The 142,382-nt window shown below is 40.6% G+C and overlaps 7 protein-coding genes and 2 long non-coding RNA genes across 21 annotated transcripts; 2 read left to right on the plus strand and 7 right to left on the minus strand.

Moving 5' to 3' along the window:
- Positions 1–916: 916 nt before the first annotated feature.
- Positions 917–23,792, minus strand: stox2a (storkhead box 2a). Of its 2 annotated transcripts, none has more exons than XM_026171438.1 (4): positions 23,175–23,792; positions 12,146–12,298; positions 6,305–8,849; positions 917–1,771 (listed from the first exon to the last, which is right to left on the minus strand). In XM_026171438.1, the coding sequence occupies exons 1-4, from the start codon at positions 23,512–23,514 to the stop codon at positions 1,570–1,572; spliced, it is 3,240 nt and encodes a 1,079-aa protein (XP_026027223.1). In that variant the 5' UTR covers positions 23,515–23,792; the 3' UTR covers positions 917–1,569. The 2 variants fall into 2 exon arrangements, with proteins under 2 accessions (XP_026027223.1, XP_026027224.1); XM_026171439.1 differs by lacking the exon at positions 23,175–23,792 and adding an exon at positions 13,669–15,295.
- Positions 23,793–28,359: 4,567 nt separating this feature from the next.
- On the minus strand, positions 28,360–35,359 carry casp3a (caspase 3, apoptosis-related cysteine peptidase a). The gene is made up of 6 exons (XM_026171440.1): positions 35,023–35,359; positions 34,529–34,668; positions 30,881–31,009; positions 30,570–30,745; positions 30,364–30,472; positions 28,360–30,248 (listed from the first exon to the last, which is right to left on the minus strand). Exons 1-6 carry the CDS (start codon positions 35,085–35,087, stop codon positions 30,019–30,021), a joined length of 849 nt encoding a protein of 282 aa, XP_026027225.1. The 5' UTR covers positions 35,088–35,359; the 3' UTR covers positions 28,360–30,018.
- Positions 35,360–36,950: 1,591 nt separating this feature from the next.
- osbp (oxysterol binding protein) lies at positions 36,951–46,348 on the minus strand. 5 transcript variants are annotated; one of them, XM_026171441.1, is made up of 21 exons: positions 46,227–46,348; positions 45,270–45,440; positions 44,796–45,004; positions 44,503–44,665; positions 44,296–44,407; positions 44,005–44,203; positions 43,778–43,892; positions 43,628–43,691; positions 43,363–43,530; positions 43,027–43,272; positions 42,659–42,779; positions 42,337–42,440; positions 42,113–42,208; positions 41,648–41,832; positions 41,290–41,519; positions 41,070–41,108; positions 40,827–40,874; positions 40,276–40,314; positions 40,128–40,160; positions 39,960–39,998; positions 36,951–39,580 (listed from the first exon to the last, which is right to left on the minus strand). In XM_026171441.1, exons 2-21 carry the CDS (start codon positions 45,401–45,403, stop codon positions 39,438–39,440), a joined length of 2,487 nt encoding a protein of 828 aa, XP_026027226.1. In that variant the 5' UTR covers positions 45,404–45,440; positions 46,227–46,348; the 3' UTR covers positions 36,951–39,437. The 5 variants fall into 5 exon arrangements, with proteins under 5 accessions (XP_026027226.1, XP_026027227.1, XP_026027228.1 ...); XM_026171442.1 differs by lacking the exon at positions 46,227–46,348 and adding an exon at positions 46,037–46,207; XM_026171443.1 differs by lacking the exon at positions 41,070–41,108.
- A 1,576-nt stretch (positions 46,349–47,924) lies between these two features.
- Positions 47,925–50,779, minus strand: sart1 (spliceosome associated factor 1, recruiter of U4/U6.U5 tri-snRNP). The gene is made up of 2 exons (XM_026171455.1): positions 50,590–50,779; positions 47,925–50,422 (listed from the first exon to the last, which is right to left on the minus strand). Exon 2 carries the CDS (start codon positions 50,413–50,415, stop codon positions 48,106–48,108), a length of 2,310 nt encoding a protein of 769 aa, XP_026027240.1. The 5' UTR covers positions 50,416–50,422; positions 50,590–50,779; the 3' UTR covers positions 47,925–48,105.
- A 129-nt stretch (positions 50,780–50,908) lies between these two features.
- Positions 50,909–73,979, plus strand: pcm1 (pericentriolar material 1). 7 transcript variants are annotated; one of them, XM_026171447.1, is made up of 40 exons: positions 50,909–51,009; positions 52,196–52,310; positions 52,726–52,974; positions 54,075–54,401; positions 55,524–55,694; positions 56,168–56,287; positions 56,506–56,692; positions 57,035–57,144; positions 57,391–57,664; positions 57,754–57,901; positions 58,220–58,435; positions 58,620–58,786; positions 59,690–59,907; positions 60,581–60,723; positions 60,812–60,941; positions 61,480–61,650; positions 61,790–61,968; positions 62,149–62,364; positions 62,447–62,705; positions 62,837–62,982; positions 63,064–63,260; positions 64,023–64,203; positions 64,290–64,594; positions 64,804–64,965; positions 65,267–65,323; positions 65,532–65,704; positions 67,392–67,523; positions 68,081–68,210; positions 68,625–68,792; positions 68,921–69,018; positions 69,579–69,713; positions 69,816–70,019; positions 70,118–70,177; positions 70,268–70,418; positions 71,966–72,126; positions 72,216–72,279; positions 72,396–72,604; positions 72,713–72,805; positions 72,948–73,071; positions 73,272–73,979. In XM_026171447.1, the coding sequence occupies exons 2-40, from the start codon at positions 52,215–52,217 to the stop codon at positions 73,295–73,297; spliced, it is 6,357 nt and encodes a 2,118-aa protein (XP_026027232.1). In that variant the 5' UTR covers positions 50,909–51,009; positions 52,196–52,214; the 3' UTR covers positions 73,298–73,979. The 7 variants fall into 7 exon arrangements, with proteins under 7 accessions (XP_026027232.1, XP_026027235.1, XP_026027238.1 ...); XM_026171450.1 differs by having other exon boundaries at positions 50,909–50,981; XM_026171448.1 differs by lacking the exon at positions 50,909–51,009 and adding an exon at positions 51,034–51,552.
- A 1,033-nt stretch (positions 73,980–75,012) lies between these two features.
- Positions 75,013–79,493, minus strand: asah1b (N-acylsphingosine amidohydrolase (acid ceramidase) 1b). Its single transcript, XM_026171456.1, has 14 exons — positions 79,332–79,493; positions 79,135–79,181; positions 78,095–78,185; positions 77,922–78,008; positions 77,736–77,814; positions 77,575–77,649; positions 77,440–77,485; positions 77,214–77,358; positions 77,034–77,088; positions 76,871–76,952; positions 76,259–76,390; positions 75,597–75,720; positions 75,423–75,479; positions 75,013–75,324 (listed from the first exon to the last, which is right to left on the minus strand). The coding sequence occupies exons 1-14, from the start codon at positions 79,398–79,400 to the stop codon at positions 75,235–75,237; spliced, it is 1,179 nt and encodes a 392-aa protein (XP_026027241.1). The 5' UTR covers positions 79,401–79,493; the 3' UTR covers positions 75,013–75,234.
- Positions 79,494–81,392: 1,899 nt separating this feature from the next.
- Positions 81,393–97,235, minus strand: frg1 (FSHD region gene 1). Its single transcript, XM_026171457.1, has 9 exons — positions 97,085–97,235; positions 96,060–96,127; positions 95,679–95,801; positions 87,838–87,895; positions 87,384–87,498; positions 85,245–85,349; positions 84,914–85,005; positions 82,200–82,310; positions 81,393–81,545 (listed from the first exon to the last, which is right to left on the minus strand). The coding sequence occupies exons 1-9, from the start codon at positions 97,141–97,143 to the stop codon at positions 81,509–81,511; spliced, it is 768 nt and encodes a 255-aa protein (XP_026027242.1). The 5' UTR covers positions 97,144–97,235; the 3' UTR covers positions 81,393–81,508.
- A 5,084-nt stretch (positions 97,236–102,319) lies between these two features.
- On the plus strand, positions 102,320–104,234 carry LOC113024399 (uncharacterized). 2 transcript variants are annotated; one of them, XR_003272653.1, is made up of 4 exons: positions 102,320–102,587; positions 102,974–103,152; positions 103,374–103,455; positions 103,990–104,234. It is a non-coding gene; the product is annotated as an uncharacterized LOC113024399 (long non-coding RNA). The 2 variants fall into 2 exon arrangements; XR_003272652.1 differs by having other exon boundaries at positions 103,012–103,152.
- Positions 104,235–104,298: 64 nt separating this feature from the next.
- Positions 104,299–106,311, minus strand: LOC113024400 (uncharacterized). Its single transcript, XR_003272654.1, has 2 exons — positions 105,678–106,311; positions 104,299–104,881 (listed from the first exon to the last, which is right to left on the minus strand). It is a non-coding gene; the product is annotated as an uncharacterized LOC113024400 (long non-coding RNA).
- Positions 106,312–142,382: the final 36,071 nt, after the last annotated feature.

The raw sequence follows: 142,382 nt of genomic DNA on the forward strand, positions 1-142,382 counted from the left end.
CTCTGCCTTAGTGCACCGTGTGTAGGGATAAACCTAATAATGAATTTCATTATTGATTGATCTAATTAATATTCTATTTTTTACCATCTGATCATCAAAAGTCCTCAAAGTCCACTCAAAGCCCACAGTGAGTCGTTTTATGAGACTAATAATGGACTATGAGAAGCCCTCTCGAAAAAACATAGTGAGAGCAGAAACAAGTTTTTAGAATTTTTTGGTCAAAGATCAACCAAAACTTTCATCAGAAAGGTTGATTTTTAGTTAACTGATTAATCACCTCTGGTCAGTTTGAGACTTTTAACAGGAACTTTTATGTACTAAGTGACTGTCAGCTACTCTCTTATTTGCAGGGCGTCACCACAGCACGTTTGATATTTACACCAGATGCAACCCCAAAACAATGTGCATCTCCTTGTGGAATCACGCCATGGATCTTTTGCTTGGCAGGCTAACGTGTAAGCCACAGGAACGGCCTACTTACTGAAATTTAAAAAAAAAAAAAGAATAAAAGTACCAACAAAATTTTTTACAAAAAACCACAACTGATTCAGCTATTGCAAATCTGCCCAATTTTTCCCAAAATGCACCACATTTTTACCTTTCATTAAGCAGATAAAACACAGGTAACACACTCCATCTGCTCGGGAATATTATGATTAGACTACTGAGCGCTCCAAAACAACTTCAGCATGAGCGTTGAAAATGTGCCGTTACCTATGACTTCAGCTTTTAGGCCAACACTCAGGTCCTGAGGCAAAAACGAAATTTAAACATCTGCTTTTTCCTGAACATCACATGTGATATGAAGAAAAGCTCCAAAAATCAGACACAAAACCACGCTGCGCTGCAAGAGCCGTTTGATCTTCTGCAATGCTTGTGTAGGCGGTGAGGTGCAGCTAATTTTACCCAAACATCATTTTTGGTCACATAGCATCTTTAATACCACCATTATAATAATTAGGATATCAAAAGTATCGAGTATACATACATAATTTGCATTGCGGTACACAAATCTGAGCTGATTTATGTGTTAATATCTTTCATTTGTTGTTCTCAGGATCAACTTTTATTATCTTGACATTGTGCTGATACATTAAATCGTCCTGAAGAACTATTTCAGGAAGGAGAACATTTAATTGGACATGTATTGTTAAGCAATATAAAAAGTTGTTTTTTTTCCTTGATATTTCCAAATGTAACTTGAATCCTATAGTCTACTACTTTCCAATACCAATAGTCAAGAATCTTGATATAAGCCAAACTAGAGTCCATGTCACCAAAATCAAAGTACTTCAGGTAGGTTCCTTCACCTACAGTTGTCTGGATATTCTGTAGTTTTTCTTCTGTTTTTTGCAGTTAAGTTCTTGAAGCTGTGGGAACAGTCTATTGAAGCCATGCCTGTTTTTATAACAGTCCCAGTAAATGGATTCTCAGGAGTCTGAAGATGTACGCGTGTGAGTGTTTATGTGTGTGTGTTGGTTGAGGAAAGCGTGGGTGGAAAAAAACTGGTGAAGCACCCCACTTTCCTCTCTCCTCCACCACCGTTATGGTCTCAGTCTGTGCTGCCTGTCAGACGCTGGTGATGGAGGCCAGGCAGTTCGATGACTTCTGGAGTTTCTCAGGCTGTGTGGTGGGGGGCTCTGGGATGGTGCGAAAGCTGAATGGCAGTCCGATACTACTGGTGCCAATGTGGCCGGGGCTCAGCGCTGGATTTTGCCGTCTATTGCTTTCCACTATGCTGGATGTGTTGGATGCAAGGCTTTCACGTGTCCTGCACGACAAAGACAACATGACATGCAGTTTTTTTGTTACAAAAATTGAGTTACATAAATTGAGTTTGTTTAAAAAAAAAACATATTGGAAACCCACTGAAATACTTTTGATACCATTTTAAAGCAGACTTCGAATGCTGAGGGGAAAAAAGATGATAGGTTACTGACAAAATTATCACGCTATTAAACAAAAAGGTAATGTAAGTCAAGTGTTAACAATTAGATCTGCCACATGTCGATTATGCTAATTACTTTCTTGTATCTTTAAGCCCAATGTTAAGTTCCAAAATACAGGATATTTATTAGTTTATAAATAAATATTCGTATTTGTATCAACACTAAATACACAGCAAAATTTAAAAATGTATTACAGTGGCGATTCCATTTTACACATGATCATCAGTGTGTGAAAACATCTACCATCATTCTCTTTTACCAACTAGAGACATTTACAAAATGCGAAGTAGTACTGTAAGTGCCAGTGAGTTTGAAAAGCAAAGATTTATAATAGTAAGGCAGGTTTAATGGCAGATGTTCTATTTTACCAAGTGTAGCATCCAACATTTTTTGGAGCTTGCCCAGCATCGATTGCTTTAGGTTTGAATTTTTACTTTTTGATAATATTAAATGAGAGCATGCATGCCTTCTAGAAGCTTCTGGAAGATATACACCCCTGTACTGTCTGTCAGTTTATCCAGAACTGGTTCACACATGATTCTCACACATTAATCTTGCTTCATATTTGACTCAAAGAAACAGAAATGGCTTGTAAAACAGATGCTTGCAACCAGTAAAATATGGAGTTGGAATAGCTTTGTATGATTCGTTTATGTACCGCTGTTTACTTTTGGGTATTTTTCAAAGTTAAGTTTGTTACAGTTAAAACCAGTGTTGGTCAAGTTACTTGAAAATAGTAATTGTTACTAATTACTGTCGATTTGTCCAAAAAAGTAATCCAGTTATTTTACTGATTACTTATTTTAAAAACTAATTAGGTCATGTCAGTGGAAGGATCCGGGGGTTTCTCTGTGAATTTCACATTCCTGTGGCAGCGTGCTAGGTACTTGCTCAGATTTGAAGGTTAAGTTTTCGCTGTAGAAAGACGTTTTGTTTCCATGCAGTTTACAGCGGACGCTAATGTTTTTGTCACTTTTTATGGAATCAAACTCAAAAGTAATGTAAGTACTTCCAAGCTTTAAATGCTGCATGGTCGTACTCTCTCCCGCCCTCCATGTTATCCAATGTTGATCTGCACACGTCTGTTGCTGCCACAGACGTCGCGCGCGCTTACACCATTGACACGCGACACTCTCACAAACAAAATCACGGTTTAGTAACGCAGTAACGCAGCATGGCTATGGGAAAGCAGCAGTAATCAAATGACTTTTTTTGCAATATTAATCTCTTACTTTAATCGTTACTTGAAAAAAGTAATCAGATTACAGCAACGCCCATCTCTGGTTACATAATGGACAAAAGTATTGGGATACGCTGTTTAATCTTTGAATTCAAGTGTTTTTAGTCCCATTGCTACATGTGCATAAAATCAAGCACCTAGCCATGCAGTCTGACTTTACAAACATTTCTGGAAGAAAGGCTTGTTCTTTCAGAAATGTTTCTCAGTGAGTTTGAGCGTGGTACTGTAATGGGATGCTATGCTGCATCAAGTCAGTTTGTGGAGTTTCCACCCTCCCAGTGATTCCGCAATCAGATGTAAGTGGCAATATTGGAAAGTGGAAGCGTTTAGGAACTAAAGCAACTTCGCTATAAAGAACCAAATCAGTAGCGCTTAAATGTTGCCAATACTCAGTTGACCGAATAGCTACAGAGCTCCAAACCTCCTCTGGCATTAACATCAGCACAAATACTGTACACCAGGAGCTTCGCAAAATGCACTATGTAGGCGGCTCAGTGCTTTTGTCCATATAGTATATTATACAGTCCTTTTTAGATTACCTTCTCCAAAAAGTAATGACCACTGCAAACATAGCTGTAGCTTCCAGGTTTGAGCAATAAAGCCAAAGCAGAGGTGCCTTAACCCTGCATTCTGTCTGAAGGCCAGCAGAGGGCTGTGGTGTCAAAAAGACTGGTGCTGTAGAAGTCTGATTGTATGGGCTTGATCACTCATTTTGGGTTATACTGAATTAAAAAAAAGAAAAAATAAGGTATATTTCCTGCTATAAATCCTGATCATCTGTGGTAAGATTTCCCATGGTATGAAACCACACAGTCATTAGCTAATAAATTGTCAATCACAAGGCATAAATCAATGAGTGTGCAGTTTCACACTCAGACCCGCTCATCCTCTTCACATTTGTTTTTGTCTTTTCCAACCATGCCAGATGCCGACAGTGACATCACAGTAGTTACGCCCATCTAAGCTCATACTGTGTATGATGACACAACCCTCCTACAACTCAGTGTCATCCACCGAGTACGTGTGTGTTTAAAGTGAAAACTGTGCAGATCCTGTAAGACCAAAAAAATAGAAGTTTGATAGGCAGAGACTGGTTTATTGCTCACCATCAAGAATCTGATGTTAATGCGTGCCATTTTGCACACTTTCATCTATTTATTGAAAAGAATAACTGTGAGGATGTTCACACCCTATTTACACATGCACAAACCTCATTGTTGCTTTAAACAAAGCAGTCAGCAGCTAAATAAGCACATCGGTGGATGAGCACAAACCAGCATCTTCAATGGATGGACTTTGACATACATACAGAACCTTTACAGCACTATTGCCAAAGCTGAAAGCTCATATTTTTTCAGCCTAGTGATAAGCAAACAGTGTAACACGACACTGATATGAGTAGTCTCAGATGAGTTGATTGTTAGCCAGCTACAGTGAATAGATTCATAACCAGGAAGGTTGACGACGGGATAAAAGATCAATTATAATTAAGTATTCTTTGGTCTTGGAGCCTTCATATTGACCCATGACATCTTTCACTAAGGTCTGGGTGCAAGAAGCTTTATTCATTTCAACAAAGTACACATAACCACGACATCTGTTTTAGAGGAAATATTCAGGCCCTCGTGTGCTCTACCTCAGCATCCTAACCGCACTCTAAGTTGCACTTTTATGTCATACGCAGTTTACTTTAGCATAGAGCTGGGCGATAGAACGATAACGATATGTATCGCGATATAACTTTTACTCGATAGAGAAATTAAGCTATCGCGATAGACCTCGCCGCTCTTGTCCTCTTAGAAAAAGAAGAAAAAAAAAAAAAAAAGGGTCAGCCAATCCAAATCAAGTAGCGCAGAGCCGAACCAATCACAGCCGCAGCGTCACGTCGCGTGACTTGTTACGTACAGCACAAGTGCCACGCCGCACGTGTGTTTGTTTGGGAAGCAGCCAGCGGGTAATGGAGCCAGCGCGTAATGGAGGAAATGAGTGTGCCGACTAGAAAAATCAACCGAGCGTGACCGAAGAGAAAACAGATGATGGTTCCAATGCCGGAGAGATTGTCGAACGGAAGAGCCATAGAAGTTCCGTAGTGTGAAGGTATTTCGGCTATTTCAAGTCTGACAAAAAACAGAGTAGCGTGCACTGCAAATTGTGCCGAAAGCAAGTCTGGAAATACAATAAACTGGTGCATGCGTCACACTGTGCGCCACGTTATTGTTTCGGTGAAATGAATTTCTACAATACTGTTACTGTTAATTCTACTCTCTGCAGTGTTTAAATGCTTACATATACACACAGTTACTGTCCCTCCACACATACGACTCGGTTCTGCTTCTATGCCCCAGCTTTATTTACTTTTTCCCACCGAGGCTTCTAGACTTCTGATTGGCCAACATTTCTGCACGGTTAGGAATCTAGCGCCACCTGCAGCTTTGGCATGTTCATAGCAGCGTTTTCCTTCATTTCTGCCTTTATGTGTGGACGGGATTATTTTTTAAAACGAAAACGGAAAATCTCCGTTTTCAAAAATACCCGTGTACGTGTGGACGTAGCCTCAGTCTCTGACTGGAAGCGCTAACTCGTCATTCGGCTTTTGTCAGACTAAAGTAACTGTTAAAACTGTTTGAAAAGCTCAGCTATACAACAAGGAGAGATTGAGAATTTCCTTTTAGTTCTCAGTTTATTTGATATTGACAAAAGTTAGTCAGTTTTGTCTGTTCTTCTGTAAAACAAACTAAGATTTATTTTTAGAATTAATATTTTGTTTCTAAGTGGAATTGACAATTTAGTCTGTTTCGTTTGTTCTATTTTGAAACTTAAACGCTTTAGCGGCTGCCTTTTGTGTAGTTTGCAATATTTGCCTTTATTTATCTGAAAAAGTCTCATGTTCCTTAAGTACATCTACCCTGTTGAACTTATTATGGGAAATAAATATTTAAATCAAAACAAGCTGCTGATTATTTCACATTTTACTTGTGAGCAACGGCACATTTAAATCTTACAAATATAGTTATTTGGCTCATATCGTGATAGATATCGTTATCGCCTGAAATGAAAAAAAACATATCGTGATATGAAAAAATCTCATATCGCCCAGCTCTACTTTAGCACATACCTGGGGGAGTTGAATCCACTGTCCACCGTGACACTGCTGCTGTCCATGCTGTCCAAACGGGCAGAGTGGGCTGACTTCTGGCTGCTGCTATTCTCTGTCTCCTTGGGGCTGAGTAAAGTCAGATTGGTCTCCAGTTTTCGCTGCAGATCGTGGTCCTTCTCCCGTTCCAGGAGCCACTGCATGGTTCCCTCCCCACCACCACCACTGCCTCCACCATTACCACCCCCTTCCCCGTGGTCTTTGTTGTCCTCTGCCGAAGCCAACTCTTTGTGCGAGTCCTCCTCTGGCTCTTCCTCGTCGTCGGATACATTATAATAGTCAAAGGAGGCGGAGGGGACTGTTGGCTCTAAGCAGCCCTGTAAAACTGCAGGTGACGCTGAGGAAGTCGCTGAATTGGAAGGCTGCTGGGGCTCAGGATTGTCTAGGGCCTCTGTTGATTTGGCATGTGAGGCTTTCCGCAATGTGCCAGACTTGGTGTAGCTGCTGTCCACGTAGCCGCTGGACAAGGCATTGTGTGGAGGTTTGAACAAAGTGTCCTTGCTGAAGATTTCTTTCCTCTTGATCACCATACCACCTCCTCCCCCTCCGGGATCGACATTGTGTTGGTGTGGCGTCAAACGGGCATTTTGCGCCGGCTCCGGCGTCTGGCTTGGCGTCAGTCGCGTTGAGCCGTTCTGTCCTTTTGCTGCCGACAAGTCCTCTTTGTACTCCATCGTGTGAGGAGAGGTGAGGTGAGGCGTTTGGCGGTCAGCCGGAGAGCCCTTTCGGAGTCCCCCTGATGAGGTTAATGTGTCATATTCTGATTTTGCCTGAGGCGAAGGGGCAGTTAAGATTGTTTCATTTGACGTATTGCACTGGAAGTACTCATCTGTTGAGGGCTTAGAAGAAAGTCCCATTAGCTCATTGTACGTTGGCAGGCTGTCTCTGCTTTTGTTCCTCTCCATTGTACTCCGGATCCTTGACTCATCCAAACTCCCTTTCCCCAAATCAGGCACATTGAAATCAGAGTGGAACTTAGCAGCAGAAAACATGATCCTTGAGTAATGGGAGGACTTCTGCGTGGCCCGCAGGGTGCCATCATCAGTGTAGTAATGACTACGCTCCTCCAGACTTGGTTCAAAGTCTTCTGGTGCACCCAGTGACGGGCCTTTTAGAGAATTGTCCATGGACCGAGATCGTTCTTTCGCCTGATCTGACCTCTCGTGACGAGACTTCCTGTCCTGATTGTGACTGTGACTCCTTTGCACTCTGGACTGGCATGTTCCACGTGAAGGCTCGGGGAAGGGCATCTCTGTCCGTCTCTTAGCTAGCTCCCCAGACACATCCCACTCAGGGGTAACAGGGCAGTATGACTCAGTGATGTTGGGGTTGCTGTGGACCAGGTATGTCGCGCCGCCACTTCGCCTGCGCTCCAAGGTGTACATAGCCTCTCGGGGTGAGCGAACTAACGAGTGGCTAAAGAAGCGGTAATCCCTTTCCATGAACACAAGATCCCAGTTTGAACCCTCAGATGGGTCTCCCCTGGAGGTCCGCGGTTTGCTATGAGAGCGGGACTTACCATGTGGAGCCCTCCGGTGGCCTCTGCCCCTCCTGCTGCGTGCGCTGTGCTGGGCTGAAGACCCCGCTTTGTTCTTCTGCGTGCGCTCTTCCTCTAACCTCTTCATCACAGCCGTGTGCCTCGCAACATTCTCCACCGTTAGGTCGGGGTTGATTCTGCGAATGATCTCCATCTCCACTTCGCGGGGGATGGGTGTGGTTGGCACATCCTCGTCACGAAGCGGCCACTCCTCCGGAGGGAACTGGGCTGAGAAGGTTGCCAGCTGCCTCATTTTGTCCTTCTTAAAACTCAGCCTGAAGAGCCTGAGTCCAAACCTTTTGGATTGCTTCTCGCCGCTTCCGCCGCCCCCACCACTACCTTCTTTCTTTTTGGTCAGAGTGTCAGTTTTATAGGGGAAAGAAGTGATGCTTTTGCCCTTATCAGCTGGATCTTGAGACGGCGATTGCTGGGCAGGGGGAGAGGTGGGAGCCGGGGGATGGGGGTACGATGGCGGCTCACCTCGGTGCTCCTTGGCTGACGCACTCAGCGGAGGATCCCCGCCGCTGTGATCCTTGGGTGGCTTACTTTGATAGGAATCTCCCCTGTGCTCCTTTGGTGACTTGCTCGGGAGTGCAGGGGGGTGATGTTTGGACGGGTCTTCGCGATAGGAATTGTACGAATCATTGTTATTCTTGCGAGGAGGCCTCTCCCTCAGACAGCCAGGCGTGGATGGTGTGGCATTGCCAGACTGAGGTGTAGCACAATGCTGAGGTTGTTGCTGTGGCTGTTGTTGTTGTTGTTGTTGTTGTTGCTGCTGCTGCTGTGGACGCTCTTGCAGTCGATCATCCAGGTGATACCACTTGTTGTTTGTTCTGATGAGAGAAGGAGTGATAAAGTAGGTCTGGGGAGTGACAATGAAGTAGCCCTCTGGAGTTGGGTAGATCTTCCTCTCTCGCACCAGCATGTTTAGGGTATGTCGCAAAACCTCTGAGCTGGGTGTAGGCACACCTGCAGAAAACAGATGAAAAATTATTTGAGTCACAGCTTTATTTTAAAAGCTTCAAATTCCTGAAGTTCACTTCAAATACAGGCATGTAGGTAACATTTGTTGCAGGCAAAGAAAGTGGAATGTAAAAAACTTAGAGACTAAGACTTAGAAAGAAGTGGAAAAGGGGATGATATCAGCAATGTCTTGAATTTACTTATTTTTTTAAACTTTTATTTAACACGTGTTGCATTGCCTCACCTTTTCATGACACGCTGCTCAAAGTGAATTTCCCTCTTTATATGCAAAAAGTTACCCAATTGAACAGTCTTAACCAAGGGATTTTTTTTCCAGCTGCAACTGTAATCAAATCCAGGCTATTAAATACCCTGTGTTAAAGGACAATGTAGTAGTAGTCTCACTTTTTACTCATATGCCATCTTTAGTGTGCTTCTTATGTTTGGTGAATGTAGTTCAGGATTTTTTTGGATTCTGGTTTGTTGATGGTTCACCACAGGTGAAAGTTTACCACAAAAACAGATCCAGTATTTTAATTTTAAATGTAATCTATTTAATTCCCTGATAATCCCAAATAAATTTGTGTTTTCTAGGTTAAACATGACCATGCCGTGAGAATGAAGGGGTTTTGACTTTAAATAAAAAGAGTGTTTTACAGCTAATTGGTGTTTAGCTTGCATTTCCCATTCTTGCTGTTCAGAAACTTGATGCATGTTTTGCAGTATGCTTTTTTTCACAATACAGTACATGGTTTCAATGGATGACAAGTCTGAGACAACATGCAGGCCAAGTTAGCACTTAGACCCTATTACTCCTGAGCCATGTTGCTGTAATACGTACAGAATGTTCTTTGGTATTATCTTGCTGAAATAAGCAAAGCCCTCCATTAGAAGCCATCTGGATAGCAGCACATGCTGCCCCCAAAACCTGAAAATGTTGTTCAGGTTTTAATGTTGCCTTCACAAATGTGCAAATTATTGTTGCCATGTGTGCCAGTGTCTCCACACAAACTCCAGATAAACTGTGAGAATTTCTAGTCTGGATTCAATGCACGTTTAGTTTCCGAAAAGATTTGTTTTTGGGCTATTCCATTCAATTCCTAATTTAAAAAACAAGCAAACATGATCAATGTCTGATGTCACTAATAATTTGGATGTGTAATCTCTGGCAGCATATTTGGAGACCTGCAGAAACCACAATTTTGCAGGAAAGGAGCAATATTTTGTTTAAACCTTATTAAACACAAGGCACATTATATTCTTTAACCTCCTAGGACCTGGCGTCCACATACAGGGAGTGCAGAATTATTAGGCAAGTTGTATTTTTGAGGAATAATGTTATTATTGAACAACAACCATGTTCTCAATGAACCGAAAAAACTCATTAATATCAAAGCTGAATGTTTTTGGAAGTAGTTTTTAGTTTGTTTTTAGTTTTAGCTATTTTAGGGGGATATCTGTGTGTGCAGGTGACTATTACTGTGCATAATTATTAGGCAACTTAACAAAAACAAATATATACCCATTTCAATTATTTATTTTTACCAGTGAAACCAATATAACATCTCCACATTCACAAATATACATTTCTGACATTCATTTTGAATGAAACGCTTGATTGTTCGATGATCACGCTTCAAAGCTTTGCAATTTTGAGACTGCTGCATCCCTCTGCAAGATATCTCACTATTTTTGACTTTTCTGAGCCTGTCAAGTCCTTCTTTTGACCCATTTTGCCAAAGGAAAGGAAGTTGCCTAATAATTATGCACACCTGATATAGGGTGTTGATGTCATTAGACCACACCCCTTCTCATTACAGAGATGCACATCACCTAATATGCTTAATTGGTAGTAGGCTTTCGAGCCTATAAAGCTTGGAGTAAGACAACATGCATGAAGAGGATGATGTGGACAAAATACTCATTTGCCTAATAATTCTGCACTCCCTGTAGATGGACATCACATTTTGGGTTATTTAGACCAAAATACTCAATTTTGCTCTACAAGGGCCTGATAACCAGGACATTATGCTGCTACTGTTCTATCGAAATTTCAAATGAATATCCTCATATGTAGCTCTCATTTTTCTCAGAAACAAAAATTAGGTAAAAAAAAAAAAAATCTGGTAATTCTTTGTTTTTACATTCATCAGGTCCCAATCAGCCCAAATATCAAAGAGAAATTAAAAATGCATGCCATTAAAGAGTTCGGGTCTTAGGAGGTTAAAACAGTCCAAAACAGGTGAATAGTTCCAACTTAAATATGGGGAAAATTCATTTTCATCAACCTTTAGTATCATATCCTCCAGATATGAACACCTTTTTCAGAAAGAGTAAGTTTCTGTTAATATCACATCCACATGCATCAAGTGATTGGGATAATCACTCACATCTTATATCACCTTGTAAAATATAGGCATTGTGTGACATTTTCAGGCATATCTGACATATTCAGCTGGGTGGCATGTGATGATCTGACATGGACTGACCCTTTAATAAATACCCAGTTATCATCAAAAGCTGTTCACTTCACTCATAACCTTTATATAGACATTCATATAATGTATTGACATTATATCAGTTATAGTTTTTAACACAGAAATGATGCGACTATTTATTTTAACTGCTTTACAGCAAGGAAACATATGCAAGTATATCTGTGAATGACAACAGGCTACACAATGATCACAGTTTGAGACCTCTACCAGTCAAAACACATGCAGAGCTATTGTGAGGAAACGGCTGTATAAAAATGCTGGATATAGCTAAATTTAAAACTCACATATGCAAAGTGATATTACTGATTTAATGTCTTTTCTTTTTTGTTTTGAATTTGTACTTGTTCAATAAACACTCTAGTTTCATAAAATTGAATTCTCTTGCACGAGTTTTACAATGTTAAATATGAAAGTAAGATGCTGCTAGGGCCATAATGTTTCGGAAAATCATACATTTGTTGTTATTGTTTCTTCTGTACACCACTATAGTGGATTCCAAATCAAATAATCAGGATGTTATCAAAGTGCATGCTTTGAGTTTAAAATTTTTAACTGTTCAAGATTTATAGCCATTTTTATACACAGTTTCCCATTTTCAGAGGATTTAAACGTAACTGGACAAACTGACTGGCCAATACTGTTCAAACCGTGTATTAATTATATTGAATAAATCCAAATGGAGGATGACTTTGTGTTAAATTTATCATATTTATACAAAAACTGATCCATTTTATTTTAATACTGTATGTATTAAAGGCATGTTTGAGTGCAGTACCATGTTAAGACGCAGGTGCGAGGGCATACCTGGGAAGCTGGCAGTGAGGTGCTCCACCAGTGCCTCCTGGTTGACAGGCTTGTGGGCAGAGTTCATAGCAGAGATGGCCAAGCACAAGATCTCTCCCAGCGGGATGAACTGTGACTGGCTGATAGGTGACATACTGATCGGAGACACGTCACCTGCAGGAGGAGGAGGAGGAGGAGGCAAAAGCACAACTGTTAGATCATGAATGAACAGCAGGCGCAGCGTGTGAAGCTATGATGTAATGGTCAAACAGCAGCAGTGTGTATGCCGCCTGCCTGTAACGGCTCCACCCCTCCTCTCTGCTTCCTCAGCCTCTTGCTCCTCCCGTTTCTCGTAGCTTAGCAAAGCGAGGCAGCTGCTGCTGCGGCGACCGGAGTATGAGATCACCTGAATCTCCACAGCGCAGCTATCTGATTAACATCGTTTTACGAACAGAAACAGGAACTTGGACAATCAGCATATCTGAAATTTAAATGAAAAGCTATTTTTGATGACCTACCCCAGATAAATTCTCCATAAGCTAGCTTTGCCGTCAGCTGTAGTGAGTAGTGAAATCATCTTTACAACCAGGCGCCCGAGCTTCAAGCCCTTTAAAGAGCAAACACTGGTTCTGCTGAAAGGTTGCAAAGCGACACACTGAATCCACTGCTGCGGCATCTGCTGTAGTGACCCTGTCCTCTGACCTGCATCAGGTGATTGACAATCATATGACAAGGTGCAGAAACTGCATCATCAGAGCATCTATATTTAATCTTTCATTAAGCATTGTGCTTCCTCATCTTCAGCAACTTGAAAACAGATCTGGTGCTGCCCATGGTTCCTCTGCCTAGGATGAAATGTGTGCAGGGCTCTGCCTCCTCAGCCTGCTCAGCTGAATGGTCAGTTAAGCAACACAATGACGTTATCTCTACTCAGTATCACAGTCCCTATTAAGCTGTATGTGGCTGTACAAGGCTTTACGTGTATTCTAGTAAACATAAGAAAAGCCACGTATGCTCAAGATCGGCACAAAAGTAAATCCCCTCCTAGTTTGCTTTTATAATGTCTTATACCAAAGAAGCAAAAAAAAAAAAAAAAAACAGAAAGAGAAAGAGAACAGAGGAACAAGCTAATGTTTGTAACAGAAGTACTGAAAGGATCAAAAAATTCCCGGTAATTGCATTTCTGATACTGGGATAGCCACAAGCCTTTACATAATCTTATCTAACACAAAATACAAATCTGCCACAGAATGCACAACTTGTTCTTGTACTGAGACTATTCAGACACACCGTATAAATCTACTAAAACACTACAATATTAATTCAGAATATGAAAAACAAGAAGCCCTAAACCTTAAGAAAGAAAGCAGGACTCGTTAAAGTGCAAATAAAGTCATTGATTCTATGATAACACCCTGGAAAACTAAAAAAAAAGAAAAAAAGGAGCTGTTAACACCTCCTACTTCAGAGCGACCAAAGTTTACTGACTGAGCAGTCGTGAGTAGAGAGGGTGGAGCTTCTGAGAGTGGGAGGGCCTGACTCACCTGGCGCACGATAACTTGGCGGGGATGGAGAGAAATGAGGGGGAGGAGGCGGAGGAAGATGCTGCTTCTGCACACGGATGTCTTTCTCACTACGAGAGAGGTTGTGCTCCAGCGGGCGTTCGGCGAGCTCCGAGCTGGGCCAGGCCCGCCGCAGATTGCTGCTGCGGTTCTTCTTCATCGTGACCCCCTTTTTTCAAAATCGTATTTTTTTTTCTTTTTTTAAACCAGGTGGTCTTCACCCCCCTTGGGCTTCTCGGGATAAGGTTGGAGGGAGGGGGGTGGAATGGGGTGGGAGGGAGGGGGGGGGGAGGGAAGGAGGGAGAAGGGGAAAGGGGGAAGGGGGGGGTGTGCAGGGGGAGGTCGACAAACCTCGGGCTCAGTGCCTCCCCCGCATTAGTAAGAACGTCCCGCTAGAGCGATCACACACCAGACATGGCAGGAACCAGTGTGCTCCTTCACACACATACACATGTCTCATTTACATCCACGAGCAAGCTACAAACGACCGTGTTCGCACTGTGGGTGGTTGTCATCGGCTGCTGGGCTCTCCCAGGCTGATCTGGATTGATGGCAGTGGCAGCAGAGGTGCAGGTGACTGCGCGAGGCATCACCCTTTCATCGACATCAGTCCCAGCCACCATTCGTAGCATCCCCATTTGCATGCGTAGGGAGGCACATTACGTAGCCACTCTGATGTGGGAGGAGGGAGCAGGAGAGAGGTGGGGGGGCAGGGGTAGAGATGAGGGAAATGGGGCATTGGAAAGAAGGAGGACGGTGAGGGAAGATTTCAGCGGAGGTTTTTGGGATCTGCTTGTTCCTTTCGAGTAGAAGGTAGCAGGGGGAGAGAGGCAGGGGACGGATGGATGGTCAAAGATTCAAAGCTTAAGAGAGGCCCAGTCTTCGACAATAGCTCAATTCACCACAGGAGTGCTCGGCCGATCCCCGTAAAACAAAAGAGCCCGCTTCAAAAAACACAGAAATAAAAGCTCCATTCACCCTAATGGGCAGTGAAACCTCAATAGTATGCCAAGCAGCGGAGACGCCACGTTCACCTCCATCTTTATCCGATCAAGCACAAGACCCCATCGTCCTTTCGACAACAGCACACCAGCAGAGGGTGGGGAGAAAAAAATGGAGAGCATAGAAATAAATAAATAAATTCAAGAATAGATATCCACCATATCCCGCAATCCGACGGAAGAAGCTCCTGAGCTGATCGCCATAGCATCCATTCATTAACGGGGGGGATGCAAACTCCAGTCAACGGCAAATCTCTTTCAACGCTAATGCTGCAGCTGCTCCCAGCACCTCCAGGAAGGGTGTGTGAGTATGTGTGTGTGTGTGAGAGAGTGTGTGAGTGTGTGTGTGTGTGTGTGTGTATGTGTGTGTGAGAGAGAGTGTATGCGCGCATCCGCCTGCTGCGCGCGATTCTGCGTGAGCATGCATGCGTCTGTGTCTGGGTGATTGAGGCTGAGGGGAGGGGAGAGGAGAGGATGCAAGAGAGAGCAAGAGAGAGAGAGGGGACGTAGAGAAGGCAGAAAGGAGAGCAAATATTAACAGCTCGAAAAATAGATACAAGAAAAAAATAAATAAATGTCAGCATCCAGATGATAGCCAGGGGAACTGCAAAAACTCTCAGTCTCTACATCCTCCCTTCCTACTCTTGTTCTCCAACCCTCTCCGTATTACTGGCTGTACTCTTGAAGGATGAGGGGCCCCTTGAACAATCAGCCTTCCTCTTTTTTTCTTTTTTTCTGTCTCTCAGCTGACTGTGAAGCCACAACCTAGTGTGGAAGTCATTTTAAACCTGCTGATTTGGGTCTTTCTCATCAGCGCTTTCCACCAGTTGATTCAGTAACTTAACTGTGTGGAGCACCGAAAACCCCAAAAGCATCACCCTAATAACGTCCAAAAGCGACAGCTCCTCCGCTCGAAGCCGGCTCGTGCTGACTCACATGCGTGGAGTGTGAATGGACGGTTGAGGTGGGGGATAGAATAAGGAGCAGAAAAGTGTGAGGGCAGGATGGGGTGCAGGCAGAGGGGTGGACGGTGTCACAACCAATCTGCTCCAGTTCACTGATACCAAAAAGAAAGAGGAGAGCAAAGGAGGGGTGGTGAGGAGGAGGAGGGAGAGCGACACCACCATGCCAGCCATTTTATTTCTCAGTAGTGCTGCAACAGCCTTTGTTGCCATGACGACGCAAGCCGATGATCTCATAGCTGTTACCTTTGAGTGCTGTTCTCTTAAAGAGCCAGCTACTCAAAATAGAAAGCAGACAGGCTCCACACACACACACACGCACGCACAAGGACTGCCTGTTCTACGGACACACGATGCTCCTGCAGTGATGCTGAAAAATGGAGATCCTTCAACTTTGCCTATAAGACACGGGTACATATACTGAGAAAAAAACATGCATCATGAGCTGTTTTCACAAATTTCTCCTGAAATTGGTGACTTGGACCCGAGAGAATGATTAAAGTTTTCCTTTTTTAATACAGAACACCAAAGTAGGTAGTGTGCATCAGCTCTTGTCCTTATCAGACATGACATGGACTTTGTCGTAAGTGAGCTGTTTGCCTTTAAGCTTGCATCTCCTGAGGGCAATTCTAGAAAGGTTTGAGGCTGGAGCACGCATAAGAAAGTAGTAATGATGTAAAAATTCACATAAATATGTGAATCTACTGTTTTATTGATTATTTCAACTTTTAATACTTGTAAGATATCCTCAGGAAATGTAAAGATGAGACTACTAAGACAAAGTTAGCACAAACTAAGGCTACGTCCACAAAAATCTCCGTTTTCAGTGACCGAAAACGCAGTTTACGTGTGGACGAAAGGTGCAAACGCATAGAAAAATCTGCGTTTTCAAAAATACCCGGGTGCGTGTGGACGTAGCCTAAGACACTTGACAATGAATTGGTAGAAGCCCAACAAGGGAAAGGTTGAAAAATAACAGAGCTATAAACTCTATGCGCAGCACATTAGTTTCATGTTCCATAGTGGAACTATGCATGTCATAAGGAAAAAGGCCTAACCATGAGGCAAGAAACTGTCAAATTACAATTTGGATCAATGATCAGATCTTTATCTGACTAAAAATCTGTGCTCAATCGCTAAGAAGCAGGATGACGAGCAGAAGTCAACAAGTTGTGATCACCTTAGAGCACTGACAGGGCAGGAATAGATCTTCGAAAGTTTTTGTGAAGAACAATATGCTTTGAAGACTTTTAGTGGCAATTTAATCTTAATTAAGAGTCAGTACTTATAAAGACCATTCCTCATCACAACCCCCGGGCCTCGGACCGGTACCGGTCCGTGAGTCGTTTGGTGCCGGGCCACGAGAGTTGAGGCTCAGGTGTGAAATGTATGGTTTTCAAGGTTTTTATTGGTTTTCAGCGTTATTTTGTTATTGTTTTTATCATTAACTCTGTTTTCCTGGGTCTTTTCACATGTGTTATGAATAAATCTTCTTTTTTTCGGTACCGGTACTAGTTTTATTTTGTTGTATTTATCCGCGACACCTTAAAGGCCGGTCCGTAAAAATATTGTCGGGCATAAACCGGTCCGTGGCGCAAAAAAGGTTGGGGACCGCTGGTTTAAAGCACATCGCCACTGGATTCTAGAGCAGTGGAGACATCGTCTCTGGAGTGAAAAATCCCACTGAGGTAATCCAATGGATGAGTCTGGGTTTGGGAATGGTATTTGTCTGACTGTACTGTGACAAGTGTAAATTCTGGTGGATTATGATGTGGGGTTATTCTTCAGGAGTTCTTCTTAGTTCCAGTGAAAGGAACTCTTAATGCTTCATGTGGTAAGAGTTTGGGGATTATCCCTTCCTGTTCTAACATGACTGAGCACCAGTGTGCAAAGCATGGTCCATAAAGACATGGATGAGAGAGTTTGGTGAGGAAGAACTTGACTGGCCTCCACAGCGTCCTGACCTCAACCTGACAGAATACCTTTGGAATGGATTAGAGAGGAGACTATGAGCCAGGCCTTCTTGTCCGGCATCAGCGTCTGACCTCACAAATGCTCTTCTAGAAGAATGATCAAAGATTCCCATAAACACACTCTTATGTCTTTTGGAAAACTTTTCCAGAACAGTTGAAGCTGTTACAGCTGCAAAAGGTTGGGCATACATCATTAACTCCTATAGATTAAGACTGGGATCTCACACAAGTTTATATGTGTGTGAAGGCAGATAAGCGAATACTTTTGGCGATATGGTGCATCTACGCTATCATCACGCATGCTGCCAACTAATTTTTGTACATTAAACGCATTTGTTTATAGATCATCTCAAGCCTGATGTGGTGAAGATGGGAAAGAAAGGTAGTAAGGAAAACGGGATGTCTTGGTCAAATTTTAAACCACTATCAGCTGCCTTTTTAATTTTTTTGTACTTGGTTGTATATAAATTCAAATCTACTACTTTTAAATTTTGCTACTAGTTGATCATTAACAAAAATATTGCAAAAAATAGTCACCTGATAATAAAAAAAAACCCCAAAGGGACACTGCACCAAACACCATAGCATTAGTCCACCATACTGGACTAAACTGGTCGACTGACTAACAGTGATGCTCCTGGAGAGATTCCACTCAACACACACTCACATCCAACTTCCTCACAAACAGAAGCAGAAGCATTTTCCCAGCGGTCTGCCCTCCTGCGGCACATTCGTAGCATTACATGTTTTTGTTCCCTCAAACTCTCGAATTAAGACACTAATATTTTGGGGGGTTTTTTGACACAACAGTCACCATAACACATCCTGATCTGACATTAAGATATATAGCATCCCATCTCTCCGCTGCGTCAAACATTTCCCTCAATTCTCTCCTAAAACCCTCCCTTTCCGTCCAGTGGAGAGCTGTGCTGTGGCTGGGAATGCAGCTGAGTAGAATTTTTTTTGTGGAACAAATACTCCACTTTTCCTTCCTAAGGGGTACACCCCATCCCCTGTCTATTGTTTGTAGGCTGCTAAAGGATACAAAGTCCCTCTGTTAATCAGACTGAGTCGTCTATTAAAAAACACTTTGTTTCCACATAGCTGAAAATCCACAACTTTTCTCTAAATATATTAATCCGACTGCTATTTGGCTCACAGCCCCAATCAAACATTCTCAGACTGTTTGGTTGATAATCTGGACTATGTGCAAGTACAGTCCTTTTTTTTTAAATTCACTGCATAGTTTAAGTCCTGAAGCTTTTTTTCTGAAGAATTTTCTTTCCATAGCAATGCTAATGAAATATCATATCAGTGTGTGTGTGTATGTATTACCCCCCAACACTTACCTCTAGTTAATGAGTACCCTATGGTGGAAATTTGTCTGATCTTTGTTAGAACTTGTCTACCAAAAAGTAACATCCTGACACCACAGCTGGGAAAACGAGTCAGTAAAACTTGCAGCTCACTTTTGAAAATCAGAAGATTTCATTGAGATATCACAATTATAGTTCATTTTGTTACTTCACAAAGAAGTAAAGAAACACATATTGAGTGTTTCAATCTGGAAAAAATAAACTGAAATCAGGCCAAAAGAGGCAAAATGGTTCAAGTTCAACACAACACCACAAAATCAGAGACTGAATAGGTTTCCTAGTGGTGGTAAGTGCAAAAACACAACCCCTTAAACTGTACTACAACAGAACAACAAAAACAGCCTTCAGCTAACTGATGACTTCTAAATGATGTCAGTCTGTCTTTTTTGGGGTTCAGTTTTAAAAATATGTATCCTACACAAAGCTTACATACATAAGAAAGTCATTTGCATCTGGATTCACAGCATACAAAGTCAGCTGGTTCAGGATTTATAACGTCTGGTGAGTTATTAGCTATAAGACAAACATTCCAGAGCTTATCTGTGTTTGCTTCACCGGTATCAATCAAGCTATGCCACCTTTTCTCACAGAACAACACAATCCCAATCTATCACGTCTTTTGTAACAGAACTAGCAGCTTTTCAGCTCAGCAGAGTTGATTTCAAGCAGCTCAAAGGCAGAGTTAAGATAACACTCACTGTAAAGTCACTCAAGACAAAAATAATTATTTATTTTATTAAATTTAACAGTGAAGAGTTTGGTTTGATGGTCTGTGTTTCTACAACTGTTTAAACAGCAAGATGAAGTGAATAACCCTGAAAGTCTACCTGGAAAATATCTGCTGAGCTATTTGATGATATGAAGAACCCAATCCAGAGATTCACCTAAGAAAAAGGTCTAGCAACAATTTACAAAATTTCATTTTAACATGATAACATAATGCTGCTTCAGTAATAACGCTCCAGATTTGTCAGCTGTTAATCTCCCATTCCTCCTATACCAGGAAGGATGGATCTGTGCTTTCTTGTTGTTTGCACTAAATTCTGACCCCCATCAGACCAGCCTCAGCTTCCTGTTCTTAGCTTACAGGTGTAAGCTAAGCTAAGAACAGGTGTGGCCTTCCGCTGTGTAGCTCATCAGCTTTGATGAATATGCTCGTCTACATAGCTTGGTTGTAACAAGCATGAGTTACTGTTGCCTTCATATCAGCTCTGGCCATTCTCGTCTGACCTTTGGCATCAACAAGGAATTTCTATCCAGAGATGTGCCGCTCACTGAATATTTTCTTTTTTTCCATTCTCTATAAACTCAAGACACGGTTGTGGGGGAAAATCCCAGAATATCAACAGTTAATGAAACAGTCAGACCAGTCCGTCTGGAACCAAAAACCAGTCAGTTAAATCACCTCTCTTCCACATTCTGATGCTCAGTTTGAACCTCAGGTCGTCGTCTTGACCATGTCTACATGCCTAAATGAACTGAGCTGCAGCCATGTGATTGATTGACTAGGTACTCATATTAACAAGCAGTGAAAGTGTGGTAGGTGAGTGTGTGAAGTCAATTTAATGTTGTAATGGCATACATACCACTGTGCAGTCAAACGGATCTCAACTTTAAGGCAATCAATTTAAGTTTTTAAGGAAAAGGGTGGAGTACCCACTCCAGGTCGGGGATGAGTTCCTGCCCCGTGGAGGAGTTCAAGTATCTCGGGGTCTTGTTCGCAAGTGATGGGAGAAGGGAGCCGGAGATCGACAGACGGATTGGTGCTGCGGCCGCAGTGATGCGGAAGCTGCACCGGTCCGTCGTGGTGAAGAGAGAGCTGAGTGTAAAAGCAAAGCTCTCAATTTACCGGTCGATCTACGTCCCTACCCTCACCTATGGCCACGAGCTGTGGGTAGTGACCGAAAGAACGAGATTGCGAATACAAGCAGCAGAAATGAGCTTCCTCTGAAGGGCAGCTGGCCTCTTCCTTAGAGATAGGGTGAGAGGTTCAGCCATTCGGGAGGGGCTCAGAGTAGAGCCGCTGCTCCTCCACATCGAAAGGAGCCAGCTGAGGAGGTTCGGGCATCTGACAAGGATGCCACCTGGGCGCCTCCTGGGTGAGATGTTCCAGGCATGTCCCACCGGGAGGAGGCCCCGGGGCAGACCCAGGACACGCTGGAGAGATTATATCTCTCGGCTGGCCTGGGAACGCCTTGGTATTCCCCCTGGATAAGCTAGGGGAGGTGGCTGGGGAGAGGGAGGTCTGGGCTTCTCTGCTTAGGCTGAAGCAGAAGAAGATGGATGGATGGAATTTAAGTTTTTACTACTGGGAGCAAAGGATGCTGTTGGGCTAGTAGCTTCCAGCCAGAGAGTAAGCAGTGGCCAACTGCTTACCTTATATATGGACAGGACTTTATTCTCAAATGACCACTAATGTTGTCAGCATTATCAAAGTTATTAACTGTCATGGCTGCAATCATTTGAATCACAATAATTTCCTCCACATTTAGGTTTTTAGGATCCACGTCCACGGCAAACAATCCTGGAAACCATGCTTTTGCTCATATTCTTCAAATTGCAGACTCTTGATATCAGCCTATGCAGTAAAAGACAAGTACTAAAACTTTTAGTCTTCACTTCTTTCACACACCCAACCCTGCTGACCTTTCTGTTTGCATTTGCCCTGCTGCAGGTTGATGCTGCTCACCGATAAAACAAGATGATTCAAACCCTGGCTCTATTGTGAAATAAACATAAATAAGATGATCTCTGACAAGCTGCACGCCTCTCTGTCTCATTTGAACACAGACGTATGCACACACAGAGCAAACCCAGTATGATGAACTCTCAGTATGATGGTGCAGTGGTTAGACAACACTTCAAGTCGTCACAACCTGTCTCAGCACATATATGAGTTATGGCCTTGTCAGAAGAATCGGAATCAGAGTGTGGGAATGCTGAACTGGAGTCAAACTGGGCTCCAATCCTGTCTGTGCTATCTGGATGAGTAAGCCTCATGACATGAAGCAGCTGAGGTTAAAAGGTGATATGATGCCTACACTCCCTTTTTTTTCCACTGAGGCTAGCCAGTCGAAACGTTACTCACAGACTCACATTATTCAATTATTCAACTGCAGGAGAACATATTTGAGCTCTCACCTCTAAAAATGCCAATCAGTAGTTTCTGCCAGCTCGTAAAAAAAGAGGTGTGGACGTCAGCGTGAAAAACAAAAACACAGAAGAGCTCTGAAGAGCCAGAAAAGACGAGAAGATCTGCTGATGAGAACGGATTCACACGACACACCAAAAAGGGAGTTTATAAAGTGGACAGCATTTTAATAGAGCGATCCAGCTTTCAATTCAATTCAGTTTTATTTATATAGCGCCAAATCACAACAATAGTTGCCTCGAGGCGTTTTATATTGTAAGGTAAAGACCAACAATCACACAAAGAAAACGGAGAAATTCCAACAATCATATGAACCCCTATGAGCAAGTGCTTTGACGACAGTGGGAAGGAAAAACTCCCTTTTAACAGGAAGAAAGCTCTGACAGAGAGCCACAAATAATTGGAGTTAGGGGAGGAAGACAGGACAAAGACATGCTGTGGAAGAGAGCCAGAGATAACTAGTAATTATAGTAATCATTACTAGATAATTAGTAATTATAATGTTTTTTTGTTTTTAATGAAGCTGATAATTCTTTTAATGAGTGCTTTGAATTCATATGAAACTATAATAAAAACATATGTACGGCTTAATGTTGTTGTTGTTTGCACCTGAACTTCATGGGTCAGGATTTAATCATCACAAATGTTGTAGAAGAAAAATTTCAGTTAGTTCAAAGGCCTAGTCTGAAGTCTAGCACTAGAAGGTGAACATGGGGAACATTTTTGTTTCTTCTTCTTCCTTCGGCTATTATTATAAGGACATCTGAGCAAGTTCTTTTCACTCTGATGAATATCTCCGTTAACACAACTTTGAGATAAGATTTGTCTATTTTACTGCTGAATACTGTCTCCAACTATGAATAGGGTATTTTAAACTTCTAAAGGACTCAGTACTTTGTTTCTATAACCCAAACAACCCATATTAGAACACATCCATCTGGGAAGACAAGAAAACCCTGAGGCTACATTTAACTTTCTAAGATGCTTTGTAGTTGTTATCACGCATGTCTAGACAATTTACCCACCTATGTATTTGATGTCAAAGCCCTCGGGAGGTTGCAAGGTCCGTCTCGTCCATCCGTTCCTGAGGACCTGAAGGTGCACCTCTTTCCCTTGGATCAGCAGCACATGCTCATCTATCCAGCCCAGGAAGAAGATCTCTGTCAGCGCGTGTGTCAGCGCCTTGTTCCAGAAATGCTGCATGTTGACGGCTTTGAAATTAGCGAAGACCTCATAGCCAGAGTGATGCTTTAAGTTTACTGAGAGCAAGGCCGGTGGCGACGGTGAGTCCTCTCCATCTCCTCTGCAAAGGCGCGACAGCACCAGCGCCAGGGAGTGCGGAGCGATCTGGAGGAACTTGTCCATAGTCGCTCCGGTCAAAATTTGGGACTCAAACGGAAACTACAGTCTGTTCCCTGCACGGCATGGTTCGGACAGTGCAGGTCTCCATCGCGGTTCTATCTCCAAACTGAGAGTTTTTGTTTGTTTGGGCATTTTCAAGAAACAGATTCCTCTGAAAGCTCCAGGCTTCCCAGAAAAAGAGTTTTAAATGTTTCAAACACAGGTGCTCCATGTAAAACCAGGGAAATCAGCAACCTGATACCCGTCCCCTGCAGCCACCTCTCCCAAACTGTCAAAGACGTTTAGGTCCTACTTTCAGCGACAAAAAAGGCGAGCACTTGTGATGCGTTCAAGCACTCCCTGTAAACTACCACACTTCACTTTAGACGGTCAAAATCCACGTTTTTGATAGAAATCCCTATCTGGTCTAATCCTTACTTAACCGTCTAAGACAATTTAATGTCATCAGTGTCTTAAAACACCAATGGAGCACTCTAATATGAGAAAAAAACACATGCAAACGGAATTTCAATTCAAGCTTTCGCGATGCTTGAATGGAAAGCAAATGTGTAGCAGCCGGCTTTACACAACCAAAGTGATCGGAGACAGCTACAATGAAAAATGAAAACTAGCCAATACTTAAAGTAATAATAACAAAAAGTAATGATTTCGGTATTTGCCACATTTGTAAACACAAGAATCAAGTTCAGTTTCTTTCATTTCTATTTTAAATACCCAAATATAACTAGTAAAAACTAAAGTTTTTAAACACACACACACACACACACACACACACACACACACACACACACACACACACACACAGGAGCCTAAATGAAAGTTAATTTAATTTTAAAAAAAAATCTAATTACATTCAAAAATAAAAAAAGGATATTGCAAAGGTAATTTTGAATTTGATGGCAGCAAGATTTCACCCCAAAAAAGTAGGACACAGCCATGTTTACCACTGTGTATCATCACCTCTTCTTCTAAAAACAGTCTGTAAACGTTTGGAAACTGAACAGGGCAGCTGCTCAATATCATCGTATTCTCTTATAAATTAGGATTCTGGTTACTGAACAGTCCTGGGTCTTAGTTGTTGTATTTTCCCTTTCATGCTGTGTTTTTAGTTGGTGTAAGACCTGAACAGTCAGGCCAGTTCCACACCTGGACTCTTGTACTGTTAATGTTATGTGTTGTAATAGCTGCAATGTGAGGTTTAGCATTGCTGAAATATTGTCCTGATGAAAAAGATTATATCTGGATGAGACCACGTGATTCTCCAAAAACTGCATATACCTTTTAGCACTGATGGTATCTTGGTGTAAGCAGCCAAGTTAATAGGTACTAACACAACCCTATAGTATAAGAGATGCAGCCCTTTGAATTAATAACAAGTTGGACTATGGTCTCTCTCCTCTTTACTCTGGAGGATTCGGCATCCATGTTTTCCAAAAAGAATTTCAGAATTTGATTCATCTGTCCACAGAACAGTTTCCTGATTGCATCACTGCATTTCAAATGAGCAGAGATGATGGTAGTGTTTCTGGATTGTCTTCTTGTTTGCATCATAGAGCTTTAACCTGCAGATGGCACAATGAACTGTGTTCACAGACAGTAGTCTCTGGAAGTGTTCCTGAGCCCATGCAGTGTTTTTGATGACAGCATCACACCTGTTTTTAATGTAGTGCCACCTGGGGGCCTGAAGATCACCACAAGATCACACTGGGTTTTTGTATATTGTCCCTTGCACACAGACATTTGTCCACATTCCTGGGATTCTGTAATGAAATTATGTATGGTAGACAAATCGTTGCAATTTTATGTTGTTAAACGTCATTCTGAAATTGTTTCACAATCTGTAGATGCTCAATTTTCAGCTCATCACTACTTCTGAGAAACTCTGCCTCTCTAAGATGCTCTTTTTACACCCAGTCATGTTACTTGGCTACTGCCAAATTAAAAAATTATAAATGAGACAATATTTGTCGAAAGTTATATTTTCTCAGTGTAAACGTTTGATTTCTTTTCTATGTTCTATTGTGAAAATAAATATGTGTTTAACAGATTTGCAGCTCATTACTTTCTGTTGATATTTACAATTTACACATGGTTTAATTTTTTATAACTATACAGAACACACATAGACTTTCACATAAAACATTAAAAAACAGATAAAACACACAACACAATATGTAAAACATAAATGGTCATCAGTGCCGTTTATCACTGCCACAGAAAACGTAGTGTGCACCGGACTGAAACAATAATGATTACAGTTAGACTCCAGATATATATCTGTCTGTATGTTAACAAAGTGGACCACTGCAGAGACGAGTTTTCTCTATATAGTGTTAAAAATGCCTTATTATTATGCAATCCAACAGTACCATAAAATAAACTATCAAAATGGACCATATATCATGCACTTGCTGAACATTAAGCCATTAGATAGCCAGGTCTATAAGATTTTGGACAAAGCAAGCCTTGCATGGTTTTTGCAGGTTTGCCTGTGTGAATTTTAAACCAAACAATTAAGGTGTGACTGAAGGGCAGATTTAAATGAAGATGTTTAACAAAAAAATCTGAAGTAACTGCGTGGGTATTACAGACATTTTTATAGACAAAAATTGTACAGTTGACTCTCAAGTAGATTTATATTTTTTTCATGTTTCCTTGTGATTTCTTTACAAACCAAGCAGATAAAAAATGTGGATATGATTCGAAGTGTTGAATTTGTGTTTGGTAGCTCAATATGAAATCCAAAGAGATGCTGATGCAACTGGAGGAGGACATCATTAGGCTGAAAAACACAATAAAAGAATCAGAGAGACTGCAAAAGCTCCAGGAGTGGCCAAATAGACAATCGGGTACATTCTTAAAAGGAAGGAATGCACCAGCCTGCTCAGCAACACCGAAAGGCCTAAAAGACCACAGAAGACAATTAAAGTGGAGGAGTGCTGAATTCTTTCCTTAGTTAAAAAAAATTCATTCACCACAAGACAACACTTGTAAGGAGTTGAGTCATAATATTGCAAAACTCAACAAATTAAGAGATGTCCTTATGAATGTAAATAGAGAGGGTTTACAACAACCACTGGTGACAATTATCACCAGGAAGGCCAGATGTCTGAAAATATCTAAAAGAGGCTTTGCAGTTCTGGGTGGAAATAAATCTATGGGCAGATGAAACCAAGATGAACGTTTACCAGAATGACTGGAAGAGAAAAGTATGGAGAAATAAAGGAACACTCGTGTTTATTAATGACCTGACTGCTGATAGACGGGATCCTCCAGGACAAAATGCCCTGATGTTGTCAGGCATGGATAGAACCAGGTAGGGGTGAAACTACTGAGTATTATCTTGAATTACTGCAAGGATTTACATCAAAAATGATGAGGCTGCCACAAATTTTTTTCATTTTTATTTTTGGTTTGCCTAAGAATTCGGCCTATTCCTAACACATTACACTGTCCATATCAGTATAGGTATCCAGCATGATTTGAGATCTGAAGTTTTTAATGTGTTCCTTTAATTTTCTTTGAGTAGTGTTTGCCCAATTCCTGACTTTTTTTTGGCACCTGTCACATTTTTCAGAGCAAACAAATTTTAATATTATAGGAAAATAACATGCAAAATAAGAAAATGTAGTTTTTAAATGATGATTTCATTTATTAAAGGAGAAAAGCTATCGAAACCTACCTGACCCTTTCTAAAAACGTGATTGCCCTGTAACCTTAATAACTGTTTGTGCTACCTTTGGTAGCAAGAACTGCAATCAGCTATTTGCAATAACTGACAGCGAGCAGTAATGGCCTTTTTAAAGTTGCGCAAAAGAATTTCAATCAGATGCCAGTACAGGTTTTGGAGTGGGAACGCTTTGAGGTGTTTGGGTTTTTGTTTGTTTGTTTTCTGGAGCCCTTTGTCCTTAAGTAGCAAAGCAGCTCCAGACCATCACACTATCACCACCATGTTTGACTGTGGGTGGTGTTATTTTTATGAAATGCTGTGTTAGTTTCACATTAGATGTAGCGGGACTCAAGCCTCAAGCAAAAAAGTGCAGAAAAAAGTAGTCCACAGAATATTTCCCCAAATGTCTTGGGAATCATCAAGGTGTTTTTCTGGTAAATGGTGATCTATCACATGGATGCCATTTTTGTTTATTCTCTTTCTTATTGCTGAATCATGAACTCTGACCTGAACTGAGGTGAGGCCAGCAGTTCTTTAGATGTTCTGGTTCTTTTGTGACCTGATGAGTTGTTGATGCGCTCTTGGAGTGATTTTGGTCCTGGGAAGGCTCGCCACCGTTCCAAGTTTTCTCCATTTGTGGAAAATGATCTCACCGTGGTTTAGTGGAATCTGAAAGTCTTAAATGGCTATGTTGGGGGAGGGAAATTACTTTTTATATCATACAACACAGTGAATCTAATCACTGCAGCTAGAAATTATTACTTTAGGTTCAGTTATGCCATATTTATTTATACTATTAGTTTCAGGTATCAAAGTTAAGATAAAGCATTTTAATCACTGTCGATTGTAAATGTATAATTCACTTGTTTGTGGGAGCAGTTTCAGTAAAGTGCATTTGTGCTCAAGACAGTTTTATCTGTCCCCGGGTCTCAAGTTGCGGTGGTTCAGTTTTTCTCACCTACAGGCAAATCTGGAGAAATCCTGCATATTTAAACTCAAGGCATCGTAAAAGCGGATCTTTTACTGTTGTTTCAGGTTAGCTCTTGTTATGATATTCTGAAAAAACTGGAACGAGTTTGCCAAGAATGTGTCAAAAAATGGGTTTGGTAATCTTTGGTGCTATGAATATTCTTGCAACGGATGAGCCAAAACTAAACAATGAAACCAATTCCACAGCACAGAATACAAAGTGGTCTTTATTTTGCGTGAAAGACAGTTCATCAACCTTACATCACAGCTGCTTACAAAATCACGATTTTACAAAAAAGCCAAATTGAGAAGTGCGTGTCAAACATGCAACGATGAATTATTTTAACAGCGTAAGTGACACATACAGCTGGCTTGCTGTACATAAACAATTGCATTCTCATGATTTGTCACATGTAAAAACAGCATCAATGTGCAATCAAACTGCTTCATCTCTTATGAATTAGTTGATATTCATGGTGACATGAGTTTTGCAGAAGAACTTTTACTCAGTTTGCTTGTGGTTATTAAGAAAATTGCATCACTGAAGTACAAAATGTCTTTAGTAAATTTGCATTTCATTATTAATTATTAATTTTTTAAAAAAGCCACCATGAATGTTTCTTTAAGGCTGCAACCAAAAGCTTTTTTCCATCAATATTCAATATTTCTTTTACTGGCTCATTGTTTGTGGAAAAAGGCACATCACTGATCCCTGAAGCCAAAGTGAACATATTCAAAGATCATGTTTGGTCTGACCAAACCTCTTAAGTTTACGGGGAAAGGATGGTACTACACTTTGTGTCTACACAAGATAAAAATCAAAGTGAAAGTATCACCTGTCTGAACAAATCCGTCTTTGTAGTTCCGGTTGTCTGGCAAATTAAACTAACCACATCCTGAAATGTCTAACACTTTGCACCGTGGACTGCCTATGAGGTTAATCGGCCCAGTCAAGAAGCCATGAAAAGAGTAGTGAAATAAAAAAGTTCAAGTATGTCTAACGTGTTAAAATATGGCTCAAAAGACAGCATTGTGCGGATTGCTGAGCACTTCCCATGCAGGCTATTAAACCTGTTTCCCCATCAAAGATTTTCACAAGCAAGAGAAAGAAATAGACCTTTAGAAAAGAAAAAAAAAACCCAGAAAATTAAAAATGTAATTCTGAGCTTTCTAACCCACATACATTTAACTTACAGGATGCTCTTGAATTTGCTACATAATAATTTACCCACCAGGTTCAGGTGGTGCTTTCATTCAGGCTTTGCACAACGCATCAGGTACCGATCCAGTGAATGACATCACTCACACAACAATGGAGACAAATACAAATGTAAATAGAGACGAAAACAAAAAAGACAGACCATCTTCGTGCTTAGACACTTAAGTTACAATAGGCTCCTCATGTATGAGATATTGTTGCTGGTAGACAATCAGCCCGTCTATGGTTTCATGATTACACAAACGCAGAAGGTCAAACTTCCTATCAAACTGACTCACAACAGTGTTCCCTGAAATGTGCAGTGTAAACAGCAAAAAGGCATCTACGTGTAACACACTCAGCCCGGAAATTCAAGCTGTTATTACTTGTAGACATCTGTAGGTTTTATGTCATGTTGGTATGTGAAAAATAACCTTCCTTTTGGTTAAAGGGCCTGCTGCTGGGGTAAAAGTGAATGCCAGACTTAAATAACTACTCAACACTGAAAAAACTTAATAATGCCAAGGTGGTGAAGCATCACTGACATTTGCATCGTGTCTGCCCTCCAAGCAATATGAACGTTAGAAGAGATATCGAGTTGCAAAGTGTACATTTAAATAAAAAAAAAAAATTCTAGCACTCCCAAAGCCTTTCTTCTAGTTTTCTGACATTAACGAGAAAAATACATCTCTTTGGTCAGCATCGACACAATACAGGGGATTTGTTTCTTTGCATGAAACCCCGGAGAATTGGAGGCAGACTCAAACTCTACTGCCACCTTGTGGTTCACTCGGGTCATGATGTGCAGGATCTCCAGTTCTTTTCCGTACTTGCTGATCATGTCGCACACCGACTGGATGAACCAGGACCCAGTCTGAGTATTCCTCCATGAGTAGTAACCTGTGTGTAGATGAGTCATGGAATATGCTTTGTTCAAATACAATATTTCTTAAAGGAAACAATATGCAAGCATGCAAAAACAAAGACAAGAAAAAGGAAAGGCCCTTATTTTAACCTGGGGCAGTGGAGAAGGCGTAGAGGAAGTCTGCTTCCACAGGGATCTTAACACCATCAGTTCCGCTGTCTGTTTCAATGCCTGGATCCAGATTTGTACCTCTGCAAGCCTATTCAATGTCAACACATGCACAAAAAAAGAAGCAGCGTTCGTTTACAGGTTTGCAGGTTAGAGGAAGTGGACTAGAAGAGAAACCACCACGGTACCTGGATGAAGAAGAGCTTGGGTTTTCCCGCCAGTGATTTACAGCGATCGCCTCGAAAAAGTGAAGTTAGGTGTTTGAGCGCTACTGAGCCGTCCGTGCCGAAGAACAAGTCTTCATCCCCGTGACTCAAAAGAATGCAGACAAAAGAGGCTGAGTTGCTGTGATCTTCCTTGGATGCTTAAAAAAAACAAAGAGATGGATAAATGAATACACGTACAGCTGATACATAACAAAAGCATGTGAAAAGAGTCAGTAGCATGAGGCTTATTTTTAATTTTACGAGTAGCAGTGGGAGGTTTAAATCATTCTCACCAGCAGTTAAAACGTTCATTATCTGATCAACTGTCTGGTCATTGTACAGCTTCACATGATAACCTAAATTTTTAAATACTCTCATGGCGTTGCCTGCATCCACGTCAGTACCGTTTCGCTGATTCATGCCTGGAACACACAAAACCACAATTCTGGTTACTTCAACATGAAAACCATGTGCAAGACAAATCAACATTTCCTCCTTCTGAGTGTACAAACAAACAAACAATATAAATGGAGCGCATTTTGATTTAGCTTTTCCACACGACAGCCGGGCATGAGAAACCTGACTGGATGTAGCAGGAGGGAGGTGTACTGCAGCTAAACAGCAGCATCTTCAATTTCTTCTTTTAACACGCTTCTAAGTGTTGTACAAAACCACATTATCGGTCCGTTTTATATTGGATTCTGTTGGTACAAGGGTTTTTTTGCCACTAGCAGGTCAGCATTAGCAGCATGTGCTGTTCGGTGTGCTAGACTCAAGCGAAGCAGGAGCGAGTCTGCATGGATCTACCCAATGACTTTGGTGTTAACAGGCGCACCTATTCTTACTAACGCATGATCTCCGCCCATCTTGAGCAGCAATGAGCCAGAAAATAACAAAACCTACACAGCTGTAAAGAAACGAAAAAAAAAAGAAAAAAAGACTGCTTTACAGTCACACTGTCAGGGCTTATTCGTCATGAGGCACCTGAACAGAAAAAGAGCTTTGTTATTGTTCAGGTAACACCTGCTCCTTTCCGCTAACTAAACGACGAAGTACAGGATCAACCACTACTGATGTTTACTTGACTCGACGTGTTTGCTCTGAGAACATCGAGATGCATGTTGAATACGCAGTCGTGTGTGCCCTTTTAGTCCTGCCAGACAAGTTTTCAAAAACACAAATCTGATGGAATATTAAGACCATCACAGGACATTTGTAAAGACAGATGTAGAAGCTGACTGAGACTGGGGGGTTTGGGGGCACTTCTGATTTTTAGAGGGCAAAAAAAAAAAAAAAAAAGAGATATTCCCATTTCAGTAGATACAAATAACACATGGCTATACTGACAAAGATAAATGAAAAGCTGCCATTTGATGTTTATTTTGATGTTTATTCATTGCTATCACGTAAGGGACCTGAGACCTGTATATCCATCAGTATAGTCAGGTGTACATCTTGGGCTTTCTGGCTTTCTTTTCAAAATGATGGGCAAAACTTTGATTCAGTGTCCTCTATGGTTGGCAATAGGAGTTACTAATTCCTGAGTACTTCACTTTTGCTCAGAATTGTAGGAGATTCAGACTTATCGCAGTGTGAGGGATGAGATATTAGAGCAAGATGAAAGGTCAGAGAAGGACACACCAGCTTTCGAGGAGCCTGAACTCGAGCGCAATGATGGCACCAACCATCCGTTACAGTTTTAGGGCTCTGAACAATTTCAGAGAACATAATCAGCTAAAAGTTTGATTTCTTAAACTATTTAATATGTGCCGATTAATGATATATTTGCTAGAAGTGCATTAAAATGTATTGTTCCTTTCTCTGTCATTTACATTCCAACCCCACTGAAATGAGGTTAAACCTTTTTTCTTTGTTAAAACAAGAACATGAAAACAGGACAACACAGCCCACAACCACCAAGCCTGGAGGCCCTCTGATTACCTCAAACAGTAAAACAGCAAACAGGTTTTTGGAGAGACAAAAAAGAAAAAGTTAGAGAACACAAACCAGAGGGAAAGGTTAATCTCTGAAAGTAAATGGAAAAAAAGACAGTATCACGCAACCAGTATAATCATCTGAGCCTCAGAAAATGATAAAGAACTCTGTGCCAACACCCAAAAGCAACAATATTTAAAACAACTTCATTCCTAATAAAATCTACATTTTGAATATTCTCAAACAAAATACTCCACAGCAAATGTTGAACAGGAAGAGGAACTGATCAGCATACTCTCTTGTGGTGCCAGTCATCTTATAGATCACACCCATGCCTTGCGTGCCTGATCATACTTTGAGTCATGTGTCTGAACTTGCTGATGAGCCAGCTGACAGTAAAATGTGCTGGCAGCTCCCAAAACCTACTGTCATCAAATGCAAGGATACTTAACACGTAAACTGCAACAGATCCAACCAGAACATCTAATAAACCTGCAGTAAATGGAGGAAATAGGAATCCACAGCATTAAGGTTAAACCTTCCACACCTATAAACTCTCAAAAGGTGTAGAAGTGAGATGAATCACCTGGTTTCTGTCCTACATAGAGAATAGAGGAGAAGAGAAGCCACACTTTAGCACTGCCTCCACAGTGTGGGCCATTACTGCACAGAGTTCAAGCCTCAACGCAGTGATGCGACACGTTACCAAGGGAGAGCTTAGCATTGCAAATAAGCCCTAACAAACACTTGTCAACAGGCAGATGAAACGTGAGCCTTTAGCCTCAACACACACTCATACAACAAGGTGGCATCACCTCACATTTAATACTCAAAGAAGTCCCCTCCTCCAGCTTTCTACCATGCACACCCCTGTGTCAAAGGCGTCTAGTAAAAATGGGGGGGTGGATGTATTGTCAATAGAAACACTAGTATGGGAATGACACCTAATTAAAGTTTTAACAAAGAAAATTTGAGACAATGGATCCATTACCCAAAGTTAACCTTTACCATTAGTCTGGATTCACTTCCCTATGTAAATAGTTAACTCGGTGCACCACCCATACCTGTTTTTATTTACTAAGCATGAAGAAAACAAAGCAAATACATTTTCTAATGTGTTAATACAGCAACTGGTTTCAACAGTTGTGCAAACATTGTCCTCTATATCAGCTTTGGTCTCTGTATCACTAGTTTATTACTTCACGTAAGGGCCCTAACTTGGCTGAACAACAAAGTGCAATAAGAGCAAAACTGAGCTAATAAATAACCTGTAACCCACATAGTGGTTGCTTTTATGTCCAGATCCATAAAATATCTTGCAATGAACTGGTTGTAATATAAATTGCTAAAGCCCTGAACTCCAGCAGCACAATTCCCGCACACACATCCCAACACTTTAACACGTTTTAAGACCTTCATGTCAAATGTACAGCCATACTGGAGTGGTTTATGCATTCTCTTAGGAAGGGAAAGGTCACTGGTTTGATTCCAGTCGAAGACACAAATCCCTTCGGGGTTGCGTCAAGTGTAAAAACTCTGCCAAATCAAACATGCGGAGCTCCCTGCTAAAGTCACCCTTTGTGACAAGGGAGCTCTAGGTCAATTTTTATGTCTAAAGTGCATAATGGAGTTCAGTAGATCCAAGTTAAATTATGAACTGTATGCATGCAGCAGAACCCTGATGAGCTCTTTTGCATGCATAGTTCCAAAATTAAAGCCTTAATTTCTTCACCCAACTCATCTATATTATGCAGTGCTGGTCAAATCATCGCACATTTCACCTAAAGAGAAATGGATCATCAGTTTGTCTAATGTTACACACGTTAAATGTCACAGACCTGCTGTATATACCAAGTGTAGCTCTACAGCTTCTCACATATGTGACATTTTATCACCTTTCGATTTGCGCTTGAAACTGAATCAGGAAGATTAATTTTAGATGTTACTTACAGCTGTTTCGTTTAGAGTTTAAATTTCAGAAACTAACAGACCGCCCAAATGCTCACCTGTACTCCTGTCAAAGTTCTTGTTGTTGATGATGATACACTGGCCAATTCTGGGGAAATCGAGGCGGTATCTGAAGCTGTGTGACTGGGGCTTGGCATCCACGTCCATGGGGACAGAAGCAGACGAAGAGCCCGCTGATCTGACGGACAAGCCAACATTTAGTTTAGAAGTTTAATGTGTGATTAGAAACTCAGCAAATAATGCACGTCAGAGAGATGCTGCTGTAAATAAAGAAGCATGCAAAGATTGGACTACAGTTGCAGCTCCGTTATATCAAACGATCAAATAGCACAATGTTAAAGTACAGCAGAGCGTTAATACAGCAGTAAAAAAGGAGGAGAAGAAGAAGAAGAAGAAGACAAAACGAGCGGCTGTGATCTTTGAGGTCAAGGACGACAAACGGTTTCACTCTTACCCTGAACCTTCAACAGGATATGAACACAATAGATCGCAACACATAAAGATCGCTAACTAGCTTAATCCAGTGACTCACTGTTTTCCGTTGCCTGGCTTTGCGTCTGTATCGTCCACTCCAGGTCCGGATCCGTTTTCCGACATTTTTCACAGGCAAGTAATTAAACGCTAACCAAACAAATTCACGCTCTCTATGTGACAAAGAGAAGGCCTCAAAAATGCCCAGTCGTGCTCTGGCAGCGGATGTTCTCCCTTTACTGCTGCTGTGTGGTCCTGAGGGACTCTCTGCTGACTGGTAAACAAAAGATGCTGATGTCACTCAGAGATGCGCTCGTTTTACGTTCAGGGGCGTGCCGAGACGAGAACAGCTACAAACGTCCACGAAACGACTTCTCCAGACGCAAACAACATACGTTTGATCACTGAATTTAACTAACAATCGACCCAAGGCGTTTCACAATAACAGAAATATAATTTAATTCGGGTTCTTACATTTTATTTTTATTTTAACTCGTGTAATACAATCACTGGCTACTTTGTTGAGTACACCCATTCAACCACAATTTTACATAAATATCAGCCAATCACATGGTAGATGCATTCGAGCGTAGACACCAGAGATGTCAATCTCATTTTATATCGTGGGCCACATCCAGCCCACTATGATCTAAACTCAATCAGACCGTCAGTGTAAAAACGTTTAGTTACACATTTACGGTGCAAATTAGTTTTTCTATGCCAAAGTTTTTCATCTTTAGTAACTGAAAAGAAATAAATCTATCAGCACATTCTCGGGGTTTACATTGTAAATGTGTAAAGTTACAGAAACATTTTGGTAGCTTGCTGTCCCGTATTTATGAAATAAATCTTTTTATGTTAATTCATATAAAATGTTATTTTTTCTTGTGGACCCATTTTAAATGAAAATATTGCAAATACATTTCAGAAACTGCTGACTTACTGGGATTTTTCCAAGCAGTCATCTTTAGGGCTTACAGAGAGCCCAATCCAAGAAAGAACCTTTGAAATGTGGTGAAACAGGAGATTTGAATCACTGGATGCGCAGCCAACTCATCTGCAGCAACTGTGTGATGTTATCATGTCAATATGGTCCACAATGTCACCTCTAAAGGAATGTTTCCAGCACCTTGCTGAATCTATGCCACAAGTAATTAATGCACCTCTAAAGGCAAAAGGACCCAACCCTGTATGAGTAAGGTGTCCCTAATATAGTGTCCAGTGTGTGAACATTTGAAAGTATAGTTTCATCTTTAAAATGAATTAAACCTTTGCACATCCAGGAGTACTTGTTTATAAAAGACCCAAGTTCCACCTTTAACTAGACGTGGAGCTTATTTACACAGACACTACATTATTAAATGTTGGTATGTTGTTTTCAAGGGGTACAGCAATTCAAACAGGTTGAAATAAAAAGTAGTCATCTGCTTTGAAATTACACATATACATTATATTAGTAAAACCGCTTTGTTGAGAGTTGATAAAATTAATACCAAAGATAAGCAGTTCATCTCAATTCAGACTTTAATCCAGCCACAATCTCTAAAACAGGGGTGCTCAATCCCAGTCCTCGAGAGCTACTGTCCTGCAGCTTTTAGATGCATCCTTGTTCCGACACAGCTGAATCAAATGAATGGCTTGTTATCAGGCCTTTTCCAAACTTGATGGCATGCTGAAGAGGTAATCAAACATTTGATTCAGCTGTGTTGGAGTAGGGATGCATCTAAAAGCTGCAGGACAGTAGCTCTCGAGGACTGGGATTGAGCACCCCTGCTCTAAAACAATCCTTTTAAAAACTCCATCAAAAGGACAGAAAAAGGTGAAAAGTTTCCTTAGAATTGTAATTCATTTCATATTTTATTGAACATGGTTTAGGAAAAGTTTCCAGAACAAGCTCACACAAATATCTCAATAGCCAACATCAAAATCTGACCAACTGAGCTTTGGACAGTTGTAGACGAGGACAGTCAGAAAAAGAGGAGGAAAAAAAAAAAAAAAAAAAAACACACTAGCTGGAACAAAGTGATGAAACTGGTGGAAACCGACAGAAAAAAAAAACTAGAAACATAAAGATGAAATGACAGAACCACACAATTCAAACGAACACAGAAACAGAAATGTTACATGTAATAAAAACAACAGAGGACACAAATCTGTACACCTATTCTATAAAGAAGTGTTTTTAAATAGCTCGCAGAGCCTCGGTGAAGATGACGGTGGCAGAACACAAATAAAGACGAATATTTCAAACTGAAAGCTAACTTGGTTGCTAAAGAGCTACATGTTGTAACACGGTGCCCTCGATTCAGAAAATGAAACTATGTTCATATGGAGTAAACAATGATAATGAAACACAAAAAACCCCAAAACAAAACTTTAAAAGTGCATCACTCTTTTTATATTCTTCATCAACACAACTACTTATGATCACAGTTATTTCACTATTTGGTGTATTCACACGGAAATCATTTTCTAGCGCTGTTTTTGTCATCTTTGTTGGTAGAGCTTATTTTAAGTACACTTTAATATGACATTGATTAAAACTTTCTATCACCTGTACAGTCCACCACCTCGAGACAAACAACAGCAAAGACCGAGACAAAAGTCGGTTTGTGCAGCTTTAGTGTTCTTGCTCAACGCTACCCCCGCATTTCAATTTGTGCCTCTTGTAGGAGCAGAGGCACTGTTATTGCTATTTAAAAAAAACAAAAAAGAAAATCTAAACTCACAGCACACAAATATTTGTAATCAAGATTAAAGCTATGCTCGCCAAGTCTGAAGTTAACCACAAAGGCCAAACCACTCGCTTCAAATGCCCTCAGTTTGCAAATCCTCGAGTTAGCAGTAAACTCCACGCAGCTCCGTGACAACTCAGCGCGCAGATCTGCTGATTTAAATTTAGTCACAAACTCACGTGGATGGCCTCGACATCTACTGTGAAACCAGGAGTGAAACTTTTAAAGCTAAATTAGAAAAATACATCTGAAATTTATCAGCTTTGAGAAGTGGGGCAGTTTTCCCCAATGCAAATGTCACAAACGCAAATGTCATAGCTGTTGTTTCAATTCTTGAGCAAAGACGCCCCCCCCCAAAAAAAGAGTGTTTTCTGAGGTTAAGTGACTGTGACCACAGACACAGACAACCTAAAAATGCATCTGCAACAGTAACTGCCATTTCAGTAGTACTCTACTACTCCTGTAGTATGAAATGAACGATGTATGAAGCCATATTCAGGTTTTATATGAGTAACTCCACCAATAAGCGGGACAGCACAGTTATAATAAATACTTCTGGATCTTTGCGGTGTACTTACAGGGCATAGGAGGAGTATTAGAATGGGGGAAAATAAGACAGTTCAAACCATTTTTTAAAAAGTCTTAGTATATAGCTATATTATACCTCCATAGTTGTTGTTTCAGGGGTTGAAGCAGCACCACAAATCACTATAAATTCAAAGGCAAATTCTGCATTAGAGGCCGACTGATATATCAGCTATTTGCCGATTTGTCAGTATTGGCATTTAGAATGACCTATAAATGAGAATGAAATGCAGAACACAGAAACACAAGGAATATTCTGATTGTTGATGTTACGCTTTGTCCACTTCCCTGTTGGCTACACTGTGTTTGAAACACAACAGAAACACAACCAGATGCTCTGAGCATAGTCAGGCAGAGCGTAAACGAGTAGATAAATAAATACATGTAACAAATGTTAAGGAAATGTGTTTATGTGCCCAAAAAGAAAATTAAAAGGTCACTGTGTCAAATTTAGGCCAGTATATCAGTCTTAGAAATCCTATATCAGTCTGGCTCTGTATCTCTGTATCGAACATATGTTCATTTATCTCCAAAATGCCAAAAGCTAAACTTGTGGCCTGAAAATGGTAACGTGGATATTACTGTGGGAATTATAAAAGGATGCGATTTAACTTTGACTTGCTGTGGTTTTGTGCTGAGGAGGCTTTGGAGTATTTGGAAAACAAACAGGAATGTAGCAGAAAAACATACATTAATCATGTTAGGTAGTACCTCAACCTATCAGAGCAAGCCTTTCATATCGAAAGGTACCATCTGGGTCAATAACCCTTCCAACAATAGCACATCCAAAGAAACTGCAGAATGACATTTTCAGAAAGAGCTGCTGCAAACTGCAACCTGAAGGCTGGATCAGAAAACCCTGGACTGGGAAGAAGCTGTGGACCAAAACCAAGCTAAACTTCAGGGTTTGAGAGGCAGTGGGAGGAACACCAACCAGCTGCAGGGTGACTACAATGCCACACAGGCAATCGTGTGTACTTAAACGCGAAGTCCAGCCGACCTTGATCCTGCTGAACGGAGGGGCTGAAGGAGGTTGGTCAGATGACGGGCTAGGCTGATGTCAAACTGGATTTCCTAATTAATGTGATAGGAAAAAGGGGTCCCTCTAACGATCGTGTCATTTGTACACCTCAGTGGGGAAATTGTTCAGCTGTGCTCAGAAGACGTCAGGGCACATATCCCAGTTCCCTTGCTCCTTAGCTTCCCAGTAACCCCCCTTGTAGATGTGCAACGTTTCTCCGGACACAGGATCATCCATCTTCTCAAACCACAGTGCTTGGTAGGTGTCTGGATGGCCACCTATTGAAAAAGAAAAGAACGTTTCAATTTAGAAGCTACAGTAAAGGTTAACCCGCCCCCACTCAGCCAGGATTACATATCATGCTTAAATTAAGCCGATATGCATTCAGAGTTCTGCCCATGAGAAACAAATAAATGTTAGCATTACCTTGATCTTCAGATGCATCCTATACAAACAAAATGCAGGGGGCTCTTTCTGTATAACCACTTGGAGAGGACCAGGCTCACAAATAACACACTAGCTGCTTCAGAGTCAGAGGATGCTGGTCAATCACAGACAAACTGCCACTCTACAATGTTGTGAGGCCTCTACAGCTGTATACAGCTACTCTAAGAGGGTCTAAGAGATGGGACAACAGTCGAAATGAATGTTACTTGCTTTTGGCTGGAGCTCCATAAGGGCCTTCCCTGCCTTCCACTAAGAGAGCAAATTGTAAAGAGGAAAATGGTGGAAGTTGGATGTTTTTCTGGTCATTAGGATTCAACTACATTACTAGAAAATGTGATATACTGGTGCTATGCATTAAATCATGATCAGAATACTTGCTTATATAAGGGAAGAGTGACGGTCCATAAGGGGCTATTAAAAGAAAAAGAAAAACAAAAAAAGGATGATTCTTCTTTGGAAGTTGAGACATAACAGAACTGCTGTGATTTGAAAATGACAGTGAGTGAAAACGAAATGGACTACTTGCATGCAACAGGTGTATGAGGGGGGGAATCCTCAGTGTCAGCTGAGCAAAACCCAGCACAAACATAAAGACACATCCAAAATCCACATAAAAAAGATTTCTTCAAATTTTAAAAGTGCCATGTGTCGCATCTAAGGCATTATTTTCTGCTCAAAAATTTAACAAAAGCCCAACAGACTAATCGTAACAAAGAAATAAGTTGATTTGTGTAATAAACTGATTGTGCTTTAAGAACTGATAGGTCATTTAGATTTGACCTGATTAGGTGGTTCTATAGAGGGTTAGATTATAGATCTTCTCTTTGCTGGTCTAAAATGTGAACATGAGTTAACAATGAGTGAAAATCTCTTTACACTTATAGTTTTGTTCATTATAACCAGGAAGTGAAAATCACTGGAACATCCAAAATGACACATATGAGCTGTGAAGTCACTGATAGCAGCAAACGCACCCAGCAACCACCCCGTGGACATAAACGGTACTTGCTCAGTAAAAAAGCCACACAAAGCACCTTTAAAAGTACACTTTGTATAAAACTGTAAAATGATACTTGCTTTCATCAGAAATCTCACTTGAAGCAGGAGCAGGCTCTTTTGCATCAGCTAAATGAAACAGAAAGGAACGGGGGAGTGGGGGGGGGGGGGGGGGACGACATATTAATATAAATAAGCTGTTATTAAGAGAGGAGGATGCTGAGCACCTTAATACTGAACGCACAAACATTTCGTGTGTGCACTTTTGATTGTGCGGTCTGAAGTTCACACCAAAGGTGAGAAGAGACTAAGCTGAGTACTTGCTTTTCAAAGGCGAGTCATTGATCGAAGCCTCAGTGACAGCTTAGCATTAAGAGAGGAGGGGGGGTAAAAAAAAAGGAAAGACAAGAAACACCAAGACAGACAAAAATGGATAAAAGATGAATGGACACAACATCAGACAGAAATATAAGACAAATACAAACAAAACAAAAAAAAAAAATCAAACCCATGCTAAACACAAACTCGCTCTCCGTCGTCCTACCTTCCTCAGGTGAGCTGGCTGCTTTCACAGCTTCTCTCTCTCTTTCTCGACGGGTGCTGCGTTGTTTTTCTTCTAGACGCTGTTTCTCTGCGTTGGCCTCGTCCCAGTGGCCTTCCTCCATTAACCGCTGGTCAGGTCGCCGCCGACTGTCTGTTGGCGCAACTCCCTCTTCGGGTTCATTGAGAGTCAGAGCCAAAGAGGAGAAGTAGTACATGTTCTCTGCTCCCTCCCTGCAAATTCAACAATATAAAAACATTAAAAGTAAAGAGCAGCAGTATTTACAACAGCTCTGCTCCAAATGTTTGAGAACACGTTCACACTTCTGAACGTCGCCAGGCTTTAAGACTAAAACACTTACGGTAACGGGTTCTTTCTCCAGATTTCTTTGGCTTTGAGTGTCTGATAGACAGTCCTCTGTTTGCCTTCAGTGCCATTTTCACCTTTACTGCTCTGCATAATTTTGGAAAACTCCATTTTCTCATCCCACGTTCCTGACAGGACATAATGCGCTTTTCCATCCTTATCTGTTACTACTCCTGTTACCTAGAAGGAGACATTAATTAATTAAGATATGTTAATTGCAGGCTGTAGAGGAGAGAAAATAATAAAACCATTGCCATTAAAGGCTTCCTATAAGTTTCCTGGGAAAATGACGGCTCATATGCAGAAGGAAAGAGGATGAGGATGACTCAACAGAATCAACTTATGTACTAGTGGATGTAATAACATCATCTTGAAAGGAAAATACTGCCTGAGGAAACCTCACTCAAATTATCTTATTTAAACAAACACAAAAAAAGAAAAAGGAAAAAAAGGAGCCAACCTTTCTCGGTACATCTCTGGAGAAATAACTGTAGGGAGCGAACTTGAGGTGGCAGCGATCTCCTGTCTTGTGGTTCACCACATCTATCTCTCCCGACTGGCACAGGACAAAATAAAGAAAGAAAATGTTCTGCGTGTTTTGTTCTCTAGCAGATTAAAATCAAAACATCATATGAAAACATCTAATGTTTTCATAATGTTTAAGCTAAAACATTTTGGCATTACCTGATCGATCCACAATTTCCCAACAATAATGTTGTGAACTGTTGTGGTCACTTTTTTCCAAGAATAGTGATTGTTGCTCTTTTCAAATATACACTGAATAGAACCTGGAGAGAGAAAAGGGAATGATGTTGCAAGTGATGGAAACGTATCCCATATATCCCATGAACTAAAGTGAAAAAATGAAATTCTACACTGAAATAGTGAATTACAGTAGTGTAAGAAAGACGGTGTTCACTGGATAAAAACATCAGGCTTAGCAGGTGTATTGTTCTCGCATGCTGTGTCTTTGTTTGCAGCTATACAAACACACACACGCACTCACCCAAAGGCATGATAGAGAGATATTTCCCTCTAAACTTGCTGGCTAGTGTTATCTCCTGTCTGAGGGTCCAGCCCTTTTCAGAGAAGGCGTGGTGGGCTGCGGCAGGTGGGTGGTGACTGACCTAAGAAGAGGTAACAAAGAGAGAGAAGAGTCAGGAAGCTTAACATATGGTCACTGTAGTTATACAATGGCTTTGAGTGCATTAAGAAAACAAACATGACTAGGACAAAATACTACATGAGTAAATAAAGCATGTTTGCAATGGAAACAGGTAAAACCTGAATCAAAACGATTATAATTTGTGAAAAAACAATGCAATGTAGACCATTTCTGTGTTTTACAATGTGTGTTTGTTTTTTTTTAACTACCTGTTCACAAAGAGAGCGATAACCGCACTCTCTGTGCCGATCGAGCTCAAAGGTTTCTCCGAGCAGAGGGTTGAAGGGCTTTCCTGTGCGGTGGACTGTGGTGGAGTAGGAAGACACTGTGAAGGCTGCCACATAACACATCTGCTCTAGAGAGCTATGACTCTTTGCAGCCTTATCAAGGAGTTCGTAGTACTCCAGGTCTTCAGACAGACGTTGCAACATTGACAGGGGCTCATTAAAATTCACCTAAAAATTCACAGAGACACATCTCATCATTTCTGATTATTTTTAAATGGAAAAGTCACATTGACGCTGTTGTGTGCACAGATTTCTTACAGGCATCGGTATTTTTGAGAGCTCCTTTCCAATACAATTCTTCATGATGCTCCACAGATTGAGGTAATAGTTTGGTTTGTCCGGGATACGAGTTCGCCTTTGCCTAACTGGCTCCAGCTCCAGCGGCTGTGGAGACTCTGGGTTTGATGCCAAAGAAAGTTCATCAAACTGATGGAAGATAAAGAAAATATCAGCAGGAGTTAGGTGGCTTTGATATGGTAATGCAGTTAATACAAAAATAATTAGATATAAAAATTTAACGCACATTTACCGACTGATCATCCGTCCCAGTCTCACTGCTGATCCCACTGATGTTGCTGCCAGATCTCCTGTAGAAGAGGATAAGAGTCAAGGATAAAACAAAACACATGTGGAGGAAAAGAAACGTCTGACAATAGAAAATATCAGTTTGTACCTGTGATATTTGGGGTCAGCGGGGACAGTAATAAACTCTGCTGGCTCCTCCATAGCATCAAAGAACTCATTGTCATCATCCTCGTCACTGGCATCGGCTTTCCCTGAAACACCCCCTGAAATGAAGAAAGAGTTGGAAGACTGAATAACTTAACGGTTCGACAGACCTCAGCAGATCGGTAACGAAGGTGGCAGAGTAAGAATTTCCGATGATGAAAAGACTCTCACCTTTGTTTCCTAAGGCAGGATTACTGAATGAAGGGGGGAGAACTGTTGCTCCTCTGAAAGCTCTTTCTAGGTGGTTGTGCTGTTTGGCTAGCTGCTCCAGAGTCTCCTCCAGACGTATCCTCTGTTCTCTTTCAGTCTGTAAGGCCTTCTGCCAGCGCTTACTGTGGCTCTGAGCCATGGAAAGGAAGTCTCTACATGCCTAGAGGATCACGCAAAAAAATAGACATCATCAGTAACACACTCAGGGGGAGAGCTGTTTGCTCAACTTTTATTAACGCTTGATTGACTTACGTTGATCATGGCATTGGATGTGATTCGGAACAGCGTGGCTCTCTCTGTGACTTGTTTGACCTTTTCTCCCATGTCCACTGCGACACGAAGTCCTTCAAGTTCTGATAAAGACCTAAAATTGTGAAATAAAGATTTTAATGGGTAAGCGTAATTAAAAAAAAAAAAAAAAGATTAGTTAATGGATAATAGTCTGTTAGTAAGTACTACCTTTGGAGAGCAGACCCATGCTTGACAATGAGATCATTGCAGGTGGCAAGATCCTCCACTTTGCTGTTAAGTGTGCGTAATGTAGACTGGATTTCTGTGTTACGGCAGTCTCCACCCTGTCCTGAGTTTGGCGAGACTGCAGGGAAATCGTCACCTGAGTCATCTAAGGAAGAAAACAGAGAGTGTCATTAGTCAACACAAACACAATTCAGTGAAAGAGTTTGCTTCTGGGTGCTTTGTAAGCTTTCTCTATGGAGTCCCCTGCATTGTCCTCTGGTAAGAGTCCCTCTTACCAGATTCCGCCTGCATTTGGACAGCCTTCGCCTTTGCAAGTTCCAAAGCAGTGATCCATCGCTGGCGCTCTACTTCGGAGCTGGCCTTCAGGTGATAGGTCTGTGCCCCTCCATTAGAAATCACAAAATTGCACGAATCTTCCACAGCAATGTTGGCTGTGGCCAAGTTAATGGTGCCTCTGCATGTGTGACCCATCTCAGCCTGAGTCCTGAAGACAGAGACGACAACAGCAGTCAAATCTGCAGTTTGCAAATCACTTACATTTATAGATGTGTACTGCTCAGATGGCTTTGTGGTGTTATTGTGGTTCTGTTGCTGTCCTGTAAAAAGGCCTTTATTACAAGGCATACTTATAATAAAATTTTAATGCATGGATCCTCTTTAAGCTATACTTTTGCAATTTCTTTTTGAGCTTGGAATAGAGTAAATTCATTGCAAATTATTATAGCTTCAGTATTCTTCATATAACTTACCTGTAGTAAGAGAGCAAGCCATTGCTGAGAACAAACCAGCGTCTTTGGTAACCTTTTATGTAGTTTGTCCATTTGAAGAGCCAACCCTTGTATGTGTCTCCAGGGGTCGGAGTAGGGGACTTTGGCTCTGACATCACAACAGCCTGTGCTTTCACTGAGTGATGTTACAGGCTGTGGAGAGAAAAACATTTACAGGTGCATTACTGTAAAGTTTGTGTCATGCACATCACATTTGATACATGATGTGCATGATACAAGCTCACTATAAAGACATCACACTTACAGTAAATCAAGACACATTGTAACTACATCCTAAAGTTTATACCATCTTATAACCATATAATTCATCAATCTTTGGCTATATAAGACACAATGCGTTACGGGTAACGGAAGCAGATTCAACCTGCGCCACTAAGATCGGCTGCAATCACTTATGTTTATGTTTACCGAGTCATCAGAATTAAACCTACATAGCCACGCTTGTCAAAGGTAAAAAAAAAATATGACTCAACACTGGCACTAGCTCTGGCTCCGTGAAACTTTTAGGCTTGTCGTGGCACCTTCCAGTGAAAACAAAACGAGCTGAGGGACGCTGACACGACTCCAATAACCTGCTTCGCTACAGTTTTATCGCGTTTGAAGGAAACTAATAAACATCCAGAAAACACAGCTCAGCGCCGATAACAGTGAGCTCAACCGTTCCCTTGGTCTCGTAGGATTACATGGAAGTGTCAAATTAACAGCATGGATACTGATAGTCAACTTACCCCGAATACCACATCAAAGCTACTTAAAACTCTGCCCGCTGTCACTAAGCTTGCGGTTAGCTAAACAACAGGAAGCTTTGGAAAAGCTGACACGCCGCAGACGTTGACAATTATCGTTTTAAACCGTGCAGCCCTCTCACTATGCATCCATCCGATGCATAACTTAATGTAATATAGCTGCAAGACTCACCGATGGGCGGGCATATCGAGCTTGATGATGCGACGTTAGCTCGCTAGTTTTTGCTTCGCTAACCACTTTGCTACAGGTTGTGCAACAAAATAGGGTTCGACCAGCATCTAAACCGTGCGCTTTAGTTCCGCCAGTCAATCTAAACGCCTCTCGGCAGTTGATGTAAATGGTTGTACGCCCTGTGAAGATCCAGATATTGTTTTCTTATTTTCAATGTAATACAATCCATCAAGCCTTTATTTGTCACATGCAATGTTACACATACATGTTACCTGCAGTGAAAATGAAAAAAAAAAACAAAAAAAACGACTCAAAGTTATTTGGTAAGACTCTATAGTTGAAAATTAACCATCCCATAAATTATCTTCACTACTTAATAACTTAAAAAACAACAACAACAACAAAACGGTTTGCTGACGTTTTTGATCATGAGAAAAAACTTTATTTATCCCTTGTTTGAAAAATAATTTTATCACATAATGCAAAAAATAATTACTATTATACTATAATTGTCGTAGTGTATGAATGTCTGTATCTATGTATACTATCTTTGCTATTGTAGAATTCTCCCATACGTTTCAGTTCAGGGGTCTTTGTCTCTCTAATAATGTCTGTGGTTCTCCACAGACAAAAAAGAAGCAGGCTATATCAGTGTAAAGAAAACATGCTTAATGTCCATACTCATTCTCATACTAATTCAAAGAAGGTATGTATATTTATAAATACCTTTACATCTGAATCAACTGGCTATGCCCCATTAGTATTGTTCTGGTTTACAGTGTAAAGCAATATGAATGGTATTATGCATGTAAAATAAGTTCATTTATCTACTTTTCCTTTAAAAAAAAATCCAAACTACATTGTTGTATGTATAGCATGACTTTCAGCCCAGTTTATATGAGAACTTACAGATTATGTATTAACGTATAACTAAGAGTTTAGTCCTCCAGGTTGGAGCCTTTTTTGCTTTCAGAACTACTTTAATTCTTTGTAGCATAGATTGAGCAAAGTGCTTAAAACATTCCTCAGAGTTTGGTCCATATTGACATGACCGCATCTTCATTGCTGCAGATCCACTTTGTGAATCTCCTACTACACCACTATTCCAAAGATGTGATCTTGCATCTAGATCACAGTAGATCAGCATTTTCTGAAGTACTCATGCCAGCCCGTCTTGTACCAACACCAGTGCCACTGAAATCACCCTTCATCCTTATTCTGGTGCTCATTTTCAAATTCAGGAAGTTATCTTAAGTATGTCTACACCATCTGATTGGTTTATTAGACATTTTTTATTAACAAGTATTTGAAAAGAAGTGGCCAGTGAGTTTATATTGTTATATTTTGGGTAATTAGTCAATGTGTGCACCCATAATGCACTTATGTTTGCATTAATTCCTGTCATGTAGTTTCCATTAAAAATATTGAAATTAAATGCACCTGCTATATTTGCCAGGGCACAATTACAGACCCTACTCAAACAGCTTTCATGAAACTAAAAGGCATTTTAAACACACAGTGCTCAATTCAATATTTCCAGGTTTTTATATAGCACTAGTTCACAGGTACAGTAATCTTTTTTGTGGTAAAGTAAATAACCTACAATATTAGAGAAATAATTTTGTTGTTTTTATGACTTAATATAGCTGTGATCTGAATTAATCATGTAAATTCCAAACACAAGGAAAAACCAAACACTTCCTCTGAATTGTACTGATTTTATTGAACAATTCTTCAACACAACAATGCAGCTTCTATAAACTAGGACATTAAATCGTAGACATTAATTAAAAGATGTGTATGTGTGTGGTGTATTTTATCTATGTACTTGAATGTTTCTACGTTAATTATACACAATTATAATACACTTATTTCATGCTTATTTAGTAATGGTGTTTGCATTCATACTCTTTCCACTCCCACTAAGCACAATATATGGCGTTTTCTGGGATTTTTGCTTCTCCTGCAGTAAAGCCACAGTTCCCAGAGGAGTATCGCTGCTGCTCATCTTCTTCAGCAACGCCTCTTCCTCCAGCTTTTTCATCCTCCTCTCGGTCTTCATTTTTCCAGACCCCTTTCCATGGAATCGATGGGAGAGCTGCCTAAAAGCTTCTTTTGGAGTGAGTTTCCGCCCAGACTCGTCCACGTACTCAATCTTGACGTCAGGCTTGTAGCCATCCTTCTCCTTGAAGTCTTGCGTGAAGCCTCTGTATTCTTCCCTGCGGCTGTACTTGTCATCAAAGCCCATCTTGTCCTCGATGCAGTAGTCGCCATTGGGCAGGGCACCCTTTGGCGCTTTGACACGTGCTACTTTCTGCATTTGAGTCTCCAACAGACCCTTATTTTTGCACAGCAACAGGGCAGCAGCGAGGCCGGAGTTGACGATGGGCTCCTCGTCCAAAATGGTGGCAGAGGCTGTGGCGAAATCTGGTTGTTTTTGTTCCTCATCCAGGTTAACTGTGCTCCATCCAACATTCTCATCCATGTCAGAGTCTGAACCTCCAGCATCATCTTTTTCCTCCTCCTGTTCAAAGTCCATAATGTCTTCCTGGTCCTCTCTGTTGCCTGACAGTCCGTATGTTGGGATATCACCCAGGGTTCTGCAAAACTCTGAGGTAGCATTGAAAACAATGTTGTTCTTCTTGTCAGGATCGTCTTCATTGTCATCTTTAACAAGCTTCTTAACCTGCTCTGCCACCTTCGCCCCAGAGTCTTTCAGGAGCTGCATTTGCTTCAGCTTCCTCTGCTTCTCCAACTGCTTCTGCAGCTCCTGCTCTGCCTCATCCTCCTCAATTACAGCTGGCTCAGGAGGGGTAAATTCCTCATCGTCGCTTATGTCCATTTCTGCCATCCTGATGTCGTCAGACAGTAGGGGGATTTCATGCGTCACCACCTTCTCCTCTTTCTTTACTTCTTGGTCTTCATCATCCTCCTGTTTGCGGCCTCGGCCACGTGTCCTGGAGCCAAAGTCAGAGCTGCGGGTGTCATCGAGGTGAAGGTCATCTGCAGTGGATGTCTTCTCCTTCTTCCTGATCTTCTTCACTCTACGTTTTGTCTTTTTAAAGCCCACCATTTCCTGTGGTGTGTAGTACTCCGAGGCGATAGAGAGCGCAGGCATTTCCAAGGACTGGGCCTGATTTCGCAGCATTTCTTTCATGGCCTGGAGCTCGCGCTCTCGCTCTCCATCTGCAAAACCACCTGTATTCAACCGGAAGCTCTTTTTCTTCTCACCTTCAATTTCCTCATCATACTTTGACAGAACAGAGCGAGATTTAAATGAAACCATGTCGTCAACGCTCTCCTCTTCTTCGTAAGGTTTGTAATCTGGCTTTTTCTTTTTTAATTCCACATTCTTTTCTGCCTTTTCCTTGTCCACCAGTCCCACATTTACCAGCACATCTTCCTCCTCTTCCAAAACACCTTTGTCTTCAAGGGTCAGGATGACAGTCTGGCCCTCAGAGAAAGACTCTACTTTGTGCTGCACTATGAGTCCCTTTAAATCTCGAGATGTGTACGCATCCTGTTTAATCTGAGCAAATTCCTCCTCTACCAGATTGCTGACACCAAACTCTTCATCCATCTCTTCCAGAAGTTTGGCTCTTTTTTCTGCCATTTCTTTTTCTTTTGCCAGCTTTCTGCTTCTCTCGACCCAGGAGGATGTGTCATCCAGCCAGTCATCCTCAGCTAGGGTTTTGACTTTCCCCAGTTTCAGATTGAGTTTGCGTTTTTCCTTCAAAGCTGCAAGCTTCTCTCTCATCTCTTTCTGCTGCTGGATGACCACGGGGTTGATGGTCTCTGCAACCATGGGTTCCTCTTTGGTCCCAAGCTCTTTCTTGTTCTCATTCAGTTCCAGAGGCTTCAGACCCAACTTTGCCCTGAGTTTGTTTGTTTCCTCGATGCTGAGAGATGCATCTCCGCTCGCAGATTGAGGCTGCACTTCAGTATTGCTTTCCTCATATCCCGCATCTACTTTCTCCTTCTTCACTCGTGGTTCCCCGCTGCTCCTTTCACCCTTCCCACGGCTCTCCCGTCTGCCTCTTTCCCTGGACCTGGAGCGCTTTCTTTTCTCCTTGTCTCGGTCCGAAGTGTCTCTGTCGCGCTCCTTGTGGCGATGTTTCTTATGTTCACGACGGCGCTCCTCTGTGTCCTTATCGCGGCTCTTTTCCTTATGTTTCTTAGACGAACCCATCGTTTATCTGAAAATTACAACAACAACAATTAAAAATGCAAGCAGTGAAAAATAAAACCGCTAGCTTTGACAATTTTAAGATTTGATTGATGACGGGAAAGCGGTTAGCTTTCCCTTGCTAACTAGCTTACATAAGCTATGAAAACTAAGTCATTAACCGAAGCCACAACTTACGTAGTTCGAAGGCAAAGATTGAAATTTGCGTTCAAAATCCAATCTCGGTAAGGGACTAGAATGGTCGGCTGTATGTTTTCTTCAGGCCAGTGTAAATAACCTCACACCACGTTCGTGTAAGTTTAAGAACAAAAAACAGCGTACGACAGTGTTGCTGTTTCCTGAAAACGCACTTCCTGCGATCGTCAGCCAGAGGCTGACGCCGCCTGCCGTGCGGGAGTGTATATGTTATGTCACGCTAGGGATGCGTCCATTAGTTGGTGCGTCTCGGAAACGTTGCTAATAATTAAATGGATTTCACCGGACGAAGAGAGAATCTGTGAAGCTCTTTCTGGCGTATATGAAGAACAACGACGGGCAACAACATCTCTGTCCGTTTCTGGCTCTGAACGGTGACACCACCGTTTCTTATCTTGGAACGTAAGCTAGCTACCTTAGCAAGTGCAGTCCTAACAAAATGACCAAAAGCCATCACTTAACATGATACGTTTTGGTACAGCTACGTTGATGCTAATGTGCGGTGGCACAGAAGTTATTCAGACCTTAAGTTATCCACATAAATGACCGAATTTGCAGCTTTTAAGTGTATTTCAGCTGTCGTTACGCGAGATATTTGTGAGACCGAACTTTTACCTATACATTTAAAGTTAGCTGCACTGCGAGCAGCTGCTACGGCGAGCCTGGGAGCTGGTTAGTACTAGCCAGCTCCATCGGCAAGCTTGACAACTTTAGCCACTCGCTAGCAACACTAGTTTTCTCATTCTTTTGTAGACCAGCGTAAACGTTAAACACCGGGTTAGCTGGTACGGGTTAGTCGGGGTTGCCATGGCGATTGCGGGACGGAACTAGGTCACAAGTGTTGTGCTAGTGAAGTTTAGCAAATATGATGTGTACGCTGATACTAGGGTTTGTGTTTATAGCCAACACCAGCTGCTGCAATACTCGTCGCTGGACTTCTTGTTGGTAATATTATAAATTCTCCTGCGGAGTACAGGAATGAAGCTAGCGCTAGAAGCCGCCGCGCGCTGGGGGGAGTATGTCATAGCTTAGCTTTCCCCGGGAATCCGAGCGGGCCACATACAATAACCAAACGGTAGCTAGCGCTCAGAGACAGGGTACCGAAACAGACGGCACGTTTATGTGATCAGCGCAGAGGTACTGATGCTTTCGAGCTTTAAAATAAAGCCGCTAATTAAACTCTGTTGGTAAGAACTGATGCATATTTAGCTTTACCGTTAACTGTGACTGTCCATCATGTGAAGCGTTGATGAAGTTTTATTCAGAGCCTGTTTAATCAACCGTACGTTGTTATTAATAGCTAAATACGATTAGCCAAGTGACCTTAGTCATAAAGTTAAATTATGAACAAGGTCAAGTTCGTTTTAATGAGATGCGTAATGCCCTGTCTGTCATTGAAGAAATTGATTTAATTCAGTCCGTGGTTCAGTGTGGTGTCTTTCTGTTGTGGATTCCAGCAAGCTTTTAAGAAGCGTTTGCTTAACCACACGGGGTGTCATTTTGATATAGTTGTGTGTTACTTTTTTTGCTTACTTATTTTGAGTGCTTTTTCTGTGCTGACCAGTATGACAATTTTTGTGAATTTCAGCAAGCTGTAGGAGGGTAGCATGGCAACTGGAGGTACACCTTTTGATGACAGTGCAGAAGAGCTGCACAACTGGACTGTAAGCAATTGCAGTCTTGAAGATAGGCTGAACAACATGGTAAGGGCTGGCCCAATGCTGAATGTCAGAATGGTAGAAGCCCCATAATTTCATTGTACATGTACAATGACAATAAAGGACTTTTCTCTTTTTGAAGTACAGCTCATTATCTTTTTTTTCTACCAAGTGATATAAACGCTATGGTAACTCCCATTTATAGCCGTCTATCCTACTTTCTTTTGTATGCTATTTACACTGTGTATTTTAGTTTAGTTTTGATAGTATTATGTAATTAATTGTCAATCAATTTCCCTACGGGATTAATAAAGCTTCTCTCATTCTGATTCTGATCAGTTTCATGTCCATTTTGGAACTATGTTAAACTGCACTCTCCTTTAAAATAAATACATTTCATTGATTTTACCTTGAATAATAATTAACCTCAAATGTTGTTTTTTGTGTGTGCTTTCCTAAGGATTGGGGTGTACAGCAGAAGAAAGCCAACCGATCATCAGAGAAAAACAAGAAAAAGCTGTCAGCTGCGGTGGTGGAAAGCCGCCTCACTAATGATATTTCGCCAGAGTCCACTCCTGGGGCAGGTCGCAGGAGAGCACGCACTCCTCATTCCTTCCCCCATATGAAGTACACGACCCAAATGTCTGTACCGGACCAGGCTGAACTAGACAAACTCCGGCAGAGGATCAATTTTACAGACCTGGATGAGGTAAAATGCTTTGCTTTTTGTTAATGGGTATTACTGTGATAGATTACTAAAAAGTGGCTTGCATGACTTACTGTTAGTGATATGACACCTATGTCCCGTCTCAGGTGGTGGTGTTGTATAAAAATGTTGACTGGCTTCATTTGTTGCTTTTGATTTCTGTTCAAAGAGCTGTTGTGCAGTAACACAATACAGAATTTATAATCTGACAGTGTTTCCTGTGACTGGATGAATATGGCTGCTGTCTTTTAGGAAAAACAATTACAGGAATGCACATGCATGCCACAGGAATCGAGTAAGGCTTACAAGTCATACTGGCTCATGAGAGCAGGTTGCAGACATATCATTGGTATAAATTTCAACTGGGAAATGACACAAAAAAATGTTATAGCTTGGCTACCAGAGTCAGGGACAGTTTATTTTTCAGCTTCGGGTGTCCCAGCCTTCGCATTTCTTTGTTTCACTTAAAAAATTTGGTTGCTTTTGTTGCCGGTTGGGAACAAAAATATTCAGTAGTCAGATTCATTAAAACATCAGGTTTATTAACTAATTTATATGGTAATGATCTCAGAAGTCCCAGTATCTGTCAGGCTACACTTATCATACCGTCAAACTAAAAAGTTAGTGATTAAATCTGCTGTGGCACTTCAGCAGTCGCTGCGGGAAGTGATAGCAGAATATTTTTCATAGTTTGATACAGAGTTGTTTGACTGACCTTGTTCTGTTGCACCAGTGTGGGTGGCAGAATGACAGAGCGGCACACAAGCGTGGGAGATGAATTTGGGGATTGTAAATGGAGAAAGCAAAAGAGAAGATTGTTAATATATAACTATTTGTTTGGCTCTTCATTAGTGGAGAAAGCTAGAAGTTGAGGAGAGTGTTTAAAAAAAAAAAAAAAAAAAAAAAAAAAAAGGCAGTTAGATAAATATATAAATAAAATTACATACCTTTACAATATTCATTTATCCTTTGTCAGATGTTTGCTTTAAAGAAACAAAATTCTGAACATTTACTTCACTTGCAGTTTGTGAAATAAAAAAATAAAAAATACCCAAAACTTTGAGTGGTGATTTGTCTGATTTGTGATGACTTTTCTTACTCAGAGGAGCATCGGCAGTGACTCCCAGGGGCGCGTCACAGCTGCCAACAACCAGCGCCAGTTAGCTGTCGAGAACAAGAAGCCCTATAACTTCCTACCTCTGCATGTAAACACTAACAAAAGCAAGGAGCTGCTCCCCCCCTCCTCCTCTGCCCCGGCTACTCCAGTGATCACCAAGGAAACTAAGAAGCAGAGCCAAGGACTCAGAGACACATTAACTCCTGTCGTTCCTACGAAGGAACCTCCGAGGCTCGGTCATGGCAGCACAGACAGATTGCCCTCGTCGCACAGGGAACATGGCAGAGGAGAGCCGAGAATAGACAGCAGCCAGGTAATGTTTTGTTGTTACTAATTTGATCTGTTGTTTGATGTCCGCTTGATGTCTTGGAGTTTTGATGATTGAGTGGAGAGCAGTTTGCAGACATATCAATCCATTAAGTAGATAGGAATTTTAATGATTGAAAACTCTGACCAGCCTATGGTGCTATGAGGAAAATAAGACTTTTTAAAGCAGTTAGAGGAGATCTATTTGGGAACTTGAATCTTTAACAGTGTGTTAAACATGTTTGCACATCATTGAAACCTTGTATTGATCAAAACAGGACAAAAATGACATGTGAAGTATTGAAACTGCTAACTTGCTTGTTATTTTTAAATGCAACACTATGTTTGAAGTGGATGCAACCAATATCATTTGAATAATTCATAAGTTGGAAAAACTTCAGCAAAAAAAACTTTGGAACATCTAAAAATAAGTTAATATCAGTTTGCAGTGGCTGAGTGGATGCTTAGTTGCTATGAATGCCTACTTTAAAAGTTTAAGAATGTTACTCAATGTAAAATTGCAAAAAAGGGGTTATATTGTTATCTGTGGTATATAATATTAACATTCAGATGCTGCAAAGAAATGTTTGCAAGCAAGGAACAAGGCCTAAAACCAGCTACACGTGGTGAATAGCAATTATAGTTAGTTTATGGGGCAGGTACAAGACCTCCAGCAAAGACAGAGTGTGGACTGTTGAAGTGTTGCAGGTAAATGGCACTTACCAAAAACACACACATTTATGTTTATAGTTAATTTGACTGAGATGCAATGAAAATTTTTGATCTTTTCTTGATATTTATATTTTATGCAAGTGAAATAACCTATCCATACATATATGTGTCGTCGTCCGTGTGTTACTGCACTCAACTCTGAGAAACGAGAACTAGGATGAAAGTGAGGGAGAGCCAGTGCAGCTGAAACGAGGCTGTATTTAGGGCACTTTATAAATATGCCACCCTCTGTGCCCAGTGTTTCCGCCCAACCCCCTTTCTTGCCCTTGTTTAGCCCAGTCTGAGCCTTCCTTACAGATGCTTGCTCACCTATCCTACAGTCTTTCTCAGTCTACTCTTTATTTTCAATCTGAAACCCACACCCTTACACCACCCTCCTCTTTTTCTTTGGTCTCAGGTGGTGAGCAAATTGGTACAGATCCGCGAGTATATCAGTAAGGCCAGCTCCATGCGGGATGACCTGGTGGAAAAAAATGACGTGCCGGCCAACGTGGAGCGTCTTTCTCATCTCATCGACCACCTCAAGGAGCAGGAGAAGTCCTATTTACGGTTCCTGCAGAAAATGCTGGTAAATTTGATATTTGTTTCTCCAGCTCCACCCGAATATCTTTTAGAATCTGCTTCATGCTTTTAACATCATTTGGAAATTATTATTTTTATTTATTTATTTATTTATTTTCTTTTACAAATTTGGCTTCTTCATAACTACAGTAGTTTGTTGTCTTTGGGCTATTCCACACGCTATTTAATAAATAGTTTAATCATATTTTAAGCTATAATATGCTATAAAAACTGTAACTACCATTTTTTATTGTTCTGTGATTTTTTTTTTTTTATTATTAATTTTTTGTGTAGTTTTATTTAATATTTTCTCTGAGAAATTAAAATTTCTAGAAAGATACATTTTAGTCTTAAGCCTTGTAGTCTACCAATTAATTATCATCACCATCTATTGCAGTCGAGAGGGAGTATATAGGCATGCCAGTTCTTGATTTTATCCTTTTTTACAATCACTGATTGTTCTCTCTGCTGCTTTTATAGGCACAGGAGAATGAGGAAGATGATGTGGGGACGCTGGACTCTGCAGTTGGCTCAGGTTCAGTGGCAGAGAGCACTTCTCTTAACACAGAAGTTCGATCTTCAGATGCTTCAAATGCAACAGTATGTACAGCTGTTATATACATATGTGCAGTACGTACACACTCTGTTTTGTCTTTGAGTTCTGTGATGAGAAAATGGAAACTAAACATTTTGTCCCTCCTCTGGCTTTTATCTTGTCTTATTTATTTCTTCTAACCTTCTTGTTCAGTAGCAGTACAGTATTGTTAACATGGCTTTTGGTAAAATAATGCTGACTGTCTGTGGGTTTGCATTGTTAGGGAGGAAGGCCAGAAGCCATGCGTGCTGACCAGAAAGAAGAATTGGAGAATCTGCGTAAGCAGCACGAGTTGCTGAAGAAGATGCTGGAGCAGCAGGAGCAGCTCAGGGCCCTGCAGGGCCGACAGGAAGCTCTAATGGCCATGCAGTACAGTGCAGAGCAGGCACTCGCTGTGATTGAAGACACTGGTGAGATATACAGTAAAAAGTGACAGGCATAATCACTGTGTACAGACTATTAGTGTGTAGGGTTAGAATGATCATTCACATCACATCGTTGTGTAAATTGGTCTTAGAGGAAAAATTTAAAACGATTTGTCTCACAAACGGTCGGTTATGCATTCCTGACATCTTAGATGGAATATTCTCAGGAAATATTTATTCAGCAGAGCTAATGTATTTACAAACATTAATCAGTATTCTCTGGTAAAGGTGTTAAGAGTTGAAATTTATATTCAGTGACTGACACAAATAAATCTGTTTTTTTTTTTTTCTTTTTTTTCTTTCTCTTAATTTCTTTGTTGTTATTAGTTGTCACAGAAACCACAGGCAGCGTTTCTGGTCTGAGCATCACCTCAGAACTCAATGATGAGTTAAACGATTTGATCCAGCGGTTCCACAACCAGCTTCATGACTCTCAGGTATGGTAGAAACTGTAAATTTACTCTCTCATGTCCATAAATCATATAATTTTATCCCCTCTGTTTGAGCCATCAGTCTACAGACTTTAGATTTACATTAGATTCATATCAGTTCCATCAGAGCCAGTCATGTCAGACTATTTGTTTAGTACGGTCTGGGAGTAAATCTGTAATGCTGGTGTGAATGGTGTTAGTCTGCCACTCATTTGACAACCCATGTCAAATCTTGAAAAATCCTCCCTGTAGACTAAAGCGGTGCCAGATAACCGGCGTCAGGCAGAGAGTCTTTCCCTCTCCAGAGAGGTGTGCTGGTCTAGGACTCCGCAGCCTGTTGGCCCCCCTCAACACAGGCCGCTCCTCCACTCTGCCTCTGGCCCACACACTGGTCTAGACACTGGAGCAACAGCTGCCAGCGCCAAACTCACCAAACTCCAGGAACTTCAAGACAAAAAGCAGACCATGGACAAGATCCTGCAGGAGCTGCATTCACTCAGAGACCAGACACTCAATAATAACTCACGTATGAGTATTTTTAAGGCATTCTTTTCAACCATTACATGGCTTTTATTCTTCTAAAGTTGTTGATGAATTGCGTGTGGATTCACTTAGGTCGCGGCTTGTCAGCACAGTACAGTCTGAGTATGGGGGGATCTTCAGAGTTTCCATCCACTCTGACCTCTGGGGCCTCAGCCTCAACTTCCTTTCATCCTTCAATTACACAACAGCAGGACAGCTCCAACTCAGCAGATAAGCTCAGGTGCGTACGCAAACAAAGACACAGCTTGAATAGGCAGGTCAAATATCAACAGCAGGTTGCTGTACAGGGAGTGGGGATATAGTATAACATTGACGTCACAAAACCTTCCACACGGCCTCCTGTTGACAAGTTTCATCCTTTTCTAAAGTGCTCTTGAACAAGACACTAGACCTCCTCGTTTATGGCAGTCTTTATTTTCTTTTTTCTATACTTTAGCCTTTGAAAAGGAAGAGAAATGTGAAAATATTTTCCTGGCCTGTCACTTAATTTTTAATGATTAAACCTAGCATATACTCACATTTCATTCACTTCCTGCAGGAAGCTGAAGGAGGTCCACAAGCGCTTGAATGAACTGCGAGAGTTGGTCCAGTACTACGAGCAGACTTCTGATATGATGGTAGACGCAGTAAATGAAAACGTGAAAGATGACGATGATGAGGAGGAGGACGAGGAAGATGAGACGGAGGATGGCTCGATGTTTGAGGCCATGTTTGACTCGGAGCAGGAGAACCGCCAGCCTGTAACTAACATCAGGTGGGTAACTTAATGAATAAAATGTTTTTTGAATTTCTTAATCTTTGTTAACAAGTTCAGTATCTTTTGTTAAAATGGTTATTATTGTCACTGGTTCCAAGTTGCAATATGATAGCATTAGTAATTAGGTGATTGTGTGTAAGTAATTCTACACCGCAACGGTCACTGCACCTTATCTGTTTAGGAACCCACAGCGCGGTGGGAACTGGGCAGACCTGAACAGCCTGACCAACGGGCGCAGCCCCAGGAGTGGCGCCACAAACAACCGGGACGGCAGGCTCAACACTGAATGTGAGATCAACAACCGGTCAGCAGCAAACCTTCGAAGCCTCAACATCCCCTCAGCTATAGGTACACACTGCACAGACTGACACACACTTGATGGTGTTAGTGTTATTTTATAAATAAGAATATGTGAGTTGAATAACAGAGTTAGTCATAATAGGCTTATATAAGCTTATACTGCACTTAATTTTTTAATTTTAGTTTCAGTCCAAGACGGTGTAGTTGGAGTACGGCACCTGAATTACATAACAGATTGAGCTAGCCAGTAGGGAAAATATGACATGGGAAGGACTTGCGGGGCTATCTACCATTTGGGGTTTAAACTTTCAAAATAAAAGCAACAAGGTTGACTGCTGCTAAACTGCTGTAGAAAAAATTGTAAAAATTGCTCACCAACCATTCTCTCAGACTGTAGTACAGTCTGAGAGTAAGTTTGTAATGCTGGTGTGAAAGTCTGCCGCTTGTTTGACAACCCATGTCAAATCTTGTCAAATCCTTCCTGTAGACTAAAGCGGTGCCAGATAACCGGCGTCAGGCTGCAGAAAAATTTGTAAAAATTAGGCACCAAGCATTCGTGAGAGTCTTTAACCCTCTCAGGCTCAAATTAAACTTTTTGTTGCTAATGCACAACCAAGTCCTGCAGTGGTACTTCTGAGTAAAAAAAAAAACAACTCATAAAATATGTATGTGGGGTAATCAGGTTGTTAGTTTTTAACTGTTGCAAATCAGCAACGCCTGCCTCGAGAGGGTTAAAATACCTGGTGGCATGTCCAAATAAAATCCTATGTATGAGAAACTCATTATATGTGTTGTCTTCTGCTGTGTTTTGACCATTGTATAAAATAATGTTAACCTTCATTTTTTATTTCTTTGACTTGAACAGCCACTTAAAGTCAAAGTCAGACCAATGTTTTGTCTTGTTTTTCTGTGATCTGTAAGTGATACTCCTGTAACTTTGCTTTGATTTAGACTGCCAGTACAACAGAGACATCCCCTATAATTTGTTGAAGGATGAAGATGGTCTTGATAATGAGCGAGGGGCGCAGGCTGTGGCTCCAGACAGCGAGGCATCGGAGTCTAGTCGGAGGAGCAGCCTTGGGAATGAAGCTGGTTTTGGTCAGAAGGTCCATCGACAGACTGCGAAGCAAAAACTGTGGCAGCTGCAGGAGCTGGTGGCCATGGTTCAAGTGAGAAAGATGAGAGAACAATGCTCAAAGTTCTGTGGTCATGAGTTGGGTGTAGCTTAACAAAGTAAAAAGATTTTTTTAAAATCCAAACTACCTGTAAACAGCAAAGACACTCCAGATTAAACTGTCATTAAATAAACCCAGCAACAACCACTGTAAACCATCATGAGGCTCTGATTCTGTAAATGTGTGTAAAATTAATCATTTTATCCCACTACTGAGGAATCTGTTGCTTACATGCACTTTATTGGTACTTATGGGACTTATGTTTAGGTTCACTATTGAAATACGAAGCGACTTAACAGATTACAGAGTGTTCCAAGCTTTAAATGCTAACCCTACCAGCTGTAGCTGAACCACTGATACTGTGCCAAAGCTTTTAGGTGGAATTCAGTAAGAGTACTTAGACATGAGTAGACATGTAGAAATGTTTTGGATTTTTGGAGACAAATTCAACAACCATTACTTTTACTTATGTTTTAAATAAACATAAGACATTAGTTTGTTGGAATATGAGAAAACAAAAATGAAAAAACAAACACACCTGCAACTGCAAGAAAAATAGGAAAAGACTCTTAAAGACGCTTAAAGCAGTCAGTTGAACTGTTCCCTTAGATCATAAACGACTGACTATTTTAGTGAAGAAGCACTGACCCAATCTGTGTGTATCCAGAGTGATGACACAGATGGAACAACAGCTAATGAGGATGAAGCTTTACGCCAGCAGCCAAATAACACCAGGGCTTCTGTGCCGGGGACATTAGGAGCAGGATCAAAACAGAGTCCCAGAGAAATTACCCTCTCCAGCAAAGCCAGGTACAGAACTGTAAAAATATTCTTTTTGAAAACCCTTTATTTGACTTTGAAGTTGCATCACATCAGTCCCACCCTATTCTTCTGACAGAGAAAAGCTGTATGAGGAGAAGCTACGTCAGCAGAAGCAGGAGCTGAAGATGCTTCATGAAGAGCGTCAGAAGCTCATTGAAATCCAAGGCAAGATCCAGGACTTGCAGTGGGCTTGCCCTGACCTTCAGGTACTTGACTCATATTAATACACATACATGCAGCTATATGTAGGACTGGTGGCAAAGGGAACAGTCTCAGTGTATAAAAACTGACATGTTAATGCTTTAAGAATGTAGTAAGTAATGCTTTTTATTTCTGATTCTTAGTACTTGAAATTGAATTTTGTGGATTCAGTTCATGTCCACCTGTGTTGTTGTTTACACACAAGTGACTGGAGGCAGCTCAGTTATGGCAAAGCCAACCAATGGCACAAACAAACTTGAAATTTCTAAAAATAACTCACTAAGAAAAATGTACATAACATAAGGTTAGTAGATAAAGTTTGTAACATTAAAACATTGATCTCTTGTTTATACTCATACTTCAGAAGTCTTTTTTTTTTTTTTTGCTTTGTTATATGACAAATTGAATTTTAATCCAGTGTAACTGTAACCACAGATTTTATTCCAACACAGTTAGCCATGTCATGTTGCCATTGTGCTTAGAAGTCAGGTGTTACGAGCTGTTTTCAGATGTAAACAGTATTTCTGCTGGTTTTCCTTCCAGTCATCTGTGTCCAGCACGGTGAGTCAGCAGGGTTTGCTGAGGAAGGTTCCACTTGCAGTTTCCACTCCTGCAACCGCCCCGGCTCCTCCATCGTCTGGAGCCAAAACAAACTCAGCCGTACTCAAAGCCACAGCCCCAGAAGCAGCTACTTCTTCAGTCACTGACAATGAGGTGACAGACTCCACCATAGACGACAAAACACCTGCTAGCTAACTATTTAAACCAACTCTTGTGATATATCAAACACACTTTACACTTTGAGAATAATCCACATCCACTGATCGTTTCTGTTCTTGCTTTGAAATGGCAGCTTTGGTCAGAAATGCGTCGCCATCAAATTTTGCGCGAAGAACTGAGACAGCGAAGAAAGCACTTAGAGTCATTGATGGCTGAACACCAGAGGCGTAGTGGTCTTGGAGACTCTGCCTGCCAGATTGAAGATCAAGAGGGCATCGCTACACCCTCACAGCCTGTCAGCAGGGATGAAAGGTAGGAGAGATTCTGTTCTAGGGGTCTGTCTCATGAGATAATAATTTTTTTGAAGATGAATAGCAGCGAAAGTGTGTAACGCATGCTCTCTTTTTCGGATGCAGAGCATTTCCTCTGCTAGGTTGTCATTTGTCATTGTTTCACAAACGTTTTGAACCATTGTTCATGATTTGTTATTAGAACAATGGCCACCTGGGGTTCCTCTCCATGCCACCTGGATGATGACGATGATGACGACGACGATGATGATGAGGAGGAGGAATATCGCTCTGAGATGGGCGCAGAGGAAGAAGAAGAGCAGGAAGAATGTACAGATAGCACCTCTGATGATGACATTCATCTCTACTCACCAAGCAGGAACCTGTGCTCCTACAGTAACAGGAAGAATCAAGGAAGGTCAGACAAAGTGGCAAAGGAAGGATTTATGTCACTGTGTAGTGATCAATAATTTACATGCTTTTTTTTTTTGTGTCTGCAGCAATCTGAAGCCTCCGGCAGCCTTTTCCAGTGACAGTGGTGGGCTTCTTCATAACAAGACTAAGGCCAAGCAGCAGTCAAGAAGTTTGAACCAGTCTGGAAGCCAGCAGGGGGGCACACGGCGACAAGAAAACCTGCGCTGGGCCTCGGAGCTCTCCTTCACAGAGGGCTCGTATCACTGGCAGGAACAGGTCAGCCAGCTACAGAGACAGTTGGACTACAGCACCAGCATGTGTCAGACACTCCTGCAGGACCAGCAGGTTAGTGCACTCGGCACATACATGCACAGATGCTGAAATGCTCTTTGGTTGAAGTTTGTGTCCAGTGTTTGGATTAAAACCGCTGTCAACAAGTGAAAAGCATTCTTTTTGTGTCTCACCTGTTTCCACAGACACTATCATACATGCTACAAACTCTGCTGACAGGTCAGTACAGCATGTTGCCCAACAACCTGTCATCACCACAGGTTCAGCTCATCATGCACCAGTTACACCAGTGCTACACCCAGCTGGCCTGGCAACAGAACAATATCCAGAGGTGATAACAGCAACTTCAATATGTATTTTTCACTTTATGTCTATGAAGTACAGAAACTACATGATGTCACTTTTCTTTCAGACTAAAGCAGGTCCTCAATGACCTTCTTCATCAGCAGCAGCCTATGCCTTCCTCTTCATCAGCAGGTTGGCAAACCCAGAAGCAGGGATCATCCCAGGAATCCAGCTCCGGCCCTCCAGCCTCTCCTGGTTTCTTCCTCCCCTTCTCCTCTACCCTGCATCCTTCAGCCAACAACATGACATCCCCATTTCCTCCCAGTATGATATGAAAATTTATCAGCTTTTGAGTTTAATTCTCTAAATAATTTTTGAATTTTTGTGTAATAGAAACGACAGAGAGGGCAAATATTTTTGAGTCTGAAAAGAGAGGAAGTTTGCAAGCAAGCAAGGAAGCAATTTATTTATATAGCACTTTCAGAACAACTCCCAGCTGAACACAAAGTGCTGTACACTTGACATGCCAGAAATGATACACTTAACAAGTAAAAAATAAATAAATAAAAATAAGATGATAATTAAAATGACATTTAAAATAATAAAATTAGCACAAATAGCAAAAAAATAAAATAGTATAAAATGATAATTAGAATTACATTTAAAACAATAAAATCAGGGTCATACTGTGTCATATGCCAAGGAGGAAAAATGTGTTTCAAGACTTGTTTTTAAAGTGGACAGTGAAGGGGCCAAGTTTGCATAAGGATTTTCACTTTTTAACCAGAATTATTGATTATGATGTACTATAAAAGCCAAATTTTACACTTGGCCAGAAATCCTATTTTCCACTCTAAAATTAAAAGTATAACCTCCAGTGACTGCTCTGGCATAAACACTATTGAAAAAATGTTATTATTGGTGTGAATTACACATTTTCAATCGGTGCATTTGATTTAGAAATGGTTAATATATTCAAAGGGGACCTTCAGTAGGTGTGAAATGTAAAAAAATCTCACTGTCTGACTTAATTGCCTAATTGCCATCTTAATCTAAGTTGTTTTTTTTTTTTTTTTCTGTCTGAAGGCTTTAATTTATATCCCCTGTTCCCTGGTTCCATGAGTGACTTTCCTCAAGGTGCAGTAGGTCAGGCTACTCCTGAACATCAGAAGCAGCAGTCAGATCCCAACACTTCAATCAAAACAGAATACTTGAGTTTCCCTCCACCGCTGCAGCGTTCTCCTCTTAACACTTCTACAGAGAGAGGGTATGTCAATCAATGTTGCCTGAAAACTCATTTGTGTTTCTTTATGGAACATTATTATCAATACCTTCTTTTTTTCCCTGCCTTAGGGCGGCAGGTTGGCTTAACACCTCCTACTCAAACAATATCACTCGCCATCAACTGTCTAACGCTGAGGCCCGAGAGTCTCCCTCCTCCTCTCCCATTTTTGCCAACCACCAATCAAGACATCGTGACTTTGACAAGGGGTCGCAGGAAAGCTTAAGCAGCATGCCCGAGCCGGTCGATCCCACCACCATAACAAAGACTTTTAAAACCGGGCGCAAGGCCTCCGCACAAGCCAACCTGGCCTCCCGAAGCAAGACTCCCAAAAGCCGCCGCAGGAGGAGCAAAGGGCAGGGCAAGAACAGTGAAGGTATTAAAAGTGGAATGCTGCACCCTGCTGAGAGGCCAATTGAATATTTTATGCAGGAAGCTCCTTTTAAAAGCTGTTGAATTCAGTTCCATTGTATTGTGAGTTTATCTTCAGGGGCATTTTTCTGCATTTCCTTACCTAAGTGTCAAATTATTGATATGAGAAACATTATCAGTATGTGTCTTTTCATTTGTTGGTGGCTCCCTCAGGTCATGAGAGCGACAGTGTTGGCAGCACTGCAGACTCTGTCCAGGAGAGGGCAGACACGTGCCACCAGAAGGAGCACAATCAGAGTCTTTTAGACAAACTTACTCAAGAAAAGCTGGACAGCAAGGCTAAGCTTGGGAGCAAACGGAACGACCTCTCCTCTGGTATGGCTGAAGCTGCTTGTAGTAAAATCAATGCACCCTCCTTTTCCTCTGTTATTTCTGTGTGTGTGTGTGTGTGTGTGTGTGTGTGTGTGTGTGTTTCTTTTATTTATGATCCACATTATTTTATTGTAGAATGTTTATTCTTTCTCTTTCATAATAACACCCTGTCTTTTTATTTTAATATATATGTAATTGACTTGGCACATTCTTCATGACCACAGATTTCATTTTAATTTTGGGTTAATTTCCTTTTTTTTTTTTTTTTTTTTTTTTTGTCAATTTTAATTTATCTTACTCACAGCCTATGCTTGGAGAACACCCTTCCTCTCTAACAGAATTGCATGCACTGAAGCACCAGGTAAAGTCACCATGCAGATCTTAGCATTACTTAACTATCCCATGCATGGGCTTTTTTGTTTTCTTCTCCTTTTTGGCTTAACTAAACATGTGTGCAGGATAAATCTTTAGCTGTGAAAATAGTCAGTAGTTTTTTGTATGGTATTTTCTGTTGTTTGTGGCAGTTTGCAAATATCTGTCTGTAATGGTGTCACATCTTTAAATTTCAGATGCAAGCAGTGACTTCTCACTGTTTGAAACGCTGAGGGAGACCATTTACTCTGAAGTAGCTACTTTGATATCCCAGAATGAGTCCCGGCCACACTTTCTCATTGAGCTCTTCCACGAACTGCAGCTGCTCAACACGGACTACTTGCGCCAGAGGGCACTGTATTCCCTACAGGTAGGCTCAAAATTTTCACAACATGTTCAACTGCTGTTTAAATCCAATGTCCTGGGTTCACATAATAAGACTTTTGGGTGATTTTTATTTTTTTTATTTTTTATTTTTTTCCCATCTGGCTGGAAAGAGGATTCGGTGTGAGAATGTGGCACTGAACATCTGTAAATACAGTCTGTCAAGTATTAAAGATAACTTTGATCACTGACTTGATTTTTACAATCGTCTGAAAATATCTGGGAACACCTCTTTGAAAGAGGTTTGAAAGTATCTCTGCTTTTTGTTGAGACTAGAGCTACAGCTGACGATGGCTACAGATCATCCATCCATCCATCCGCTTCCGCTTCTCCTTTTCAGGGTCGCGGGGGGCACTGGAGCCTATCCCAGCTGTCATAGGGCGAGAGGCAGGGTACACCCTGGACAGGTTGCCAGTCTGTCGCAGGGCTAACACACAGGGACAGACAACCATTCGCACTCACATTCACTCGCACATTCACACCTAGTGACAATTTGGATTATCCAATTAACCTATCCCCACAACCTGCATGTCTTTGGACGGTGGGAGGAAGCCGGAGTACCCGGAGGGAACCCACGCAGACACGGGGAGAACATGCAAACTCCACACAGAAAGCCCCCGGCCTGATGTTGGAATTGAACTCAGGACCTTCTTGCTGTGCGGCAACAGTGCTAACCACCGTGCCAGCGTGCTGCCTGGCTACAGATCATTTAAAAAACAAAAAACAAAAAACAAAAAAACTAATTTTGAAAAAACATGGCTACAGATCATATTTTTCAAAATTAGTTTTTTTTATTTTTTTTTTATTTTTTTAAATTTTAATCATGTGATTTTGGCTTCTGATGATTATGAAACTGAAATAATGGAAATAAAACTTTTTTTTCACTGTAATAATTCATGTATAGTGAGTCTAGGCTGTCAGTCTGTGGTTGACCTTAGCTGTCAGCATGTGTCCAAGTCTATTTACTCTAGAGGAGGCTGTAAAACTTGTTGTGAAAGGAGTCTGATATGAGTTGATGAGCCAGTGAAGCTCACTTCTGTCAGATAAGTGATGCTGAGGCGATTTGTTGAGGAGATCCTGAACTTTTCTGTAAGTAAGCATTGCTGTTTTGATGCAGTAAGCCTGTGTTAGCTGCTGGTAGCCAGGGTTAGTGAAATTTTCTTTGAAGAGGAACTAACATTGTTTGACTTTGTGGCCAGTCTCTAGCCACATGCATAAAAGGAAGTTAAGTTCAAGAGTTGCATGAAGTTGGTTAAATGTATCCTGTCAATTGAGCAAGATTACAGTATTAACTCAAATAAAGGTGAGGGGTGAATATTTTTTATTTTTACTGGAATTTGGGCTGTCTTCCTCTCTTTTTCCTGACTGCTGTCTAGTTCAGCGCTGTAGCTCTTTGCCATGGCAGGTACAGTGACATATGCACACAAAACAGTAGCAATGGTGGACAAGATAAAGAAATCATGCCGGGTGGGATGTTAACTTAGGTGTGTGTGTGTTTGTTAGTGCTTCAGTTTTTGTTTTTGCTGATGGGCTTCCTTTTTCATGGACTCTCTCTAGCTTGTGTCTTTGGATGCACTGTAATGTTTATATGTCTGTGACATGACATGGGCAGATAGAGACACTGAAACACTTGATCTAACAGTTATGATACCCTCTCTGTGTGTTTCTTACAGGACATAGTAAGCAGGCATCTAGCCGAGAGGAGTGCAACCGAAGACCAGATGCCCCGTCTTGGTCCTGCAGTTTGGGCTGCCGGCTCTCAGTCTGAGCTCACACCCAGCGAGAGCCTGACTACCAGTGATGCAGTAAGAGAAACATTATTGCTTCCCAGCATGGCATTCTCACACTTTTTTTTTCTTCCTCCTTTCTCTTGCTTCCATGTCGCTTTGGTCCTTCTGAAGCCTTTCATCCCTCATTGTCATCCTTCCCCTTCGCTTTCTTTCTTACATTTCATTATACCTTTCTTTAATTTCTCTCTCGGCCTCATCTCCTTTCATCCCACCTCGTCTTGTCTCCTTTCATCATTCCATGTCCCTCTTTATTTTCTGACTTTAATTTTCCCTCCCCGATCTTCATTGTCTTTGAGTTTAACTTGACGGCACGCGTCAGAAGTATTTTTTCAAAAAAGGAAAAAGAGAAAGGAAAAAAAATGACCCTGTTCTGCCTGTGCGTCTGTTGCCAGATCAGACATGTGGTCTTTGTTCTTCTCCAGGGTCCCCAGAGTTGTACTAATTGGGAGCCAAGGCTTTTGTCTGTCTAAATAATGGCTTCGTTCAGGAGTGATGGATGAAATGTCTAATTTTCCATGCTAAAAAAATGGCGACCACAGCGTATGTGCCTCAAATCTGAATTATTTTTTCAGGAGGTGGTGGAGAAAAATCTGAGGATCACGCAAGACACAATGAAGAAGAGGGATGATGCAGAATCTGTGGACAACGACAGCACCATGTCAACCTCCTCCAACCTGGAACCTTTTGCTAATGATGACCTGGGTATATATAAATGTATTTGGGGAAAATTTCTTTTTTTAAAGTTCCACTTGGAAGTATTCATCTGAAACGTTTTTCCTTCTGCCTTGACCTACAAATCTGGTACCTCCTCTTGCTTTTTTCCCCCGCTGGGCTTGTTAGTGCTGGTTTTGGTAAACCAATCAGTTTACACGTCAGGATCAATAAGTAAACAACAGGACTTTTTGGCAATGTAAAACTTTGACTTGTTGGCCTGCTATCATAACTTGAGAGCAAGGCTGCCATACATTGTTTGATCCCATGGTGTAAACCTGTTTACAGATACAAAACAATCTATTATTCAGTTCTTTTTCTCTTGCTTCACTGATTGTAAAATGTTTGGTGTGTCCCCCTCCTTTTTTTCCTCCTTTCCCTCTCCTTTCTGTGCGGCTCTGACAGGCAACACGGTGATTCATTTAGATAAAGCTCTGGCAAGGATTAGGGAATATGAGCGCATGAAGCTTAAAGCTGAGTTTAACCCCTGCAGCGCCAGCACTGCAGGTGCAGGCACTTCTGACGTCTCAAATGCTGAACGTCCTTCTGCTAACCCTGCTGAGCACCTCGAAGGTACCTAATCACAAGACCCTGCATGTTGTCAACGAAGGCCTGTGGCTGGCTGATTGTGGTCTTTCTTATGGCTGTTTATTATAAATAGATGGCGTTTTGAATTAATATATATATTTCTCTGTGATCAGGAGCTGCAGGAGGCGAAGTGCACTGCCCTCAGATCGACACCCAGCAGTTGGATCGTCAGATCAAAGCCATCATGACAGAAGTCATTCCCTTCCTTAAGGTAGGATAAACCACAGACAGTGAATAGAGTTTGCTAATATTCAAGTGACGTGAATTTTCTGTGCTTAACAGAAGCAAAACACATTGTGGTTTATTAGTAATTGCTTATTAAACTTTCAACTAAATGTGTATTGAACAAATTAGCCTTTAAGTGGCACCTATTAACCTTTTCAATATTTTCTGTCCTATATACTTTTGAAATGTCAGATGATTATGTTAAACTCTTCCCAGTTTTCAAAAATGTACATGGTTGCAAGAAAGAGGCTCTAAACCCTCAGTTTCAGATTTTCTTGTTTTTCCAGTCTTTAATAAGGTGTGTCTTTCAGGTGTATAGCATTGAGCACAGAGGCTGAACTGAGGGTTTGCACCAAATATAAGAGAAACAGGGATTAATTTCAAATGACTCATGCGAAGTCCAAGAATAAAATGTGGAGTTGGAAATGAGAATGATAGCTGTCCACACACTGCTCTAATGTGCGTTCGGTTGTCAGTAAAGTTCGCGCTTCTGAGCAGTTACTGAAGACTAAAATGACTCGTCACTGTCCGTCTTTCTTCTCACAGGAGAACATGGACGAGGTGTGCTCCGTCCAGCTCTTGACTTCTGTCCGGCGCATGGTCCTCACTCTCACCCAGCAAAACGACGAGAGCAAAGAGTTTGTCCGTTTTTTCCACAGACAGCTGGGAGGCATACTGCAGGTAGGACCGATGCCAGCCTTGCTCTAAATTTGCCTCAACAAGCGCAGTTGGATCACATGAAAAGTTGCCTGTCTGACGGTTCACTCTTTGTTTTTCTTCCAGGACTCTCTCAGTAAATTTGTCGGTCGTACTCTGAAGGATTGCGGGGAGGACCTGCTCGTGGAGATTTCAGAGATCCTCTTCAATGAACTGGCCTTCTTCAGGCTCATGCAGGATTTGGACAACAGCAGCGGCACCGCTTTGGCAGCCAAACACAAACATAAGAACAGGGCTGAGCAGCATAGTAAAGCCAAACACAGTCAGAAGGTTACATCTTTTGTTTTCTTTCTCCAAGCATTTGTAATGCAATGTTAGCTTGAATGATCCTAATTTTAATGCTGTGTTTATTTATTCCTCCGTATTAGAATAATACAGCCGGTGGCGGCAATAAATCTCTTTCTCCAGCATACACAGATGAAGACAAGGTAGGTAATCTTCACACCGATGACTGTTTTATTGGGTGAAACTGTCAGTAATTAATCTTTGTAACAACAATGTCTCTCACTGTCTTCCAGGACCAAGATGAGGCTGAGCAGGGAGGTGCCTCTGCTTCCCAGGAGCTTTACCTGCAGACGCAGATGAAGAACAGTAGGAGCAGTGAGGCTTCGGAGGCTGAAGAGGATAATGAGGATGAAGAAGGTGGACGGGAAGTGCCTCTGTCAATCAGTGAGTGAAAAGTGGAGTAAGAAAAGGCGGTTCTTGTGAATAACTTTAGGTCCTCAGGCTAAAAATGTTCAGTGAACAGAATTCAGCCCTTTGCTTTAATTTGCAAACAGCAAATTATGTTACTTGTCAGGCAGGTTGTTTCTGAGGTGATAAGAGTCTAAATATTTAAAAATGCAAACAAAAAAAACATTCAAATTATGATCCTGTGATTTGAAATCGTTGATAACCACTCTGATAGGAACTTTACATTAAAGGTTTCTTTCAGCCTCACTTTCTTGCTCTTTACTCGGTTTTGTAGTATTTATGACACAAAATTGGCAACTTTTTCTCGTGATGTCTGATCACGCCTCAGTTTTGACTTAATAACTGCAGCCCTCGAACTGTGACGGCCTGAGTTATCCCCGCATGACCCAACGATGCGCCGAAAATCTTCTTGTCGTGTTAAATGGTAAATGGCCTGTATTTATATAGCGCTTTACTAGTCCCTAAGGACCCCAAAGCGCTTTACATATCCAGTCATCCACCCATTCACGCACACATTCACACACACTGGTGATGGCAAGCTACATTGTAGCCACAGCCACCCTGGGGCGCACTGACAGAGGCGAGGCTGCCGGACACTGGCGCCACCGGGCCCTCTGACCACCACCAGTAGGCAACGGGTGAAGTGTCTTGCCCAAGGACACAACGACCGAGACTGTCCAAGCCGGGGCTCGAACCGGCAACCTTCCGATTACAAGGCGAACTCCCAACTCTTGAGCCACGATCGCCCGTTAAGAAAGTTCCGCTTTCTTCTCCTTCTTTTCTTCCACCCCACAGGTGGAGTTTGAGGTCAGGTAACTGACCACGAGAGTCAGCACTTCTTGGTCTTCTTTGATCTTCAAGTAGTAGTTTACCTTTTAGGTGTATGTGTACTCATTATCATGCAGTGTGGTACAAACCAGAGGGGGAGCACATCTCTGGAAAATTGAGTGTCTCTGCTCGCTGGCTGAAGTGGAGTCGTTTCAGTGCAGCTGTCTAATTCTGATGCCGTGTTTTCTGCAATTACAAAGCTGCTCAATAAACACCATTATTCTAAAAAACTTTAATCGCAGCCACGTCTCTAACAGGTAAACAGAGGCTGCATGTTAAATGAGCTGCTGTTTAGTAGATCTGAAAGGCTGCTTCAGTAAAAGGTATACAAGTTGAAAGATATCTGACCCTGAGTACAGAATAATAAAAGGTATCTGCAGTGTGATTGGTGCCCTTGAAATGGTGCAAATATTTCAATTACTCTTTATCTGTAATCATAATTTATTGCGTTTAAATGTTTTTGAATCTTCAAATGTTCTTACAGTTTTAAACCCAAAGGTCATTATCTTTTTTCTTTTTAAAGGTTTTTTAAGCACATACTTTTGGGATTTTACGCCTTTATTCAAGAACAAACAGTAAAAACGACCTGGAAAATGGCCAACCAGCTGGGAATCAAAACAGAGAATCGCTGCTCACTTAAACCTGCACCCCGACCACTTTGCCGTTTCATTTTCACTTTTTTTTTTGCTTTTCAGGTCTCTCCAAAGCAGAGACGCAGGCGCTGACTAACTATGGCAGTGGGGAGGATGAGAACGAAGAGGAGGAAATCGAGGAGTTTGAAGCAGGACCTGTAGACGTCCAAACATCCTTACAGGCTTCTGCAGACGGACAGGCGGAGCAGGAGAGCACAGCCACGGTCAGCCATGGAGATGTGTGCAACAGCTGTAGCTTACATTATTAAGCAGCTTCTTCTTAGTCTGACTGTGTAATTGTGTTGTACTCCAGGGTACAGCAGCCAGCGAAGCCGAAGAGATAAGAACTGAACAGAGGAGCTCGGAGAATGACGACGGTGAGGCCTTTTCTACGTATTCAGCAGCGGAATTCGATCCCGGCCAGTGCGCGATAGTAAACTTGTCAGGAATATTTTGGGGCTCTCTTTGCACACTCACAAACTTTGTCTTGCAGAAATCGTGAGGTCAGTTGAGACTGTGGATTCTGGAGTGGAGGAGCATGAGAGGGTGGAGTGCCAGAGCCCCGAGGAGGAGAGCAAAGCTGGGGCTTCTGCTGTTGCCTCAGAGAGGGAGTCCACCATGTACCAAGGTCAGGATGTCACCAAGGAGGCAACGACCACAAGCAGCCCAGACACAGACTCGCCCGTCATGATCAGCGTGGATGCAAGTCCAAATATGACCTATATGTGACTTTTTTCCCCTTCCTGTTGTAGAAATAATGTCAAACCTTAATTTGCTGCTTTTTTTTTTTTTTTCTGGGTCTATGCTCAGGAGGTGGGATCTGGTAACGCGAGCCAAAAGTCTGATGAGGACGACTTTGTTAAGGTGGACGACTTACCGCTACAGCTCACAGTCATGTGTGAGGTGCGTAAAGACTAACAGTAAAAAAACAAAAACGCTCAGTTAAAATGCAAACTGCAAGCATTTTAAAAGCCGAGGCATGACCCCCACCCCCGTGGCAAAAGGTGTCTGATTGTACAATGTGTCTGTGTGCTGTAAACATCAGGAGGAGCTGCAGAAGAGGATCGTGGAGGAGCAGCAGAATAACAACCTGTCGGTAGAGATCCTCAACGGGAACACTGAATTGCTGACTGGGCTGGTGGGAAACGCGCAGGCACTGAAGGAACCAGGTATGGATTACAGTCTCTGTCAGTCAAGATCGCAGTTTTGTTTGTGCGGATGTCACACATTTCGCCAAAAGCAAAGCCGCCGTCTCTCGGCAGACATCCACAGACCCGAGCAGCTTTTAAGTCGATACATAAACAAACTGTGAAGCTTTTTTTTGTGACAGCAAATTGTACCCTTTTTTTTTTGCTCTTTTATTTTTCAGAATCCGCTGCTGCCCAGGATGCTTAAAGAATTATACAGATGTTTTGTTTGTTTGTTTTTTAGCAACACTATACTTTAAAACCCTAAAACCTGTTCTGGTTGTAGGATTGTTAACTCTTAATCTGATAGTTTAAAGTTGCAAATCATTTGCGACTCTCTAACAAACACATGTGCAACAGATAATACTAAGACTTGTACTCCTATACAACAACACTTTTGGGTTAATTTTATCCCTGAATATTTAATGTGATTTATGGATAATCTGGAGCGGAGAATTTTCTTCTATGCTCTGGATCACAACAGTTAATCCTCTGCTTGAATCGCTATAGTGCTGATGCTCCTGTTCAGATCCGCCTTAGATTTTTTTTTTTCTCCCATGGTTCTGGGATCAGTTCAATATCAGTTGTGATGTTTTGGTTTTTTTTGTTTGTTTTGGTTTTTTTAATGTTTTATTTGTCTTGCTCTGGCCTTACTGTTACTGTACATCTCACCTTTTCTGAAGTTGGTTCCTATTTACAAAGAGATGACAGCTGACTTCAGCTAAATGTTTCTTTAGCTTGAACACACCTTTAAGCTCCAACTCAGCTTCTGTCCCTTCACACTCCTCTTTATATACTGTTTCAGTTAATGGTTAGTCTTTCCATGTATTTAAAATGTTGGCTACAGTAATGAGTTTTAATTAATAAAATGCTGGAACTTTCAAACATGGTTTTGTCATGTGGTTACTACATATATCATAACGATAAATCTCCATTACTGCTCATTGATTGTTTGCTCTTCTTCTTGATACCACTAAATTTGAATGAACTGTCACCTACATAGTTTACTGAACAAATATAATTATATCTAAAAATATGTATGTATATATCGCTTTATAAAGTGGTCGGTGAATGTAGGTAAATATAAGGTATGCCACTTCAACTGGTTAGTAACATAAATATCTACTTAGCCGACTAAAAAACATGAAGTGGATTTATTGGAGGAAAAAAAAAAAATAGATCAAAGGCACAGTTCACCCAGTCATACAGAAATATTGTTTCTCTGGCCTGTTTTAGTTTATTCGTGCAGATTGTTTGAGCATGAATTGTCCAGTTCAGGATGTCTGCCTTCTCTGAAATACTGAGCTGTATTATTCTGCAGGAGGTGGTCTGCATCTATGGATGGAAGGCTTGTGCTCATGAAAGTGTGACAGGATGTAATAATATAATGAGCTGAGCTGTTGCCCATCTAGTCTTTTATTTTTCCTGGTTGGTGGATTTAGACAAGACAAAACAGTCCTGCCTGAAATGGCTTTTTTTTTAATTTTTAAATTTGGTTTGTTGCATTAAGAACTAAGGGCCCTCTAATTCAGTTATAGTCAGAAGCAACGTTTATAGCCAGTATCTCCAAGAGTGGGAAGTTAACATCAAAACCATTTCGATGGATAAGTAGCACTAGAGGTTGGACTGTCCTTTAAATTAAAAGCAGAGCATTCATTATTAGAATTCTTTTAATAGTCATAATTTAAAACAGTGAAAAAGGAAGTAGTTCAGTACCGATGCACATTTGTCATTGTCAGTGTGTAACATGTCAGTCATGTGGTGGCAGATCATTAAGTTCCTCTAACTTAACTGTTATTGACGTATTTGACAAGAGTGAGCTGGAATTGACACATTTAACAAATAAACTGACATTTTGGTTGTGTTACACACACACACACACACACGTCCTAAAATACAAATAATTACAGTGGAAAAACAAAATGAGGCACGTTTCTCTTTTATATTAGAAGAGGAAAAAAAGGATTTGGGATTCTCAGAGTTGAAAGTATTACTAAACTGCTTGCAAAACAAATGCTGGAGTGACATGAAACTGGATCAGGTGACTGGTTGCTGTACAAAAGCTTAGTTTTATCCAAAGGATCAGTTGAGTGTCTCTGTGCCAGGAAGCACTTCCAAACTGATCAGGATTCAGTGTCTAGAGGATCACCACGGCATGCATGGGTTTGGGCAGTCCCTGATGTAGGACTCCAGCTTGCCTTCAGAGACCTGCATCAGTGTCGTGTATGTGGTCAACTGGAAAGAAAGTAAATCGAGGAGGAGAAAGTAGTTACAGCCGATCAAAGTACAGTAGTCTTTAATTTTATAAGTCCTGGCAATCATAAAATGCTCACCTTATTCAGCACTGGTTTGGTTGACAGCACATCATACATTGTCTTCACTGAGATGTTCTATTTAAATAAAACAAAAGAAATGATCAAAAGGTGATAAGAGACTCAGACCTAAAGCCAGGTTTCTGACAGAATTCTGTCAGTTCTGGACAGGAAGTGGGCGTCTTCAGTACTCACAGCCTGTGTGGTCTGATTCATGCACTTCATGCCTGGAGTCCTGCGGTCATCCAGGAAGAAAGGGTCCTTCCAGTGGTCGTAGTTTGTCTCCAGGACGTACCACCGGCCCAGCTTCAGATCAATCCTGAGGAACAAGTTGGTCAAACTTCAGTGTGTGACGTGCAATAACAGCAAGTAACTGGACTGTTTACCATCTGACCTCAGCTGCTAGTTAAGCAACAAATCATGAGAGCATGAGGAAAGCAGCATCACTGACTCATGATCCAGTACTTTTGCTGTGTGTTGGATTTTAGCGCCTTAAGCCGTGTACAAACAGGAAGCGATACGCTTGTCACGCATTGCTTTAAAGCTGCCAGCCCGTTGCTTGCAGATCAGGATCTGGGTACCTCAGTGACCCTCTAATGTATTTATCAGTTATATCGATCAATGGTATTATCAATTCTTACTGGTAGTCTCTTTAGTCGCTTGCCTGAAGGTTTACAAGTAACCAAAATAATCACTTTCTATGGTCTCTAGCTACCAAATCGCCACAGATCTACACTGAGATTTTTGCAGGACCTCATGAGGGTGATCTATCATCCCTTTATCCAAGAATACAAGGTTCTGTGTTGTTCAACACACATTTAATATTAAGTGGCCTTGATCTAGGCAGCAGTACTTACTCCAAGATATCAATGCTGAGCAGCCTAGACCTGGTGATGATGCAGCCCTGTCCTGTGCTGTTTCCTCCAAGGATGAAATAGGCTGGAGCGAGCAGCTTGGTCTGAGCCAGACGACTTTTAGCTTCCTCGTAGCTGGAGAGGGAAAAAATAAAAATAAAAATATTGTTCGCAGAAACCGATTCACCAAAGAAACTACAATGCGCTTTAACTCAGTTCTTATGTTGTAGTGAAACTTTCTTTCCAATGAAAGAATTTTATTTTCTAATCATTTTAATATGATTTCTTTCAATGATTTATAATCTGATATTCTTATGCTTTATTTTTCAAAAACTCAAAAGGAGAGATCATCGCTAAAAAACAAAAAACAAACAAACTAATTTATTACTAACAATGCCATCGAAATCCCTAAGATGTATCAAACAGTGGATGCACTGCGTACCAAATAACAGCAAAACTTAATCTTCTACTTAAATCTACTTTTGTCTTGTTATAGTCGGGCACTGCAGCGTTTCACTGCCTCCCACTTCTACACATTAACACGAAAAGGCACACTGTCACACTGTCTTGGTGCTCATTAGTGGCCAAAAAACTGCTTTAAGTATCAAAGAATACCTGGTTGCATTTTCTAGGACTGATCGAGTGAGAAAGCTCATCCACATCCCATCTCTTTGTCCCAAGATCCACTCCAGGATTCCTGCATGAGAGCAGATCAACACGTTGACAAACAATGACAAAACATCTGATCTTGAGCACGTGTAGAACCCCAAAAGCTCACCAATGTATCCTCCGTCGAGGCTGAAGCGCTCGTTCATAGTCAGGGTGAAGATGTTCTGCAAGAGAAACTTTCCTTTTAATCTTCTGTACTTCCACAACTACAAAGAGCATAGGCAACTCTGCTGCCTTAAATAATGTTTTATGCCGATTGAGTCCTCAGATGTGCTACTAAATGACTCACAGGCTTGATGCCGGTGAGCATGCCAACATAACCGGCAAAGTTTGTCGACTTGAAGACTGTCTGGTTGTTTCTCTTGAAGTCGAGGTTGACCACGAGAGGCTTCAGCCTCTCGCTAATGATCCACGACTTGTTCTTCACGTCCCAGCTTTGAAGAAGAACACACTTTTAACCTGTCTGAGGCAAGACTTGGCTTAAAATTTGAAACCTGTGAAACTGATAAACTTACCCCATAAATAGACCAAAGTCTAAGTTTCTGCCATGAATGAGGTTACCTGAAAAAAGCCAAAGCCCAACAGTGTATCAGTTAATTATTAAAAAAAATAAAAATCACTTCACTGACTCCAAAAATCAGCCCACTTACCCTTTTCGTCTTCTGCAACAATCGACGTGCACACGGTGAACACCTCGTAGAAGATGTTAAACAAGACGACTTCACCTAAGAATGACGAAAACAGAGATTATTTGGATTTCCTTTTTTGCTTACTAGAGAGTTGACTACTTTACTTCAATTCATTTATTTACCAAGAGGAGCCCCTGAAGCAGCTGCGATTCCTCTGATTTCTTCATTGAACGGGCTTGGAAGTGTGTCCACCATTAAAGGCTGTGAAACATTGCAAAGGATTCAATCAGAAACACTTGAGATGAAGTTTAAAAAAAAAAAAAAAAAGTATATATCAAGGAAGTGGGAGAAGAGAAGACAGCACTCACCAGTGCAATGTCGACCATCTCTATCAGCTTTCCGCTCGGCACTAAAGCGTCAGCCAGCTCTTTGATGGCTTCTATCATGTTGACCAGCTGAAGAGAATAAGATCACGATTTTAATGCGCTTTTTTTTCTGGGACTTGGAGCATTATTGCGAAGTGTTTTCCAATGACTCTTACATCTGTTTTTTTGTCAGTAATCACAGCCGACCATCTCTTGCTGGGCGGTAAGTCGAGGTCCACTGTGTACCAGCTCACGGCTCCTTTGAACCTGATTAGAAAGCAAAAGATTTAAAAACGACACTACTCCCCTGCTTTTAGTGGTAAGCCTCCATTCACAGCATTATTGTTCATTGCAGCTAAGTGAGTTCTAATACATTACTGACTTGGTTAAGAAATAATAAAGTGAGTGCAAAACTAGTCGAAGATATGATGACATAAATGATAAATGGCTGGATAAAACTACTTCTTTCGGTTAGAAAGAAGTAGTTTTTTTGCCCCGTCTCCCTCCCCTCACTCCCTCCCTCACTAATGGAAGATGGCCTCCCCTCCCTGAGCCTGGTTCTGCCAAAGGTTTCTTCCTGTTAAAATGGAGTTTTTCCTTCCCACTTTCATTAAGTGCTTGCCTAAAGGTTGATTGTTAGAATTAAAGCACCTTTAGGTGACTGCAGTTGTGACTTGGCGCTGCATAAATATTAGTGAATTGAATTGTCTTTTTAAATTCCTGGGTGGGGGAGTGCAGACATCTAAGGGGGTCCTCATCAAAACTTGTTAAGCCTGATTGCTGAAGAATGGTGGCAAAGAATAAATCTTACACTTCCCTTATAGCCGAGAGATCTTTAAAACTCTGTGGATAAAGTTTAAAAGGTGAAGTATCCGATGCATATGTGTTGTCCTGATCCCTGCTATCTATATTCATTATTGGCAGTTTTAGCTTTAGTGTACAGTTAAGACACACACACAAAAAGGGAAGAAAGCTCGCCCAGAGCTCACTTAGGGCCAATGGCAGTAATAAAATTGCATAAAGAAATAATACAAAGTATTGTCAACGGATACATGTGCGGCTAACAAATTTACGAGGAGTAAGTGAAAGCAGCAGAGCTCATTACGAAGCAGGGCTGTTATCAAACACAGCAGTGACTCAGCTACCAGGCGAATCACGGAGTTTCTGTAACAACTCTAAAACATTAACATGACAGCTACACAATAATGTGACATACGTGGGGCCTTTCGGTGGATACATGTCCGTCCGACAGTCTTCTGTGTACTGCAAACACACGAAAGTAACAGCAGTAAATAAGCGGGAGAGAAGGTCACTGTCTCTTATGGTTCAAACATCACTGAAAACAATGCAGTCAGACAACAGTCGAGCTTTGATAACACGGCGTGTTAGTGTGGTTAGAGAAATCTTGCTTACCGGAGGCACAAACTGTGTCCATACGACACAGAACGAAGCCGCTAAAACGAGAAGCACACCGGGACCCATTTCAGAAGATCTCCCTCAAACCGCTTTCTAATGTCCAGCTCGGTTTGTTGTTTCGTTAAGTTTACTGCGGAAGTTCCTGCTGTTTATCCCATGACGGCGAACTGACTTTTGCACAGCCGAGGGGAAACAGGAAGAGCTCGAGAATGTATTAAACGCCCTTTCCATTAATAAATGCAGGGAAACACGCATCCCACACGTCTTCTGAGTGGATAAAACAGCACAATTAAAATGGCTTTTGGTTGCCAAGCGAGAGACGTGAACAAAGCAATTACAGAATAATTAAAGTGTTATAAAACACCCCCCAGATGACAGGACAATGGTTGTTTCCATACGGAAGCGAAAAAGGACACCCGTGATGATTTGCATTTATCTTTCTCATGTGACAGCCAGTTATACACTAATATATATGTATATATTAAAAAAAATCCCATTACTTTCCTGATTACTTATTTTCAAAAGTATTTAGTTACTTTATTACTTTGTTACTTTCTAAAAACATGATGCACAACCTGAAAACGTTATATAGCAATAGACCTTTCAGCCCAATTCTATTTTTTCCTGCATAATCCATTATATACAATTAAATCAAATGAAAAAGTTTTTTTAAAACTTGTTTTATTAGTTTGAATCTTTTAACTTTTTTGCATCAAGTAAAAATGAAATTATATGAAACATTCTCTGACTTGAAGAAATGTTTTTAACATTTAAACCTATTTTCTCCATATTCCAGCATACAAAATAAAATATTTTTACATAGCAAAACATAAAGTCAAAGATTCAGGACCACTAAGTACTGTTGCTCTTAAGTCTATTTTCACCTGCAATAGTAATCCCTTACTTTTACAAATTACTTGGAAAAAGTAATCAGATTACAGTAACTGGTCATAAGTGGCTGTCACATGAGAAAAATAAATGCAAATCATCACGTGTCCTTTTTCACTTCCGTATAAAAACAACCCTTGACCACGTATATGTATGTATACATATGTGTATATATATATATATCTAGCTATACATATATATATGGTCATGTCCTATTTATAAGAAAATTACCTTATGTGGCTTCTTCAACATTTAGTTACTTCATTGCCAGTGTAAACAGGAATCAAAGACGTTTGACAAGCCTGTATTTTTCCTTTGAGGCAGAGCTCTTGTGGTCAGTGTGCATTTTCTGTAAAGGTTGTGCAACAGTGGAGCTCTATACAAACTAATATTAGACAGCAGACCATCTACAGCTTTTAAACACAGTTTAAAAGATGTTTGATTGATAATCACTTTTGTCTCCATTGATTTTATCCTTCTATGGTTTGTTTTTTTATGTCTGTTATTTCACTTTCTTTTCATTTTTGTAATGCTGACAGTTTTTTTTCTAAAGGTTCTTTATAATTCTGACTGTGAAATGAATACACATCCTAAAACAGTGAGATCACCAGCACTGCCCTGATACAAAAGAAGTATTTTGTAACTGATTGTATTCATTTTATAACTCATTCTAGACTAGGTTTCATTCACACAGATATTTTGCAGGTGAAAACGTGTAATATCTATGCCCCCATAATCCTGTGCCCAGTGTGCCCATTTAGTAATGCATCAATAGGCCAAAAGGATAAATGCCTGCAGTGGAGGGTAAAACACATGCTGAGTTGTGTAAGTGAATTCACTACCTCTTTTGAGTTGCATTCATGTACCCTTATTGCATAAAATCATTGCAAATACTGAAGCACACAGAGTACTGTCAAACTAAGTTATAGATTAACGAATTAGGTATTGCTGCCTTTCATTAAAGCTTAGTTAAACATCAGCCTGTAGTTAATTTCCCACTAAATAATCTTCATAGTTCACATATCAAATACCACTATACAGGCCATTTGATTCCTATCAAAGGTTGCAAAAGCATTCCACAAACATTAGACACAATTTTTCTCCAGAGCAAAGCAAAGCAAAGAATCTCACAAAGATGAACATGGCTGTAAAAAAGGACACAAAACAAAATAAAGTTTAAAAGTTTATTCAAAATACATAAAACACTCACAGTCATAATCCGATGTCATATGATCAAATCTATAAAATGCATTCATTTACAAAGGCATGACAGCAATCCACATTCTTCACTTGCAGTACCTGTCTGCTTTCATTTTGCTTCGCCTGCAATAAAATAAAAAAAAAGGACATCTTATATTCAGGGTTAATCAGTGCAAATAATACGTGTATTAATTCCATGATTAGAATAACTTGAATTTAAAAACTGCTCTAAATGGTAACTACAGAGAACTGATTTGTGTAAGACTTTATATACTATAAGAGTAGATAAAGATTATGCCAACACAACAGGATAAAACCTCCGAAAATTTCACTGTGTAAAAAAACTAAATCAGAAAAGAAACAAAAATATATATACCCTTCAGTTTTTTTCTAAACCCTTGAATCCCACTTGAATTTTTCAACTGAGATTTTTTCCAAAGCAAATCTTCATTTAGAGATGTAAAACTGCTATCAGCTTTATCTTTGAAAGGGAATCACAAACAGAAGTGAAGTGCAGGAATAAAGTGGATTTTGAATGCACACATGCTGATCTTGAATGCCACCTTTTCATTGCTTTGTATTACATAGTGTGTGAACACACAGGCCTCTGCAGTACCTGAGTGCTTTCTTTTTACACAAAACACTCCTCTGGCACTTTGAATTTAATAACTTCAGGTAGAAACACTCATTTGGGAAAGAAGATCCCTTAACAGAGAGCGCTCATTAAAAGAAGCGTAAGTGGCTGACAGTAAGGATATAATACACTTATTTTCACACCTGTCGAGCAAAGCTTCGTGAAATTTTCCATCCGTCCTGGCTTTCTTTAGGACAGTGGCGTCGCCCTCATTAACCCTGAGCCTTCGATCTTGAAAACTCTGAAACTTCTTCCTGTAAGACACACACACACACACACACACACACACACACACACACACACACACACACACACACACACACACACACACACACACACACACAGAAATGTTCAATGACATCAAGGCTTCATAAGCAGCTAAAACCTTAAAAAATAATTCCAAATAATGCTCTCAAGTATTATCTAAATGTTGACAGTGGCACCTAAACAGCAAAAGGCTGAGTGGTTAAGCCTACCAGCTGCCACCAGCGACCACACATACAGTGCTCTTATTTAAATACTCAGCTGCCGGAAGCGTTGAAGTGGGTAGTTGGATTTCGCCTTTAATTAATACATGTTGCTGTGCATCTGAATAAGCTTCACCTGAATATCATAAAGTCCCTGGAAAAAAGCTTAAAATAATCCCTCATTTTAATATAAGCCACCTTAACAACATACTTAAATATCTCAGACAAAACCTTCATAAACAAGCGCGGCAGTGTGTCGGAAAACTCTCCGATATTTACTTTCTCTCCCATTCTGCCTGCATTTTGCCGTTCCCAAGGCACACTCCATCCTGAGAAGCATTTCAGATGCTAAACACTACATCAAGACACAGGCTCAAGGGCAGCCATTATCAACATGTCAGCAAGATGAGTCCATTTCCCCCGCATTCATCTAAAACAAATAATAGTGGCCAACGAAAGCCAAAGCATGCCAAGTAAAAAAACTAACAAAAACACAGCTTCAGACATATTGCCCGGAACTTAATAGGCCACAGACAGGCTGTATATAAAACACTTGAAGCATTGGAAGCGAAAATGCGCCGCTGCCTGCCTTCTCATCACGCTTTTACAGCAGACCATCAATTGTGCCTTTAAAGGCATTGGATTGATGAGGCAGATCCTTTAGGCGTGATCTTCTTCACACCCAGGCAAGTGTTTTTGCTGTTCAAATCTTGTCAGTAGAGACTGACACTTTAAGATAATTGTGAGGATAAAGAAATTACTGTTTGTTTTCTTTTATTTTCCTCCCTGGTTTTGGGGAGGCAGATGGTGCTCGGTTGAAACTGTAAAATGTCAAATTATTGCAAAATATTAAATTTAATTACTGATAGGAAGCATCAAGTGCTTGTAAGACAAATTCTATTAGCAGTATGAATTTTTTACAAAGAAAGTGTATCAAAGCAGAGTTTATGATTTACAGAAAATGGGACGGAAAAAGGTGATGATCATTTTGAAGCTGATGGTTGGTCCAGGATCGGGTTGTCTAGGCAACCCTCTGAATGTATTTACTACTCTGCCATATGGCAATCACCAGTATCCTGTGCTAAAGTTTATCTTGAGAGCTCCTAACGTCTGGTTGCTAGTGTGTTTCCACAGTAGTGACATCATCACCAAGCCGAAGGCAGTGGTTTTCTATGATCTCTGATCGTGACCTCGACACGAATCGTTTCCTGTGTGGATGCAGAGATTAACCCAACGGGCATTAAGCTTTGGCCTTTTCTAACATAACGATTTTAAATTGGGCATTTTTCAGTCTTCTAACCTCTGAAACCGAAGCATCATGTGTAGATGCAGCTCACTGTTTGGAACATCGAGAAGTTGTGACCAGCAGTGTGGTCGGGGTTCAGATGATTTACTTACGCTGAAATATTACAAATGATATGTCATATAAAAGAAGTGTTATCCCTCTTTTCCACTAGTACCTACTCGGCTCAATCTGGTTTTGGTTGTTTTCCATTACAACTGAGAGCCACCTCAATGTGTGTCAGGTCGCCGTAGCAACATGGCCAAAAGTCTTTTGATGTCATTTCTATGCGACACAAACACAACAAAACAATGAAGAACGTTGAGGCGATGGTACATCTGCTGCTCCGTCTACAGCTTTTAGTCAGACTCAAAGACACGGTGTTGGTTTTCATGCTGCTGTTTCCCTTGTTGTTGGGTTTCAAAAAGATGCTTTCACAACAGTGATGCCACTGGCTGGCCAATCAGTGGCATGCGACTCCACTCACTTGGAAACCCAGTAAAGCAGGTACTAAAAAAGTACCTGGTACCTCTTAATGAATGCCTTTAAATGTAATGTTTTTATGATGTTGTAAACACTGGAGGTTAAACGTTGTTTTTTGAGCAGCTTATCGATGAGACCTCATACTGACTGATACCTATAGCTTTGCTATAGACACAGTATTTCCCTGTCAGATATCCCTCTTTTCCTATCATTTTAACCATCTTGCAACGCCTCACATAAGCACATCAGCTTATCTGTGTTTCACTGCTTGCTACAAGCCTTTTTTTTTTTTTTTTTTAAGTAGTGGGCCGTGGTACATGCAGCCGCTTTTTCTGGTTATGGACGTCAATAAATTACAACGTCCTCTTTTTCACAGGCCTATTTTGAAAGAGAACAGAAACGTCTAGTTAAACTTCACATTAAAGGAGAACAAAAGCATCTACTGAACTTAGCAAAGAATAACAGGTAATTATAACATTTACTTATTCTAACTTACGATAACCTTTCTAACGGAGAAGATTCCAAAGAAAATATAAGAGAACTTAACATTTTTCCTTCATTAGTCTTTGTTTGGGCTGCTTACACATTTCATAAGCACCGCTTATAAACAGCAGAGGTTACGTACACATAATTGATCTCGCAGGACTTCACGTTGCCCCTGTCCTCATCTGCAATGTCATCTTTACGCTTGACCTCTCGTTCTGCACAAGTTCGGATCTGTTCTTTGTCCAGTGGGAAAAAAACAAAAAACAAAGAGAAAGAAGAAAGAAAGAGGGAGAGAGAAAGAGAGGAGCAGGAGGGAAGTGGTGCGTTACATATCAATACCTTGAACTCCATGAAGTGAGGTCACAACATTTCCCCCTTCCCACTTAACAGTCAGACCCCTACAGAGATTGCATGCTTAAAATCAAAGGATTAACATGCAACCTTGTGGAAGAACACTATTTACACATCACCTTCACCATCTCGCCATCCCCTGCTGTCTTGCTCTTGGCCACAATGTCCCCGTTGTCACTGTAGGAAATGAAACAGCTATTTGCTGCCAGGAAAGCGATTTTACCCTGAAGCAGAACAAAAAGAAAACACAGGAGATGGGGAGAGGGGTGGGGTCGGGTAGATTAGATAGAATTGCAGTGGGATTGGTTGTTGTGACAGGCATGAAAGGTTGCCCAATATTTGATGTAAAAGAGTTTCAAGGTTGTGCTGGGCAGCTTGTTTATAGTTTCAACAAAGCATGAAGGCAAGCAGCACGCTGCAGTGATAAGGTAGATGCTTTCTGCATAATGAGCTAGTTGCTCATAACTTCAGGTAAATGCCATCTCCCATGGGCTTAATGTCAGTCGAGAGGCGTGTTGTATGAATCAGGGCTCTTTGGGGCTGGTTAAACCAAAACAAAACAAAGAAACTAAAACATAAGCGATCCTTTTACACGATGTGACACAACCACAAAATATGCATGTTGTGTTTCAAATACAAATATTTACAAATTTCAAGAATATAAAGTTCTTATTAAAACATTTATCATTCTTCTGCAAGTTTGAAGGTATCCAAAACATATGAAAAAAAGAGAAAACCCAAGTAAATATATTCAAATGTCTTATCAGACCACTAATTGTTTAGTCAATTATCTTACTTGTGTCGGTGCGATCAGTAGAGCAACTTAGTGTTCACAGCATTATCTGATGCTTTAATTTTTATCTTTATTTAGCCTGTTATCTTTGTTTAGATTTCTATCTTCACATGCACATGTTCTCTGCACTTCACTGCACAGTGGTGCTGCTGCTAGCGGGCTAGTAAATGCACTGATTAAATTTGTGCGACTGCCAAATCATCTCTTCAGAGTATAAAGTCAGACAGTAAAGGGACTAAAAGGCTGCACACCAATTAAAAGTAAGACGCCAGGGTCCCTCCAGTGTTTGTTGGCAGCCACTTTGATAATGAAGGCAATTAGAAACTATGACATAATCATTATTTTTCTTATTTTAATCCAGTGCCTTTAGCAGTTAAATCTGGCTGGTGTACTCTATCGAGAAGGGTTCGATAAACCCAGTGCAACCATTTACTAGATTTAGTGGAGTGATAGCTTCATTAGCAGAGAATAAAGTATCTAAGGTTTTCTATTCTATGTTTCGGCAGCCTGGCCATCCATATCTATGTGAACCTCGTTCCTCTGAAAACACTGTCCCTTTTATTAAAAAGAGTCTCTTCTAACACGGCAATGAAAAAATAGGAAGTCGGAGAGCATTCAGCCACAAAAGGCAAACAATTGTACAAGTGAAATTGCTTGATGACAACTTGCTAGGGACATTTATTGTATTATATAGCGACGGGTTGGTTTTCGGTTGGATCATCACAAGCTTCCAGGTGGATGTAAATGATACACAAAGGAAGAGGAGGGGTAGTGTGGGTGCTGCACCTGCTTGTTTTGGCCTATTATGCTGATGCTGTAGTGTGAGATCAAGCAACTCTAATTTTCAAAATAAATGTCAGATGTTCAGTCGCGACTTGCAATAATACAAACTGGGTAACTGTGCCAACAGCAAAAACAAAAAGAAAACTAAACAAAAACAAACAAAGGCCGTATCAACTTACTGCTAATGCAATGTGAACGTTCCTGGCAGCTGCAGCATTTAATTGGTGGGTTGAGTTATATTTTGACATAATCACAGAAAATTCAGTAGGTTTCAGGATTTATCACTGTATGGCTGTAGTATTCAGCATGTTTTATATAAGTACAAGATAAAAAAACAATGAGCAGAAGCCACAGCAAGCTGCATTCAGCACGCTGCACACCTCTTCATGAGGTAACAAACTTCTTTCACAGCCCTGCTGCTGGCAGACTCAAATATGCGCAGCATGAGTCTGCCAGAATAACTGAAATTGACATTAATAATAAAATCAATAGTTTTGTGACCTGTGGGATTAAGCCACATTTTCTGTCACCACCAGAAACTACTCAAGCTACCAATCTGGAATCTTGAAAAGATGCGTTTGTTTTCTGCAAAAAAACTCACTGGACTAGAAAGAAACTCAAACAGCAGCTCTGCATGTCATTATTGAACTGGTGGCATACATCGATTAGAAGATTTACTCACATCCTGGAAGACTGGTTCCCATTGTTCCCTGGAGCCAATGGCATCAGAGCGCCCCATCACCACACCCTCAGAGCTGATGCCGAGGTACTTTCCATATCCAGACTTCAAGGCTATCCTGCGACAGCAAAAAAGAAAAAAACCCTAAACAGATTTGTAAAAAAGGCTAATCTAATATTCAAAACACGTTCGCCACAGAATATGTGTTTCTCTGTGAAAAGAATAGTTCAATAACATTAGTGTATGAATCTGAGATCTATCACTGAAACTAATGCATAAGAAATAGCTCTGTAACAGGCAGCGTATCTTCAAGGATTGATCGCCCATGGGCTGGTAAATTACTTGTGTACATCTTGACAATAGAAACAGATCCTTAATATAAAATGCAGAAATGGGGTAATAAATCTGCTGGTGAGAAGATGAAAAAACAATGTGCAGTTTATCTTTGTATACTCACCGTGTGTCTGAGAGCTTGATGGCAGTAAACTGTTCGGGAGGATCTGGTCCTTCATCATCTGAAACACAAAGCAACATTTGCCTTTTAAAGATTTTACAGGTGTCAGTGGCCCTCTTCAGATTGTTTAAGTGTTATATTATTGCTCTCATTATAATCTTGGCTTTTTTCCATTTTTTGAACCCTATACATAGTTTGTCCTAATTCAATATTTAGAGTTTGAACCTTTGAATCTTTGAACCCGCTTCGTATTTTACTTATGTATGTTTTTCATAAATGATGCAGACCCTCTGGTTATGTAGTGCTGTGCTGATCTGGGTGCCTGAGATGAGGCTACTTTCTGACATTTACAATCAGTCAGAGCTTTGAGGAATTCACAGTCCATCATTCAGGTCAACGCCGAGCAGACTCTGAGATGTTAAAGAATGCATTAATGAATAACAGACACTGATTATGTTTGGAATATGTCTGACTGTGACCCAGTGGGGTGGCTAAAAGAACATCCGCATGTTTCCGCTGACCTGTAGGTGACTGAACATTTCTAAAAGGCTGTAACATCCACAGTGTGGCATCAGTGTAGAAATCTCAGTAAAGACGATGAAATCTTTCATCTCCCTCTCGGTGCTCTAGCTTGTGCCCTCTTTTATCTACTGGAAATTGGTGTTTGCGCATGCAGAGGATGAGGACCCACTAAGGGAATTGGGATGTTTCAATCTTCCAGCCATTTTCACAGGTTCTCAATAAATGTGGTCTGAATTAATTGTTAGTAGGGTCTCTGTTCTGGGAGGACTGTGTCAATGAAAAGCGCTTCCTCAGAAGTGCCTGAAGGCAGAAATGGGTGAAAACTCAGAGTTGGCTCTACCCTCCTCCTCAAGTCAACCCCTGTTCAGCCTTTTCAGTCTGGTGTCTGGATTTACTGCGTAAGTAATTACTGCTTTGTGGACTGAAGGCGAATCCAGGAGCCTACGGTAAACCTCACCCCAGATTAGGTTTTTGCTTCTCAAGTTTGCACGAGCATGGAATAAGTAAAAAGCTGCAGACTTTACATCTTCATTTAAAACGACAAAATGAAAAGCAGAACCACTTATATCCTACTGTACACAGTGACCCCCCCTCCGTATAATCCTGCTCTTCAATTATCCTTGCCCATAATCAACATCATGTAGATAAGTATACACATAAAATAGTCTGAAAGTGTTGCAAACAAGAAAATGTTCTGTTTATAAAATTACAGACAATTGAGAAAAAAAAAATCCTCGAGTTAATTATTGTGATTACTATTATGACTGTCAAAGAAAAGCATCCTGAGCTGATACGGAGCTCTTTTGGACTACTGCAGCACTACTGATATATTATGAAACAACAAGCCTAAAAATAACTACAGGGAGTGCAGAATTATTAGGCAAGTTGTATTTTTGAGGAATAATTGTATTATTGAACAACATCCATGTTCTCAATGAACCCAAAAAACTCATTAATATCAAAGCTGAATGTTTTTGGAAGTAGTTTGTTTTTAGTTTTAGCTATTTTAGGGGGATATCTGTGTGTGCAGGTGACTATTACTGTGCATAATTATTAGGCAACTTAACAAAAAACAAATAAATACCCATTTCAATTATTTATTTTCACCAGTGAAACCAATATAACATCTCTACATTCACAAATATACATTTCTGACATTCAAAAACAAAACAAAAACAAATCAGCGACCAATATAGCCACCTTTCTTTGCAAGGACACTCAAAAGCCTGCCATCCATGGATTCTGTCAGTGTTTTGATCTGTTCACCATCAACATTGCGTGCAGCAGCAACCACAGCCTCCCAGACACTGTTCAGAGAGGTGTACTGTTTTCCCTCCTTGTAAATCTCACATTTGATGATGGACCACAGGTTCTCAATGGGGTTCAGATCAGGTGAACAAGGAGGCCATGTCATTAGTTTTTCTTCTTTTATACCCTTTCTTGCCAGCCACGCCGTGGAGTACTTGGACGCGTGTGATGGAGCATTGTCCTGCATGAAAATCATGTTTTTCTTGAAGGATGCAGACTTCTTCCTGTACCACTGCTTGAAGAAGGTGTCTTCCAGAAACTGGCAGTAGGACTGGGAGTTGAGCTTGACTCCATCCTCAACCCGAAAAGGCCCCACAAGCTCATCTTTGATGATACCAGCCCAAACCAGTACTCCACCTCCACCTTGCTGGCGTCTGAGTCGGACTGGAGCTCTCTGCCCTTTACCAATCCAGCCACGGGCCCATCCATCTGGCCCATCAAGACTCACTCTCATTTCATCAGTCCATAAAACCTTAGAAAAACCAGTCTTGAGATATTTCTTGGCCCAGTCTTGACGTTTCAGCTTGTGTGTCTTGTTCAGTGGCGGTCGTCTTTCAGCCTTTCTTACCTTGGCCATGTCTCTGAGTATTGCACACCTTGTGCTTTTGGGCACTCCAGTGATGTTGCAGCTCTGAAATATGGCCAAACTGGTGGAAAGTGGCATCTTGGCAGCTGCACGCTTGACTTTTCTCAGTTCATGGGCAGTTATTTGGCGCCTTGGTTTTTCCACACGCTTCTTGCGACCCTGTTGACTATTTTGAATGAAACGCTTGATTGTTCAATGATCACGCTTCAGAAGCTTTGCAATTTTGAGACTGCTGCATCCCTCTGCAAGATATCTCACTATTTTTGACTTTTCTGAGCCTGTAAAGTCCTTCTTTTGACCCATTTTGCCAAAGGAAAGGACGTTGCCTAATAATTATGCACACCTGATATAGGGTGTTGATGTCATTAGACCACACCCCTTCTCATTACAGCGATGCACATCACCTAATATGCTTAATTGGTAGTAGGCTTTCGAGCCTATACAGCTTGGAGTAAGACAACATGCATGAAGAGGATGAAGTGGACAAAATACTCATTTACCTAATAATTCTGCACTCCCTGTATGCGCTTTCTTTCTGACACAGAACAATATGATCACTGTTTAATCTGTTAGTACAGAAGTTCCCAAAGTGTGGGGCCCGCCCCCTAGGGGGGCCGCAGAGCCATTGCAGGGGGGGCGCAGTATGAAGAAAAAAAAAAAAAAAAAAAAAAGAACGCTTGGACACTGCTAGCATAATGGACAGTTTTTTTGACGGGGCTTCCTTCCACACAAACGCAAAGCAGGAGATGAAGCATCGCCAAATATGTTTCCAAACCAACTTCCTTCCAAACCAAAGACTAGAAAATATGGTGAAGCATATCTTCCCTTTGGCTTCACCTGCACAAGTGCCGAGGTAGATCTCCGCGACAGAAGTGGTTTTCCCTGCATCGAAAGCAGCGCTGGGCTGTTCAAATCACAGACAAACAGTATCATTCTTGATTTTTAGTTCACAAGCACTTGTTGTAATGACTAACTACTCCTGACATTTTGGCGATGTTAGCTCTTTATACAGTAAAGTTACAGTGGGATACAAATAATATCAGGCTGATCCTGCCACGATTTGTTCCCTCGGTTCAAATCACGGACAAACAGTATCCCACAGTTATTTTTTTAAACCCATTTTGCACAGAGAGGCATTTTTTGAAAAAATTTATTGATAGCAATGTTGAATATTATTACACAGGAAAAAAACAACTACACGTAAAATAATTACACCGTGATGCCTCTGCCTTTGTAAATAGAGGGACAGTAACTGCGAGTATTTTGTCTCTATCTGCCATTCTGCAATTCATGTCATGTAAACAATAATGTGGAGCACAGCGTGATGTGAAAAAAGGAACATACCTTTGACGTTGCGAGAGGAACTCCGTATTCCTCGTCCACACGTAAACTCAAAACAGGAGTTTTAAAAAAATCTCAGTTTTCGGTGATTCAAAACGCCGTTTCCGTGTGGACGAAAGGTCAGAACGCACAGAAACAGCTGCGTTTTCAAAAATACCCGTGTAGGTGTGCACGTAGCGTAAAAGAGTTAGTAGTTTATTTTATTACTACCTGTAGTTTATTGCAGTTTACTTGTATTTGCTTAATTGTTTACTAAATGTTTGAGAATTGAGACATTTTTCTTGTAAAACAAAGGGGGCCTAGCAAAAAAAAAGGTTGGGAACCACTGTGTTAGTAGATGTACAATTATCATCCGATCATATAAGACCTCAGAGAGAGGGCGATGCAAATTTTTGTGTTAGGAGTAGGGCTGGACGATATGAGGAAAATCTAATATCACGACATTTTTTGGCTATATCACAATGGTTGATCTGATATCCTCGTGTTGGTGTTGTTCCCAGATCATCATACTAAATGTTGTTCCAGGATCAACGTTGCAAGTGACCAATCAGAATATTGTGACGTCATACTTTTGCAACTTCGGGAAAAAGCGGCGTAAAACAAAAAACTGTTCTAAAGCTGCGTGAAACCGCCTCTGTCCGCCGATCAACGGACCATGACCCTAACCCTAACCCTAACCCTTTAATAAACAGTAAGCAGAATTGATATTGTCCTTGCAACATTGGAATTTCATAAATGCACGAATGGCTTGGCGCGCAAAAGAATAACGTCACAACAATGTGATTGGTCACTTGCAATGTTGAACCTGGAACAACACCAACATGAGGATATCAGATCATCCATATCACAATACACGGTATACAAATGTTATTTTCAACCATATAGTGCCATAGAATTTAGAAGACAAAATAAACTGAGACTGAATGACTACAGACCTGTCGCCTTGACGTCTGTGGTCATGAAATCCTTCGAACGACTGGTGTTAGCCCATCTGAAAAACATTACAGGCCACCAGCTGGACCCTCTGCAGTTTGCCTACCGGGCAAACGGGTCGGTGGATGATGCAGTAAACATGGGGCTGCATTACATCCTGGAACACCTCAACCGCCCGGGAACTTATGCCAGGGTCCTGTTTGTGGACTTTAGTTCGGCTTTTAACACCATTGTGCCTGAACTTCTCCCCTCCAAACTCTCCCAGCTCAGCGTGTCACCAGCTACCTGTCAGTGGATCACCAGCTTCCTGACAGATAGAAAGCAACAAGTGAGGCTGGGGGAGATCACCTCTGAAACTCAGTCCCTCAGTATTGGTGCCCATCAAGGATGTGTCCTCTCACCACTGCTGTTCTCCCTCTACACTAACGACTGCACCTCCAAGAACTCGGCTGTTAAACTCCTAAAGTTTGCAGATGACACCACTGTCATTGGCCTCATTCAGGATGGTGATGAGTCTGCATACTGGCAGGAAGTTGAGCAGCTGGTACTCTGGTGCAGTCAGCACAATCTGGAGCTGAACACTCTTAAAACTGTAGAGATGACAGTGGACTTCAGGAGACATCCCTCAACTCTGCTCCCCCTCACCATATCAGACAGCCCTGTGTCGACTGTGAAGACCTTCAAGTTCCTGGGTACCACCATCTCCCAGGACCTGAAGTGGGAGACCAACATCAACTCCATCCTCAAAAAGACCCAGCAGAGGATGTACTTCCTGAGACAACTGGGGAAGTACAGTCTTCCACAGGAGCTGCTGATCCAGTTCTACACTGAGGTCATTGAGTCTGTCCTGTGCTCCTCCATCACAGTCTGGTATGGTGCAGCCACTAAACAGGACAGGAACAGACTGCAGCGGACTGTACGGGCAGCAGAAAGGATCATCGGCGCCCCCTTGTCCTCCATCCAGGATCTGTACCTCTCAAGAACCAGGAAACGGGCAGGGAAAATCATCGCAGACCCCTCACACCCTGGTCACAGACTTTTTGATCTGCTGCCCTCTGGCAGACGGTACAGAAGCCTGCAGACCAGGACCACCCGACACAGGAACAGTTTCTTTCCCCTTGCCATCTCCCTCCTAAACAGTTGACCTGTCACACTGCTCCCACTGCCAGACTGCAACTGCACCTTATGTACATTCTGTAGTATTCATTCCATTTCTGATTCTGAAAACAAATGAAATTAAGAATGTGCTCCTTCATGCTTCTAACATATAAAATTTTACAATAAACCTCAAATTACAGAAACAAAAGCGTAAACAGTGACTATAAAAACAACTGACGAGGAATAGTCACAGGTATCACAGCTGATTTATTTAACATTTTCTTTGATGTGTGGGGAGACGTGGACATGCCAAGATTAAACAGTCTCATTTTGCAGTGGAAGACTTTTCAGCTGGTGGAATAAATTCATGGTACTGCTACCTTTTGCAGCAATAGTTTTATGGCATGCTTTGTTAATGACTGCATTCTGTCTGTGGTGGGGATGGATTTGTGGCATAATTTGCATAGTTCTGTTTTCTGGTCCATGTGAGACACTTCATAACCAAACCATGTCCATGAACAGAGGTAGCCCCTTGTTTAGAAATAAGGTCCTCGATTTGTTTTGACTGGTCCTTCTGTTTGGAGCTACCTGGTTCTGCTTCATCCCCAGTAGCCATGCTGGTATTCTCTGTGCCTGCATCCATGTAGTGACCATCCAAACGATGAAAAAAATATCGCTGTATACAGTGTATTTTGCCACACCACGAAACAAATGATAGATATAATATGAAACGTGTTTCATATTATGTTTTAATTACGTCATCAGTTATATTTCGTCATATCGCACAGCCCTAGTTAGGGGTGATGACAGCTCAACTCCACCACGAACATGCAAAGTCAGGAGGTCATATACCATAAATTCAGCGACAGGCTCAGGCTCCCAGTGCAAAGTTCTACTTTAATGACCACATCTGAGGTGCAAATGACCTGAGCTGAGGGGCCTGCCATCACATGTAATCACCTCAAACTCAACTCACCACATTCCGCTTTGTTTGTCCCTTTCCCCAAAGTAAGGAAGGCAAAGGGAATGGACAAAACTTGAATAGGGTGAAACTTCTGGTTCGGACTTCGTACAGTCCCATAAAAAACAAAACAAGACCCAAAACAAAATAAAAAAATAGACACCAGTGAAACCTAAATCACAGTTCCTAGGAGCTGATCTTACAGTTAAATCTACAATAGATCACTTTTTTTCCTTTAGTGACTCAACAGGAACTGTTGTGCCACATCACATAACTTTCCTGTTTTACTCCTAATATAAAAACAACACTGAACACAGCAGGCAGAGTGATGAACACAAAATAAATAACTATGAGCACAAACTAGAAGAATCATGTCATTAAAAATTAAATCCTAGATTCACACACTCCTTTTTATAAAAAGAGGAGAATGGAAAGGAGTATCCATGTACATATTCTTTTGTTTATATTAGCATTACCTTAGTGGATCATACTTGATCTACTTGCTAACCTTTCGGTTGTATTAGTTGGCATGCGTTTGGACTGCCAATCATTAGCAACATGGCTAACTGTAATAATAAGCTGCTGTACAGGATTACAAAAGCCTAAGAATATGCTTTTAAACAATGATAATAACATTTCAATAGCATGCTATGGTCATATGAAAACACAAAGCTGGATAACAGTAGGTAGATGTTGTTGCTTACTGACTGAGAAGAAATAATTCCAGCTTGCTGCTTATTTTAAACCACATTAAATTCCAAACCCTCATCCATAATTGCTTAGTACAGGCAGCCTACTGCTAGCCTAGCGCTATCCACTAAGGACTTCCAAGTTTCTTTGCACAATCTGAGTTCAGATTTCATGATAATGTCTGATGTCGCTTAAAACAAACAAATAATAAAAAAAAAAATCTTGAATGAAATTTAGCTCTATGCTGTATAGATACAGCACAGGACACAGACTTCAAATAGTTTTACACTATTTATCAGCTAATAACTTCGACTGTCTCTAGAATAAGCCATGAGCTGCAGAAATAGCTGAACCTTTGAAAAAAACAGAGTTAAATTTTGATGTAACCCCAGTCTCTCCTCTTACCTCTGTGTGGTGAACCAAGTGTGAAGAGACCGGTATCCAGGGCATGGATGTATGACTTGTTCTGCATCTCTATGGCAACTGTTCCTGTAATTTCTCCAAAGCTGCTTACAGACCACCAGCCACCTAGTGAGAAAAAAAGGTCCATGTCAGAGCTTAAATAATGCACGGCACTACTGTGAATTTAAGAGACATTAACAGTAGGGAAGAATATATTCCTTCAGTCATGAATGTATCAAGAATGTTGATGTTTGAATGAGTTTGAACAGACCCCTCTAATTTATTCGTTTTTATATCTGAAAGATCTTAGCTGTTTGTATGCTCAAAGAACACTTACTGCTTAATGGACAAAATACTAATGTAAAATACAGAAGATATACATACCAACAATATCAAGCCTTTCCTCTTCATCTGTGGCTTTTCTTTTCTTATCTTTGTTTTTCTTCTTTTTCCTGTGACATTAATATCAAGATGGAAAAGATCAGCTTCTTAATGAGCACTAGTTAATAGACAAATTAATGTGGGTATATTTTACCCTGCTTGCTAGCTACAAAGTTTATATATATATATATATATATATATATATATATATATATATATATATTCCTATGTAAAGAAAATGTTTGTGTCAAGTAAATAGGCAGACTGCTTTAATTTAGTATTTTATTACTTTTTTCACACAAAAAAAATCAAAAATGTCTTAAATTGTACAGTAGCTAAATTTAATTATAAAATAGACCTTGCAATATCCAAGCATTTTCCTTGAAATGCAACTTCCACTCTCTTGGAATAATACCAAATAATATATACTAAATACTAAGCAACACCAAATGAATATTATCATTTATTACTTAATATGGATAAAGGGTTTCAGGACTTCTGTTTCTCCATAAAAGTATTCAGCTCCAGTGAATTTTAACCCAAACTATAGCTTGGAGCTTTCATTTTATGAAGTTATTTATGTTCCTTATAATAAATATGATTTTTTTGCAAACCACATGCTGCATAATGTGGGTTTTTTTTTTCTTTGTAGTTCTTTCTCTCTCACTTACACTTTCTTTAACATTGCTAACAGATTAGTTTATGTTACTCCAGTTAACTTATGCTTTAGGTAAAGCCTTCAGGTTGGTGGTTTAACATCACGCTTTATCTTTAAATCTTTCTGTTTATTTTGACTGGTAATTATTTCACTTGCAAAGCCCTTTTTTCAAAAACGTTCCTGTCCAACCTTAAAGACTGTAGATATGTTGGTTAACTACGGGCTAAGAGGTAAGTTTCTTCTTTGTAGCATTACTGTTAGCCTAGCCTAGCGTATTAATTAAAGCTAGCAGAGAAAAGAGCACATAATAAGCCCCGAAAAGTAGTTGAGGTGGCATCGGGTAATGCCACAAAGCAAAAATAGCCCTTACCCTTTATTATGACCTTTTAAAACCAGTTTGGTAGATTTTACGTGTGCGTATTCCGCCATGTCTTTAGCTAATGTTAACAGGTAACACAACAAACAAACGCCGTTTCCCGTTCAGAAAAGTACGGTGGCTGCGAAGTAACATACTGAACCTGACCGTTCAGCTCACATTTCATTCATTTGTAAATCCAAATGAATGAAACATTGCTACCTGCTACTGTAGTAAATAAATACAACTAATCAAAAGTACACGAATACTAATCATAGAAAAACAAATAAAGTTAAGTACTCTATAGAACAAGGTAGAGTGTCGTCAGAATATAATGTGCAATTAGTACAGCAAATAGCATACTGTTGTAATGGTATGACATTCAAAATTTTTGAATGTTAGTATATAAAATTACATTATTTCACATGAAATATTTTTTTTATTCTGTGCTACATTTGCAAATATACAAATTAGTACAGAAGCATTTTGACAGATAATCACAGTTCAGTAATCAGTCAGAGTAAACTACTTTAGAAACATCATAAAATAACATAATCAAATCTCTCCCAGACTCAAACCACACTAAATAAACTTTGCTCTTTGTCCTTTATTAGGTCATAAATATTTTTTTATATGCCATATAATTTTATATACAGTCAGGATCTGAAAAAGTGGCATTTATCTCTTTTTTTTTAAAACAAACAAACACACACACACACACACACACACACACACACACACACACACACACACACACACACACACACACACACACACACACACAAAATGTTAAATGGTCTCTGAGTCAAACCCATAAGACCCTTCTCACAAATTCCTAAAAAGACACCAATCAGGGTAGGTGGAGGAGGCGTGGTTGACTGGGTTAGTGCTGCTGACCTCTGGCAGATGTCCTTATGTAACCGTGTATGCTAATGATGCCTCATTAGCAGGAATGACCATGACAGGAAGTAATAAATCATTTGTGGATACTGTCAAGAATTAATGCAATAAAACTCAGCTAGTAAGAACTCGGTAAAAAAAAAAAAAAGAAGAAATAACTACACGCAACTTCTGCAACCATCTTAACTCGCACAAAACCTGTTGACTGATGCAATAGTGAGATGGCTGTAATGCCTCAGTGAAACTCCTTGTGTTGCTGTGCTTGAGGAAAAGTTGATTTTGAGTGTGGAAGATTAATCTGTTTAGCAAAAGTCCTGTAAGCTTGAGGGAAGTTGGAAAGTAGGGTTTTCAGAAATCATGAATCAACATTTTACCAAGAACTGAATCCCAGTTGTACTGCTTCTGTCATTTGTCAAATTCAGTAATACTCTGACATCAATCCCTGCTGCTGATGGGATTAAACAGTCATAAGTTGTACTGAGAGAGCTGAGTGATTAAGCTTAGAGTCCTTAAAATGAAGTAAATAAGGACGATGTCAACTGAAATGGTAACACACTAACTGATACTTTAGGACCCGAGCATAAAAGTAACAATAACATCCAGTTGCAGCACGTTGCTGCAACACAAATGTCCCACATATTAATACATAAGAAGATATGTGGGTGGGTTTTTTGTTTTTTTTGTTTTTTGGATAAAAAAAAGAAATCACTGTAAAGCTTGATAAGAGTTTAATATTAAGAAAATCATTTTGGTTGCCAGATTGAAGAACATTCTGGTGGTCATTTTTTAAAGATACATGAATTATCATGTTTTCCATATCAACAGACCATCAAGCTTTTAGTTAGGATTGTTTTTTAATATTTAGGGCAGAGATTTTACTGAGATCTTATTTTTTGGTGAGTATTTGGATTGTCTTGGAGGGCAAGAACAAAAATGTGGTTATGAAAGAAGAGTCCCCCGTTTCCTGACCCGGAAGCAGCGAGAGAGCCACTTCTGTATGACTTTGAGTCATGGAGGGTAAGGTTTAGACTCTTGCCTGTGCATAAACGCCAAACAGCTTTTCAGACCTTTTCTGGCCTTCTTGGAGTGTTTTGGTGAATTTCCTAGAAGGGGCTCTGCCTGAGGACTCCATAGCTCCTTGGAGACTTCAGCACTCACATGAACATGTGAAAATCGTCGTTATAATATAGGATCAAACGAATCAGTCACAGTCATACAATCTAAGACTGGTCCGCAACCATCTGGAAACCTCCGATCATGAGCATTCCCCAACTAGTTGTGGGTGGCCACTGGAGGTTGATGGCAGTTGCTGGGAAAATGACTGCTCGTTTCCAAATCATGCAGGTTGCAGGCCAGTGGTCATATAAAAAAGATTATTTTGCTTCTTAGTTGGCAAGACTTCATCTAGTGCGCAGTGTCCACCCTTGCCCAGCCATAGACACTTCCCTGCTTTAAAGGTTGTTTAAAGCAAAATCCATGTTCCAATTCTGTAATTGCCTCTCAAGTATGGCTTTTAGCTGTTAGTAGAGAAGACTGGCATTTTAACTCTGAACAAGTGGAAGTCTAAGTGCACTTGGTTTTCATTCAAAACATTTAATTGACTAAACATAAATTGGCTTATACCACAAAACAGTCACAGAAAATGTAGGATTGCGGTCACAGAGTAGCTGATTAAAGATTTTTTGCTGCAGACCACACTTGTTTGCAACCAAACTTTGTCCCCCCAAAAAATCTTAATCAATATTATCAAAAGGCTCATTGGTCACCCATCTGTTGTCTGTATATTTATTGCTTCAGACATACATGACAATATCATGGCTTGGAAGTTGATGGCATGCTTTGCTATCAACAAGACAAGATTGAAAATCCTCAAACTCCTGAATATGTACAGTAAGATGATGCAACTAATTTAAAGATAAACTTTACAACAAACATCAGTCTAAATCTTTGATGTTCATCTGGTGAAGGATGACTTAATTCAGACACATTTCTGTGTCCTTATGTGTCTTTCGTGTCCTTGTTAAAGGGCCTTTTGTCTAACAAGTCTGCTTGCTCCATTAGCTGCCTTTCAACTGTGAAAAGACACATTCATCATCCTTTATGCACTGTACAAAACTAACACTGCTGACATGGACATTTACTTTTTATTTAAGGCTACCTATTTTATTCTGTTTAGTTAATTAGTTAATGGTTTAGCACTTTGATCTAAACAGAAAGTGGAAGTAGTCTTGTGAAAATTTGCACGAATATGTTCACTATGAGAACCTGATTGCATGAATAGATTTTCACCCCAGTGATGCAGTTAATGTGAATACCTAATCAGTCAATCACATGGCAGCAAATCGGTGTATTTAGGCATGTAGACATGGTCAGGATGACCTGCTGAAGTTCAAACCGAGCAGCACAATGGGGGAAGAAAGGCGATTTAAATAAACGTGCCATAGTTGTTGGTGTCAGATGGTTCGAGTACTTCAGAAACTGCTGATCTGCTGATAATTTCTCACACTACCATCTCTAGACTTTATACAGAGTCATCTAAAAAAAGAAAGGAAAAAATATCCTGTGAGCAGCAGTTCTCTGAGTTACTGTTCCCTACCCTGCTGGTAGGAAGGCAAAAGTAACTTAAGTAACTACTTGCTAACACCAAAGTATGCAGAAGCATCTCTGATCATGCAACAGAGCAGCAGAAGACCACACCCTGTGCCACTCCTGTCAGCTAAGAACAGGCAATTAGGCTATAGTTCACATGGGCTAAACAACACTGGACAATAGAAGACAGGAAAAATGTTGCCTGGTCTGATGAGTCTTCATGTCTCCTGTGACATTTAGATGGTATGGTCATAATTTGGCATAACCAGCATGCAAACATGGATCCATCCTGCCTTGTATGAATGGTCCAGGCTGCTTGTGGTGTAATGGTGTAAGGGATATTTTCTGGGCATGCTTTGGGCCCAACTGAGCATCATTTAAAACACCACTGGCTACCTGAGTAATGTTCATCCTTTAATAACGACAGTGAACCCATCCTCCGAGGACAACACACCAAGTTGCAAGGCTCAGAGGATCTCAAACTGGTGTCTTGAACACTGTACTCAGGGCTGGATTAATCATTCTGGACACATCTGCAGGGGCTTACCACAGTTGGGGTCCCATCCATTAGTCTATTTAATTTAATTTAAACATTTTTGACAAATGAAAAAAGGCAAATCTATTTACTCTCACATCAATTATTTTTTAAGCACTCATTCAGTTGTGGGACTGTGAAAAAGCACAACAGATGGAGTGGAGTGGTACTGGCAAGCACCACTGAAAGGAAGGAAAGGAGGACGTAGAGACAGGGATGAGACAAGAACGTGTGTGTGTGTGTGTGAACTTAAATGAGATATATTATTATTCCTTTACAAAGACTTTTTCCATTTCATATTTGACAATTTAAAGATTTTAGTGGAACAGTGCACTGCCTTGACCACTTTTTTTCAGTAAGTTAAAGTGCGCCATAAAAAGTCTCTATAAAACCATTCTGTTTACACATACTTGTATGAGATGTATGACTACTGAGAAAAGAAAAGCCTGACCATAAAAACAACCAAACCAAACATTTGTGCCCAGAGGTCTGTAAACCGATAATCCAGGCATGGCCTCCACAGTCACACATGTGCAGACATTTGCATCGTGTACGTGTAGCAGACAAATCTGCAGCAACTATGTGATGCTATCATGTCAATATGGACTAAAATCTCTGAGGAATGTTTTCAGCACCTTGTTGGAGGCCACGAAGAATGAATGCAGTTCTGAAGGCAAGGGGCTCCAACCTATGGAACTCCAAAGTGTTCAAAATTAAATAAATAAATAGGTCAAGATGAAATAAATAACTATGTGAATAAATAAGACACAGATATGTAATGTGAGAATGATATTGTGAAATAATGGAACACATTTTGAAAACAATGCTCATTATTGTGAAACATATTACATTCTGCTATATATATTTTCTTATTATTGTGAAATATTATTTCATGGTCATTATTTTTCACAATAACAGAGATTATTCCTGAGGCATTTTATTTATTTCCAGCCGTTTATATTCCAAAATGACCTTTTTTCAAAGTCAGTCTTTATTTCAAAATCCCGTTTTTCCCGATGGTCTATTTATTTCATAATGCGACTTTTCAGCAGAATGACTTTGTCTGTCAATCAAGAAAGACAGGGCGGAGCCAGTTGTGTGATTGGTTGCTCCTTTACTCAGACATAAGTAATAGCACATGAATTGTCGATTTAGGTTTAATGGTGCAATGCATCTCCTATGCAGCTGGCAGCAGTATGCAGCTCAAAATAAACTTAAGGCACCGACAAACGCAAAACACTGGGCGCGAATAACGTTACAGGTGTATCAATTCTTGTGAAGGGCATGGCTGCAGGAAACAAGTCCGTTTCTGAGTTACTCAGAGCACTTGCTAACCGCTTAGATTGAACGTCTTCACCTCAGTCTGCGTATTGCAGCAGTGTACTGGAGATGAAGTGGTCCCTGGTCCAAGTTCTCATCACAACCGCACAGTGTTAACGTTAGCAAATGCTAACGCTATCACAGCTAGCTCCACTCCACGAAACGCTGTTCAGGGTAAGTAACGATATGTTATTATTGCTTGGTTAGTCTGTCTGTCTGGCAAAAATGAGCTTTTTAATCAGTTTAGTCACAGATTTTTTTTTAATACTGTTTTTTATCATAGCAAAGAATTCTATAAATTAGGTAAGAGAAAATAATTGTCTTCTGGGTTAATGTCTGTATTACTATTTACATTGTTGTAGGTAATAGTTATTCATGACTGTTTTAAAGTGGCTTATCTTCTGTGCTAATATGGAAGACAAGTAATCTATGTGAAAGAAAAGAAAGCAATTTTAGTTCAACGTAGTGATTTTGTAAGTGGGTATAATTTGAAAATGCTTTTACTAGTACAGTGGATGTTCTTTAAATATTTAACATTTAAAGTGTGTGTCACTTTACAGACTCCAACTTCAGTTTTGGTTTGGTCTCACCGTTATAGGTCATAACACAAACAAGTCGTCAAGTCAAGCAGCTGAGGAAAGGGCTTAAGGAAACCATGGTATGGCCGCTTCTGACAGAAAGATCAGACATCATTCCTCCTTTCTTACCAAGGGAATCAGAGACTGCTCCCTGTTGTGAGGTAAGGTCAGGTCACATCTTTTAACATCTGAATAGTAAAGCTATTTGGTTAATTTATGAAGGATGAACATTAATTGTTGACACAAAACACCAATATACTGTTTTGTATGCGTGGGTTAGTTGAACAGCTGGGTTACATTTAATAAAAATACACCTAATGTTGCCGATGCTCTTAAGACTACAAGATAAGTAAAGCTATAAAAAGACTGTGGCCTGCCACAGAAGATGAAGATGAGGAAGAAGAGGAATGCTCTCGAGGATAAATGCAGAGTGGCAGGTTACCTTCGGTCCTTCATTGAAAATGGTAAGTCTGCTGCGATAGGTATTTTGCCATTGGTTTTCTCTGATTATACTTTGGTAAATTACATACAGTCCAGTGATCTTGGGTCATTAACAAAGTACACTATAGTAGAGCTGGGCGATATGAGATTTTTTCATATCACGATATTTATTTTTATTTATTTTTTTATAAAAAGGACAAGAGCGGTGAGGTCTATCGCAATAGTTTAATTTTTCTATTGAGAAAAAGTTATTTCGCAATACATATCGTTATCGTTCTATCGCCCAGCTCTACGCTATAGTATAATTTTGTTTTGTTATTTGCTCCATGCAATACATAAGAGTGGTGGCATTATCAGTTGCACTAGAATTGTATGTAGACTACTTTTAGCTTTGTTAACATAAAAATATCTATAAAAGCTACAACAGCAATTTGAGTGGGGCAAAAATGTCTGGTGCCCTGTATGTAAGTGGTCATCTTTTATGGTATTTCTCCATAAAAGATTCAAAATAATGAATATAGGATGTCATTATAGTTTAAAACAATCTTCTGTTGCAGCATCTTGTGCACAACAAAAAGCCCTCATCAAGTTTTGGACAGGATGGGAAGTCTTGCCGAGAAATGACTGTGGAAGTGGTCAACAGCAATCTTCCAAAGTCTTCCACCGGTTTTGAAGTACTACGTCTTCCTGCACACTACTGTACCTATGAGTCATTTCTAATGGACATTCAGGTGTGTCTCAACTCTACTGACTCAGGTTTTGGTCTGGTTTACGATTGATTCCATAACCACATGGTAAAATTAGACCATTTCTTCTTTCTTGCATCACATTACTGTACTCGGTGTTCAAAGAAACGGACAATCTAGTGAGTTCTAGTTCTTTTTAATACACTTGACAGTGAAAAATACAGAGTACAGGTGTGCATTTATGGCTTTTTTAATATAAACTGATGAAGAGTTCAGATATCAAAATCAGTTGTTCACTGTACATTATAAATTACACAATATGTTTTGTTTATACTCGCTACTGATACAAAAAAAATTTCTAGAAAAAATTATTTGAATTAAGATGTTACACTACTCTACTGTGTTCATTGTATTAAATCTGCTCAGAGTTGACATGTACTGTATATCCAACCAAGAAATGAATATCATTAAAGTGACAGCTGTATAAAACAAATCCTGTTTTATTGAAAATGAAATTGGTTATGCTGTTTTGAGTCAGTATTAGCTACAAAGCTGTAGAAATTTAAAAAAAAAAAAAATCCTCCTGACATAGAAACTGATTAAATGTAATAATGTCTTTCTACAAGTGATTTTGAAGTATTGGTAGCACAGCAGGGTCTTGTTCATTCAGTGCATCTGGGAGCTGAATCTCAGGAATGGTGATCTCATTTGATGGGCAGCGATTATGTTGTCCTGTCCAGTCCACACCATAATCCTCATCAACCTGAAAGAGCATGCACATGTTTTAAATCTAAACTGAAGAGGTGTTTCCTGCAGCTGTTCCTAGATGGACTTATTGAGTCTGCCAGGGCCTATGTGAGTTGCTTAGGCATTGGCTACCAACTAATTATTCATTCACCCATTCTAGGTCAGGATTGGTTCTCTTCAGGTATAACAAATTTAACTTTGTTTAAAGTATTGCCATCTATACCTGACAGGTGGGATAAAAGAGAATGGCTTGGGAGGCGCACAGCAAATCTCAAAGTTTTCCAATTAATGCTGAAAGAACCAAGGATGTAAATGTATTCTTGTTTTAGCTTTACCGAAGACACCAGAGAAAGTATGATATCTATAATGCTGCTGAAATAGACAAAACCATTTCAATAAACTCGCTATTTAACATCAACCTTGTTATGCGTTATCAGAGAACAATCAACTGCAAACAGCAATGAAACATTCAACTATGTACTATTTAAAGCACTAATGACCCTGTTGTCTAACAAGATGTGATAAGTAAGTAGACTGTGGAAAGCTGGTGGGTCTACTCTCTGTGTAAAAGGTTCCTACAGGCTCCACTGACCCCAGTCTCCGAGTTAACACACTAACAGCTAACACTGCTAAACGTGTCTCAACGCCGAGATGGCGCCGATAGCTTTAGCCGTAGCTGCCCCACTTAGTTTAGACAGTAACAAAAAAAAGTAAGCGATAATAATTCATTGTCAAACGTCATAATTAAGGTCAACACCTAAACAATGCTGTGTACAGAATCACACAGGTGCTCAATTACAGCATAAACTTACCTTAGACCATCCTCCGTCATTTTCCTCCTAATTGTGCTCGGAGACACAGAAAATGTATCGGCAATTACCCCGACGGTTATCCCGGACAGCACTAAAGTCCTGAGTGCTGCACCGGGATTTCTAGACGTGGACGGCCAACATTTGAAGACTGTTCTTCCTCGGCGTATTCCAAACGAACACGGTGCTGAATTGATCTTAAACCTTTGACAATGCTGTCATCGATGCGAACATCTTGAAGAGCAATTATCATCCCAAGCATTTCAGAAACATCTAAACGACTCAAAACAGTATCTACAGGTAAATGATCCCTCTCTATCTGATTTGCTTAAATGAGCAAAACTGGCTGAAGTTCACACCAGTCCGCCATCCTCCGTGACTTTTGACCTAGCACGCTGTTGCTAGCTGCAGTAGCCGTCCGCGGAGCCGGTATCCAGGAAAACTAGTCGATGGTAAACGATAAGCCAATAGGTGCAAAGGTCCAGCCCACTTACATTGATTGACAGACAAAGTCATTCTGCTGAAAAGTCGCATTATGAAATAAATAGACCATCGGGGAAAACGGGATTTTGAAATAAAGACTGACTTTGAAAAAAGGTCATTTTGGACTAAAAACGGCTGGAAATAAATAAAATGCCTCAGGAATAATCTCTGTTATTGTGAAAAATAATGACCATGAAATAATATTTCACAATAATAAGTAAATTTATATAGCAGAATGCAATATATTTCACAATAATGAGCATTTTTTTCAAAATGTGTTCCATTATTTCACAATATCATTCTCACATTACATATCTGTGTCTTATTTATTCACATAGTTATTTATTTCATCTTGACCTATTTATTTATTTAATTTTGAACACTTTGGAGTTCCATACCAACCTAGTCTCAGCAAGGTGTATACCTAATACTAGGTTGGAGCCCATTGCCTTCAGAACTGCATTCATTCTTCGTGGCCTGACAACATATATTAATCATCTCCAGATGATGAATCCCAATTACAGCATCACAGATCCAATTTATATAAGCGAAGGATAATAATGAAATTTAAAGCCTTAAATATGCACTGAGACTCTGGTGAATAATGATATGATGATTTTATCACATAACAAACAGATGTACTGAACAAATTTTTACATTTGCTTTTTTTAAGGATTGCAGTCCAGATGTTTACCAAGCAGTACAGATGATGAATTAATTTGCTATTTATGGTGATTTTCATCAGAAATGCATTCATTAATTACTCACATTTATTACCAGTATACTTATATATAAAAATAATCTTAATATGGGAAGAACTGGCACAAAATGTGCTTTAGATATTGTTGGTGTCCCCCACATTTTCTCAGCTACAAAGGCATATATATATATATATAATGTGGACATCAGGCACCATTGCTTGGCATCACATATAAACAAGTGCCTTATTTCAATTCTTCTTCCACCTTTTCTCATTCTTCTCATGTATAACCTTTGCTCGGTTTCCCTTCTTTTCCCCCTTTCAGCTGTTTTTCTCCCAAAACTTATGAAGTCACTCCTACCTTCCACCTCACCTCTGTCACTCCCTTCCCCTGATCCCCCTCCTCTCGTCCTACATCTGCCACATTTAATCCTCCAGCGGGGGATTCAGGTGATAGAAGGTTAAGTTGCTGACAGTGTGTAGTAGGTGTTTTCATAAGTGGCAGCGTGCTGTTACATCGCACTGTGGCCGCACTCTCACTCCGTCAATGTCACCGCTCCTTCACGACGCGTTTCCTCGGCGCGTGTTTGTGCAGACTGCCAGAGTTTATGATGTGGACGACATCTGAGGGAGAGAGACGGATGAGGATGTGTCAAGTGGCTCGGTGGCCCGAGGCTGCTTAGTTAAAAATGTTGTAATGGTGTAATTTTCTGAGAGTGACTCCAGGGAGGAGAGCGATGTGCTAGACAGGGGGAGAATTTAAACGTATGGCCTCTTTAAGCCATTTAATGCATACTTATTGTGACTCTATATTTCACTGAAATTGATGACAGCATTTTGGTAGGATGCGAAAAAGGACATAAAGGTCGATGTCAGACTGTAATTAATGACAGTTTTTAAACCGCATACATCATCCCTTTACAGCAGTTTTTTTAATAAAATATCAATACAGCCAGGCTTTACTTGACTAAAATTACCTGTCACGTGGTAATTATGGGATGGAATGCCATGTCTCAAGTTGTGATTGAACACAGAGTGAGAAGGAAATTGGCCTAACATGCATATTTATTCTCGTATTACCAAATGAAGGATGCAAAAAAAGCCCATTTATCAACAAAAGACACACAATTAAAAAGATTAACTCACACAGTGGAGGGAAGGCTATTTATCCTCACATGAATTCAGCGCCTGCCTTAATACTTTTCATGCTGGACTGGCCTGTGGTATTACTTGACTTCATGGGGCTTTGGGTCTGGAAATTGACTACAGTCTACAGTCATTTAGAGGTCTTATGGCAATTTCGCTGGAGGTTATGGAAGAGAGGAGTTCAGCGAATGGATAAACACCTGTGACATTTCCTTTCAGCGGAATGTTCAAGGTAACTGTTTCCACACTGGGTATTTTTTTCTTTTTTGCTCCTCTATTGCTAGATTTTTAACGCCTCCTCTGAGTGGAAATCCGTCTATGTTATGCCGTTTCGTTTCTTTAATCCTCAATACACACATTTGCTTTTGCCGGGACTTAATTTAGCACGTAGGGGCTTCGGGACATGATTAAATCACAGTACGCTTAAACAGCGCCAAAAGCGGCTTTGAATGTCAATTTTGTCAACATAAATGTACTCTAAACACGATGGTGAATATTAAATTATGCAGAGTTTGATCTTTGGGAAGACAAAAGTCTGTAAGACATAAACAATCCTGTTATCAGTGACCTCTTAAAAACATATGCTGCTCTTCAAGGTTATAGAGGGGGGAAAGAGATAGGTGCTTTTTACAGCCTCTTGGTCTTGAGAAATGCTTTCAGTGTTCCTTTAAAAAAAAAAAAAAAAAAAAAAAAAGCTCTGACGTCTAATTATAAACTTCCAGAAAAAGCCACTGAAAATAAACTTCTTGGTTAAATGTTTTTCTTTCTTTCCTTCCAGAAATAACACTGCAGAACTGTCAATGACAGCTCCTTTTTTTGTTGCTCTGAATGGTTAGCTGTCCACGGCCCTGCTCTACTGGCTCACGCCTTCTTATTCTTGCTTCACAGAGCCACATATCCATGTTTCACTCCTTCTGTCACCATCACCGCTGCCACCTCCCCTCCCCAGCTTTCCCCGCTCTGTGCTCACCGTCTACACATCCTTTCAACCTCATCTTCACACACCTTGAGATTGCCTTCCATCAGCTGTGAATGTTAAAAGAGACTAATTTATGACCTAACCCGGGTCCCTCTGCATCAGCACCGAGGAAAGGCAGTCGGTCCGGGCTGCAAGAATGACTCATCTGCTCTCGTTGTTCTGAGTGCTGTCACTAGGTGGCAGCATACACACATGCACCCAGCGCCTCTCTCTCTCTTCCACACACACAATACTGTTTGCCTCATTTGACAATGAGAATTTCAGGCAGCATCCCATAATGAATCAAAATGAGATATTTTTGAGTAATATATATATGTATGATTGTGGTGAATAGAAAAGGCATTGTTTAAGACACACCCCACAAAGTATGTTGAGCTTTTAGCTAAAAATCAGTTATCAAGAATTAGTCTAAGAACAATCCATTTGCAGAGGGTGTAAAGAAAAAAAAGCAAAAGGATAGTGCTCATTAAAGTATGCTATCGCATGCTGGAGTTTTGGGGAGTTTAGCGCACAAGAATCCAGCCTCATGATAGCAAATAAATTGCCTTATTTACACTCTCCACGGGTGGTATATTCTCTCCGCCTAATTATTCCACTGCTCTTAAACTAATTGCCCCCCCCCTTGCTATGAAATAAACTGTGCCAAAGATTTTTGGAGCACTTGAACAGAACGTGAATGTTGTTTCATGTCACATGTTTCACCTCCAGCCTGGTGCTCTCCTCAGTCACATTTGCCACATTACTCACTGAGAGGCTTTTTGACTCGAAGCTGCACAACCACAGAGCATGGCTGCATAATTCACAGCCTTGTGTATTTTTAAACTCATCCTTACATTCATAATGCAGAGAAATTTGAATCATGTGACAGTGACACGCTGTTAATCTTTTAGCCTCCGTATCGTGTCTGTGTAGGCTTTGAATCACTGCTAGTTAACGAATACATGGGACACACACACACACACACACACACACACACACACACACACACACACACACACACACACACACACACACACACACACACTTCTAACGAAAAGAACACTGGCTTGCATTCATGGAGACTTACTCCAACCCTAACCATGACTACTACTTTCCTAATACCCAGATTGGTCTACAGTAATATGTCCCATAATACAATACAAAGTCAGATTTATAAACCTCTGTTCGTTTCCTTCTAAATCTCCACAGGCACAGATGGCCTTGCTCCCTCTCTTGTCTTTCTAACCGAAAGGACTTACTCGATTTGACATCACCTGCTACCAGCTGGCACGTATCCTTTCACCAGCTTTGAATCTGGTCCACCACCCCCCAAACAGGCCAGTGCAGAGGAAATGTGATTTTCATCATCCCGCGCAATTAGCGAGATTTAAAGACGTTTTGTGTCACTGATTGAAAACACCTTCCATTGTTGCTGTAAACAGCGCACAGCAGAGTGAAATCAGGTCGGACATGAATCACCGGCTAGATCTGAACCAGGTTTGAACCCGCGGTCTCACAAGCATATGGTAATCAGGCAGTAATGAACTGTTGTCTGCGGTGTGCGCTGCGAGGTATTCATCCTAACATATTGTAACCGGTCTGTTCGTACCGTGGTGGCATTTGTACTTCACGACACACGTGCACACGCACGTCCCACTCTGCCCCGCTCTCTGGACAGTGAATTATAATTGTAACAAATCGAGCTGAATCGCGCAGGAAAGGGCAGGGTGGCTGTGTCAGCTTGCATCACTCTTTGGAAATGTCACCATTCGTGAGTAAATCTGTCTCAGAGTCACCGCAGAACTTCTTGTAAGTCTCGTAGCCTCACAGTAATATTTTAAACTCACGTGATTTATTTAAACACTCGCGGCGTGTCTGAGGGAAAATCATAAGCAGCGTGAATACAGTTTTGATTTAGAGACGTTAATATAGTAACCGTTTCCCGACACAGTGTCCCCTGGAGCAAGGATGAGGGATTTATGGCCATCACTGGAGTTGAATGACATTCACATATTTAAAGAAGCTGAAAATAACACTTGAAACCAAAACAAAAAGTGAATGTCATATTTATCATTTTAAATGCAGCTGTGAGAACAACTGTGTATTTATTGCTATGATTATTTATTTAATTATTGTTAGAGAAACCAGTGTGATCTAATGCCAGGCAAAACAACTATAGCTGACGGAAGCTCATGGTTAGGAGACAGGATGTAAATCTCAGCCTGTAATGTAAGCACCTTCTTTTACCACCCATTATTTCACGATGCCTTTAGTTTTCCCTTAGAGTGTGTGAATGCCACACTGCATCCTGCATTGTCGCTGAATATTACCAGTGAAAGTGAGTTGCTGATGCAAATTAGCTGCATAATAACACATTGTCATGTGAGGGATTCAAGCCGCCATTAAAAGGGAATTCGAGAGCATTCATTCAGAGACACCTATTTCCAAACTGTGCACATTCAGAAATGTCAGAACAGGTGAAGCTGGCGGTGGTTTGCATCTTACTCATTCCCCGCAGTTTCCTTTTAATGCATTATATCAGTCACATAAGTGCCTTTTATAGAAGGAATTTGTGCCATATAAATGAACTTGGCAAGCCTCTCCTTACTTTAGAGACTCGGTCTTTAATCATGAATTAAGCTCGAAGCGTTCTTTGGTTAAATCAAGGCTCCTGCGTGTTTGTTAAAGAGGACTGAAGTATTGGGCAATGTGATGTTGATCCCTGCAATCAAACCCACTGCTGTTAGAAAATAATCAGCTACACGGACACAGTTCAAGTGGAAAATCAATGTGAAATTCCTTGCTGATTTCTTGAACTTATTAACCACGACTCTGTGTGCCAGCCGATGAGTGCTCACCGTGATAAAGACTCAAATCACTGCAAGAATGAAATATTACTTTTTGTTTTGTGTGCTTCTCCAGTACAGCAGTATTTTGAAAATCGTGATGCATGCTTTCCTGTGTGCTTTCTGCTGCAGTTTGCTTAGCTCTGTGCTACAGTACGGCTCAATAAAGAGCTGACATACTGATACTGTATTGGCAACCAGTCTTTTTCTTGTTGCCCCATCTTAATACCATAGAAATTGTGTTAGGATTATGCATAAAGCGCTTTTTAGACACAGATTTGCATGTTTGGATTAGTAAAGCCTTGTAATGGAGGCTTGCAGAAAGCTACCATCTTGTTCTGACACATATTGAAACAGTGCGAGGCTGCTTTTCCTTTTAACTACCAGACGTATTCATCTGTCCGTCTGCCAACTCAGATAATTTCTGAGGAGAATTTTGTTCACTTGCTTATAAACACAGGAAGGCGAGGGAAGAGTCTCCCATTTTTAATTATCAACCTCGGTAACCAATCTCCTTGCCTCTACAATATCTTTTGAACAACCACTACATCAAATGGGCTCATTTGCATTTGAGGCGTTGAGAAAATTGAGCGAGCGATGCATGATATTCTGTATGTATGCACCCTTTAGTGACACCCAACCAGATTTCAATATACTGCAAACACAAAATTTACACAAATATATGGAAGAAAATACAAATCGCGTTGATTATCTCGTGTGTTAAAATCAGCTTGCCACAGACTTGACAGAGGAAAGACAGGCTTCCTGTTAGGATTAAGTTTTGCATTTAAACAGTTTTTTTTTTCAGCCACTGGAAGGCACAGCTGTCAAAGTCACAGATCCCAGCGACACCAAATGGAAAGTTCCAGGATTTCTCATCGCTGCACCTTCTTTCCCTCAATCCATCTCACTTAGATTTAGCCGAGATAATGTGATGTGCCTTTAACCATAACTCATGCCTGAATCCAGCCGCTAAGGCACAAATTATATGTACAATAGACATAACCAAAAGTTAATGACGTATGAGAATATCAGCCAGGCTTGTGTTTATTGCAGTTAGTGAAAGAAGCATTTCTGCTTTTGACATCAGTGCATATTGCCTGCTGACAAAGCCCTAATGTGCCTGTTATCTGTCAGAAAAGAATTAAAAATAAAACAAGGCGACCATTAGCTTAGCAGAGATTTTTATAACATATACTACACATTTTTATATCCATGTATCATGATTCAAATGACCAAGGCTGACATCTGATGCAACTGCAGGTAACATAAGCTGCAGGTGCTGAACTGTGAACCTGAAACAGTGGTAGCAGGTATGAAGAGTGGCCGCTCACTAAAAAATGAGAGGTTACATCTGGAAAGTTTTGCGTTCTGTTGGCAGATACACCAACTGACTCTTTTTGGACACAATCTGCACATACTCATGATACTGTTGTTATGGTGTGTATACTATTCACACTTCCGGCATGCAGTGAGTAATATTAACATTCATTTGTCCACAGCTCACTGTCCACTTCAGAAATCTTTCACATTTCTTCCGCTTCTTAGCTCTCTCTCACTCTTTTTTGTTTTTGTCTCCACTTACTGAAGGACAGGACAACTCCGCAATGCCACACTTCCCTCATCAGCTGTTTGCTAGCCTTGTCTGTGTGGTTTTTCCACTCATGCCACCTGTTGAAGATTAATTTAAACATACAGAAAAAGCCTCCATAAGAATTAAGAGGGCAAGAACCAACCAGGTGCTGCAAATCAAATGGAACTGATTAATTGAGCAGTGTGAGCACCTTTGTCAAAGCAGAAATGTTGCCAGTCAGTAAGTTCATGACAGTACAGTTAGATAAAGACTGTACATATGGCTTGTTTGTTGCCGTATCCAGGCCATGTTCTTCTCTCTAAGAAGAACATGACAGCCTGGGTTAGGTTTGCAAAAAACAAGAACACAACACTGGAAAAGACTTCTGGAACAATGTCTTTTAGACAGACAGGACTAAAGTGGGGATGTGTGGTCATAATAAACAATGTTATACGCATACCAACTATTAGGCACGGTGGTGGACGGGTGATGGCAGTTACCAGACCTGGGCACCTTGCAGTCATTGAGTTGACCATGAAACCTCTGAATATTAAAGTATTTTCGAGTCAAATGTGAGGCCGTGTGTCTGACAGCCAAACGGTCAAAACTGATTCATGCAAGAGGACAATGATCCCAAGCACACCAGCGGTGGGACTTTAAGAGAGCTGTGTGTAAATAAATGGATGCAAACCTCAGTGAATGGAAGCAGCGCTGTAAAAACGAGTGAGTCAAAATTGCTCCACAACAAGAAATGTATTAGTGTTTTTATAAGGCACTCATTCAGTGGAATGATGAGGTATACCTAGCTACTCATAGGTTTGCATAGAGGCCTATGAAAACCTGAATATCCACAAAACTGAACAAAAAGCATCTAAAGCGACACATGGAGTTAAGCTGAACTTTACTGTCTGGTCACAGCTTCCTGCAGTCTAATTTTTAATATTGATTTATTGTTAAAAAAAGACAATCTAAATTGCAGCTTTAACTTATAGGACATATCCCACACCGGGGTAAAAGTGTGAGATAGATAAGATGTTCTCCATGAGGCAACTGTGCTAAAGTCCCTCTGATGCTGGTCAAGACACTACAGTAACCACTTTAAGACACCACATATTGATGTCTTCATTTTAATAAATGTAAATAATAAATTATATGTCAAAGATGACAGGATAGGTTGGTGTAGCGTTTGTAGTTGTCAAAAACATAACTCCAATCCTCCGTGCCCATCAAAAAAAGTTTCATAGAGAAATGACCCAGAGGTGTTGTTTCCAGCCTGAAGAGAGACTTGCAAATTCAAATGTAGTTTGGATGTGTGATTCCTACTGTGGTTCAGAGCATCTCTGTGGGTGCCAGACACAGCACATTTGTATTCCTCTCAGCAAAACAAATGCAGTGATGGCTGTGGGAATTTTGGTGCTGTGTGTAACCTCGGAAAACATGAATAATGCGTCTACCGCTTTTAGGAGAAGAGACGAAACAACCAGAAGCTTTATGATCGTAAACGATATTCAAATAGAAATAATAATGAATATTTTAATGAGCATTAAAAGTACACACTGATATACGGGAACACATACATACACAATTATTTCATCATGAATCCCCTGCTATTTCATGCTATTACAAAATCTAAATACCACGAGTTTCTTCATTCAGCCAATAAACAGATACATATTAAAAAGCCAACAGAGTGAATAAAATGAGCTCTGAGAGTTTCCCACGGAACAATTAACCTTCCCGACAGGTGGTGTGATATTACCGTATGAGCTATAGTCGCTTTGCTAACATTCACAACAATGGCAGAACATCTAAGCATGTGCACATTAGATGAGTAGTGGGGAGCAATAACAGGTTGACAGAAAGCAGAGGTGCTCACAGCCATATGGTTCCGTTTACACGAATCCCCTCAGCAGCGTGATGTCATTATACAGCAGCATCACGGAGGAAGCAGGTTCACTCTGAAAGAGTCGTGCCTGAACCTCTATTCATCGATTCTTGAAGCGCGTTCGCAGTATTGGCAGGTAAGACAAATCCAAGCCAAATTAGTTTATCAACTCATTGATGGTTTAGGCGAGAAACCAAACCACACACACATACACGCAGAAGCTGAACACATCCATCAGAAACCCAACACTTCGACCTGGTCTTCTCCCCTGGCAGCAGCAGCATGGGTTATTTAGACAAACCAATATAAGCCTCCATACATACACATTCATGAATATTCTGGTCAGGTCCGAACCAGTGGACAGTCAGGACCTTGCTCAGAGGACGCCCAGGAGGTCACAGAGGAGCCAATCAAGTCTTAGCGTGAGGGTCACCGGTGATTATGATGCAGGGGCATAGTTCTCATTACAATCCGCTAAGGCGAGACAGCATGACATGGGCCACAGCTTGGTTACTCATTCCTTACAGTTTCCTGCTCTTTATGCCTTGAAACCTGGTTTAAAAAGAAAAAAATATCACAATGTAGGAAAGTGTAGCCAAGCAGGCGTTAAAATGAAATGGGTCACGCCTGGGAATGATTTCCTTTCTTTTTTTTCTTGCATAAGTGATTTCAAAGCACTCCCTTTAACTCTATCAGAACTAAACAACAGTGAGGAGTCACAAATGAATCTATCAATCCATTTTTGTAAACATTTTTTAAGTATAGATAGTGATTCAAGAAGTTAGGAGCTGTTTACAGTCTCTTTTTTTTAACTGAGTAAACACAAATAAACATTTTTACGATTTTATGCATATTATGGCAAATAAAAAAAGAAAGATAAAATACAAATTAAAAAGTGGTGATTTGGACAGAGTCAGGTTATTTTTCGCCCCAGTTTCTCCAGCAAGCAGCAAACTCCTGGGAAGAAGAAGAATGAAGCTTAAATGGCAAAAAACTGCAGTTCCTCAAATGTCTACCTGAGGCTGGCTCCAAAAGTGAGTGAATCCCCAAAGACCCAGTGTTAAAATGCCCACCTATACAGAAAAAATAAATGACACATAATAATAAATGGCACTTTCCCTGCTGGGACTGCTGTAGAGGGAGAAATGTATTTTTATAAGTACCAATTCCTATTGTATTAATGCTTAAATGCACCAATTATTATGTATGGGTGGTTTTACAGAGAGCTGGCTGATAGAGCTGGCTGAGTAATATTTCTGCTCATTCGAGTCTCTAAACTGCATCTTTTCAACTGTGTTTGTGGCATTGGTGCTTTTTGAAAGTTTTTTTTTTTTTAAACATGGTTCACTGTGTCATTAATGCTGACAACCTACTCAGGAAGACGCTGTATTTGAATGTTCCTAAGCATTGCTTAGCAGATATCTGTGCCTGTCTAATGCATCCATACAGTTGATGGATCCAGCCGGCTAACCAAAGTCACTAGCACTGGCTGAAGATTCGAACCTGCCAACCCAGTTTGGCTACTTTTTAGGATATTGTCCATCATGATGTTGCAATTACACATGCAAACAGTGGAGATTCACATTCGACACTGGATTTGTTCCAGTGCTCGTGTGGTCTGAGCAGGATGGTGTCCACCTTGCATCGAGCTCGTAATGCAGCTGAACAGTTGGGAAACAGTGCACATGTATTGTACAACTATATCTTGATGAGGAAAAAAAAAAAGAGTTTTTTGTCTTTTTGTCCAGACTTTTTTGAAGAGTTTTTATTCAGCATGATTTATGTTACTGTGAAGTTTTCATCTGTTAGTGACCATGAAAATTACAATTATGCCTCCATCTCCGTTATTTAGATAATCTGGTCTTGTTTCAAGATAGCTGCTTATTTTGTTACAAGACTTGCTGCTAGACAGGCTTTAGCTACATTTGTCTCTTACACACAATCAGTGATTTTTTTTTTCAAATTTTCATCCTAAGCCAAGTTATTCCTTGCTGTAACCTTCAAAACAAAAGTGGTATTATCGTCTGCATTTTAGACGTGTGACAATCATGGCAACAATGTAGAATTAATAAAATCCCAGTCACATAGAGACTGGTTTTAGACCATCATGCTAAAGCCCCAATCATGCAGACCTAGAGACTGATACTTCTTTTGCTCATTGACTGTCATCATTGCTGAGCGATGCAATCTCTTCAACTGCTGAACATTTGCTGTCTACCTGTTTTACTTTGCTTCTACCTTCTTTTTTTTGTATGTCTAAATAACTGAATAATTTTTGACATTTATCACAACAAAATATTCTGTTCAAGTGTCAAAATAAACACCAACTAAACCATTAACAAGCATTAGATCAATGCCAGCACAGCCAATACATTTATCAGCGAATTTTCAAAGTACATATCATCAGTTCTGTCATCATGTGATAAAAAGCTGGAAAATTTCTCACATTACTGATCATATTGCTCCTGTTAGAACTATAAATGCACGTTCCACGTAAAGCTTCCTGGAGAAAAACAGCGACAAGGTAACGATGTACAAATAATTAGTCACCAGAGATGGGCAGTAACATGTTACTTGTAACGCGTTACTGTAATCTGATTACTTTTTTCAAGTAACGAGTAAAGTAAGGGATTACTGTTGCAAAAACGGTAATTACTGCGTTACTAAAACCGTGATTTTTTGCGAGAATCTCTCACGACAGTGACGGACGCGAGTGCGCCGTTAGTGACAACAGCTGTGTGCAGATCAACAATGGATCACATATCAATTGTGGGAGAGAGTATGAGCGTGCAGCGTTTAAAGCGTGGAAGTACTGACCTTACTTTGAGTTTGATTCCATAAAAAGTGACAAAAACATTATTGTCCGTTGTGCGTGGGAAGAAAACTTCTTTTTACAGCGAAAAAACCCCCAAAACTTCTAAGCAAGCACCGAGTAGCTACGACGTAATGGGAAATTCACAGAGAAACTCGCGGATTCTTCCACTGACCGCGGCACACCTGCACCAGGGTAGTGATGGCCCGCTTGAAGCTGACGCTCCGGAGCGTGTGTCGAAAAAAACAACACACTGGTTCAGAAGCACTGTGTCGAGGCTTGCTTCGTTTGGCAAAAGTCACGTGACCAGTGACGTCCGAAGCTTCATTACGCACGTAACTGCTTCGGTACCTGATTCAAACGGATATAAGGAAGTGAATCATCCACGGGATTCGTGGAGTGTGTTGATGGTGACAGATAGCGACGAGGTGATCATTCCACTGACAGATATGGAGCCAGCGAGGAAGAGAGGACGTTATGGCGTGTGGAAATATTTTGAGTTGATTTTGCTCAATTCATTTTATCTGCCGAAGTGAAAAACTTGAAATGTCCAAAATCATGTTTTCATAATGTAAATATCATTACAGCATATGACTTTAGGAACACTTCCATGTGAATTAAAGCTAATGAAGACTACAAAAATGTATTTGACACTATACGTACATTACATTGCTACAGTTTAGAAAATCGTTTTGTTTATTGTTTTTAGGTGATAGTCTGCAGGACCCAGGAATACCTGCATATCTACCAGCTTGCAGTGCGGTTCCTGCACTCCACAGCCTCTTCTGTTCCATGCAAGTGGATTTTCTCCAGGGCAGGAGAAACTATTTCTAAGAAAAGAAACAGACTCAGCCAGCGCACAGTAACACTAATCCTCTTTTTAAATGTAAATAACAAAAGGGCTACCTTACATTGATCATGTTTTTACTTTGCAAGTTCTTGATTAGGGGTGGGTTTTGATTATCACTTTTCTGATTACAATCCATGGTAAATTGAATAAAGTGATATTGATTCATTACAATCCTGTGTCGATTTGTAAATTAACGTTATTATGCCTGAAACGCCAGCATCTCAGGTTAAACCTCACAAAATGTCGTCAAACACCATGCAGCTAAAACAGTAACTGCGAGCAGGTTTACGGATTCTGCATACAAACGTAAACACAGAGCGCGGACCCGACGCGTCAGAATCAGATTTTGGTGTGTCGTCGGGTCCGCGCTGTGTTTGCCTCTTTTTTTTCCCGCTGGCTTCTTCATAACTCTCTGTTTACATCTCTAATTAAGTCTCACATGTGTCAGCTTTCTTTTAATAGATACGAAATTATGGATATATACTGTTAAATGATCAGAATTGTAATATTTCTGACTGAGGCAAAACTTTCCAGATTCCAATCAAATTGAATCGGATCCTGTATCGAATCAAAAGGATTCTACAAATCAGTGACGATGCAGCCGTACTCAGCCCCCTAAGCATTTTCCCTTTCCAGTTCACAATCAATCCCACCCCTAGGTCAAAAATATGTATAGGAATTGGCCTAATCTAATATTTTGTATGAACCTGTCCAGCTGTCCAGTGATAGATGGAGGCAGGACTTCACAGCAGGGGCATACTCCATAATGTGCTGTGCATTATCATATGTATATTATATATATTGCTCACTTATTGTATTTACCAACATCAAGGAGTTATGAGCAAAGAAAGGCCACACCATAGTGCATGTTTAAATAGGGAAAGTTTATTGATCAAAATGTATTACGCAGATACGCATTACATTTTTTTCAGCCCCCCAATCGAGAAAACAAAACCAATTACATGTTCAAAGCAACGGAACGGTGGCCCAATATCAGAGAGAACTCCACTCTTGAGTGAGCAGTGATAATTGAGCAGTCCGTTTTATTTTGCAGATTCAAGCTGCTCTTCAAAATTTTCACCACCAGATGTCACCGGAGAGGACTGTGTTGAAAAGCTTCGAGTAATGAACCGTTTTTCAATACAAGCTTCAGTGCTTCGGAAAGCTTCATTTGGCCATCACTACACCAGGGTAAACCTCCGCCTACCCCACTCCTGCTTTACGGGTGAAAATAGAGCAACAGGACCGCTGAGTCTTTGACTTTATTTATTTTCTGCTGTGTTTTACTTGCATCTATTTGAAAGAGTGAGTGTAAACACAAAAAAAATTATTTTATTTTATGTGCTGGAATGTGCACAAAATAAGTTTAAATGTTAAACTAATTTATTCAAGTCAGAGAATGTTGCAGATAATTAAATTTTTGCTTGATGCATAAAGTTAAAAGATTAAAATTAATAAAACAAGTTAAAAAAAGAGACTTTTCCATTTGATTACATTTTGTATGATGGATTATGTAGAAAAAGTAGAATTGGGCTGAAAGATCTATCGCTTTATCACCTATTCAGGTTGTAAATCATGTTTTTAAAAGTAACTAAGTAATTAATTACTTTTGAAAATAAGCAATCAGTAAAGTAACAGATTACTTTTTTGGGGAAGTAATCAGTAATTAGTTACTGATTACTTTTTTCAAGTAACTTGACCAACACTGTTAGTCACACACTTGAGAAAAGAGAAAATAGCTTTGAAATCTATAAAAAGACACTTAATTTTTATAATAATAAAATAGCCATACAATCCTACATCTCTCTAACTGATTAACATTAATCAGTCTAATAATGGTTTTCTATTTTTACCTATACTTAATCCCTCCAAAACTGTACCAAATGAATTTCTTTAAAGAAAAAAAATGTAATGAAATTGCATTTCTCTTCCGGAAAAGAGTTTCTAGTATTGGAGAAAATATATATTTTTGTAATTTATCTAGCTAATCACAATCTTATCAAATGACTGCCATGACCTCAGTGTCAGCCTTCTCAGCTGTGAATTCTAAAGACTTTATTCATCATATAAAGAGTAGGTTCAATATCACCTGCCCTATAACTATAAGCTTTATTAAAAAGGAAAGTTTTAAATCTACAAGTAAGGAAATCCCTGAAAGTTTCACCTGAATGTAGTATTTTCTGAAAAGGCTACATCACTCTCTGTATTGACCTGGGAGCCCATAATTACTTTTTATTAGTTCATAAAGCTCTCAGTGGTTTGGCCCTTCAGTGCATTACTGATAGGCTCAGTATCTATAATCCAACTAGAACTCTCATCAGATGCAGCTCTTTTAACTGTCTCCAGAATTAGGTCTAAAGTGTGCTGAGGGTGCTTTCAGTTACTGCTGTCCTGTTTTTTGGTACAAGCTGCCTGCTAACCTGAGATCAATTACATATGAAATCTAAAAAAACTCAAAACTGTTTCATTCTCACAGAAATACACAGACATGTGTATGTCAACTTGTGTGTCTGTGTGTTCTACCTCTTTGTAATCTTTTTTTTTTTTTTTGCTGTATTCATTATAAAGTCATTGTAAAATAATTTATTTATTTCTGTGTTAGGCACATTGAGTTTGAGTATAATGAATTGTGCTGTATGAATAAAATTGCCACAGAGATTGGTGTGTGACCCCCTGGTATTGCTAGGAAAAGAAATTTACATTTCCCAAGCGGTTGGATAAAACCTCCTTGTGATTGTTTGGGTTGCTAGCATGCATCAGTCATTCATAGCTTACATGGAGGTCACTGACTTGTCTGCAAGGTACTCTCATAAAGTGCCAGGTGCTCTCTGAGCTTTAGTGAAACTGTGAAAAGCATGAAACAAAGCAGAAATAGAAACTGTTGCCTGCTGAGGCATAGCTTTAATTTGGAAGGTGAACCTTCTTCACCTCCAGTTTACTCAAACTTCTGCAAGTGTCAAGTAGTAGTTACTATTTGCAAACATGAACAACTACAAGCAACAGGGATGTTTCATATTTTACTGCCTTTACTTAAATCGCATCCTGATTTTTAAACTCTATCTCGGACTTTGTCTCAGAGAGGAGACACATATATTTTAGTCAGAACATTTATCGTTTGTCGGCACCTCTCTCATCCATTACCAAGCGCAAAATAGCTCATTTATCATTTGTGAATGAATTAGCAACCAGGCTCCAGATGTCCTCTGCCTCTTCATGTCTTGTCTTGACTCCCACCTGTCTCTCTTGAACCTTCTCAGTATGCTAGCGGTGCTGCACTGACTGGCAAGGCATTAGATGTACACAGATGAAGGATGGGAGAAGGAAGAAAGAAGACAACAAGACGGTGACTGTGTAAGTAAGGAGAGAAGACAGAGATTAAGTATAAAAGTGTTTGGAGTAAAGCACTCGAGAGAGATGGCTGAGGACAGACGGAGCTGAGAGACATCGAGTCTGAGGGAGGAGGAGAAGAAAAGAAAGTTTTACATAAGTAAGTGAATGAATAAGAGCATGTGCACTCAAGTGTGCATGAAGTATCTCCCCTGTTCTCTCCATTGTTTGGTATTATCCTTCAAAGAGCCAGTTAGACTTCCAGCCAGTCTTTTATCAACACGAGGCTGGACTGCACCTTTCACTTGAAGAACCAAAGTTAGGTCAAAAGTAACTGCGACCGCGTCCACTCAAGAAGCTAAAAATCAAACCAGTACAATGTAATAAATCTGAGCCGTAACCTACTGAAAATAATCCTTACAAATAAATATACATTTATCTTCATTATTTAACTTTAAATTCTTTTTTTCTTTTTTAAGGATTTGTTTCAGTATTGATATATTTCTGGCCACGACAAAGCTATCCATCTTTCTGGGTAAGATGAAGGTACTCAGGAGGCTAACTGTTATACATGTAGGTTCAGAAGTTTTTGGACAACAATGCAATCTTTCTAACTGCCTCTATACACAGTGGATTTTAAAACAAACAGCAAGTCTAAACCCTTAGATTTAATTCAAGGGGTTTAAAAAAGGTATACCAGAATACTGCAAGAATAGCTTTTAATATCCATCCATCCATCTTCTACTTATCTGGGACCAGGTTGCAGGGATAGCAGCCCAAGCAGAGAAACCCAGACCTCCCTCTCCCTAGCCACCTCTTCCAGTTTATCCAAGGGAACACCTTGGATAACATTCCCAGGCTAGCCAAGAGATATAATCTCCCCAGAGTGTCCTGGACCTACTCCTAGGTCTTTGCCTGGCAGGACTTAACTCGAACACCTTGCTTGAGGAGACATCGAGGAGAAGTGTTAGTCAGACAGGCAAACCACCTCAACTGTCTCCTTTCCCTGCCAACATAACAATCAAAGAAAGGATTTGTTGCCCGGACACTGAACTGTGTGCTGTTGGACTCAGGCCGTATTATTTACCCAGGGAATTCTCTCACGTCATCTTGGTGGCTGTCTATGTTCCCCCCTCTGCTAACCCCACAGCTGCATGTGACACTATCCACTCTGCCATAGCTCGGCTACAGACTCAGCACCCGAGTGCCTTTATTGTGATCTCGGGTGACTTCAACCATGTATCACTGGACAATACACTACCAACATTCAAACAATATGTGGACTGTCCCACCAAAGGAGAGAAAACTTTAGACTTACTGTATGCTAACGTCAAGGATGCATACAGCTCCTCCTCCCTCCCCCCACTTGGTAGGTCAGATCATAACCTGATTCACCTCACCCCCCGCTATGTGCCAATTGTGAGGAGGGAACCTGTGACCACCAGGACTGTTAGGAGGTGGTCAGAGGAGGCCTTAGCAGAACTACAGGGCTGTTTCGAGGTGACCGACTGGGAAACACTCTGTGAGCCTCACGCCGAGGACATCAATGGGCTTACTGAGTGTATCACAGGCTACATAACTTTCTGCACCGACTCCATTGTTCCAGCTCAGACTGTTCATTGTTACCCAAATAACAAGCCGTGGGTGACTAAGGACATCAAAGCCCTCCTCAACAACAAGAAGAGGGCTTTCAGAGGGGGCAACAAAGAGGAGGTGAGGAAGGTCCAGGTGTTACTAAAGGACAAGATCAGAGAGGCTAAGGACAATTACAGGAGGAAGCTGGAGTTGAAACTCCAGCAGAACAGCATGAGAGAGGTGTGGAGGGGCATGAAGACCATCACTGGATTCAGGCCAACCAACAGCAGGGGAGCTGAGGGAGGTGAGAATAGAGCCGACGAGTTGAATCTGTTTTTCAATAGATTCGACACCACAGTGTCTGCTCCCACCCCCACAACCTCACCTGCAGTCAGCCTGGAATCCAGAGCCACACCACTGTGCCAGCCTCTCTCTTCACATGTTGCCTCCTGTGAGATTCCTGACACCCCTCCCCCACCCATCACCTTCACTCAATACCAGGTTGAGATGCAAATGAGGAGACTTCACTCAGGCAAGTCTGCTGGACCAGACGGAGTGAGTCCCCTTGTCCTCAAGACCTGTGCCCCCCAGCTGTGTGGAGTCTTTCATAAACTGTTTATGCTGAGTCTGAGTCTGCAGAGGGTCCCGGTGATGTGGAAGACATCATGCCTCGTCCCTGTACCAAAGACGCCCAGTGGCCCCCAGGATTACAGGCCCGTGGCACTGACCTCCCACATCATGAAGACCCTGGAAAGGCTCATCCTGGACCAGCTGCGACCCATAGTAAGACCACATCTGGATCCCCTTCAGTTCGCTTATCAGCCTCGTCTCGGAACAGAGGACGCCATCATCTACCTGCTCAATCGTGTCTACACCCATCTGGACCAGCCGGCGAGCACTGTGAGGGTCATGTTTTTTGACTTTTCCAGTGCTTTCAACACCATCAGGCCGACCCTCCTGGGTGATAAGTTAGCAGCGATGCAGGTGGATGCTTCTCTGGTGTCCTGGATTGTTGATTACCTGACAGGAAGACCACAATATGTACGTCTCCCACAGTGTGTGTCTGACAAGGTGATTAGCAACACAGGGGCACCACAGGGGACTGTCCTCTCCCCCTTCCTCTTCACCCTCTACACCACAGACTTCAGCCACTGCACAGAGACCTGCCATCTTCAGAAGTTTTCTGATGACTCTGCGGTGGTTGGATGCATCAGCAGGGATGATGAGACAGAGTACCGGGCTGTGGTCGACTCCTTTGTCACGTGGTGTGAGCAGAATCATCTGCAGCTCAACGTGGCAAAGACCAAGGAACTGATCGTGGACTTCAGGAAGACCAGGAAACACTTGACCCCTGTTTCAATCCAGGGGGTCAGTGTTGACATTGTGGAGGACTATAAATACCTTGGAGTACACATTGACAATAAACTGGACTGGGCTAAAAACACCACAGCACTTTACAGGAAGGGCCAGAGTCGTCTCTATTTTTTGAGGCGACTGAGGTCCTTCAACATCTGCCAGAAAATGCTGAGGATTTTCTATGAGTCTGTGGTGGCCAGTGCGATCCTCTATGCTGTTGCATGCTGGGGGAGCAGGCTGAGGGTCGCAGATGCCAACAGACTTAATAAACTGATCCGTAAGGCCAGCAATGTTGTGGGGATGGAGCTGGACTCCCTCAAGGTGGTGTCGGAGAGGCGGATGCTGTCCAAGATAAAGACAATGTTGGATAACACCTCCCACCCACTCCATGACATGTTGGTCAGTCACAGGAGCTCGTTCAGTGAGAGACTGAGATTACCGAAAAGCACCACTGAACGACACAGGAAATCATTCCTGCCTGTGGCCATCTCCCTGTACAACGCATCCACTTAACACACTGTTTGCTGCTACAGCTACACATGTTTCTTTTCCAACTATTTATTTATAAGTGACTTATGTATGTATGTATGTATATATATGTATATATTGTACTATTCTTAGTTAGCGTATTGTCTGTCTTGTCTTAATGTTGGTTTAAAATGGAGCACTGTAACAAAAAGTAATTTCCCCCAGGGATCAATAAAGTATTCTGATTCTGATTCTGATTCATTGCGGAGGAGTAGTGGGTCTATTGTGAGCCTCTTTCGAATAGCTGAACTCCTCACCCTGTCTCTAAGGGAGAGCCCAGCTACCCTTTAGAGAAAGCTCATTTCTGTTGCTTGTATCCACCGTCTTGTTCCTTTGGTCACTGTCAAAACTTGGGTAGTGACCAAAAGACCAAGTATCTAGGAAAGATTGACAGCTTTCCTAGATACTTGGTCTCCTCCTTTTGGGGCAGCAACTTGTCCCTGACCTGGACCGTTTTCTGTCTGAGGACCACAACCTCAGACTTGGAGGTGGTAATTCTCATACCTGCTTCTTCAAACTGCAACCTGCTCCAATGTGAGCTGGAGGCCACCACCTGATGAAGATAACAGCACCACCTCATCTGCAAAAAGTAGAGATACGATTCTGATTTCACCAAGGTGGAAGCCTTCAACCATTTGGCTACACCTACGGTCCCACTATGTCCACAGTTGAAGTCAGCAGTGCCCCCCACACACAATGCACTGTGTGAATAGGGCACTACTTTCTCCTCCTTAGTAGCCCGATGGTTTGCCAGAATCACTTCAAGGCAGTCCAAAAGTCTTTTTCCATGGTTGGCACCCCTTGCAATGCCGTTGAAGTTCTGAACTGTGAAGCGCTGTCTAAGCAGAGAGTGCAACCCTGTGCATGTCTCAATTCATGCTGCTTTTTTTTTTTCTCTATCTCTTTCATTGATTTATTTTGGTTTCTCAGCCTTCACTTCCACTGACATCTCTTAAGGCCCCATTCCACACTTTTGTCTGCTTAATTTGTTATGGAATAATTAAGGACATGGCCTCACCTACAAAAGAAATGATCGGTTGATTATTTTTGAAAATTGGGATACTTTTGTTAAACCCCTTGAATTAAAGCTAGAAGTCTGCACTTTAATCAGATCTTGATTGCTTGATTTTAAAATCCAAAGAACTTGGGTAGAGGCAAAATTACAAAAAAGTGTAACTTTCCTCACAGAACCAAAACACCAAATCGGGACTTAAAAATGACAAAATCTCTATTTCGGTATCACCTCAGTGATTGCTTTCACATGAACGCTGTTGACATTTTAATAAAAAGTAATGACAAGTGTAACTTTGTCAGGATAGGAAACCATGAAATATTTAAAGTTGTGTGTAAACATTAAAATGTGAAAACTTTCAGCTGAAAATATATTTAGCTTTTCATCTGAAGCACAAGGGGAAAAAAACCCCCATATAAGTATTTGAGGCACTTGGTTGAGTGTAAGGCCAGGATGGAGAGTATGAACTAGTAAACAACACAAAGCGAGAATGTTTGAATGTATCATTCCTTTAGGCAAACGCTGAAGTTGTGTTAAATTACCTCCTCCTACAGATACACACTTGAACACACTCCACAGTCAGAGAGAAAACTATGTGTTGCAGGTGTACCTATTAGGGAGCAACACTAACTGAACAAGCACTTCATTTTGAGTGTTCCTAGGGGACCGAATAAGACTGGCATTGTTAAGAGATGCAGCATAATTGATGACTGCTAAGAGTTTGTTGTGGTGTTCTGTGATGTGACTGTACCTGTATCAAAATGCTATGACAGTCGACTCCCTGTAGAGAAAGGCCACTCAGTATTTCTCTCAACAAAACAAAACCTCGCTTTGTTATTTTCCTTCCCTGCTGGCTGAATTTACCAAAGAAAACATTCCCTTGTCTGTGTTTTCTTTTTTCTCTGATACCTATTCTCTAGACAGAATAGAAAATGCCAATGGGGGAATATCGAGCCTGATAACAGACTATGACAGTGCTGCCTTAGTGAGGTGTGAGTGACAGTAGAGAGGAGGCGAGTGTGTAGGAGGTAGATTTAATCATGCTGTGAATCTGGTATGCAGAACAATCATACAGAAACAGAGTGAATAAATCTAAGTCTTTGATGGGGCCAAATCATCTCAAAACATTTGCTCTGCGGGTTTTGCAGAGATGCTAAAGAGGGCCAGACCTAAAGGAGCGAGACAACGCATAACCGCTGAGTGTGGGAGAAGCAAGGGCAAGGAGGTGATGAAGACGAGCGCTGCCTGTAGTGGGATTGAGTTTACGTCCGTCTTTTGTACTTCTTCATAATTTGATATGTTACCATAGGCTAACAGGCCCCGTGCACCCAAAGAATTACCCAGTCTCTCAGAGCTTTTCAGAAAGTGTGAAAATAACTGGATGACACATAAAAAAGCATCCATCATGGCTCATTATTTGATCACTCAGTCCATCTGCTCATGCCCTGTAGACAGCTGACTGATATAATTAATAGTCATTAAGTCCATCCACAGAAAATGACTGAGAGGATGAGGCACAAAGAAATGCCGAGTTTATTCTAGTACAAAGCAGATAAGTGTACCCGCCCCTGTAAATGTTATTTGCTTAAACCATTTATTCTTGGCAGAGGTCTCTCTGCAGGGAAAAAAAGAAGTTATCCCTCTTGGGTTTTTACCTTGAGGGAAGCATTCGCAACTAGCATCACCAATGCCAGATCACTAACTGAACAACTTTGGGCAAGTGCTAAAAAGCTCCAAATCCGCAGAGGCCATGCTGTGGGAATAAAGGAATATTTTTGTAATTTTGTATTTTTTTTCAAAGAGTCCCTTGGAGAGTTTTGTTTTTCTCGGTCAATGTGTAGCTATCCCATCCAACTTCTTTTTTTTGAGAGGCTTGTGTAACGTTATTTGAAACAGAGACCAAAGGTAAAAAAAATAAAACGTAAAAATAAAAAAAATCTATATATATAAATAGATATAGATATAGATAAAAAAAATACATGTATATTCCTTCTTGTAATCAATCCAGGCAGTGCACAGGTTGGTCAGCCTAGTCTTGCAGTCTCGGCTGACTGCTCGGCCTACCAGTAGCTGGTGTTTTGTGCCTCTGGTACTCTTGCCCATCCCTTTCTGTGCCCCGCTCGTGTATTGACCCATGTGCCTGTTCATCTTAGCCCCTATGATGCCCAGTGTTGGTCAAGTTACTTGAAAAAAGTAATCAGTAACTAATTACTGATTACTTCCCCCAAAAAGTAATCCCGTTACTTTACTGATTACTTATTTTCAAAAGTAATTAATTACTTAGTTACTTAGTTACTTTTTAAAAACACTATTTACAACCTGAAGAGGTGATAAAGCGATAGATCTTTCAGCCCAATTCTACTTTTTCTGCATAATCCATCATACAAAATGTAATCAAATGGAAAAGTCTCTTTTTAAAACTTGTTTTATCAGTTTTAATCTTTTAACTTTATGCATCAAGCAAAAATTTAATTATATGCACCATTCTCTGACTTGAAGAAATTAGTTTAACATTTAAACCTATTTTCTGCACATTCCAGCACATAAAATAAAATAATTTTTTTTGTGTTTACACTCACTCTTTCAAATAGATGCAAGTAAAACACAGCAGAAAATAAATAAAGTCAAAGACTAGCGGTCCTGTTGCTCTATTTTCACCTGTAAAGCAGGAGTTGTCACAATACGGCTGTGTGCAGGCAAGAGTAGGACCAAACAAAATAAACTCAAACTTAAAACGCTGGGTCAAAAGACCCAGGATCATGACAGGAGCGGGGTTAGGCGGAGGTTTACCCTGATGCAGGTGTGCCGCAGCGGTCAGTGGAAGAATCTGCGAGTTTCTCTGTGAGTTTCCCATTCCGTCATTGCGCACGAGCTTGTTTAGGGTTTTTTTCGGTGTAAAAAGAAATTTTCTTCCCACGCACAACGGATGTTAATGTTTTTGTCACTTTTTATGGACTCAAACTTAAAATAAGGTCATTACTTCCACGCTTTAAACGCTGCATGCTCATACTCTCTCCCGCACTTGATATATGATCCATTGTTGATCTGCACACAGCTGTTGTCACTAACGTCGCACTCGCTTACGTCACTGTCATGAGACATTCTCGCAAAAAAAAATCACGGTTTTAGTAACGCAGTAACGCAGCCTTCCTACGGAAAAGTAATGGTAATCTAATTACCGTTTTTGCAATAGTAATCCCTTACTTTACTCGTTACTTGAAAAAAGTAATGAGATTACAGTAACGCGTTACTGCCCATCTCTGATGATGCCTGATAGGAGCTTCCACGTGGTGCTGAGGCAGGTTATTGGTCGGTAGTTGGACAGGACCGGTCCCTTCTGGGGGTCCCTGAGGATCAGGACTGTCCAGCCTTTGGCTTTGGTTAGCCATTCTGGGTGTCTCTCGTCAACTAGCAGCTGGTTCTTTTGTGCTGCCAGGCGCTTGTGGAGTGCAGTCAGCTTCTTCAGCCAGCAAGCGTGAACCATGTGTGAGTACAAGAAAACAATTATTAGAATACAATGTGTTAAATTTGCTTAGATGAGACGGTCCAGCAGTAGATCAGAGGAATAGGGAAGGATTTGTCTGTGTTTTAGTTTGGCTTAGCTGTAGGCCTGATAGTGTGTGTAATTGTTTAGAGGGAAAGGAATTTATTGACACTGGGGGTCTGCTGTCATGAAATGAGACAGGAAGCTACAGTAGGGAATGCGATGCTGATGCTTTAACCTGAATTTAATAAACGCTCATAATTGTTATAAACTTAGAAGTAGGTTTACAGGAGACTCTCCACCCTAAATGTAAATGTAAGACAACAAGAGGCCAATGGTCCAGTGGATGCAGAGTGGGGGTCTCAGTGTTTGTAATATGTTAACTCTGTTTTGTATGTTGTCTAAAGGAATTTGGTGTAGATTGAGTGAGGAGATTACTTTTATGACCGGCAGGAAGTCACGTACACAGAGACACACACACACACAGTGCTTTACGACGCACCCACACCTACATGCACACTCACTCACGTGCACTCACACAGACACTGTCCATATGTACATAGCGCTGCAGAACTGTACCCCCCCCCCCCCCCCCCCAGCATGTTTACACTGAGTAGGGGATGCTCTGTATCTCATTGTACGACTGTATAGTGACAATAAAGTCATTCTATTCTATACACACGTGTGCGCGCACACAGGCACTCACGTGCTTGTGCATACACACACAGACACAGAGTTTGCAGTACACCATCGGGGTTTTAGGATGGGGTCGCTTCTATAAAGATGACTGAAACAAACAAAGGAGTGGAAGATCTGGAGAGGGACACCGGCCTTGCACATCTCCCCTTCTAGAAGATGCATGCTTAACAAGATGAATAAAGGTTTTTGTGAAAATGACTACTGAGTCCGGTGCCGTCTCTGGATGCCCGAGGAATAAAAAAGGGTGAAACTGATTTTGTAACACATTTCAGGGCCTGGTGCTGTCCAATTCTTCATACTGGAGACCCTTTCTTGGATGTCTGCCACTGTGATGCTTACTCGATCTATCTATCAATCTATATACAGACTGTCTATTGTAAAAATCTGTCAGCTTACAACCTGAAGCGATAGTACATAAAGTATTATGTAAGCTCTCAGTTTTATACTTAATTTCATAGAAAATTCTGTGTTTTCTTTTAATTTTGCTGTCATATGACATGAACAAAAGACAACCCACATTACATTACCTAATGGAGGTGAGAATGAGCAACATTACAGGTTTAGGAAAGTCTTGACTTTATTACTCCACCTGGCAAAACCAGGTGAGATAAACAAGCTGCAGGTGTGGAAGCAATGGGTACAGATTCTCATCCCTCATCACACCCAACTGGAACAAAGCTACTTCGGGCTAATCCCCTGTTCACAAAGGGACAGTAGGATAGTAGAGGTGGGCGGATTGATCCAAATATTGATAGTATCAATACCAATGCTAATATTGGATCAGTATTCGATCAATACTAAGGCAATTGGACTTTAGCAGATTTTATTTATTTATTTATTTTTACTGGATGCCCTTCCTCATACAACCTCAAAGCATTTTGTGTCTCTTCTCAGATTTGAATGAGATCTTTTGCTTGTTACACTATTATGTAAATCACTACACTATGGAGTCACTAACTGCACCATATTAACAAACTGCCAAATAAATCAAACCTAAAGCACCGGGCAGGTATTTTGGCATAAAAGAAAACACACTCAGTAGGTGACACGTTTGCAAATGTATGACACAGCCTTTAACCTGCCATCTCTCTAGTACAAAGACTGTGTGATGTCTGATTGTGGGAATTTCCACCAAATTTGCACTAATGTGACAAAAGCGCAGGTAATAGTCCTGTCAGTTCACAGCTAGCAAGTGGTTGTCCTATTTCCTGTCTGCTGCCTGTTTTACTCATGCAGCACCCTCATCTAAAGGAAACAAAGCCTTTCCTGATGTGAAAATATGGCTAATATGAACTATCTCTTACTACAAGCTAGAAAGAACAACTTCTGACCTTTTCTGATCCTGATTCTTCAGGCCTCGTTTGATGCCTCCCCCCCATAGCAACTGTTAACCTTATTTAAATAATAAAAATAAAAACATTTTGCGGAATAGAAAAATTGTTTGTTTATCATGAACATGACCACAGCCCTTTCTTACATGAAAATAAAAAAATATGAAGCATGAAAAACACACACACACACACACACACACACACACACACACACACACACACACACACACACACACACACACACACACTCTAACTCTGCAGCTCATGACAGAAAGTCAAACACAGTCCAAGTGGAAAGAGATTATGGCAGTTACAATATGATCTAAACAAATGGACCAAAACAGAATGTAATGACTTCCAGTGCACAGAGTAAGATTAATGGAGTAGTTTAGAGAAGTGAAGTGACTAATCTCCACACACAGCAGTATTTCTCTTAATTGAAATAGGTGTTCATAAAAAAAAAAGAAGAAGAGCACATTCAGTAGCTTAATGATAGGCAAAAGAGCGATAATTAGTGGCACACAGCACATGCCACTCTGATTTATCACCAGAATCTGTTCACCCTTTGACATCTGTATGTATGACAGGTTTAACAGCGTCCTGTTGTGGATGTAAAACAATTTGATCCTTATTCCACGCGCATCCAAGTTTATTCTAGTATTTTGCATTTAATTAATTTCAGAAGGATCTCATTGATTGCTTTTATGTTTGACAACAGACTTTTAAGAAAGACAGAAATATTGCATTGTAACATTGTTTTACTGGTAGTGTGTTCTCCCAGACAAGATTAAAGGCTGCAGAAATAAATCCACCGGTACATGCGCCTTCAAATCACCAAATAAACAAACACAAATTATTGGCTAATTTGTTATTTTAAGTTATTTTGTTTTGTGCTTTGCAAAGTAATAATTATGGTTTATTAATTAGTTTGTCAAATTTTTTGAATTAAGTGTGATTTGTTTATTTTTATTGAGCTGATTTATTGCACAATTGAAATAGACACTCACCGGACACTTCTTAGGCAGTAGTGGTAATGGTCCCTTTTAATGGTCCCTTTATGAGCACAAGGTACCATCTTCTGATGGCTGCTTCCAGCATTATAACAGGGCATGTCACAAAGCATAGATCATCTAAAACTGGTTTCTTGGACATGACAGTGAGTTCAGTGTACTCAGATTGCCTTCACAGTCAAAAGATCTCAGTCCAGTAGAGCACCCTTGGGATTTGGTGGAACAAAGATAGTCATCTGCAGCAACTGTGCAATGCTATCATGTCACTTTACACCAAAATACACCAGTTTGTATTCCTATAGGGCACAGTTAGCCACTGTGCCCTGTAGGAACCCTGTACTTATTAAACAGTATAACTTCTTTCACCATTCGTCCCATGCTCCACTTCATATAAGTTTAAGAACTAGTAGGAACACCAAGTAAATCGCATGTACTGATTCATTCATTCATTCAAAAAAAATATAAAATAAAATTACAATGTAGGTTCAAGGAAAATACTGTGAGTAGATGCTGGGAAATTAAGCTATAAATGGTATGTTGTATCACCCTAAAATATTTAGTAGTGATACATCTCGTTTGAAATACTTTGTTAACAAAGGTTATATTCCCTGTTAGAAGTTTTCTCTTCCTGTTTAGAGATCTCTCTAAAGGGTTATGCTAAATGGAGCCTTTTTTGGAGCGTCCTGAGCTGATCCCTTGGCTGACCTCTGGGTCTCTGCTCATGCGTATCTCATTTGTGTCCATGAAAGCCCCAAAGGCCTATTGGGGCTCTTTTATCTAATTTAGCAAGATAAGACTGAATTCTGGTTGTTCCTTTTTAGACTAAAGGTGAAAGAGTTGTGCTCACTTCATCTGGAAGGGGCAGGCGGGCTGAAGAAATGATGATGACCACAAATACTCTCTGTTGAAGGGCAGCTTTCAGAACTGGATGATTATTAGTCCTGCCAATATGTCTATTCAGGCTTTTCTACCTTGGTACCAAGATGTAATAAATGTTACTGCTTAGACATCTGACTCTCCTGAAATGAAAGTGAAAACCTGGTCTCAAAAAGATTTTCCAAAGTAATGTGCTTTGGTGGTATTAATACAGACCTAATTGGAACAGGCTAAAACTGGAGGATGCCCTCAGTGGGCTCAGTGGGAGCTACAGCTTTCATGTTTCATCTTAGCCACTTGATGTTTATATTTCATCATTCAAATTCTTTATCATAGATATCCAGAAAATACCAACTAGGTGTTTTAACTGCTCTGTATATTCCCACAGCTCTCTCTAACATGAGTCCTGTTTGTAAAATATGCTGGGTGACAGATTTGCTCACAACTCCCTGCCTTTGTCTGAGTGTGTAGGTTGTGCAGCAGGACCCCTGATGGTTGATGAGTTCAGTCGTTGCTTCAAAGACCCGTCTTACCTCTGAGCAGATTGCTATCACAGCCTGCCGCAGTGAAAAATGTCACCTCAGTTGTCTCATAGGATGTTACCCATTTCCACAGTCATTGATTTTGTAAATGAAACTATTGGAATACATCTCAGTGACAGAATCAAACAGAGCTAATAGTAAATACAAAACATCTTGCCAAGGACAAGAAGCAATATTGCGCAGTGTGTGAAACAAACATGCACAGGTAAGTCTGTGTTACAAAAAAAATCACAATTCTTCATGATAGTGTACAAAAACTACAATAAAGGTTGACTATAACGGGCATCCAAACTAATGCGGTTGGCCCCACAAATGTGCATCCAAGTGGTTTTCTTATCCATTTTCTCATTCACACATTATTTACCATCCCATCGGTCTCATTTGCATTATAATGATTAGACTGTGTGCATGCAAAATAGCTTTTTAAAAATGGTTTAATAGTTCTAAATATATTCATGAGATTCCCGGGAGAGTTGTGCAGACCTGTCAGAGTGGAAAGCCATTGGTAGCACCAATAAAATGACTGCAAAAACCTTCCCACAGTGTAAACCTAAAGAATACACCATTCAGTCAATGTTATAATGATACTATAACACAGAGCTGTGCAGTTTCAGTATGTCCACACTCATATCAGATACAAAAAACCCCACAGAGGTTTCTGTGCTGAGTGCTGTACTTGTACGTTTATTCATACGGCCAAGTTTACATGAAACTATTCAATTCAATTCAATTCAATTTTATTTATATAGCGCCAAATCACAACATAAGTCGCCTCAAGGCGCTTCATAGATACAGAGAAAAACCCAACAATCATATGACCCCCTATGAGCAAGCACTTTGGCAACAGTGGGAAGGAAAAACTCCCTTTTAACAGGAAGAAACCTCCGGCAGAACCAGGCTCAGGGAGGGGCGGCCATCTGCTGCGACCGGTTGGGGTGAGAGAAGGAAGACAGGATAAAAGACATGCTGTGGAAGAGAGACAGAGGTTAATAACAGATATGATTCAATGCAGAGAGGTCTGTTAATACATAGTGAGCGAGAAAGGTGACTGGAAAGGAAAAACTCAATGCATCATGGGAATCCCCCAGCAGCCTACGTCTATTGCAGCATAACTAAGGGAGGATTCAGGGTCACCTGGTCCAGCCCTAACTATATGCTTTAGCAAAAAGGAAAGTTTTAAGCCTAATCTTAAAAGTAGAGATAGTGTCTGTCTCCCGAATCCAAACTGGAAGCTGGTTCCACAGAAGAGGGGCCTGAAAACTGAAGGCTCTCCCTCCCATTCTACTTTAAATACTCTAGGAACAACAAGTAGGCCTGCAGAGCGAGAGCGAAGTGCTCTAATAGGGTGATATGGTACTACAAGGTCCTTAAGATAAGATGGGGCCTGATTATTTAAGACCTTGTATGTGAGGAGCAGGATTTTGAATTCAATTCTGGATTTAACAGGAAGCCAATGAAGGGAAGCCAAAACAGGAGAAATATGCTCTCTCTTTCTAGTCCCTGTCAGGACTCTTGCTGCAGCATTTTGGATTAGCTGAAGGCTTTTCAGTGAGTTTTTTGGACATCCTGATAATAATGAATTACAGTAGTCCAGCCTGGAAGTAATAAATGCATGAACTAGTTTTTCAGCGTCACTCTGAGACAGGATATTTCTAATTTTAGAGATGTTGCGCAAATGGAAGAAATACTACTAACTACAAAATACTATGGCACAGTTCTGGTCGAATATTTAAGTGCATAGTTTCAACCAATTCAGGGTTGCAGGGTGCTGGAGCCTATCCCATCTGTCATAGGGCGAAAGGCAGGGTATACCCTGGACAGGTTGCCAGTCTATCGCAGGGCTAACACATAGACATAGACAACCATTCACACTCACATTCATACGTATGGGCAATTTAGACTTTCCACTTAATCTATCCCCACTAACTGCATGTCTTTGGACTGTGGGAGGAAGCCGGTGTACCCGGAGAGAACTTAAGCAAACACAGGGATAACATGCAAACTCCACACAGAAAGACCCTGATGGTGGAACTGGACTCAGGACCTTCTTGCAGTGAGGCAACGGGGCTAACCACTGTGCCACCGTGCTGCCCGTATAGTTTTTTTAATGAATTTAAAAACAAGAATAGGGTGCACAAGTTTGAATTTATTTTGGGTTTTCTCTAATTCATGTGGGGCTTAAAGCATACATATAGTGTTCTTTAGGAAGTTGCACCTTGATTCTTTTCAGTAGCCATCAACAAATGTCTGGTATAATTTTGGGATATTTTACTGCTCTTCTTGGCCGAATTAGCAAAGTTGATTTAAAATGGTTGGTTTTCCTTTCATTAAGTTGACTTTTAAGCAAAGTCCGCAGATTTTCAATAGAGCTCAGCAGTTATAGAAGCTTAATGTTAGCCTGCTGTATCCATTCCAAAACTAGTTCTGATATTAATTTACAATCATTGTCATGTAAGAATATCCTATCGTGTCAACAATCTAGCTGTTGATTTGAGGGGAAGTTTAAGATTTGGAGATGGTCCTCCTCTTTCATTGTTCCATCCACTTTGTGCAACTGGCAGCAAAACAGCCCCAAGCATGATGCTACCACCACCATGCTTGACAGTCGGTACAGTGTTCTCCGGTTTGAAAGCCTCATCTTTACTCCTTCAAACATACCTCTTATCACTGTGCCCAATAGCTCGATCTTGGTGTCATCTGACCGTAACACTGGGCAGCTGCAAATTTCAGTTAAACTTCAAGGACTCAATTTGGGAGCAGTAGCAATTTAAAACTGGCTGATCTGTGGACAGCGACACTGGTGTTCCAGCAGTTTCCACTCCATAGCAGGCTTGAGCCTTAGTGGTTCCTGGTTTGTTCCTGAATATCTTAACCAATTTCGTTTCATCTAAGGGTGACAGTCTTCTTCCAGACCTTGGCAAAGTGGTGATATCCAAATAATTTGTATTTGTGTACAACCGTTTGAACTTGTGTACAATTATTAAAGATGTATGCTGTACAATCATTCCACCATGGAAAAAGGATAGTTAAAAAACACACTGAATTACCATAACATTCATACCCAATTTTAGTGTATGTTGACCAGACCACAAATATGTTAACCCACTTTCTAGTATAGCATATATTTATAGTGTAAAATACTGAAAGATCAGCATGTCCCTCAGTTGTTATATAGATTCCAGAGAAGCTGTTACGTCTTCAATCCAGTCTATATTAATTTGTTTCATCATTAAACAAGAAGAGATGAGCTGGACCTGGGGCCTGCTTATAATGACATAAAGCTTTGATCATACCATTGTCTTCCATTAGGTAGGCTGTAAAGCTTTCAGAGAGGAATAACAGAACACTAACCAGATGCCAAGGTCGGACAATAGAGAGCACTGACGTGGCCGGTGTACCTTATCATATGTTAACAATGTCCTTTATGTAACCTAAATGATTCCCTAAATGATTTCTCTGACCTACATACTTCATGTGGTTCCTTATTTTGTGCCTGTATTTATGTTTTCCTCCTGGAAACATCTTTTTTGCGAGACATAAGCTTGAAGACAATGAGCTGGTTCACGTTTTGGGGGGAATTTCAATTAGTGAACTATGGTGCTTTGAGCAGAATGCTAAGATAACCATGCTAACTTAGCCCATTAGTATGGTTAAAAGACTAAAGGAGACATTTCCTGATCTGACACCAGTGAGACGAACTATATCACAGATGTTAAGATAGTTAAAGATAGTTACAGTAGCTCTGCTCCTCTGCCCATATCATGATTACTTTGAAGTTTCATTATTTTTGAGTCACTTGCTGAAATAATTGACTCCAAGTCTTTAATTCCATCATGTTGACACAGGTATAATTTCACCATGTTCATTTCCACATTTAAGTTTAGTATGTTAAAATTTGATAGTAAATGCTAAGCATGAATATAAAGCTGGGGCTTATGAAAATGTTGCTGTTTTTTAAAAAAAATGTCCAGAGATTTGGTCACAAATCGGATTATTAATCAGAGTTTGACCCGGTGATATCACTAGATTAAGAGGCAGAGGCTTTAAGCTGCTATTTTTAATAGCAATACAGTAGCTGGCATTCATCATGGATTTCAAAAACCACAGAAAAGACGTTAAAACAATCAAACAGTTCTGAAGCATTTATGACAAGTGTCGGACAGATCTGGCCTCATGATTTCAGTGTATATGGTTCTGATAATGCCCTTTCATGTTAGATGAATATGACTAACTATTTTTTTTATCATTTCTTTTTCTTTTCTTTCTTTCTTTCTTTCTTTTTTAACCTGCAGCTGCAACCAGCTCTTCTTTGAAGAGTTTCAAGTGAGCTGCTGTAATTCCAAAGTCCCTTCAAAGTCATGCACTCCAAGGAAGAAGCAGCAAAACTTTAGCATGGTGTTCAACTTGAGCTGAGCTGGAAGTTAAGTGGAGCATACAATCTGCTTCAAAAACGGCCTGAAGAGGTATGAATTAAAGGAGAGGGACAGAGGACGAGAGCGGTGGTATTTAATTCACCCGGCACTTCTTAATTGGATTTTTCTTTGATGTCCAATACCAGTCACCATGGGATGGGAAGAATGGGCTTCTCTTAAGGGAGATTTATTTTATAGGCGGTTAAGTGTTCCATATTTCCTTATTAACTGGAGACTGGAAGTGCAATTACTTCAAGAGACAACATTGAAAACATCTGAAGTCTTTGGTCTTTACACCATATTTGAGCACGTCTCTTTTTTCAGGCTTTATGCAATATTTGGCTATCTAATTTTCAAGTGGCTTGGAACAGTAAGTGGGGCTGCAGAGAATATTATCTGTCAACTGTGAGGATATCACTGGAGATATGGTGCCTGTGTCAGCTCTTGCAAAAACAATTTGTTTGACTGAGATTCTCAAATCCCACTTACTGCTTAGCTACTCCAGAAATGTTTGGCAGGATTGTAAAACCCAGAGAAATGTTGATGGCAATGCTGAAACCAATTAATTTACCATTCAGGTCTTCAGCAGTTTGTCCCTGACTTGTTAATAAAAAGAGACAACACGTTTTAAAGTGCTGATAAATTTATCAGCTGGGCAAATGGCACATCTAGGGTATGTGCGTTACAATACTGGATCATGGGAAATGTATTATCGTAAACTACACGATACCAGGAATTGTGGTGTTTTGTTTAAGGAATTTTCATAATGCTGCTTATAAAAATAGTCCTTTTTCCTGTTTTTATTCCTCCTTCATGAACAGATTCGGTGATTATTAAGCTAGTCAGTACATGTAAAAGTGCAAAGGAAATCATCCTAAAGCCTAATAAAAATAATAAGGGTATTGTATGCACATTTATGATGAATTTAGTGTTTTTCGGCTGATTTGTGCACACAAAGCAGTAGCATACCCAGAGAACCAACGCAACACATTACTGTTTCTCTTCTATGAAGCATGACGCGCGCTGTATCTGTCACTCACCTCGAGAGATGGTCACAGATTCTAACTCGTCTCACGAGGGAGACATTTTTAAAACACTGTGGTAGTCGGTGTGGTTTTAGTTCAGCTGCAGGAAAAAAAAGGTGATGCACACTGGCTCAGGGAGCAGTGCCAGGTGGAGTTGATTGGCACAGCTGGTGTGCACTGGTTAATCAGCTTCTCCTTTCTTATGCAGAAGCATGCTGGGACCTGGTGGCCACACACATGCACACACACTCTTTAGCTGCACCAGCAGCAACTGTAATGCTGTCTGTGGGCCACATTTGCAAATAAGGTTCTTTTGTTGTCATCATAGGTGTTTTATAGCACTATTCAATCACAGCATTTTTGACTTACCAACCGTGTGTATGAGTGTGTGCTTTGGGGGGGTGCGGGAGTTGGAGGATAAATATTAAGGCAGCATGGTTAACAAACAGCAGCATCTGTTACACATTTGAATGTTTCTTTCCAACCGTGAAAAGGTCGACAGTGAGCTAGGATCTATTTTTCGTGGAGTAAGTCATCATTTGGCCTCAGATTTAGACCAATAACATTTTAGTGATCTGTAATTGACTCATTTGACTAACCTAACCAAAAGATGTGTCTGTGTGTGTGTGTATTTATATCCTTGTGGGGACATGTCATTGACATAATGCTTTTCCTAGCCGCTTACCCTAACCATCAAAAATGAATGCCTAACCCTGACCCTGACCCTTACCCTAAACCTAACCATAACCTAAGTGTAACCCTGACAATAAAACCACATTTTGAATCTCAAAAATGCTTTCAAATTCTTGGGTACCAGGAATTTGGTCCCCACGAGGGTTATTGGTCCCCAAAAGTATACCAAACTTCTAATTTTTGTTCCCCCGAAAGTGTTAGTACACGTACATGTGTGTGTTTATGTGTGTGTGTAATATGTACACTTTAGAAATGTACTGGGTTACGTTGCCATGGGAACTTATGCTGTAACCCATTCTAGATTCGATTCATACAGACCAATATATTCTCTGGAAAAAACCCCATCCCCATTCTTGGAAGATCCCTACACCTCTGTGTGCGGATAGCAGGAGGTGTACAGTTTCTTTTAAAGCTTTTATTCCCTTTTTTCCATCTTGATTTGAAACTATTTTAATACAATTTTGTTGTTCTATGAGCATTATGAATTTAAAACAAAGCAGCTATTTGTACTTGCTGGCCTCATATCAAATTTGCATGTTGACAGCCTATTATTTTTTTTAATATGAATTCTTGCTTAGAGCAATTAGAGCAGTTATATGGGCAGAAATCTGTGCCATCAGAAACTGAATTTGAATGAGTTCAATTTGAATTTGAATTGCTCAGATTGAATCTGAATTGTAACTTGAATAAATGCTTTTGAAAACTGAATTTGAATTAGTCTAATTTGAAATTAAATTTATGGTTTGAAAATGATCATCACTAAATTGAAATTGAATTTTATATTTTGAAAATGAATTGATTTGCTTTGAAACTGCATTTTATCCTTTAAAAATTCAGCTCTCGAATAATTTCAGATTCACTTCTCACCATTCAGTTTCAGTTCTACAATTCAATTTCAGTTCCAAAATTCAGTTTTTTGGAACTTACATCCGGTTCCGGTTCAAGCGCAGATTAATAGAACTACGTTTTACTAGCGGACCGAAAGTGTTACTGATTACTGATGGGAATCTACGGCGTCTTGAGCTGAATTAAGACTCCAGAAGTCATTCGTCATGTCGAATGACCAGCGGATAAACTCTCAGGTTGGTAATAAATGTATTACATGTATAAGAACAAGCCTCAAGTTAACAAATGATAGCCGTATAGTAACTTTTATGCTTATTGCAGCTGCTAGCTAAAAACGCTAATTTAGCGTAGTTTGCCCTGGATTCAGCTTTGACAAACAAACATGATCGACTGTTTCTAGTAGAATTCCAAAGTTGTCATCTTGGACCCTGTCAGAGTACCCCCTCTGTATGCTTGCAGAGACCCCTACAGTAGGGAAACATGCAAAACGGTGCCCAAACCTTTGTATTTTAGCTTTATTTATGTCTTACACAGCATCCCAACTCTTTAGCTAACTTAATAACTTTAGCTAAAGTGAATAGTTAGTCTAATTCATTAGTGCAGCATTACTGGATCACCTCTGTTTGAAGTGATATACAACTATCAGTGTTTAACTACCATAATAATTCTTAGGGTACTGAGTGCATGCTTAATTAGATTTTTTTTTAAAGCATACTGCTCCATTACTATGTTTGACAGG

Source organism: Astatotilapia calliptera, chromosome 6 (genome assembly GCF_900246225.1).
Source record: "Astatotilapia calliptera chromosome 6, fAstCal1.2, whole genome shotgun sequence".
Taxonomy (NCBI): Eukaryota; Metazoa; Chordata; class Actinopteri; order Cichliformes; family Cichlidae; genus Astatotilapia; species Astatotilapia calliptera.

What these genes read in the sequence shown, in the direction of transcription:
- stox2a (XM_026171438.1), bottom strand. Translation starts at nt 23,514, where the DNA reads ATGGACAAGTTCCTCCAGATCGCTCCGCACTCCCTGGCGCTGGTGCTG. An exon ending in CCTCACTGCCAGCTTCCCAG is followed by an intron (nt 8,850 to 12,145) that starts GTATGCCCTCGC and finishes TGTTTTCTGCAG; the next exon opens with GTGTGCCTACACCCAGCTCA. An exon ending in AGTGGATTCAACTCCCCCAG is followed by an intron (nt 1,772 to 6,304) that starts GTATGTGCTAAA and finishes TTTGTCGTGCAG; the next exon opens with GACACGTGAAAGCCTTGCAT.
- casp3a (XM_026171440.1), bottom strand. Translation starts at nt 35,087, where the DNA reads ATGTCGGAAAACGGATCCGGACCTGGAGTGGACGATACAGACGCAAAG. An exon ending in AATGAACGTTTTAACTGCTG is followed by an intron (nt 30,746 to 30,880) that starts GTGAGAATGATT and finishes GTTTTTTTTAAG; the next exon opens with CATCCAAGGAAGATCACAGC. An exon ending in CCAAGCTCTTCTTCATCCAG is followed by an intron (nt 30,473 to 30,569) that starts GTACCGTGGTGG and finishes GACATTGAATAG; the next exon opens with GCTTGCAGAGGTACAAATCT.
- osbp (XM_026171441.1), bottom strand. Translation starts at nt 45,403, where the DNA reads ATGTCAGAGCCAAAGTCCCCTACTCCGACCCCTGGAGACACATACAAG. An exon ending in GTCACTCTTCCCTTATATAA is followed by an intron (nt 39,999 to 40,127) that starts GCAAGTATTCTG and finishes TTGCTCTCTTAG; the next exon opens with TGGAAGGCAGGGAAGGCCCT. An exon ending in TTATGGAGCTCCAGCCAAAA is followed by an intron (nt 39,581 to 39,959) that starts GCAAGTAACATT and finishes CTTTTTCAATAG; the next exon opens with GTGGCCATCCAGACACCTAC.
- sart1 (XM_026171455.1), bottom strand. Translation starts at nt 50,415, where the DNA reads ATGGGTTCGTCTAAGAAACATAAGGAAAAGAGCCGCGATAAGGACACA.
- pcm1 (XM_026171447.1), top strand. Translation starts at nt 52,215, where the DNA reads ATGGCAACTGGAGGTACACCTTTTGATGACAGTGCAGAAGAGCTGCAC. An exon ending in CAGATGCTTCAAATGCAACA is followed by an intron (nt 56,288 to 56,505) that starts GTATGTACAGCT and finishes TTGCATTGTTAG; the next exon opens with GGAGGAAGGCCAGAAGCCAT. An exon ending in GCCTGACTACCAGTGATGCA is followed by an intron (nt 67,524 to 68,080) that starts GTAAGAGAAACA and finishes TTATTTTTTCAG; the next exon opens with GAGGTGGTGGAGAAAAATCT.
- asah1b (XM_026171456.1), bottom strand. Translation starts at nt 79,400, where the DNA reads ATGGGTCCCGGTGTGCTTCTCGTTTTAGCGGCTTCGTTCTGTGTCGTA. An exon ending in AGATGGTCGACATTGCACTG is followed by an intron (nt 77,815 to 77,921) that starts GTGAGTGCTGTC and finishes AATGTTTCACAG; the next exon opens with CCTTTAATGGTGGACACACT. An exon ending in TGCTCACCGGCATCAAGCCT is followed by an intron (nt 77,089 to 77,213) that starts GTGAGTCATTTA and finishes TTTCTCTTGCAG; the next exon opens with AACATCTTCACCCTGACTAT.
- frg1 (XM_026171457.1), bottom strand. Translation starts at nt 97,143, where the DNA reads ATGGCGGAATACGCACACGTAAAATCTACCAAACTGGTTTTAAAAGGT. An exon ending in GGAAAGGCTTGATATTGTTG is followed by an intron (nt 95,802 to 96,059) that starts GTATGTATATCT and finishes TTTTCTCACTAG; the next exon opens with GTGGCTGGTGGTCTGTAAGC. An exon ending in ATCAAGCTCTCAGACACACG is followed by an intron (nt 87,499 to 87,837) that starts GTGAGTATACAA and finishes TTGCTGTCGCAG; the next exon opens with GATAGCCTTGAAGTCTGGAT.